The 144,179-nt window shown below is 46.3% G+C and overlaps 1 protein-coding gene across 1 annotated transcript; it reads right to left on the minus strand.

The window, feature by feature from the left end:
* Window positions 1–22,596: 22,596 nt before the first annotated feature.
* C1QTNF2 (C1q and TNF related 2) lies at window positions 22,597–120,776 on the minus strand. The gene is made up of 3 exons (XM_069654247.1): window positions 120,549–120,776; window positions 46,287–46,544; window positions 22,597–26,963 (listed from the first exon to the last, which is right to left on the minus strand). Exons 1-3 carry the CDS (start codon window positions 120,553–120,555, stop codon window positions 26,311–26,313), a joined length of 918 nt encoding a protein of 305 aa, XP_069510348.1. The 5' UTR covers window positions 120,556–120,776; the 3' UTR covers window positions 22,597–26,310.
* Between the last annotated feature and the right edge of the window lie 23,403 nt (window positions 120,777–144,179).

The raw sequence follows: 144,179 nt of genomic DNA on the forward strand, positions 1-144,179 counted from the left end.
TCTCAATTCATAAAGCAGGGGTTTGCAACTTTTTGCCCTCCTAGATGTTTTGAACTACTACTGCCATCATCCCTACCCAGCTTAGTCAATGGTGAGGGATCATAGGAGTTGTAGTATTAAACATCAGGAGAGCTGCAGTTTGCAGACCCCTGACTTAATGAGTTTGGATGATCAGCAAAACACTAATGTCCCAGAATTCTGTATTTAACCAAAACCCAGACTGGACCTAATGAATGGAATTTTGTACCTGGGAGGGGTTGGACCATACAGAAGACCCAGTCCTGTCACCTAGGTCAGGAAAAACACTGGGAAGCCCCTCCTTGGGTCAGGTGGACTAAACCTTCTTAACCCAACAAGAAAGGGACTGCCTCTCCCATAATCCCTCTTACTCAACAGAGAAAAACCCAGACCGGACAATCAAAAAGGTTTGGACTCAGGAAGATGATGAGGAAGACCGGGGTAACCCACGGACTGTTCTACATCGTCCCCACCCCCAAAGTGACAGTTTTGGGAAACACGTCCTCCCCCCCCCATTTGATATCTAGAGAGGCAGCAGGAAGCTCATTCCTCACCAATACAATTAATGGATACACAGACAGAGCCCCCACTTCCTTTCCACACAGCCAAGGACAATGGGAAGGAGGGATCTCCTATCTCTCTCACATTTGCCAGCACAAGGGAGAAAGAACCCCCTGCATCTGCCAAATTCCCACCCACAGGATCGATGCTTAATTCATACCCTGAGCTGTTTGACACAGGGACACCAACATTAAATTCAGAGTAGGAAAACCCAGTCTGAGATAGAGGAAACAAATAAGCAGCTCCTCACCAGCCAGCAACAAAAACAGCCTGAAGTGGGATCCAAGATGGCGGCATCCCCATTTAAGGGTTGCCCCTATGGACTCAGGACTACAAAGCATCCCTGCCATGGAGCCTGCCCAGAGTGAGGAAGTGACCGCTCTGGCAAATCAGCAGGAAGCTAGCCAGTTCAGGCACTATGCAAGGGGCAGCTACCATGACAAGAGTGGAAGGGAGTTTTGTGGTACAGAGAAGATGAATTGTGTTGTTAAAGAAGATGATTTATGGGCTGGCCGTAAAACCCAGAGAGGAGATGAAGTCTGCTGTAAGATCTGCATTGTAAGTCTAGATTATATAACACCCAGAGATGAGGGAAAGATTGCTGAGTAACTCTTCCCTGTTGGACCTGGAGTCGAGTGGTGAATTATAACTCCTGGAGAAGAGAGGCTGATTGACCTGGATAGAAGAGACTGATTTATTGTAAAATCTGGAAATCAGAAGAGACTTAATGCCAGAAGGGAGAGGAGATTGATGTGGAGACCACACAGAAGGTGAATACAGGCCTGCCCCGAGACCTGGTCCAGAAAAGGGCAGAGGCAGCAAAGTGGAAGAGGCCTTTGATGAGGGGAAAACAGAGGAGCTGAAGACTATGGCTCTGACCAAGGGAGGGCCCTAAGAGGAGAAAGAAAGGATGGAGACTTTGAAACAACTACACCAAAGGCAGCAGAGAATTGAAGGGTAAAGACCATAGACTAGGAGACAGATGGTGACAAGGAGGAGGAGTTGAGGAGAATGAGAGTCCCCTGGGGACTAACCCAGGGAAGAATATACAGTGTCCTTGTGAAGCTTCTGGGAACACTATAACTTCAACCATCCTGTCACCTTAAATAAAAAGCATTAACTTGAATATCCTCGTTCTAACCTTTGTTACAACTTGTGACAATAGGCAGTCTTCTCTATACACATTACGAACCATATGGTTTTTTTAAAAAATGTCCTTGTATCTCACTTGTGTTTAATGGCTGTCTAGAAGATGCTGATTTTTTTGATTTTTTTTTATCCTTCCCGAACTACTGGGCCAGTGGCTGTCTGGGTGCTGTGTTTCTACACTTTCAATCGTCACTGGTGGTGCCTGCCTGAGGTCTGTGTTCTATACCTTTTTACGCTGTCTGTATGTTTCTCTTACCAATATAAGCTAGCAGCCATTTGCTAAATTACTCCTGTTGACACCCCATTGGCCGTACACCCCACCAAATTCTGCCAGTTCCCTTATGTGCCAGCAGACCACCGATCTGTTCCGGATGTTGCAAAGGTCTTCATTTACATTTTGCTGAACCACTCGTCTCGATGTTTGCATTTCCCTCAAGTTCCACACTTCATCTGATCATTTTTTATCCTGTCTTCTCTTTCGGAAAATCTCTTAATCCTTTTTCGTAATACACTTTTTCTCATTCCTTGTACTCTTTTCAAACACACCTGAATGTTATGATTTCTCAGGACTGCTAGCACCTTTTTTTCGTTACTGAGACTTTTCTCTGTAATTCTTTTGGCCCCACCATCTCAGCTATAATCTGTCCTAGATTTAAAAAGAAATGCCTCAGCCACAGCTGCAAGCGGTGTGGCTGTGATTATTTCACTCTAACCCTGTTATAACTTCCCCAATGCTGAAATGCTGGCTGTAAAGCTCTCTTTCCTAGCTTCACTCTGTAATCTGCCCCACTAAACTTAACCTCAGCTTCACTGCTACTAGGGAGGACATTATATCTATTCTAGCATTCTCCAATTCTTATCTTTGGTCTGTGGTGACTTCAACATATGGGCTGACTCTCCTTCCCTGCCTATTGTCGAATCCACTCTCGATGCCCTGTCACTCTTTAGTCTGTTTCTTGTGCTTCTGGTGCTATGGCTTGACATACACTTAACCTTATTTTCAGTAGCCCGGGTCTTATTTCATTTGCTCCTTCTGTGCCCCTAGAGTGGACTGTGTAGTGTCGGTTTTGTCTCATCTCTGTCCACTCCTGGAAAGTTGTAATTTCCCTTCTCTCCAAGCTGCCCTTTCAGATGAGTCTGGCTCCAATGCTTTGAAAAACTGGGTCACTTCCTCTTATCTTATTATTGTAACAGGATCATGACACTGTTGGGGGTTGGTGCTCTCAACCTGGGGCAAGAGTCGGAGCAGGACCAAAGCCTGAGCCGGCCCTGCCCCAGATTCAGCAAGTGGGCGTGGGGTACCCCGGTGCTCAAACGCCCCCCTCCACATTATGCTACAAATGTCTCCACTACTACTGCCCTTTAACAATGCTTCTCGGTCCATGGTTATCTCTTCCGTTTTAGGACTCCACTCCTAAAATGCATCTGGAGGCACAAAGAAAACCTTGAATTAAGCCAGAAGAATGGAATCAAGCAAGCCAAGGAATGGACTCTGATGCTTTCTACCAAACAAGAATGAGCCTGACTGACCATCTCAGACAGACCCCAGGCAAACCGGCAACTGGCAGAAAGCCAACTGGGAGGGAGCAGATACTGTAAGGGGGCAGGAGAGACACAGAAACCCTCTTAAACCAAAATGGCAACAACACTCACCCCCGAGGAAAGCCACAAGGAGTTTGATGTGGTAGCAGCAAGGCGAGGCTGTTCAGACTGGCTCTGAAACCACGTTGGAAAAGGTTGAGGGGCTTTGAGGTTTTAAAAAAAATAAAGATTCTCACATGTGTAGCAAATCTCCTGTGGAAAAGACAGGCAGCAAATGGTGCATGGAGTCAGGTGAGCACTGTAGGCAATAGAAGAGCAGGGGGGGGGACAGATATGCAGGACCACAGTATACAAGGGGAGAGAAGGAAAGACAGAGTTTGGGTTGTTCAGGTGGGGTTAGAGGAGGTGAAAGTAAATGCAGGAGCGGGGTACCAGAGAGCTGGTGGCAGTATTTGAACAGAGTGCAGGTGAGATGTTTGTGAGGGAGAGTGGTACAAGTTGTGTATTGTATTCGTTATTTATATAGCGCCACTTGGTGTGAGAAATCTGACGGTATTCTCCCACCTACTCCCCTGGGATCTTCAATTCAGGTGACCCGGTAAGGTCCATTGCTTTTGTATCCCAATCCTGGGAGTGGACAAGCGAGGGATGATCATCTGAGTGGAGGGTCACAGAGATTGGGAGGAGAATACCCAAGAGCAAGACATGGTATTCCCCCTTTCCCAATTATACACCAACTCACTCTCCCTCAGCCTTAATGGTGTATTTTTGATCTCACCCCATCTCCCCCTCCCTGGTTTCAATAAATACTGAGACGAGGAAGAGGCAATCGGGAGCAATGAGGATTGCCCATGGAAACAACATAGGAATACAAAGTGAGGCCTACCATCTAACACATTTGAATTGTCCCACTGTGGAGTCTGGCAAGGTCGGGCCCTTTTCCCCAATTGTGCACCCCTGACTCCAATTGACTCTCACCTGCTGTATAAAAAGGGTGGTTCCGCCAGAATCAGAATGCAAATTGGGGATGCTGATTGGGCCAGAGGAGCCAAAAAGCAGGGAACTGCAGTAAGGGAAGCCTGGAGGATCCGGAGGAGAACGGCATGCTGAGATGCTGGCTCGGGGTTCATGAGCGGCTGCAGCATAGCTAGGGAGCCGTGTCTCCAGGGAGCCAGAGCAAGGACAGCCTGTATCCTGCCAGCGGTGTTCAGGGAAATGCTTGTTCCCTTATGGTGTGTGCCGGTAGCAAGGTTCTCCAGCATGGGGTCTGGCATGGATTCACATGCTCATGAATATTCCCCGTCGTCAGGCTGGGAATCCTCGGTAAAGAAAAAATCAGTATCCGTTTCGTTTCTGATCTGTCTTTCCTAGTAGTAACCAATCACTGATCTCTGCGCCATACTGACCACAGCCAATGACTGCCCTCTACCTAAGCCCCGCCTCTGGCAGCCATCTTCAGATTTTTACCGCACGTTCAAGTGTTGGGAGTCCTCGTGCTTAGCTCTCGAGCTTTTACTGCGTGTTTTCCGCTTTTTCAGGTGAATTTTCACTTTTTTTTGGTTAATCGAGCCTCAAGCTCCACCGTTTCTACTCCCGTTAACGGCTACCCGTTGCGGGATTTTCCTACGCCCCTCAAGGGTGAAGATTTAGTCGAATCAACTTCTTGGAGGATTCCAGAAGATTTGCGGCCTTCTTCGAGATGGCCCAGGATGCGAGTTCGTCGCCCGGACCCAAGCTGTTTCGCAGCTGCCCTGGATGCGGGCTGCAGAATGTGTTTAAGGAAGACGAACATTTGCGATGCCTCTACTGTCTTCATGGGGACAAGACTCATGTAGAGAAGGACTGCCAGTTCTGCAAGAACTTGTCGGAGCGGACCATGAGGGACCGTCGATCCCGTCTCGCAAGCTGGTTGGAGAAGGGCTCGACGGGTGAGAAGAAGAAAGGGTCCGAGCGGGCTTCTAAGTCCTGTGCGGGTGCCCCGGCGACGGGGGCCCAACACCAGGCCAAGCGCCGCGAGTCCGCTGGCTTCGGGAGCGCCGAAAGGTCGGGCTCTTCGGTCGCCAGGCTGGGCGCACCTTCCCCGGCACCGTCAACCACGAGCCAACGCTCCGGTTCGGGGAAGAGAAAGTCCGAGACCCCGGGTAACCTTCGGGAGAAGCCCTGTCCGATCTCGGAAGAGGGGGAGCGAGGCGTCGCCCCTCCCCCGAAGGAGAAGGCCCGGGACGCACCTAAGGTGGTGAAGGCCCCTACCCAGCAGGCAAAGGCCTCTATAGAGGCTATGACGGCGACTCTTGCCAAGCCGGCAGAGACACCGCCAGCGGAGACTGCCTCCGGGACTAGAGTTTCCCTGCCACCAAGGAGGGAATCCTTGAGCTCGGAGTCAGCCTCGGAGGAGGAACTGACCGAGGCCGTGAGGAACCTCGAAGTCCAATTCGAGAAGGTTCGATCCCGCCAGGAAGATCCTCGGGAGATAACCGAGGAAGACGACGATGGTGAGGAAGAGCGGCCTTCCCTTCCGGCGCAGCCGGATCCTAGGCCTCAGGATGGCTCGGCGGCCATTTTGTCTGCCATCCAGTCCTTATGCTCTGAGATCAGGACGAGATTCCCACGGCCCAGGCCGGAGGAACCGCAACCTGGCCCGTCGGGAAGTCCTCAGAACAAACTACGGCGGACCCAACCCTCTCCTCAGCTCGCCCCCGTAAGGCCTACAGTTCCCTCCTCATCCTCCCACGAGTCAGGAGATGACGGTGCGTTGCGCTCGACGACGGGTTCTGAGGGCGACTACGACGGAACGGGTCTCCCGTCGCACGGGCCTCGACCGCCCAACGACATTGGCTCATTCACGCCATGATCGCCAGGGCGTCCGAATTGTTCCAGCTCTGCCCGGAGGAGCAGAAAAAGGAAGGTTTCCTCCATCAGCGCCGGGAGGCCAAGAGGAAGACGGTCATCGCGGTGCCCCTAATCGATGACATCTGGGAGGAGGGCCTGTCGGTTCTCAAAAACCCCTCCACGGCACCAGCCAAACGGGACCAGTACGAGAAGAAGTACCGGGTCCCCGAAACCGCTCCCCTGTGCCTCAGGGCCCAGCCAACGCCAGACTCGGTCGTCTCGGCGGCGGCGAAGAAGAAAGCGGCGGGGTCAGGAGCCTCGACGTCGAATTCCCCGCCGGTCGGCGAGGGAAAGAAGTTGGACGACATGGGGCGGCGGGTCATTTCGTCGGCGTTGACGACGATCAAAGCGGCCAATGCCCTGGCGATCGTGGCCCGTTACGACAGGGAGCTCTGGTTTAAGCTGGCCCCCATATTGGACTTCCTGCCGGACGACAAGAGGTCCGAGGCCCTGGAAATACTGCAAGAGGGCGAGGTGGCGTCAGACCACACCATAACGGTAGCAACCGATATTGCTGATACCGTGTTCCGCCAGCTGGGCAACGGTGTTTGCCTACGACGACGGGGTTGGCTCCGGGCGACCGACTTCCGTCAGGACGTCCAGACCAGGGTGTTGGACATGCCGTTCGATGGGTGCCTCCAAGGGATCCAGCGGTGGCTCGTCGTCCTACCGCCAGGCGGCACGCTCCTCGTCTCAGGAGGCCTACAGGGGTCGCGGCAAGCAGGGAGCGCCTCGCCGCCGTCGGCAAGGTGGCCAGGGCGGCAAGGCCACCACCTCCAAGCAGGACTGAACCGGCCGTGGTATCGGGCCCCCACCGAAGCACCCCTGTGGGAGGCCGGCTGACAAATTTCGTCGGCGTGTGGAAGTCCATCTCCACCGACCGTTGGGTGCTGGATACCCTGGCAAGAGGACACTCTATCGAATTCCTGAAGAGTGCCCTCACGTTCCACCTGTAGCCAGGAAGGAAAATCACGTCCCACAACTGCTGTTGGAAGTACGGGCGATGCTCAGGAAAGGCGCCATCGAGCTTGTCCTGAAGAGGCTCCGGGGCTCTGGGGTGTACTCAAGGTACTTTCTCGTCAGGAAGAAGACGGGCGGCTGGCGCCCCATCCTGGACCTTTGTCGTTTAAACAAATACATCAGATCACAAAAGTTCAGGATGGTCACCCTCCAGCACGTACTGGGACAGCTGGAGGAAGGCGACTTTCTATCGTCGTTGGACCTGGAGGATGCATACTTCCACGTTCCCACCCTCAAAAGTCACCGAAAGTTCCTCAGGTTCGTTGCCCAGGGACGCCACTACCAATTCAGAGCACTGCCGTTCGGATTGATGTCGGCCCCCAGGGTCTTTACCAAGTGCCTAGCACCAGTGGCGGCGCGGCTGCGCCTACAGGGGATTCACGTCTACCCCTACCTGGATGACTGGCTCATCCGCTCAAGGACGAGGGAACTCGCCATCGAACACACTGCGAGGTCCGTCCAGCTACTCACAAACCTGGGATTCGCCATAAACTACCCGAAGTCCCACCTGGTGCCGTCGCAGGTGCCCCCGTTTCTGGGAGCGAAGCTCGATACAGTGAGGCGCCTGACGGCCCCGTCGGAAGAACGGACGAAGACCATTCTAGGCAAAGTGCAGCGCCTGCTAGCCACGGACGTGGCCAGGGTGAGGTCCATCAAGTCCCTCCTGGGGATGATGTCCTCTTGCATCTACCTGGTGCGCCTCTGCAGACTACGGATGCGCCCTCTTCAAGAATTTCTCGACGCCTGTTGGATACAGACGATGGGCACCTTCGAAGACAGGGTCCCCCTCAATGAGGTGTTCCGGCGGGCGATTCAGTGGTGGGGCATTCGAGCGCACCTCACGGCGGGCAAGGACTTTCAGACGCCGGCGTACCAGGAGACGGTGACGACGGACGCCTCCCTGGAAGGTTGGGGCGCCCACACCGGAGATCTCCACGCAAAAGGCCTCTGGCTCCCGGAGGAGTAGCTCCTGCACATCAACGTCCTGGAACTCCGAGCCGTGTTCTGGGCTCTCAAATCGTTCCTCCCGTCGCTCAAGGGCAAGGTGGTGCGGATCTTCACGGACAACACCACGACAATGTTTTACATACGGAAGCAGGGAGGCACCAGATCCCCAGCCCTATCCAAGGAGGCACAGGATCTGTGGCACTGGGCGGTCGCCCAGGGGGGTGTCCAGTCAATTGGTCGACAGCAAACTGGTCGACTGCAATTTGGTCGACACCATTTGGTCAAATGCCAAATGGTCGAATTTTTTTTTTTTTTATATATATATGTGTTTTGTGGGTTTTCGTGTGGGGAAAAAAAAAAGCAAAAAAAGGGGGTTGGGGAGGGACCCCCCCAAAAAAAAAAACAAAAAAAGGGTAAAATGGTGTCGACCAGTTGTCCTGTCGACCAAATGTTTTCGACCAATTGACTGGTAACCGCCCAGGGGATGTTCCTGGTTCCCTTCCACCTGGCAGGAGAAAGCAACACCATTGCCGACTCGCTCAGCAGGGAGCTGCGCGCGTGTCACGAGTGGGAACTGCGCCAGGATCAGGTGGATCAACTCTTCGGATGATGGGGCAAACCCCAAATCGACCTGTTCGCAACAGTGACGAACTCGAAGTGCAAGAGGTTCGCCAGCAGGTTTCCCCAGCCGAGAAGCATGGGCGATGCGTTCTCGTTCCCCTGGGACGGCCTATACCTGTATGCGTTCCCTCCGTTGCCGTTGCTGCTTCGACTCATCAGCCAGCTCAAGAGGTCCGGTGCAGGATGATCCTCGTCGCACCGGCGTGGCCGAGGCAGATCTGGTTCCCGGACCTTCTGGACTTGTCAACATCCCCTCCCATCAAGCTGTCGGCGGACGCGGACCTTCTCTCCAGAGAAGGAGGCGCCATCTTCCACCACGACCCGGCGTCGCTGAACCTGCAGGCTTGGCTCCTGCAGCGCTAGAGTTTGGAGGCTACGATATACCGCCCGATTGCAGAGAGGTTCTTGCAAAGGCCAGGGCGTCCTCGACTCTCAAATGCTATGGTCAAAAGTGGAAGAGGTTCTCTTTCTGGGGCCGAGCACAGAAGATCAACCCCCTACGGACTACGGCCCCTCAAGTGCTGCCGTACCTGCTATCGCTGGCAAAGGCTGGGCTAGCCCATGCCTCCATTAAGATTCATCTGGCGGCGATCTCCAGATATACCAGAACCACAGGAAGGATGTCCCTGTGGTCCCATCGACTACTAAAAGAGTTTATGAAAGGACTGTTCCGGTCGTTCCCGCCGGTGAGGGCCCCGGCGTGGGAACTTAACATGGTGCTGACCAGGCTCATGGGGCCCCCATTCGAGCCGATGCACTCCGCACCTATGAAGTTTGTGTCGTGGAAGACTGCGTTCCTGGTGGCCATTACCTCCGCACGACGAGTGGGAAAGATCCAGGCCCTATCCTGCAAAGCACCGTACTTGACTTTCGATGCCTCGAGGGTGGTGCTTAGGACGCACCCCTCCTTTATGCCCAAGGTGCAGTCGGACTTCCATCTTAACGAGCCCTTGGTGTTACCTGTTTTCTTCCCGTCTCCTTCGTCGCCGGCCGAGAGTACTTTGCACTCGCTGGATGTGGCTAGAGCACTGAAGTTCTAAGTGGACCGCACAAAGAGTTTCCGGAGGACATCACAGCTGTTCGTGAACTTTGGACCTGTGAATCAAGGGAAGGCTCTCGAAGTCTTCTATTTCCAGATGGCTCTCCGGCTGCATCATGCACTGTCACCGGTTGGCTAACCGACCGCTGCCAGGCCGTCCGAGAGCCCATTCGACCAGAGCGATCGCTGCTACTACGGCGTTCTTATCTGGTGTGCCCCTGCTGGACATCTGCAGGGCTGCTACTTGGAGGTCGACGCACACCTTCACGAGATTCTACTGCGTCGATCGGGATTCCAGGGAGGAGTCCAGGGTCGGCCAAGCAGTGCTGCGCAACCTGTTCGCTTAAGGTGAGCCTGGTGAGGGGATAAGAGATGCTTAATGTTGAGTTTTTTGTATTGCTTAATGTTGAGCCTTTTACCACCCCCCGTGGTTGTGCGTGTGTGTACTTCTATTTAATCTTATATTCATGAGCATGTGAATCCATGCCAGACCACATGCTGGAGAAGGAACAAGTTACTTACCTGTAACTGTTGTTCTCCAGCATGGGTCTGACATGGATTCACATGCGAACCCTCCCGCCTACCCCTCTGCGGCTCTTCACTTGGTCATACTGCCACTTCACGTGCTACCAAATCTGAAGATGGCTGCCAGAGGCAGGGCTTAGGTAGAGGGCAGTCATTGGCTGTGGTCAGTATGACGCAGAGATCAGTGATTGGTTACTACTAGGAAAGACAGATCAGAAACGAAACTGATACTGATTTTTTCTTTACCGAGGATTCCCAACCTGATGACGGGGAATATTCATGAGCATGTGAATCCATGCCAGACCCATGCTGGAGAACAACAGTTACAGGTAAGTAACTTGTTCCTTGTCTGAGGGGCTAGTGGTGAGACCCTGACCTCAACCCAAACCCATTTGACCTGCTCGTCTGTGCTGCGCTACTGTTGATGAGTTTCATAAAACAGAGAGAAACTCAATAGTGTGCGGGTGGCTGGAGTGGGAGCAGGAGCGTTGTTTGAAAGACAAGCCCGGTGAGCGAAAGCAGGACGAAATCAAGCAAACTGGAAACAAGTGTGAAAGAAAGCAAAGCAAGCGAAAGCTGAAAAACTGTGAAAGAAAGCAAAGCAGAATGACAGAAATGGTGCACTAGAAGGGCAGAAGTAATGAAAGAGAGTAAAGTGCTCTGGCGGTGCGGAAACATCCAAGAGTGGGTGCGAGAGAGACGCGAAAGTAAGGAGAGAGGTTCAAGCGATCCAAAGCCGAGAGAGACAGCAAAGAGATAGTGAGAAGGAAAATGGAGAGTCAAGAGAGGGTGCAAGTGATCCGAAAAAAATACAGAGGGTGCAAGAGAGCACAGTGAGAAACCTAAGCTGCAAGAGAGCACAGCGAAAAGTAATGCAGAAGTGTGCAAGAGGCACAGAAGAGGAAAGAAGGTGCAAGCGTGCACAACAGAAAAAGCTGTGCCGGAAGCATAGTAAAGTGGAAAAGGACAGAGTAATAGAGGCACAAAAGAGGAAAAGGTGACAGAATAAGATAAGGAGAGGGGTTAGAGGTCAGATTGGTCATGCCTGGGAGGAGCAAAGAATCTAGCGTTCTCTAAAGTCTCTGATACTAACCCCATGAAAGAACTGTACAGTGAAAGGTCTATCCTGACAAGAGGAACTTTTTTTTTTGTGAGACCAGAGTGTCCTAGGCTTGGGGAAGGGAACCCCAAGAGGACCCCTAAAGACATTTTTGGACTTTGTGGAGAGAGGCCTAGATTTGGGGAAGGGAACCCTGAGAGGCCTTAAGGGAACTGTGTCTTTTTTTGTTTGGTTCTGGAAGGATCAAAGCTTGGGGAAGGGAACCCCAAGAGACCCAGATACATTGTTAACTTTATTGACTTATGGCAAGAGCCCTAATTGGAAGGTTCCAAGGGCAGCCCTTTTGAGTTGAACTATTTAGAACTGGCAGAACTACACCGATTTTTAAGACTACCTGAAACCAGCTGTGGTTTACATTTTCTTTTGAATCACCATTCTTACTTTAAGAAGACCCCATATTGGGGACGTGGCCAGGCTGCATAGCATGACGATGTGCCTGCTGTAAGCTCTGTCTTGAAGCACCCAGAAATCCCTTGATAATGCCTTCTAAAACATGATTCTGACCGCTTACCCCTTCCATGCTGCACCGGAACGGCTGGAGCCTACCCTGCTCGCCTTTGAAGCCGGAAAACCCGAGTTGTGCAGAGACCCGCTGCACCGTTAACAAGATGGCAGGCGGACCCTGACTCCTGACAGCTGAAGAGCCTTGGAGCTCGTAGTGGCCTGTGCTGTCACCGGATCGGAAGGGGGACGATCGTCCAGGACCAGCACCGATTGGAGCCTGCTACAGCCGGTGCCCTATGATGGGCTGTCCCTTCATGACAGTCAGGTGGCTCCGCTTGTCGGCTCAGGTGAAATTGCGCTGGAGTGAGCCTGTGGAGGTCTCCTGCTCCCCAACACAGCTGACATACACCACGCAGATTGCAGGCTGAGCGAGTCCTGTGCACCCCGACCAGCCTACGAGGGATACCGCGGTGGCCCGATGTGGCGAAGACCACTTGTCCGCCCAGGTGAACTTGCATTGGAGTGAGCCCGTGGAGGTCTCCTGCTCCCCAACACGGCTGGCGTACACCGTGCAGAGTGCGGACTGAGCGGGTCCTGCGCACCCCAACCAGCCTACGAGGGATACTGTGGTTGCCCGATGCGGAAGACCGCTTGTCGGCCCAGGTGAACTTGAGCTGGAGTGACCCAGTGGAGGTCTCCTGCTCCCCAACACAGCTGGCGTACACTGCGCGGCCTGCGGGCTGAACGCCTTCGTGCTGTCAGAGCTCAGTAGTAGCTCTGTGCTCTCTCGGCCTGCCGCCGGATGCGGCTCACCTGAAGGCTGCCATCGAGAATGGAGGTGATCCTGTGTAGCGGATTGCAGAGCTCGCTGGGGGCACTCTGGTGCTTTATCGACAACGGTCTGACTCACATGCTCTACAGGGTGGGTGCAACCGGAACCCCAGAGGCTTTTCGCTGACCCGTGGCACTTTCTTCTGAAGTGTCTGTAGTGGTGCCCAGTTGTTCCCTGAACCTTAAGCGCCTAATTCCTCGAGTGCTCCCATGTACGCCACCGAGCTGGGGCCTCTTCCACTCCATATCTCTGACTGATCCTGGGAGTTTTGTCCATCGCACTCGGATCTCAGGGGACATCCTGGAAAAATGAGGCCAGCCTGATGCCTTCCTCTCCCCCCTCCCTTACACGCCTGCTGGAGTGTGGGTAGTGGCGGCCATGAACTGGGGAGAAGCCCTTGAAACCGAGACCGCGCTGAAGGGAGGTGGGGGTATTGTTGCCTAATGATAGTGGGGTCCAATACTACAGGCTGGCCGCTGGACTACTATCGATCCAGTCCCCCTTCCTTGGCTGGAGCTTTGGCAACGTCGAGGAGAGTGCAGGAGTGCAACCTTTCGGAATGTCCAAAGCTGGGGCGATGGCAAAGACAGAGGACATTAAGACCCTCCTGATGATGCAGGTGGGCAAAGGGAGGCAGGTGCTCAACGCGTAGGTCCACTCCCCTCCCCCAGCGTCGACACATACAGATTTCCTCTTCACGAAACAGGACCTCATGGACATGTTCTCCATCCTGATGAAAGATGTTATGTCTGAAATGAAATCCACTAAGGAAGCAGTGACAAAATCGATTGCTGAGCTTGACTCCCACCTATCTGGATTTTATTCCCGGGTCAGGGAGGTAAAAGCTAAAGTGTGTGACCAAGCCCATGACCATGCCGAACTGGCTAATAGACAGATGGCCATAGAGGAACACCTGGAATTAATATGGACTGCAGGAAGTCCTAGGAAATCGTTCTTGCCGAAATTATATTCGCCTCTGGGGGTCCAGCGCCACAAACCTGATCAAGAACTGGCTGACTATGCCTGGGATTTGTTCCGCACTCTGCTAGACCTCCCAAAATTTGCTGAGATCACCCTTGATGGAACACACCGGGTCTTCTCAGCTCAGCAGCGTCCCAATCTGATCCGGGATGTTCACGCGAGGGTCCACTATTTCCAGCAGAAGGAGCCGATCATGGCAGTGGCCCAGAAAAAAGAGCCAGTGGAATTCCGAGGATCTAGGCTCTCACTGTTCCAAGATCTCTCGCTGCACACACTAGCCAACAGGAGGAGATTGCAGGTGGTGTCATCATGGCTGCAATCGAAACGGATTCGATAGAGATGGGGGTTCACATGTAGACTGTTATTTGAGTACCTAAACCGTCACTACGCAATCAGCTCAGAAGAGGAAGGGTTGGAGCTAATGGAAACCACGTCGGGGCATCAGGAGAAGAGCGGCAGAGCTCAAGCAGCGGTTGACATGGACTGTGTTCCTCGTGATAAGTTCAGGATGCCCCTGGGGAAACGGCATCCATTGAAGAAATATTCGGTCTCCGGCATTGAACCCTTGCCAGATTACCCAGTGTGAACACCATACTGTTGGCTGGCTGGGCACCTAATTAGCTCCAGAGGGGAGGGAGCCATTGGTTGATGGGAGTTTGAAAGCTCGGCTCGAAGGTCAAACTTATTGTTATGAGCTCATCTCTTTTGGTGCAGTTTGGTGGCGGGAGCAAGGGGATTTGATGCTGGTCGCTCAGAGGGATTGGCACACATTCATTTATTATTTGACCGTTTAAAATATGCTTATTGGGGTATGGTTTTTAATCTTATGTTTTGTTCTTTCGGGGATTAGGTTTCTCTTTTAACCACTCAACAAAGTTAGCTAGCTTCTCGAAGAGGCGAGCCTGCCAATGTCTCTTCTATTCCTATCGCTGGTGGGTTTGGTTCTCAGGCCGTGCCCAAAGGAACGCGTGATGGCGACTAACAATTTATCCTCTGTGACCCTAGAAGTACAGGAGGCAAACTCCCCGATCAAGCGCAAGGCTCTGCTTCATAGACTAGCTGCCCTCGACGTAACCCTAGTCTTCCTCCAAGAAACTGTTTTTTTCAATAGATGAGGCAAACCTCATTAGCCAAACCTATCCCAAGGCATTCTTTGCCTCTACTGGCCTTAAAAAGCGTGGAGTCGCCATAGTGATTCATAAGGGCATACCCCTGAAGGTGTTACGAGTGATAATAATAATGGGGATGGAAGATACCTGCTAATCACTGCAATATTGGGGGACGTAGATTCACCTTAGCCTCTATATGGCCCCAACGACAAGCAAGATGGGTTCATGTCCTCGTTTTCAAGGGCTCTGGGTAGTTTTTTGGAGGGAGAACTCCTTCTCAAGGGGATTTTAACTGTGTGTGACGAATCTGACGATACACAAGTCGTCGGCTCCCACCCCTATTGACAAAAGGATTTTTTTTGGCCATGACCATTCTCCTAACGGAACACTCACTAATAGAAACATGTAGGTTTTGCCACCCAGGGGAGCGGGAATACACTTTTTACTCGGCGGTGTACAAAGGGTTTTCAAGGTTGGATATTTTTCTTATCACTAATACACTAGTCCATGCAATGGTTCGGGTAGATATACACCCGAAGGCATCGTCAGATCAAGTGCCCCTCAAACTCACTGTTAACCCGGCCCTACCGCCTCCCCAGGCCAAACAACCTTGGAGGATCAATGACCTCCTCGAGGGATGGTTCGGCTAAAGCTCACATAACAGAAGTAATAACTAACTACTTCAAGAAAAATGACACTGGGGTCCTTCATTTTAGGATGGTTTGGGATGCTGGTACGGCAGTTATCTGAGGAGCTATCCTTGGGCAATCTGTGGCATGGGGGTTGTCAAGAAAACCAATTCAATCCCACCTAGAAGTGGAAGGTCTTCGCAGAGAGCAGGAGCATGCCCAAATGTGCTCTCGACAGTTTGCGCCGGGATCTGCGGGTAGCCAAGCAAGCTTTGGAATCTCACCTCATGGGGAATTTACATTCCCCTTCCGCCGGGCTGATAAGGATTTTAAATATTTGGAGGTTCATATTATGTCTCGATACAATTCCCTCTCGAAAGCCAATATTGCTACACTGTGGAGGGAAGCCAAAGAGATGTTACAGAGGTGGGATATGCAGGAGATCTCTTGGCTTGGGTGAGTGAACGCTTCCGAAACTCCTTTATATCTTCCAAGCCCTACCAATTAGTATCCCAGAGAAAGATCTACATGATGTGCAAAAAATGGTGGGGCAGTTCATTTGGCATCGCAAACCCCCGGAATTTCTCGTAAGCTTCTCACTCGGTCCAGGGCTATGCGCAAACTGGGGGTCCCATCTATTAAGAGGTATTTTCATGGGGCCCAAATTTCCCCGATGCTAGATTGGGCTCTTGAGGACAGGGCCCTGAAATGGAAAGATATAGAACAAACATGTGCACCCTGCCGATTGTCCCACCTTCCATTCCTCTCCAGAGAAGCTAGACGCCAGCATCAAAAACCTCACATATCAACTTCCATCGCATTACAACACTGGGATAAGGCTTGTGCCCAGAGAGGGTTTTCGGACGGGTGTTGGGTCCACTCTCCCCACTCCTTCATAATCCAGCTTTTGCCCTAGGCATGAATAGCAGGGCGTTTGCATAGTGGGAGTCACAGGGTACCGAGACTGAGGTATTTTTAAAAGGATAACGCACCGTTCACATTCACTGAATGTAAAGCAAAATTCCAACTTGCTGAATCTGAAAGGTTTTGCTAGGACAAAATACGGCACTGGGTCTCCCATAAAGCTGTTAGGCACGCGAGTTGTCTACCTTCTACTGGAATCAAGCGCAAAGTGCTGGAGGGGCAGGAATCTGGCAAAATCTCGATCGGCTACCGTTTACTAGAGAATGCCATTCCGGCAGAAAAGCTCCCATATATGACGCGGTGGGAAAGGGAGTTGAATGTCGATATTGAAGTGGAATCATGGTCAAGAATTTGGGCTCAGGCTCAGAAAAGTTCCCGATGTACGGTAATTAAAGAGAATGCAATCAAGATCTGTTAAAGATGGTACATGACCCTGCAGATATTGCATGCAATTCACTCAGACCGATGTTGGCATGGTTGCGGGCAATTAGGGGACTTTGCACACATGTGGTGGCATTGTCCAATCATGCAAACCTATTGGCAGGAAATCCGCTCACGAATGAAAGACCTTACGGGATGCTTGCTTCCCATGTGTCCACTGACATTGTTATTAGGAGACACCTCAGAGAATGGCATATTCCCGAATTCGGGTCCCAGGGCTAAACTCATATCTCACCTTCTGATGGCTGTACAGATAAACCGGGCCTGAAAACCCCCGGTAGACCCATGTATTTCATATTGGTGGGTAAAGGTTTGGGAAGTAGTCATCTATGGAGAAGCTGACTGCCATCGCGCTGGACTGGCTGCCCAAGTTTGCTTGGACCTGGGCTCCCTTCCTGGATTTTATCAGAGGAAAAGAACATATGTTTTTCCAACCACAGCTCATGAGATACCTTACCTTGAACTGACCTGAGGGCGGTGAGATCAACAATGGCTGACCCCGTTGGATTTAACCTCTGTACATTACCTGGGTTGTAATAGCCCCACTGACATTCAAGGGTCTTGTAGCTGATCTAAGTACATAGAATTGTTGATGTGGTTCTTTTTATTTCTTTTTTTCCCTTCTTTTTATGGGGGTGGCTGGGAGGGGTTGATTGTGTGAAAATGGGATTTCGATGTTATACATGTTTCTTATGCTGCATATGGTCCATTGAGATTCAATAAAATACAATTTGTAAAAATAAAAAGAAGACTCCCCATCACATTTGGTTTAAGAGTGAGGGCAAGGATAGGTTTGGACACAGACAAACTTTGGTTTTTGGACTACATCAACGGCCCTTAGAAACATCAGTTGAGGGAATAACCCCCTTAGAGTGAGGGCCAGGTAGGCATTACAGCAACCTCACAAAGTTTGATTATAAAGGTTTTCAAGTTGGTACTTTTTAGTCTATATCTCTTGATGCCATGCCTGTCTCACAATGGCCTCAATGGGCTTTGTCGTTGGAACGCCCTCTGGGACCGAAGTCCATGTATGGCAGATTCTAAGAGTTTACTTTACTATGTGTTTGTGCATTCTGCCAGTTTAGGGCTTAGGAGGGCTGGCTAGGCTCCAGTAAGCAGCCCGCAGGTCAGGCACGTGGGTGGGTGCTGTTGGTGGTTTAAGATAGAGTGCTAGTGCGGGAGACTTGTGTGCCCAGCTTGACCGAAATGTTGTCATTGGTTGTCGCTGTATAATAATGGCAGAGTTGTTGAGGCACGTTAGGTGTTTAAGTGCGCATTGCTATACAAGCTGCTAGACCGGATTTGCATAGCCATAGCTGCATTCTATAGTGCATGGATGGTTGGCCGTACCTGTGGCATGTGTCCACAGACGTGGTGCAAGTTATACATACTTTAAACTAGGATGGAGTTCATCTTTGATGTTGCTTCTTAGGGCAAACGCAATTGGCTGGTCTCGCCAGCTTAGGACTCCTTTGAGAGCGTTAGAAGTGGGAGCGGACCCGCAGGGGACGGCAAAGTGATGTACAATCGTCTGGTGTTGGGGTGGCGGAGGACCGAGTTTATCACGGTGTGTGCCACTGTGAATGCTGCCTCCACCTGCAGTGGGTTGGAGGGAGGTGTGTTGTCTGGTTTGTGCCAGTGCTTATGTGCGCAGGTCAATCGCAGCATAGAGTGCTAGAAGATTTCAAAAGGAGGATAGAAAGAGCCTGGTTTTGATGGCCTTTCTGCATGCCAGTTGATTTTCAATGCTGCGGATGTGGAGGGGCAGAGAGTTTTAGATGGTCGGAGCTTGGAGGGAGGAGGATCCGCCCAGTCTGGTGCAGTTGTTTTGGGGAACAACTAGCATGGTTGCTGTACCAGATCGGAGTGTCCTGGGGGGCGGGTGGTAGTGAGTGAGTTTGTCTTGGAGGAATTCCGGGCCAGTGTTGTGGTTGGCACTGCGAGTGATGCACATGCTTTAAAGGTTGTACATCGACCGATACGGAGCCAGTGGAGGACTCGTCGTAGGAATGATGTGTTCTCTCGGAGGGAGCCAACGAGGAGGCGTGCTGCAGCATTTGGGCAGTGTAGTGTAGGCAAAATGGGAGGGGGTTGTATAGAAGAGTGAGTGAAAGAGTTAGAGTGGGAGCTAGGAGTAGGGTTAGTAGCTAGAGTAAGAGGGGGTGGGTGTTGGGCGAGAGTGAGACTAGCAGAGTGGCATAGGAGGGGGGTGCAAGGAGAAGGGTGTAGTTTAGGGGGGCTGAGAATAGTGAGAGTGAGTGTATTGGAAGGATGAGCAGGACACCATATCCCTAAATTCGTGGGGAGAAGGGGTACACAGGTGTAGTGGGGAGAGGAGTAGTAGTGCAAAGAGGGGGAAAGTAGTATTAGTGAGGATAGAAGGGTGAGTGGTTGGAAAGACTACTAATATCAGAGGGTGGGGGTAGGTGGCCGTAGGGGAGAGAAACAGAAGTGAGATGTAGAAAGGAGAGAAAGTGGAGGACGTTAGACAAAGGAGAGTAGTAAGGAGATGGAGTAGGGCTTGAAGGTTTGACGGCACATCCATACACCACCCTATAGAACGAACTTCATTGATGGTGTACGGCCAGTTCAGGAATTCCCTGCGTAAGGTTAGATAGACCAGATGTTTGCTTATCTGGTTGTGATGGCCTAAGGGCAAAGTCCTAAAACAGTAGGTATTACCGTTTGCTAGAAACTAACCTGGCTCAAGTATGCTGGTTTATGGATTAGGTGCCAAAAATAGACCAGAGGGACAGCTTCAGCGATCCCCCACCAGCCTGGTTCATTATATTGAACTGCCTGCTTTACTGTTGAAAATGGCTACAACAGGCAATCCACCTTACACTGATTTGTAAAGAACACGCTTTGAACCTTCCTGGAGACTTCTTATTCCATGTAAAATAGTTAGTCGTGCAACTAACCCTTACTGCCCCAGGTGGTTTATTCCTGACATGGCCACCCTCAAAACTGCTTCAAAAAGCGCAGAGCATATCTGTCACTGGTCATTTCTCGCTCATCTTGCCTGTTGTAAAAGAAATGTGGGATCTGTAAGCCTATGACGCTGACCCCAATAACATTGGACAATCTAGCAATGTTCACAAAGAGCTTGGCTTTTTGTCAAAAAATTGCTAAAACAAAATCAATACTGCATAGATGTCTCTGTCAGAGTGCCCAGGGACCTCTCTGGTGGTGATAGTGTGTGGTACAAATGTCCATTAACATTAACCATTTGCTCCATATCCCCTTCCCCTCTCCTGTTTGGCCTTCAGCTGATCTCTTTTTTCTCCTCTTGTCTTTATGACTTTGTCTCTTTTCCTCTTCCTACTCATTCCACTACTTTTCCTAGTCCCATTTTCCACTGTGTGTTTCATGGTAAAAATGTCTTCAAACCTGTCCCACTACTATCTGCGCAGGTCAGCTCCCCCACCCCTCGCCCGTGATTAATCCTCTTTCCCACTAGGCATAGTTCCCTCTTCTTTTTAAACCGCACTTGCCTTTTCCCTTCTTAGAAAGCCCTCTCTGGATCCTATAGTTCTCGCTAATTTTGTCTCAATTCCTGTCTCCTGCTACACACCTTGACAGCACAGCTACTGCCCAATGCAGACTTTCATTGAGACTCATTCTATCCCCCCCTCCCCCTTTTTCAAACTGTGGTTTGCCCGGGTCAAGGCATGGCAACTGCCCTTCTTGCACTTTGCCAACATAATGCCAGATGATGCTGGAGGTGTGCTGAAGCATTCGATATCCTGGATCCATAGTACCCTCCTTGGAAGGCTGGGTTCTCTGCACTTTGTTGGAACTGCGCTCCCCTGGCTTGCTTTGTTCACTAGATTGTATTGTACTCCAATCTGTCTCGGGCCTTCCTACCTTTGGTGTTCCGCAGGGAGCGCCCCTCTTCCCCATCCTTTATTAAACTTTTTTTCCAACCTCTCCCTGCTCGTATGTCTTTTGTGGGGTGACACCCAGCTCCTGGTCCACTTGGATGGTGAGCTGAGTGCCACCTCTAACCACTTTCTGTTCTGTATGTTTTCTATTTCTGGATCATCTGCAACTCTTTGATGCTCAATTCCAGTAAGATGATGGTCATTGCATTTGGTAGTCACCTTCCAAACCACCCACCGCCAACACTCTCCAGAGCTCTTCGTCTGGCCTGTTTACCTTGGTTCTTGTCTTTTGTCCATCTTCCTGGTTGAAACCATTGTTTCAAATTTTGTAGACGACCTTTCTTTTTTTTTTCGAACCGGTTTGTGCTGGTACTATGTATTTATTTGTTTTATTTATTGTTTATTTTTTTTATTTTTTTTTAAAGATTATATTAATTTTATGCAAACAAAACCATACAAACCAAACAAGCAGTATAATTGCAACAGTTCCATTACACACCGTTTTATCTTAGTCACTGCTCCCCCAGTCCCACCCCCCTCCATGAGCCTATTTGTTATTCACATTCAGTGTCTACTACATGCGGCAGGGTCTCATTTTCCTCGGATTCTGTTGGATCTGATATTACTCCGAACATTTCTGTTATTAGTGATTTCCATGCCATCAAGGTACCCACCTCCTCCTCACCACTCACGCTGCTCGCTTCTTGCCATACCACTGTTTCAGCCTCTGCCCATTTCTGTAATTCTTTCCACCATACTTCCACCCGTGGCTTGCGGCATTTGTTCCATCCCATGGCAATCCTCCATTTTGCGAGCACATATGCCAGATCTTTCAGTTTCCCCACATGCTTGAGTTTCCGTAATCTGGGGAACCCGCCTAGTAAACAGGCCCAGGCCGTATCTATGACGAGCGTGACCCCCTTTCCTGCCAATTTCTGCGCTACTTCTCCCCAAAAGCACTCAATTATTGGGCATGACCAAAACATGTGTGTCATGTCAGCGTTTTCTTGGTTACATTTAGGACACGCTTGTCTTTCAGTATTAAGGAACTTAGTTATCCTCAAAAGGGTCATGTATGCTCTATGCGTTATATACAGCTGTATTTGTTTTAGTTTGGCGTTTCTCGACACCTTCTTGTGATAACCCAGGGCACGTTCCCACATCCCATCCTCCATCGGGGCTCCCACTTCTGCTTCCCAATCCAGTCTCAGATGTGTCAATTCCTTCCCCACCTTAGTCATTATCATCTCATATAATCTAGAGATCTCGTGCCCCCCCCCCCCCTCTGATATGTCATATATTGCCCCCACAACTGCATCTGGTTCCTCTGTCAATACTGTTTCCGGACATATTTTCCAGATCTTCTGCACCATCCTATTATACGTGACATATTGGCCCGTATGTAATCCTGCCTCTTCGTTAAGTTCTTTAAAATACCTGATGGTCCCCTCCTGCCAAACGTCCCCTAGCGTTACCAACCCCATCGATTCCCAGTAGGTCCTGATAATCACTCTCATCCGTTTATCCCCTGCCTTCAAGGCGACCAGTGGTATCTGCGGGGAGCATGGGAATGGATCCTCCATCATCCGGCATGCTCAACGCCAGATTTTCCATCCTAGAATCATCATCCCAGGGCGCTCCTTCATTTCGGTTTCAGGCAACCAAATAATTTCCCTAAAGTAAAACAGGGTACAGTCCTGCCCAAACAACCTGAGTTCAGGGGTCACTTCATCAGAGAGCCATTTAGCCACATATTGTAGTTGACCCGCCAAATAATAAACTTCAAAATTAGGCAGTCTGATACCTCCTTTTTCGTAGAAGTTCTGTAGTTTCCATAACGCTACTCTATTTCGGGTGCCACGCCACAGGAAGTCCCTACACATACTATTCAACTTTGTAAAGAATTTCTTGGGTATCATATATGGAATGTTATTATTTATTTATTGTTTGCTTGTTAGGTGCTTATACAGCAAGTGAAATACTGTTTCAAAGCGTTCATTGGTAGAGGGGGAGGGAACAAGGGAGTGAAATACAATACAATAAAAAACACAATATTTAATAAGAACAGTGGGGAAACGGATGAACGGATGAACCTGCAATGCCTTGTGAGTATTCAGAATGTGCAAGTGCAGCAAGGAACAGGGGGTAAGTGTTGGAGAGTCCGAGCTCATGCATGAGACAAAAATTAAGTGCTAGTGTTGAGTGCTACACGGCCAGGAGCCACATTAGGAGTAGGTGCAAACCTCCAGGGCGGAGGGAGTGCCAAGGTAAGTGCTGAGGGTAGACAGGAGCTGGGCCGATTGGATGTGGGAGGTCTGGGGCCCCGAGGATGCATAAGGGCCCCGGACACCAATCACAGCAACTGTAGAATTATTAGAGGAAAGAAGAAGGGAAGGAGGAGGTAAAGAGGAAAGTCTTGAGGAGCTTCCAGAAATTTAAAAATGTCCCGCTCAAGGTGCAGAGGCAGGGGGAGGCTGTTCCATAGGAGGGAGCCAGCTGAGGAAAGCGATCGACCACCTGTTTAGCAAAACACTTTACACACAAAGAGTTGATTCTAGAGGAACGTAGTGGTCTATATGTAGAGTATTTAGTAAGATAAAGTTGAAGATAGTGTGGTCCTTGGGCCCAGACAGCTTTGTGGATGATACAGAGGGATTTGAATTTCATCTGTGCTGCAACCAGGAGCCAGTGAAGACTTTTTAGGGCTGGAGAGAGGCGGTCATGGGCTTAAGGCCAAGGGTAAATCTTGCTGCCCTATTTTGGATTAGCTTGAGGGGTAGCAGAGTGGAAGAAGATAGATTCAGGAGGAGGCTACTGTAATAGTCAAGCCAGGAGACCAGGGCTTGGATAATATTGAGCCTCTGGGGGAAAGTGAGAAAGGGGAGAATTCCTTTGAGAAGGAAGAGCTGAAAGTGGGACTTCTTGGCAATGTCCAGTGTGCGAGGGAGGAAGGAGAGAGAGGAGTCAAAGATAACCCGAAGGTTTCTGGCTACAGAGGAAGGAGCAGGGGGGAGCCCAAGGAGGATGGCCCGAGTGAAGGCAATGAGGAGGGGGCAAAGGGTCCTGATGGGAAGGATCTCGGTTTTACAGGCATTGAGGCAGAGATTGTTGGAGGTGCACCAGGACTGCGTGGCAGATAGGCAGTCAGGGATGATGGAGGGTGCAAGAGGATCAGCAGGAAGTTTAAAGAAGAGCTGTGTGTCATCTGCGTAATACTGGAAGCTGGAGGAGAAGGAGGAGATGAGGCGTGCAAGCAGCGCTAGGTATATGTTAAAGAACCAAGGAGAGAGGATAGAGGCCTGGGGGAAACCACAGGTGGAGAAAGAAGTAGGAGAGGAGAAGGTGCCCAGGATTATTTGGGAAGAGCAGTCAGTTAGGAAGGATGTCAACCAGTCCAGTGCTCATTACGAGATACCAAGGGAATGATTCAGTGTATCAAAGGCTGAGGAGAGATCTAGAATGATGAGGACAGCTGGGGAGTTGGAGTCCAGATATGTGAGCAGTTCTTCATGAGTGTTCAGAAGAGCAATTTCCGTGCCTCTCTCCAGATTGATGGTCGTGGAGACTACCAACAAGTTTGGTGTGTCAGTTGAGTTGGTGCAAGGCCAGCCTCTCCAACAGCTTCCCCAGGAAGGGGGTGATGGAAATAGTGTGGTAGTTGGCAGGGCAGGTAGGGTCTGCTGAAGGCTTTTTCAGGAGTGCTAAGGGAGGCGGGAAAGATCCACTGAGAAAAGAGTGATTGCAGAGATCAGTGAGTGCAGGGGCAAGAGAGCCAATGTTATCTTTGATGGTCCTGGCTGAGCAAGGGGAAACCTGTTTAGAGGAGACTTTCATGGAGCGGACAATACTGGTAACTTCTTCAGGTGTGACAGGAGAGAAGGAGGAGGGTGTGGGGCCAAGAAAGGCATGAGTGTTGCGGGGTCGGTTGGGAGGGTGGGCGGTTATGGTTAGCAAGGGTGCTCAGGATGTCCTGGGTGGTGAAGTGTGTGGCCAGCACGTTGCAGATGGCCTGGGAAGGAGAAGGAGACTGCGGAAGGGTTGGCTATTTCCCTGCAGACCTTGAAGAGTTCAGCCGTGTTATTGGATGCAGAGGAAACCCGAGCCTGTATGTGTTCTTGGCACCGGTGGACAGTCTGTATTGCCTTTGGAGCAGGGTGCAGGCCAGTTTGAGGTATGCCTCTTCCGCTCCGCCGCTCTGCACTTTCGTTTCAGGGCTGCAAGTTCGGAGTTGTACCTGGCGTTACACTTAGAGGCAGGTTTCAGATGAATCCCCATGACTGGGGCAAGAATGTCGAGAGTATTGGTGATGGACAGGTGGAGGTTGCTGAGAGCATAGTCAGAGGTAGTGTCAGAGGAAAGGAGTAGAGGGGGATGAACATCTGCTTTTATTCATTCCCACTTGGAATTCTCAAACTCCTTCTACTTAACTCTTAGCTCTAATGCTCTTTGGCTTCTGCAAATAGCTCAGTACTCGGCTGTCTGCTTTATTGTCATTTTCTGTCGCTCTTCCCACATCTTCTGTCAAGACGTCACTGTCTTCGTATTCAATGTATTTGGTTCAAAATGTTGCTTATTGTCTTTCACTGTTTCTCTGCCAGCGCACCTTTTATTTATTCCTTGAAAAGTTTCCCTCTACCTGTCAGGTCTTTCCCACCACTTTGTCGGTTTCTCACTATTCCTAGAGATGGTTCGTCTCGCAAGGAGGCACTGCTTTCTCCATCTTCGCCCTGTTAATCTGGACAGCAATTCCATTTGATATACACAGCTGCTCCTATTTAACCTTATCTGTAGATGTAGACTCAAGACTTGGCTTTTTCAGAAGGCCTTTAATTGTTGGTGCCTAGTGGTGGATGTTCTCTTTTGCCTCTCACTAGTGCCAGGAAGTCACTTTTGTCGTGTGAGTGCTTTACAAATGACAGAAATAGATAACAAATAGAAATGGTAATGTAACTTTCATTTTGGAGAAAGAGTCCAGTCCATTCACTTTAGTAAAATGTAGCACAAGTGCACACCTTTAGGCTGCACGTTTTCTATGAACCAATCAACCCCCTTGGATATGATGTTTTGAGGGAGTGAATATTCTAAATTGGTATTTTTTTAACTTTTTAATGAAATTCATTTTAAGAAACGTTTTGGTGAGAGATCCATAGTGCAGAGCAGGTCTACCGTAATGTCAAATGATGGCATGTAGTGGATCGTTTGAAGCTTTGGAATATTACAGAGAATTATGGGCAGCCACCAATTCCTTTCTGTACAACACCATTTTGAAAATACAATAGACCCCTTTTGGCAAACTATTCTCACACATTGGCAAATGTATGTCTGATTTATAGGCATTTGAAAGGTTAGGAATAGCCATAAGTTTAGTATCCGTAGTTTACAAACCCTGTTTCAATTTATCACAACAAGGTGATGTGAAAATAACACAGTCCTTTCGTAGTTTTCCCTATTACTAATCAGATAAATATTTGATGAATACCACTTGATGCATGTTATTCCCAACACATAGACATGTTTATGATCTATATGAAAGGGGATCCACGTGCACAGAGCAACTGCTTTGCCTGTTAATAGTTATGTATGTGTACACCTCTTTGTAGGTGAATATCAAATTGCAATAATTCTAAGCAGTCTTTACTTCACAGTTAGACTTTCCTTTGTGGTCGTCCCCTCTTCTTTAACCTCTGACACTTCTTGGTCAGGATAAATCAGAAAGCCGGTAAACAGGCTGTCTGTCCAGTAGGGGTCGTAGAAGAGTCCATTCTGCTCAGAGTAGAAGATCTGGAGCCAGACTTCATCTCTGCGCTTCAGCGGAAGGATGGTGGATCCAGACGCAACATCATGGTTGCCTGTGTTGGCATCAAATGTCTTAATGCGGTACTGTCCGTTGTGCACCAGGCCAATCGCCAAGTGTTTGTTGGCCAAAGTGATATCATAAGTGAAGTAGTAAATTCCAGGGATACTGCATACATACTTGCCACTTGAAGCATTGTAGTGCCCACCCTCATTCATAAGGACTTTGTCAAATCTTATTGGCAGCCGTTCTTTCGGGTAGCTTTTGGTGACAGCCACAGAGAAGGCAGACTTTGCTTTCTTCACTCCACACTTGCATGGCCCTGGCAAGCCAGTCTCTCCTGGCTTTCCTCGTGGTCCTTTCTTTCCTGCTGCCCCATCTCTTCCAGGGTCTCCGCTGATGCCCTTTGGTCCTCTTGAGCCTGCTCTCCCAATGGCTCCCACTTTTCCCTTTGTTCCTGGTTTGCCGGGGTTGCCAGTTCTGCCCGGTGTACCTGTAATAGAAAAAGGAAATTGCATGTCATCTCAGCACTGATCCCTTGTACCACCAGCTGAAAGGACATATCTGAGCCACAGATGTAGTCTGATCAATGCAAGCAAAGCAACAAAACAATCATGTTTAAATTCACTCTGCAACGTATCCATTTCTACAGCACACTTTCCTGTGAGCATTGTCAGTTTGACCCATGGACAAAACGCTGATCTCAATATGCACTTCTATGATGTGGTAGAGTTGTGTTTAGGAACGAAAAATACTATAGTGCTCAGCGGCACCAATGTCAACCTGTGCCTCTTAAAGAAGCAAGTGTTTACCTTTGGCTTTGTAACAAGGGGGTAGTATTAGTATTGTGGTGACTTTCCACATGAGACTGAGATTAATCACTGAACAGAAGAACAATGGCTATGCATACACAATAGAAAATTCATTTTAGGATGCAGCATTATCTGGATTCAAGATGGATGCGTTTAGATGTTTTATGCCATGTTTGACAATTCAATTCGAGTTATTGTTTTTAATGTTCATACATGAAGGTCCACCTGGAGAAACATGGAGCAGCATAGCCACTACAGAGGAAAACCTTGGGAAGGCTCGAGTAAGAGGATGGCCCCATTCCCAAGCAAAAAAGAAATGCAGGGGTTGACGATTCCCCTTAAAAATTGGGATCCCCTTTGAATGTCCCCGCTTTGCTTCCTGCAGCAGTATTCTCGCTGATCAATGTTTTTAGGGAAAACTTGCATCAGTTTATCAAGTCAATTCCATGCATGCAGCAAGATGGGTGTGATTGGGTCGCAGTATTTAGGACAAAAGTCACTTGGAGCCATGTGTTGATTCATGTGAGGCTGAAGTGTAACAAAATTAGATCTGGTCGGAGCAGGGCAATAAGAGGGGAGGGGACAACCCTGTTTTTTTAATGTATTTGGTATTTTGTAATGCACCCCAGGTACTCGGGATGCTTAACAGAGAAATGTGGTAGAGGTGGTGGAAGGAAGGAAAGTGCTGGTATCGAAACCTGGTATCGAAACATGAAGGTTTAGCTAGTAACCAAGAACAAAAGCAAAGTCATTAAGAGCGCAGTTTGAGCAGCACATTCAAGCCCTTATGGCAAAGCAACATGTTTATAAAAAAAACACTGTGGAAGGGGTATAAGTGGGTGTAGACTCAAACGCAGATGAATGAGGACATCATGAATAGATGGCACAACAAAAAAAACATTTTGAGTCTAATGAACAGTTGAAGAGTTTTCCTTGATCCGTTTGCTACCCCTAGGGCCGTCTCACCATTTATTTTCTCACATGGGTTTCCTCCTTAACCCGGGCATTCGTGATTTTGTCCCAATTGGGCAGCTTTCCCTCGCCAATTCTGTTCTATCTTCCCCTCGTGAGAGGTGTATTTGCTAGGGGAAGTCTTTAAAAGGGGGCTATGCTCTGTGTGGGTTCGCTGCAGAATGACCCAGAGTCTCAACTAGTTCTGCAATTCTAGGCATAGGGAAAGCATCACATTTTAAGATTTCATTGAGCCACCTGAAATCTAAAAAAACACAATTTCCAGGAGTTGTCCATTTAAGTGGCAAGGATGATGGGGGAAGACCACTCACTGGAAGACTTTAGAATTGCTCCTATGTCCAGCATTTTTTTAACTCTTCCCTTATAAGTTATTATCTCATCTCGGATAGTTGATGTGGCTGAAGACTTATAACTTCCTGAAGGTGTCTGGATAGGGGGCACTTCTCCCTTCGCTCTTCCAAGCTTCATAGAGAGCACATAAGGGTACCTGTCTACGAGTCGAGCTAGTTCCTGGTGTCTGGAAATGGAGAGTCCCATAGTTATTGTTACCCTGTTTACCTGGGCTGGGGGAGCGGGTGGATCCTGCAGGTATTATTGGCAGAGAGAAGCAGTAGCTGTGAATTACTGATCTACTTCCACCCCTTGAGTTTATTCAAATGATATAACTGGGATGGCTTCCATCTGTCTGCTTGCTGGACCTTATAAGTGAGGGGCGAGACAATCTCTGCGATAACATAGGTTCCATGCCAACTGGCCAACAGTTGGTTCTGCGTTGTGGGGAGTAAGACAATCTCTTTATCTGTGGCGTGGTAGATGCACAGATTTGCCTCTTTGTTGTATGCCTTCTCCTGACATGCCTGTGCTTCCTGGAGTTGTGTTCGGACCAGGCTCCTAATCTACATATTTTGTTTAGGGTTATGGACCATTGAATGGTCACAAGTCTGCCGGCTGATTGGTTCTTCCCAGCACATCCCTGGGGTTCTGGCCATATACCAGCTCAAATGGAGAGAAGCATGTTGAAGACTGTGTTGTCATTCTTATCGCAAAGAGTGCCCATGAAATTAGATAATCCTAATTTCTTCCGTTTTCTGCCGCCAGCTGTTTTAAGGTCCGATGGAATCACTTGACAAGCCCATCAGTCTGAAGATGATGAATTCAAGTTCAGAGGGTCTTAATCTTTATCAGATCCTTCATATCTCCCATCAGTTTCAATACCTTTGAGGATGGCTTTTCAATTGGAACACTTCAGAATATCTGGTTGCATAATCCAAGATTACCAGGATTATATTGGTTCCTGGACCTCGAGAGATGCAGGGGTCCCACGATATCCATACCGATCCGTAAAAATGCTATTCGAGGGGATTGGGTCCTCCGACTTATTCCATATCTATGACAGTAATCACCACAGCTGTGCTGCTTCGGAACATTTTCTGCGTCCTGCGTCGATGACGTCGATGCGCTGTCCTCGAGGGCCTCCTCCGACGGCCGACGTCACCCGATGTGATAAGTAGGACGCACGACGCCTGTAGCCTCTGTTCCGTTTTTTCGCGAACGTGTTCGCTTCGTGAATCTCGGTACGCCTCGACTCTTTGGAGTTTCTGTTGTTCAACTCGGTTCTTCGAACCTGTTTGTGTACGATTTCTTCGTGAAGATGTCTACCTCGTCTTCCACACTGCGTCTGGGCTTTAAGAAGTGTGGGGACTGTGGGTCCAAGATGTCAGTCACAGACTCGCACGACGCCTGCCTCTGGTGCCTCGGGGAGGCCCATGACACGGATGACTGTGTCGACTGCCAGTCGCTCACGTCGAAAGCCTTGCGGGAGCGCAAGAAGAAGTTATCGATAGGTAAGGTGTCCAAGCCCCGGAAGTCGAGGTCTGCGGGGCTTTCGATGGATGACTCGAGGGGCGACTCTCGACGTCATCGTCGGAAGTCCACTGGATCTCGGTCCCGGAGTCGGTCTCGCCACTCCTCTGCCTCTTCGAGGCACTCCTGGAAGCGCCGTCATCGGTCGCCTTCCCCGTCCTCATCCGAGGACTCTGCCCGTCGGCGGGTCGCTTACCCCACCAAGCATGCGACACCGGTGGAATAGGCTTCCTTCGGGAAGAAAATGTTGGCGATTCTCGAATCGCAGGGCACTGGCCCGTCCGCGCCTCCAAGAGGGGTCGGTCATGATCAGCCGAGAGACGCCACTCGCACGCCTTCGGGCTCGGGTGGTCGTCACGATTCGCGGGAAAGGTCCTGCTCGGACAAGGGGAATCGTTCTCGGCATGCCCGGTCCAGGTCCTGGTCCTCGACGCGCTCGAGACCGCGTGAACCTGTGAAGTCTTCGAGGAAGACATCGACGCCTGTGGCACCGAGGTTGTCGACGGACTCTCTCGAGGTTCCGCCTCCGAGGAAGTCGTCGGCGCCCAGCGTGTCGAGGGACACGCTCGGGGCTCTGCCTTCGAGGCCTGTGTCGACGCCGTCGATGCTGTCGGCGCCACATCTGTCATCTACGCCGATTCTCTCGACATTGGCGCCGATTCACTCAACGCCCTCGACGTCTTTCGGGCTGTGTCGACGGGGGTACCCTGTGGCTCAGGGGAACCACCTAGGAAGGCTCTGGCCAAGGTCAATCATGGCTTTGGTTCCAGTTCTGTGCCTTCTTACCGCCATCTGGAATTCATTTCAGAGGTGGATGAGGGCTCTGATGATGGCATGGTGCCTGACACGGTGCCTGACGAGATTCTCTCGGGCCATAGCCAGTTTGAGGACCTGAGGCAGTCCCTGCATGATGCTAGTGGGCTGGACACCTCTCGGGAGGTGGAGTTTTGTAGGCCTGAGCCTGGCACTGTTATGTTATGTTATGTTAATATATTTGTACCGCGTCAAAGCCCGTAGGCATCCAGACGCCGAGAGCAGAATACTGTAGCAAGAACTACCACGGGATTACTCTAAAAGAAAGAGATAGGTTTTTAGTTGTTTGCGGAAAGTAAGGAGGTCTGAAGTTTTACGCAAGAATGTTGGCAGAGCATTCCATGCTTTAGCTCCTTGGAGGTGGAAGGCTCTACCCGTACCTCGGGTGCGTTTCACTCGATGTTGTATAAGGAGATTGGCGTCTGCTGACCTGAGATTTCTCTTTGGCTGGTAAATGCCAATGATATCTTTGAGGTATGCCGGAGCGCTGCCAAAGATACATTTGTGGCATGTGACGCAAATAGCCTTATTTTGGATTTTTTGTAACTCTTGGATGTCTGCATTGCTTGCTCCACCCAAGAGTGCATTGCAATAATCAATGCGAGGCAAAATAACGGCTCTCACAAGTTTCGTGCGATTCTCGACCGAGACTAGAGGAGCGATTTGCCTAAGCACTTTAAGGTAGTAATTGGTACTGATAGTAATAGCTGCGACATGGGCTTGGCAGTCGACTTCGCTATTCATATATGTACCCAAAGTTTTCACTTTCCGAACCGTATTGATAAAACTACCATCGATAGTGAAACCCACGTACTCTTGTCCCAGCTTAGTTTGTGCCTGTCGTGAGCCAAAAATCATAAGCTCTGTCTTCATAGCGTTCAGGCATAACCAATTGGTGGACATCCATTGTTTTATCGATTGGTAGACTATGTTTATTGCGCCTTGATCTAAGTCATAATCTCCAGTGATGTTAAGAACCAGTTGGAAATCATCTGCGTAGTTACAAAAGAAGGTCTGTAAGAGACCTAAGTCGTAGCAGAGAGGGAAGATGTATATATTAAACAGCAATGGAGATAGACAAGCCCCCTGGGGCACGCCACAAGTAATGGTTTGTGGCCCAGAAGAGCTGTCTCCCCAATGTACCCGTGACTGACGACCCTCAAGAAATGCTCTCAACCAAGTGGTAGCATTCTCAGAGAGACCCCCAACAGACTTCATTCTGTTAAGTAAAATTTTGTGGTCAAGCAAGTCAAAGGCTGCCGATAGGTCTAACAACATCAGCAGCCCTGACTTGCTACTATCCAGTCTTGAGAGCATATGCGTCTGCAAGTCCAGGAGCGCACTTTCAGTGCCGTGGTTGCTTCTGAATCCAGATTGCTTAGGGTGCAAGATCCAGCCATCTGGACGTGGGCTTGAAGCTGGATAGTAGCTATCTTATCGATAAATTTTAAAAAAAACAGGGTATTTGTGATAGGCCTTAAATTGGCCGCATCCGTGGGGTCAAGGCCTGCTTTCTTCAGCAGAGGTGAGACTGCTACGTTTTTTATGGTTTTGGGAATTACGCCTGTTCTAAAGGAGGCATTTGCGAATCTACAAAGAAAAGGAGCAAAAAGCTCCTTATATTCCAGGATGAATTTGGACGGGAGTAGTTCGCCGGGGCAATTGGTGGGGTGCATTGACTTCAGAATATTAAGGATATCAGCCACAGAGGTTGCTGTGAAGGAAAAACCCAAAGTGGAACCTGATAAAGCATCTCTGCTAGATGTAAAGCTGAACTGAGTTTGGGGTGATTGTGCAGAAGCATAGTATGTCTCGGTGGGCATAGAGGGCGAGGTCACTGATGTCTCGGATTTAATTTTATCTTGGGCTTTCAAAAGTTTGGCTGCGAAGGCCTTTTGTACCCGTTCGCAGTCATCATTAGTAGGATTTATAGGGAGGCAGCAGGCCTCTGGTTTCTCCCAGGATTTGAAAAGACGAAAAAGTTCCTTCGTCTCATCTCCGGCTGAGCTGATTTGGTTATTGTAAAAAGTTTTTTTTGCCTCAACAATTGCTGCCTTATATTGTTTCTCTTTTTGTTTCCAGATCGCCAAATTGATGGAGGATCGGTCTTTTTGCCAGGTGTGCTCGGCTTGTCTTTTAATCGCCTTAAGTTCCGCTAGAGAGGGGGAGAACCACTTGTGGCGATTTGGAAGATCTCTAACTAACTTGTCTTTCATGGGAGCGGATTTGTCAAGCATTTTAGTGATCTCTTGGTTATAATTATTTATAAGTGTTTCCGGATCATCAAAGTCCGTGGTTTTATTGATTAGAGTCTGCATACATTCGGCCAGAATCGGCTGGGAAATGTTTTTAAAGTTTCGGGCTTTCACTTTGTGTGTAGGTACGTGCTTTCTATGTGTTAAAGCGGGAAGTTTCAAAGTGAATGAAATGGTGGAATGATCTGACCAGATACATGGTCTGGTCATCACATCTTTAATCTGAATATTATTAGTGCCAATCCAATCCAAAATGTGGCCTTTATTATGGGTAGGTTCCACATTTTGAATAGTAATCTGATTGTTATTTAGCATTTTTTCTAAGGCTAGTGCTTTTTTGTCTTTTTTATCATTTTTCCAGCGATTGAAATCTCCTAACACGACCAGACCAGTGTTGGTGGTCGTCATGGGTGCTAATATGTTGACAATATTTTCATTGAAGCCCTCGTCGACTTCAGGGGGCCTATAGAGGAGAACTAAATTCAAGGTAAAGTTCGGGTTGCAGGTCATCTTAATGTGAATAATATCGCTCCCAGGACATTCGATTTTCGCCTCGTAGAAACCCAGTGATCTTTTGCATAAAATAGCAACTCCACCACCTACAGTCCCTTCTCTATGCTTCCCAAGGAAGACATATCCTGGAGGTATGATCTGTTCTATGGTAGGGTCATGTGAGTCGGTGAGCCATGTCTCAGTGAGACACATAACGTCTAGTTTGTGTTCCTGAACGTAGTCGTGAATATTTAATGCATGTTTAACTGCAGAACGTGTATTCAAGAGTGTAATGGAGAGTGGGACGGGTGCAGCGGGATGGCTGTCTAGTATTGGGGTGGGTAGGACGTCAGTATGAGTTTTGGGAGCATTATTATGAAATGCAGAGGTAGGGGTCTTACTTTGCATTTTTCGACGACGATATGTTGGGAGACAACAGGGTTCAGAGTCCAGCACGTCTCTGCACGGACCCGCACAGACTCGCAGTTCGTTCGCGCAGGCGCGTTCGGTACGATTCTTCGTACCGGCGACTTATGTCACGGGTCTCTGAGTACTTAGGTTGGTCTGCTCCCCAGGGGAGTTTGTTCAGGATGACCTTACGGATATCCTCGACATTGGTCCACCAACTGACCCGGTACTGCCATTCCATATGGCTCTGCAAAGAAGGGTGGCAGCGGCTTGGACTGCTCTGGAGAGTATCCCGGCAGGGAGCAAGTCTTTGCCGCGAAAATACCGCCCAGCCAGTAGTGACCCCTGCTACTTGTCCAAGCACCCTACTCCTGAGAGTTTGGTGGTGCAGGCGGCTACGGCCCCGGCAAAGCAGGCGTCGTACCCTACCATCCTGTCATGATGCCTACCCCCGGGGACCCAGACCAAGTCCAGCAACCCCGGAAGCAGGCAACAAGTTATCCCAAGCAAGCCCAACAACCCCTGCTAGGGGCTATTTGGGTGCAGTCCTGGCGTCTATGGTGCCAGGCTCATATGGAGAGTCAGTCCTGGCGCCATAGGCGCCAGGCTCATAGATTAAAACTTACCTGATGCAGACCATGCTGCAAACTTACCTGATGCAGACCATGCTGCAAGAGCTCCAAGCCAAAAGAGGTTTGGAAGGGACTACTTTACCTAGGGACTATTTTTTACTCGGGTGGGGCTGGGGAGGAATTCTTACCTGGAACTACTTTGGAGGCTATTTAAACCAGGCCCGAAGAGCAGCACATGCTTTGCGTTATTCTGCATCCAGCAGCGTAACGCTCACCGTGCCTGCAAGTCTGTATCCAGTCTTCTGCCACGCCCGCCTCGAGTCTGGAGCTCCTAGAAAAAGGGAGAAAGAAGGAGAAAAGGTTAGAACAAGAGCAATACCTTTGATCCTTACCTGAATTCCCGATCCATCGCGCCTTCGAGCTGGAAGAAAGAAGTTATTTTATGCGCGTCGCCTCACCTGCTGCAGCGCCGCGCTGAACTCACCGGCCTTCGCAGCATCTTCGCATTACACTGCATCCTCCTGCATGTTCCCGCCACACTCCGGCACCTAAGGGGAAGACAAGAACAGCAAGGTGAGCCAAGGGAATACAGAGATGTAATATTAGTTACCCCCCATAGACTTACCTGATTTTACCACCGGGGGTACTATTCCTCTTCACGGGTCGGCGCAGCTTCCACTGCATCTTCGCCGAACCCCGGCCCCTAAGAGGAAACAAAAGGACAGCAAGGTGAAACAGAGGGACAAACAAGGGAAAACCTCCTGATCACAATAGACTTACCTGATTTTACCACCGGAGGCATTATTCCCAGAGACTTCATACTTTCTCTCAGCGCCTGAATAAGGGAGAAAGCAACAGGTTACATATTGACATTATTTTATCGAACTGTGTTGGATAATACAAATCCTTACCTGAATATTACCGGTTGCTACGAGGAACTCTTCGCTAGGGTCAAGCTGCAACTTGCAAGGAATCGGACAAGAGTGAAAGTCAGACATTTGAACTCTTACGAACTACATACTTACGGCGTCTTGCCGGGAATTTCGGAGTCAATATTGTTCTGGAACTCACCAATTCCTTCGAGCCAGTGAAGCAACTGGTTATCTAGGCGCCCCTGCACTCTATGCAGGATGGAGAGCTCATCTTTCCAAACCATTAGGTGAGACTATAAGAGGGGACATCAAAGGTGATCAGTGGGGAGAACAGCGGGAGTGGAGGGGTTAACGCTCAACTCCACAGGTGGTTAATTCCCTTTCTCCATTTGCAGAAGAATATTCCTACGTGCCAAGCAAACGAAGCTAGGTGGGCCAGTCCAGTCTGTCATCTCAGCACTACGCGTCACATTGGTGGAGACCGCAGCTGTCCAGTTCAGATCGACGCCCCTGTAGGAGCCAGCTGAGCCTAACACATCCCTCCTGATAGGGACGACAAGCGTTTTGACGGCTGGGCGAAGAAAGTGTTTTCTGCAGGGGGTATGGCGCTTCAGGCGGCCAACTCCATTTGTGCCTTGTCTCGTTTCACGCACACTCTGTGGAACTGTGTTTCCTTGGCGGCTGAACATATTCCCGAAGGGGATGAACGGGATGGTTTCCTTGCCATGGTTCAGGATGGCAAGGATGCTATGTGTGAGGCCGTTCAGTCGGGTTTGGACATGGCTGATTGCGTCAGCCGGTCTATGGCGGCGAGCACCGCGATACGCAGGTTTGCGTGGTTGCGGAAGTCGGAGTTTGTTCCTGATGTGCAGGCCCGGCTCCTCAACATGCCCTTTGACGGGGAACATCTTTTTGGCAGCAAGGCTGACGAGAGCCTTGAGAGGTTGCAGACCTCCAAAGCTGCAGCGAAGTCGTTGGGCGCTGCAGTTCGACATCCTCTGCCTTTTCGTCCTAGGGGACAGCAATGGAGGGGAGGTTCCTTTCGTTATTACTCATCCTTTGGTAAAGCGAGAGGAGCTGCCAGTCAAAGGGGCCACCGTAGGAGTGCCAGTGGTGGAAAACAAGGTACTCGAGGTGCCAAGGCCGCTCGGGCTGTTGCCTCTTTGCCCTCAGGCAACGCCAAGGCCGTTTCAGCTCAGTCATGAGGCCATGTTCCATGGTTCGCCGGTTGGGGGAAGACTGGCGCAGCATCTTGCAGAGTGGCGCGCCATTACTTCAGATGTGTGGGTTCTGGAGATCATAACCCACGGCTACTGTCTTCCTTTCCGGCAGAGGCCTCAAGACAATCCACCGGGGAATCTCTCTTTGAAGAGTCTGGATCCGCTTCTTGCACAGGAAATTAAATCCCTGCTGGAGAAAGGCACCATAGAACTGGTACCTGTAGTGGAGAGGAACAAGGGATGGTATTCCCCTTATTTTTTGATTTCCAAGAAAGACGGGGGATTGAGACCCATCATGGACTTGCGCGGTTTGAACAGACTCCTCAGGAAGGACAAGTTCAAGATGGTTACTCTCTCTCAAGTCCTCCAGGCCCTTCAACTTCAGGACTGCTTGGTGTCTCTCGACCTCAAGGACGCTTATTTTCATGTGCCGATCCATCCAAAGCACAAGAAGTACCTGAGGTTTGCGGTTGGCGACTCGCACTTTCAGGTCCTGCCGTTCGGATTGACCTCCGCCCCGAAGGTCTTCACCAAGCTCATGGTAGTGGTGGCAGCGCACCTCGGGAAAGGGGGGATTCACGTCTACCCCTACCTGGACGATTGGTTGATCAGGGCGCGCTCTCCTGCGCAAGTCCTGGATCATCTGTCAGTCACCTGCCACTCCCTCCACAAGCTGGGCTTCTCCCTCAACTTAAAGAAGTCCCATTTGACACCAACTCAGAGGCTCCAGTACATCGGAGCAGCGCTCGACACATCCCTGGGGCAGTGTTTTCCTCCCCAGGTGAGGGCTCATCACATTCAGCAGATGGTGCACAAGTTTCAACTTGCCCAGACTCTCCCAGCATTCGAGTTCTTGAGACTGCTCGGCCTCATGGCATCCTGCATTCTTCTGGTGCCAGAGGCCAGGTTGCGGATGAGATCTTTGCAATGGGCACTCAGGCTCCAGTGGTCTCAGTCCTCCGGCAGGATGTCGGACCCTGTTCAGGTGCTGTCTTCGGTCGACCAGGACCTTCTATGGTGGGCCGACGAAGGCAATTTGATGAGGGGGGCTCCATTTTGGCTGCCCTGGCCGGAGGTGACGATCGTGACGGACGCATCCCTCACGGCATGGGGAGCTCATGCCAACGAGTTGACAGTCAGCGGTTGTTGGTCTCCGTCGGAGTCCAGACTCCATATCAATCTGTTGGAGCTGAGGGCCGTCAGGCTAGACCTGAAGGCTTTTCTGCCGACTGTGCGAGGAAAGAATGTTCTGATCCTGACTGACAACACGGTGGCCATGCACTACCTCAACAAAAAGGGGGGGGCAGGGTCACTTCCTCTGTGCAGGGAGGCGATGCAGCTCTGGTTCTGGGAAATACAGCAGGAAGTTTCGATCTCGGCCGTTCATCTGGCAGGAGACGAAAACGAGACGGCGGACGCTCTGAGCAGGCAGAGCGCGATCTCTCACGAGCGGGAGTTGGCTCAGGATATTCTCCTGGAGATCTTTGCCCTTTGGGGGACCCCTCAAGTGGATCTCTCTGCCTCCAGTGTCAACCGGAAGTGCGAGAGGTTCTGCTCGTGGGAATTTCCTCCAAACTGAGCCTTAGGAGACGTATTCATGGTGGAGTGGTCATTCCCACTGCTGTATGCGTTTCCTCCAGTCCCATCATCCCGCAAGTACTGCAGAGGTTACGGAGGTTCGGTTCCCGGATGATCCTCATTGCTCCGGCGTGGGCCCGGAGGACGTGGTACCCGGACCTTCTCGACTTGTCCATCTGTCCTCTGTCGTCTTCCCTACCGAGACGATCTGCTCTCACGGGAGGGGTGGTCAGGTTCTCCATCCAGAGGTCAGGTCCCTCAACCTTCACGCTTGGTTTCTGAAAGGTTGAGGTATAAGGATTGGGACCTCCCTGAAGACATGATGGAGGTGTTGCTTTCGGCCAGAAGGCCTGCAACAAAGTCCCTGTACCGTTGCCGTTGGAGTAAGTTCTGCAACTGGTGCAGGGTTAAGAATGTGGATCCTTTTGCATGTGAAATTCCCATGGTTCTGTCTGTTATGCTTTCTTTGGCCCACAGGGGCCTTCAAGTGGGTACCATTAAAGGTTACCTGGCAGCGCTGTCCATATTTAAGCACTCGTCTGAAGAGTGTTCCTATTTTAAAATTCCTTTAATTTCTCAGTTTCTGAAAGGGCTCACTAATGTGTTCCCTCCGCCACCTTTCCAGGTGCCCGGTTGGGATTTGAACCTCGTTCTCAAGTTTCTGATGGGTGCTCCGTTTGATCCTTTGCATTCATGCCCTTTGAGAATGTTAACTCTGAAAACTGTATTTTTAGTTGCGGTCACTTCCGCTCGCAGAGTGAGTGACTTACAGGCACTTTCAGTTAAACCACCCTTCCCTGTGTTTCATAAGGACAGGGTTGTCCTTAGAGTTCGTCCTTCTTTTCTTCCGAAGGTGGTGTTGGAATTTCATTTAAGCCAGAAGGTTGTTCTTCCGGCATTTTATCCTCCTCCACATCCTGGTAAGGAAGAGGAGAGGCTCCATAGGCTTGATCCGAGGAGAGCGTTAAGCTTTTATATTTCACGCATGTCCCGGGTCAGAGTGGACGATCAGCTCTTTATTGGTTACGCTGGAAAGCGTTTGGGACAGGCTGTGACGAAACAGACTTGGTCTCGCTGGATTATTTTGGCTATCTGAGTGTTACCGCTTGGTGGGTAAGGACCCCCCGGTCGGCTTACGGGCCCATTCTACCAGGGGTATGGCTGCCTCTTCTGCCCTGAAGATGGGTGTTCCTATTCGCAACATCTGTGATGCAGCCACCTGGCTTCGGTACATACTTTTGTACGTCACTATTCCCTCGATTCCATCCGGGGGCAGGATCTGGCCTTTGGCAAGGCGGTCCTTTACTCCGCAATTTGATTGGGCATGCTAAATTTCTGTTTTCTAAATTCTTTTCCCACCTTCTTGCATTGGTACTGCTTTGGGAGACTGTCATAGATATGGAATACGTCGGAGGACCCAATCCCCTCGAAGAACAAGTTACTCTCTTACCTGGTAACGTTCTTTCGATGGAATGGTCCGACGACGTATTCCATATCGCTCCCTCCCTACCTTCTCCGCTACAGAATTTCTTATGCGATTGCAGCTTACGTTTCCGCAAGGCTTTGTGTGTCAGACTGGCAGAAGACTGGTGGCACACGTTCTGGGAAAAAAATACAACTGAGGCTACGGGCGTCGTGCGTCCTACTTATCACATCCGGTGACGTCGGCCGTCTGAGGAGATCCTCGAGGACGGCGCATCGACATCATCAACGCAGGATGCAGACGCTGAAAATTTTCCGAAGCATCATAGCTGTGGTGATTACTGTCATAGATATGGAATATGTCGTCGGACCATCCCATTGAAAGAACGTTACCAGGTAAGAGAGTAACTTGTTCATCTCAATGATTGGTAGTGGCTGTGATGGAGCTCTGGGTACATTATCCGGTGAGGCCTTTGGCAAATGGGAAAAGTATCACAGGACTCCAACCTCCGGCTACTCCTCCCACACCATGACTCAACCACCCTCCTTACATCCTGTGCAGCCACCTCACATTCACTAATTACACCATCCTTTCTACACACACATCTATCACACACATACACTCAAGCTGCAGGGCCACTAGATCTGCTATGCCAATGCCTCTCCTGCACCACAAATCTCTGCCACATGGTGCCGCTTCCTCCTTCTCCCTTCTGGTCCCTTTGTCCACCTCTACTACTGACCTCACCCCGATAATCCACAATTCCTGTCCCTCCCTTTGTCCTGATTGGCCAGCTTTCCTTAGCCAATCCTGTTCCATTTCCCCTTGTGGGGATGTGTATGTGCTAGGGGTAGTCTTTAAGACAGGGCTAAGCCCCACCCACTTCCTCAGTGTGGACTCGCCATGGGATGACCCTGGCGATGCTGGATGTTCAATGGTATATTTCATGTTTTTAGGTCTGCTTCCTGGGACTGCATCAGTACGTATGGGGAATGGCTCAGTTCTTCTCTTAGTACATGGTGGTCTAGGGTTATTTTACAGTGCGTAATTTCAGGCATCCTCCGCTTGCTCTGTGTGGTGAGTTCCCACATTGCAGCAGTGTGAGATTGCAGCCAGTGTCTTTCTCTCGCAATTGCCAGTTGCTGTGCTTGGGTCTCTGTGGCGCTGTGGCTGTGTTCGGTGTATCAGCATGCAATCGGTTGGTCTGGTTGTCCTGGCTTTCTCTTCACTGGATTGGATGTGTCTGAAAGTGAGAGAAAACGGTGGCGAGTATCTGCATCAAGTGACATGGCTGGAGATAAGGGTCTGCAAAGACACATGCTGGCAAAAGTGAGGGGAACGGAATTGGATCCCTCTCTTGTTCCTCTGTCCCCTTCCTGCATAGGACTGGTGCTTGTTGCCCTCCTGACAAGGACGGGCTGATGGCATTGTCACTTAGACCAGGTTTCTTAATCTTTTCTAGGGAAATGCCTTCCTGAAGCAAAGCATTTTCTGTATTCCCTGAATGTCAGATGATTGGGATGCAGTCTTAGTACAAGGGGGAGGGAGTTCCATTTAGGGCCGGTTTTGTCCAGTCTTTTTCTCAGTTTTGATTTTATTTATTTGTTCTCATGTTTAGGTTGGTGGAGGAAGCTTGTTTGTGGAGCTGGACAATAGTGTTCTCAGAGGAGCGTATTTTCTGTACAGCATAGCGATGCAGTTGGGCACTAGGTTCCTAAAGGCTTTTCCCTTGATGCAAAGGATCTGGAATTCAGTTGAATATTCTGTAGGTGGAGGTTTTAGAGTTACGTTTGGAGTACTCCAAAGATGTGATTTGAGTTTTTTCAGGTGTCACAGATGGTCTCAAGAATACACCAACTCTCTAAGACCATTCAAGGGTTTTATTGATATATTTAAGAAGGGGCTCACTAAGGGCCATCCCCCTCTCCCTGGTCTCCCCAGACCCCAGGATGGTCAATAGAGATTGTTAAATCCTACTGTAACAACTAACTGGCTGTTCGTGATGGCCTAAGGGCAAACACTCTTTTTCCTTTTCTCTCTCCCACTGGGCACTATCTATGTGACTCCTAACGTGGTCCCACAAACATATAGTACAAGAGGTGATGCCTTCCAGACACAGCAGGCCTTACTTGGTCCTTTCCTTGCATGCTCTTGTACTCCTCGCCCTGATGTTCCATTGCTCCTCTCCCTTCCTACTACTCTCCTCCCTTTTCTTCCTCCCACTCTTTCCCTCTTTGCGCCTCCCTTCTTTCCCTCCAATGTCCTCTTACTCCACTCTATGACTCTCCCCTCTACTACTCTCCTTTCTACTCTCCTCATTACAACTAACCCCTCTCCACTCTACTAATCTCCCATCTCCTCACTACTACACTCCACATACACACCTCCCACAGTCGTCCTCCTTTCACTCTCCCAGCCACATTCTCATTCAGTTCCATTCACACCTTACTCCCCCTGTTATTCTCTTTCACTCACCTTGCAGGTACACTCACGCCCAAGTACCACTTTCTCCCACTAACGAATACCTCACCGTGTACACTAATTATTCAATCCTCCTCCACGCTTCTCAACACCGTCCTTTGTTCACTTGGTCTGTTGGTCCTCCTTTTCATCCTTTGCTCTCAACTGGCCCAGTCACACACAGTCACCCTTTCTTTTAAGTCCTCGTCCGACCCAGGCTACCTGAGGATATCGGGAGAGAAAATCTGACCTGGATGTTTTAGAACTGCCCAGTGTTCGGCCATGAACACATACAGCTTGAAGGGATGAGAGGGTTGGTGCCTTTTTTCGTGCCATCTACACGAAGGACGCATGGTCTGTGATTCATTTAAATGGGCATGTTCGGTAGCATTGAAGGCTATGTTGGACCACTTTATTGTCAGACATTCTAACTCCACTACTGGATAGTTGTTCTTCCTGTGAAAGACCTTCTGGCTGATTAATAACATGGCTTCTCCTCCCCATTCTGGACCTGCAATAATACTGCTCCCAACCCCAAGGAGGAGGTGTCTGTCTGTAGCAAGAATTCCTTTGAGAAGTCTGGTATGGTCAATACTGGGCTCTTAAGGAGAGTGTTCTTTATTCTTTTGAATGCCATCTGAGCTCGATGATCCCACTGTACAGGATTGGGGTGGACTTTTATCAGTTTTCCTGTTATAGGGGTTGATGGTTCTGAAAAGTTGGGCATACATCCGTGGTAATATCCTACCAGCCCCAGGGCTACTTCAATATCTTTCTTTGTGATATGTCACTGGACACTTTGAACAGCCTCCACCTTTCTGTTTTACGGCAACACCAATCCATTTCCTATTTGAAATCCGAGGTGTATATCTAATGAGTGGGCCAGGTGACACTATGCTGGATTAGTTGTGCAGTGGACGTTCTGAGTTGAGCAGAGTGCTGCCGGGTGACCTTTCCAAGTCCTGCTATATACAACAATGTTGTTGAGCCAAGCACCAGTGAAGAGGAGATCAGTATGGGGTCCATCAACTGTCGGAATGTAGCAGGTGCCCTATGGAGACCACACAGGAGCACTGTGAATTGAAAGAGACCTTCAGGTGTAGAAAAGTCTAGTTTTCACTTGGCATCTTCATCCAGGGGTGCCTGTCAATACCCTTTTGTAAGATCCAACGTTGGAATGACCTGTGCCCCTCTCCGGGTTTCCACCAATTCATCTATCTGGGTCATGGAGTATGCAGCAATTTTGAAGATCTTGTTAAATCAGCGAAGGGCTATACAAATCCTCTAGATATTGTTAGACTTGTGCACCAGCACGATCGCTGAACCACTTACTGTAGGATCTCTCTATTATGCCAAGGACCAGCATTTTGTTCAGCTTCTCTGTCAGGAATCAGAGGTGGACGTTGTGGAGCCGCTGAAAGCGGTGTGCCACGCTCTAGTCCTCATCCAAGATGGCAGAGTCATCTATAAATGCTGACTCTGCCCCCGAGATCAGTGCGTTGTATCTGTGTTTGTTTTGCACGTCAAACGCTCCGTTACTCTGTGTTTACTTTCCTTCCTGGGGCTTCTGAGTCGCCTTTGTTTGCCTTTCAAATCCTTTTCGGACTCCCCACCTTTCCTCTCTGTTATTCCCTTCTCGAACAGCCTTCTAGTGTCGGCGTGTTCGCTGTACTTACTTCCCCGAACAGGTCCTTCTGTTCACGGCTTACAGCTTGTCTCATTGTTGCTTTGGCTCTTGCCATCTTTGCTTACCCACGTATGGCGTTCGGCCGTTACGTATCTCTTCCTTGCTCTTTCGGCTCGGCTTCTCTGCCGCTCCATTCATCCCGCCTGCAGTCTCCTTCTGTGCGCGGCAGCGTTTTCTTACCTGCTATTCCTCTGCATTCCCTGCTGTACTCGGTACACCGACAGTCGGACCACGGCACTCTCTTCTTGACTCAGGTCTAACTCATCACTGCTATATCTAGCCATTCATCTCTCCACTGGGTGTACTCCCTATTTTCTCCTTCGGTTTACTTATCTTTCATCTGAATTTCCTTCCTCTTTCTGTTATCTATCCTTCTTGCATCCTTTCTGGGATTCCTATCTAAGATTCTGTTTCATACTTGCAGTACTCATTTACCGGAGAGAAGGGTTCTGGTAACTGCTTCCTTGTACAAATTGGGGAGTTTGTTTATTGGATACGCAATACCAGACCACTCTACGACTTCATCCATCACCACCCTTCATCTTCAGTGCCAGCTTCTGTTAATCCTGCAGTAGAGGTGATTCCTTCGCTCTGCCTGGGTTTCCTTGGACTGACCACCTCGTCTCCTACTACCAATATCTACAGGGTTTTTTCTGCATTTGGCTTTTTCCCTGGATGTGAGGCTGGCCCCCCTGGAGGCCTCCAGGACAGGTTCCAGCCTCTGTCTGGGTGGCCTCCAGAGGGGATAGACTTTATCTGCACGAGAAGAAGGTCCGGACCCCTAAAGACAAGACCTCCAGTAAGAAAAGAAAGTCTCCCAGGTCCAAGATCCATCCCGAAGGGCAAGTCCCAGAAGAATCAGGTGATGAGCATGGGGAGGTGGAACCAGAGTCTGACATTCTCCTTGACTATCTTCTTTCTGGCCTCAGGTAACCGATAGGGTTTTAGTCTGATGACTCTTCTGGGTGGCGTTTGGATCTTATGTACCACCCCTCATAATGATAATGGTTTCAGGAGAACACATCCAGGTATCTGCCTAGAAATTCCTTGGAGCGAGACCTGGTGGCAGGGTTGGTAAGAGGGTCTCCCTGGTGTTGTTTTCCATCTGGCCAATAGCTTGTTCTGAGTGATGGGCAGCAGGTCCATGGCTTTATCCCCTACTTTAAAGGTGCACAACTTAGCTAGTGGTTGATTGCCTTTTGCGGCTTCAGCTGACATGGTCTTCTGCAGCTGCATTCAATTTCAGAATGCTGCACCAGCGTTGTGGCACTCTCTGCATCCCGTGGCATTGATTTGCTGCATCCTTCTCCAGTGGCTAGTGTAATGTTGACTGCTGCATCACACAATGTCTTACTCCTTCAGCGACAACCCACTGCCTCCTCGGCTTCCTGCTGCAGCTCTAGGTGCAGTGCTGACCTCTTGGTGGCTTCACACTGCTGGACTGACAGCCTCTCCCCTACAGTGCTGGTCTCGCCATCTGAAGCTTCCTTTCTGTCCTCTCTCCCCCCACCCGGTGCCAGAGCTGTGGCTTCTCCAGGTAAGGAAGGGCTGGGACCCGCCCCCCTGCACCCAAGCCCCAGGAAAGGGTCTTCGGGTCAGGACTCTCTCCCTCCCTCGCCTTGCCAGTGCTAAAACCATGGCCCTATTACAGTTGGGTTGCTTCATTCATTTGTAGATTAGTGATATGATAGGTTATTTGCAACGTGCTTAATACCCAGAGTTTTCTAAGCGCCGACCCGGGGATCGAACCTGTTTTGCTCCGTGTCGTCTTGCTTCCAAGGCGAGCACGTTTCCACTGAGCTATCCTCCTGAGATAGTTTTGAGTGTGTCCTCTATGGTTATAGGCGTGACTTCTTTGAAGGAAGAGGACAATCAAGAGTTTCTGAGATGCATGAAGGATGTTCATGAAGTGGGGTAGATTGAACTATTGAAGAGGATGGCCAGTTTGTGAATTGTTGATCAGTTGTTCTCATCACATCTTTTGCATTTTTCTGTCTTTGGATTGTGTATCTATAGTTTGTGGTGTGCTTGATGCAATTTCTAGGGTGTTCAGGTCCTTCAGATTTGTTTTCCAAAGTCTTCCCACTATGTTGAATGTTACAGTAACATGTAGCAAAAACACTGACCTGGAATAGTATTGGTCGACTCAAGCAGGACTGTGACAGCAATAGAAAAGTGCAATACCATAATAGAAGTTGCCAGAGCTTGTTTCAAGACACCTAAACTGAGACAAATGTGACAGTGGGCCAAAATAGAGGCCGAGTTAGGCCTTAATTCCCTCTGACTCTCTTACATGGAACTACCACATGGTCTATTACAAAGCACAGTCTGAACTCCCCAAAAAAACATTAGTCATTTTTGCAGCATATCACTTTGCAGATGATCTTACCTTCATCTCCTGTTTCTCCCTTCTCCCCATCTTTTCCATCAGGCCCATCCTTTCCTGGGAATCCTATTCTCCCAACTGTTCCTGGAGATCCGGGTGCTCCTGGTAGGCCTGGGGGACCGGGTGGCCCTAGAATACTGCAAAGTACCTGCGGTGATTCCTTCTGGAATTCTGTCTCTTCTTCAGCTGATGCTCCAAAGAGATTATTAGACGCACCGAGCAAAGTCCAAAGAAGAAATAAATGAGAAAGCATGATGCAACCTGGCAAAGAAAAAAGTTACAGGCTATCACCATGCTGAGCAAATGACACTAATAGGTAGAGAGAGATTAAGTCCATCTTGTTGTGGCAGTCCGTGATCTAGCAGAAGAAGCTGATAAGCATGTTAGAAATAGTGAGATTTCCCAAAAGGACAGTGCCTCAGAACAGCCACTACGGCTGAGATAGCCCATTGCTGCAGGTCCATAGTGCTGTGTTCTCTCTATCCCAAAAGAGGGAAAAGGGAACCCGGAGATCAAGCTGGATCTTGGCATTGTGGTGCCTAGCCTAGCACAGGTAACCCCAGTGAACCTTGCTATGCTAATACACTTGTTGAGGAGAAAAATATAGAACTATACTGACAACACAGAACTGATGTTTATACTTGTGTGTATCCCAGATGATCTGTATCCTAGCTTCACCAACTACCTACCTGTAGTTAAAACATCTATTTCTAAGAACAGTTTAAAAATGAATCTAACAGAAACATAAATTATTCTGATCCGGCTATTATCAAGCCAGCTGCCAAAGAAGGTGTGGATGCGCACACCTGGACGGTATCACGTTGATTTGCCGACAGGACTTTTTTGATGTAATTTTGAACTAACAAATGACATTAATAAAACTCTCGAAATATTTAGGCGGAGGGGGATAAGGGAATTAAAATGGTAGAGAGGGGGTTGGAATAGGGGCAAAAATTAGGGAAGGGGTTTTGGGGGGAAGGGCCCAAATATAAAAACAAATATTTTGAATGTGTTTTTTCGATGTAAGTTTGTCCAAAAAAACTCCTGTTGGCAAAGGGACATAGAACCCACCTGGGCACACCTACCACAATTATTAAATACCTATGGGGTTCTTATAGGCCTTGCATCCCCTGTTGGCAGTAGTAAAAAAAGGATTATTTCACATGTGACAGGGACCCTTCGAGGTGTGGTGTAGGAGGCCTACCACAGCATATGCCTAAGCCGCCTGCCAAGCGGGACATTTTGAGATGAAAGTTCTGTAAAAAGTGCTCCCTTTAATTCCTGAGCCTCTCTGCCATCGGGTGGTAGCAGCTCTGATACTATCCCGGCTGGATTATTGGAATTCGCTAGATCTGGCCCAGCCAAAGGGGCTTATTTAGAGACTACAGCGTCTGCAAAATCTAGCAGCTAGAGTTGCCACTGGCTCCCCGTATGGAGCCCACATCTCCCCAGTACTACGATCCCTTCACTGGCTGCCTGTGACACAACGCATCAGGTTTAAGGCTCTGTGTATTGTACACAGGGTTTTACATAAACAGGGCGCAGAGTTTCTTCAAACTAAATTTGTGCGCTATTGTCCGAGCCGCCATTTGCGCTCTGCAACGGCAGACTTGCTTATTGTGCCTCCCTATCGACGTATGCGGATTGGAGGCTGGGCTTTTTCCATAGCAGGTGCCATGCTATGGAATGAGCTACCATTACATACTAAAACTTTTTAATCATTTAGCTTTTAGGAAAGCAATTAAGACACTTCTTTTTTAGTCCGATTGGCTCTGTATGACCTGCCCGTTGTGGATGTTTGCTGTCTCTCCAGCACCAAGATCCCCAAGGTTGACCGTAGCGCTTTAGAAATACCTATACCATAACATAACAGTCTTATTTCAGAGGTGCAGTGAGGGAGTTGGGAGGGCCCCAGTCTCTGACCTCCTTCTATGTGCTCTGAGTGTTGACCTTGGTACAGCTGTCAATCACACATTGCCATGCACCCCTGATTCTGGACCTCAAGTACCATCATGCATAGTAGCGACTGAAACACACAGTGAATAGTGGAATGAACCTCCGAACCAGATACCAAGATGGAATCTCCACTGCCAGTCAACCTCCAGATAAAAAAGCAGCAGCACAAATAACCAAAACTCTCAGGCAGTGGATCACCAAACAATCCATATAAACAGAGTCTGAGAGGATCGTGGTGCGTGAAAAGAGGGTATAGGGGCTATCAGGGATTTGCAAAGTCTCACAATGTAAAGTTCAACCAATGGGAAAAGAGCAGCCCTAGAGTCGGGTGAGACACAGAGCCATTGGAAGGGGGAGGGAAGGACAGGAATAGGAAACTCAAAGGCCAATGAAAGGGAGACCGGGGCATGTGATGTAATGTAATTTGTCATTTGTCTCGCGCCTTTACCCACTGGTATGGCCTCAAAGCACTGTAGGTGAACGCCTTTGGTGAACCGAAGTCCAAGGTGTGGGAAATATGTCATTGGAGTTTAGAATGTGTGTGTACATTTTAGCCAATGCGAAAATAGGTAGGGATGGCCAAGTCACTGTTGGCTACCCATGACAATCTGGCATGTGGATGGGTGCTGTGAGGTAGTCGGGAGAGCGTGCAAGTGCAGGATATTTATTGTCTGTCCAGCTAGACCAGATTTATGTCATGGGACGTAGCTGCATTTTAATGGCAGAGGTGTTGTGCATTGTGTTAGACTGGTGTATGATAGCAGATGTGTGCGTGCGGGTGGGTGGCCTTGCCCGCGACTATGATCCATCAACATGTTGTGTGATACATACCCTTCAGTCCCAGCTGGTTTCTTGGTTTCGTAGATGTGGCGCAGAATTCTGTCCTGGTGTCTACTGGAGTTTATTCTCTGCATTGCTCAGAAAAGATCAAGAGGGATTCAATACTGCCTCAATCTATTTGACAGGCAGTTACTAACCCGAAGTGTGATAGGGTTTGTCAGGTTGTAGGTGAGAAGAGCCAGGTCTTGAGGGCCTTCCGGAAGTCAAGGTGATCCTCTAAGCCGTGGATGCTTAGTAGAATTGATTGATTTCCAGATTGTGGGAGCTTGGACAGAGGAGGAGGATCCCTCTATTCGGGTAGATTTGAAGGAAGTGATCACAAGGAGGAGTGCAGAGCCGAATCTCAGATTTCTATTGGGTTAGTAACATGTACGCTTGTGTTGAAGGTATTCAGGGTGTGTCTTGTTGAGCGCACGGTGGGTGATGCACATGGCTTTGAAGGTGGCCCATGGTGGAAGATGTGTACGGCTTGCTGTTGAGGGATGACAGAGTTGTGTCTTCTGAAGAAGTCAGGAGTACACTGTTCAAAATTTCTGGGAGCTATTCATTACCTGGTTATAGACTAAGAGAGCTTGAATGGTCTGATACCAACAGCCACCTGGAGGCGCAGTTGGCTCCACAGGCCCAAATGGTGCTATGCAAGCATAGCAATGAGACAGTAACTTTGTGTGTTTGGGGATGTGTATAAATCAGCATTGGTACACATGTAGTAGCCATTTAAAGCATAATTGGTCATGTATAATTGACAAAGTTATAGTTTGCATTGTATATGGGAATTGGATTTGCAGAACGCTGTATAACGGCTCCTGGTTCACCAGAGGTAGCCCCTGCTTACTGAGTGATGCTGAAAACACAGGAGCAGCTTTCACCTCCTGATAGTTAAATTCTTATTTCGACCAATAGCTATTAGATGTTTTATGCAAGGTGTTTGCCTCATTCGTCACATAATTATTGAGAAGATGGAGCGTTGAGACCAACCATCGGGACATCTTGCAAAGCGGATTTGTCAAAGTAGTGGGCACTTCGTTAAACATATTCCTCATTAACATCTTTAAGGCACAAGCAGAACAAACTAAGGGAAAAAAGATCTACACAGCCTTTATTGAGCTCACTGAAGCGTTCGATTCAATCGACCGGCCCAAATTGTGGTCAAAATTGATGCAGTGGGGATGTCCGTCAGCTACTTTGGAAGCAATCCAAGACCTGTATTCTGAAACATCAATACAGATACGAATGGATAGATCGGGCACAATGACGAAGCCAATTAAAACCAATAAGGACTTAAAACAAGGCTGCCCTTTGGCAGCAGACTTGTTTAATCCATTTATCTCGGATATCAAACTAGCATTCGAGCACACTAGATGCTTCCCTCCTAACATTGGTGCTACTAAAGTAGGCAGTTTGCTCTACGCTGATGACGTAGTTTTATTAGACCAAACCCCAGTAGGGTTACAACGTCAATTAGATGCGCTCAAACTTATGTACGAACAAATGGTCTAAAAATAAGCCCACTAATATCAAGAGTGATGGCATTTAGTGATCAAAAAGAACAACAAAGAAAAAGACAAACTACTGGCACATCAATTGAGAAAAGATTCTACAGGTAACAGATTTCCCCTATCTAGGAGTGTGTTTAAACACTAGCAAAAGCGACAAGCCTAGACTTGACATGTTAAGAGCTAAAGCAAAAAATCTCGACAGCCAAGGCAGAATTCTGATGAAGCGATACTGCGGCTTCTCACTAAAACCTGTAATAGAATTCTATCGATTAAAGGCCATACCCATTCTAACATATGGGGCAGAAACCGTGTTTTCGTTCCAGTCAAAACATTGGGCACTAATAGAAGGAACGTTTTGGAAAAGAGTTATGCGAGTTCCTCTTAGCACACCAATTCCAGCTCTAAGAATGGAGTTAGGCCTGAAATCTATGAGGCCAATAATAACTTGGAAATCGCTGGCTCTCTATCGAAAATGCCTTGATCCTCCCGAGCAAGGTGGATTTGCAGCATTGAAAAAAGCAATTACACAGAGCAAATAAACTACTCTATGTGAATGGAAACTAATCTGCCAGGCAATTATTGTGGCCTTTATACCTTGGACTGGATTAATACTCAACAAGATCGGCAAAATCTAAAGATGTATGGAAAACCGTTCCTTGAAAGCAGAAAACGAAACACTCTACCAAAATATCTGGAGCTATTTCCAAACTGGCTGCTTAGAGATCAATTTATGAAATTTAGGTTGAACTTATTTCCAACTGGAGAAATAACTAATGCGAGATCAAAGCAAAAGCCAAAAGTATCCTGCAGATCATGTCAAAGCGAACAGGTGGAGTCACTAAAACATCTAGTGCTATTTTGCCCCAAAATGGACGATATAAGAACCCAACTAATGGCTGGAATCACTAAGAACTATGTGGGAAGAACCATAGAAGAGTGGTGGTTGGAGCTGCTTAGAGGACATAGAATTAGCTTAACGTTGGCATTGGTGAAACTCCTACTAGAAATGTTTAAGAACATTAAAAATTGTAAAACACAAACAGCCTCCGGCATCCTTCTCCATATTGCCACTCTCAACTCTTGCTCAGCTGTCAAACACTCCTCTGACATCTGCCGCCTCCTTGAGGAACTTGACCTCGATGTCCTCGGTCTCACTGAGACATGGTTCACTGCCAGCTCTGTCACAAGCTTTGACACTCTTCTCCCTGACGGCTACAAGATCCTCTCTGCTCCCAGGTCCAACCGTTCCGGAGGGGGTGTAGCCCTGATCTTCCCAGAGTGGATTCCTGCCTCTGTTATTCCTACGCAGGCCTACTCCTCTTTCGAATGCCTCGTTTGCAGGCTCTCTCACTCCTAGCCATTCCCTTACTGTCGCTACTATCTATCGGCCAACTGGCCAGATCTCCTCCTTCCTCTCTGAATAGCCGGACCTCACCTGTTCCCTCCTGTTCTCGGCCACTCAACTCCTCCTCCTTGGAGACTTCAACATCCACCTGGATGCTTCCTGTCCTTCCTCTGTACTCTTTCGCGACCTTTGTGTCTCTCTCTCACTCTCTATTCTCCCCACTTGCCCGACTCACTCTGCAGGGCACACTCTGGATGTTCTGATCTCCTCAGACCTTCCCCTTTCTATCCCTCTCACCACTCCTCTCTCCTGGAGTGATCACTTTCTCCTTTCCTCCCAGCTCATGCTCTCTACCCCTCGGGCCAAGCCAACTCCAGCACTGCCACCCACCTTCGCGGTCATCCGACCCATGAAGCGAGTGTCAGTTGAGGCTTTCGCCGCCACTTTCTCATCCCCTCCTCCCCCTTTGGCTGACTCACATCCTGACACAGCCCTTTCCATGCTCCACTCTGCTATATCTGATACTCTCGATGCTCTTGCCCCCTACATGAGGATCCGCCTGAAGCCCAAAGCCAAGTGCAACTCCTGGTACGACTCAGACCTCGTCACCCTCAAATGCAAGTGCAGGGTGGCTGAGAGGAAATGGTGTGCTTCTGGTAGAACTTCTGACAAACTGGCCTACTGCCTGATCCAAAGGCAATACCGGCTCTCTGTCCTCACCAAGAAGAGAGCTCACATCCAAGGCCACGTCTCTGCAGCATCTAACAACTCAGCTGAACTCTTTAAAATCTGCAAGGAACTGGCCAATCCTGCCACAGTCTCTACCTCTCCTGCCCCCTCCCAGGCCCTCTGCACAGCGATGGCCTCTCATTTCATCTCTAAAACTCGGGACATCCTGTCCTCTCTCTCCTCTCTACTTCCTCCCTCTACTTCCTGCTCTTTCCCTGGCCCTTCTTCGGCCACCTCTCCTCCCTCCTTCTCTTCCTTTCCCCTGTTCTCCCCAGATGAGGTCCGATCTATGAAGGTTTCATCAAAACAGGTTCATCTCTGTTCCTCCAAAACCATCAAGGACCACATTGACTCTCTGGCTCCTGCTCTGGCCGACTTCTGCAACCATTCCTTCACCACTGGAGTCTTCCCCTCCCTCCTGAAGCACTCCCTTGTGCACCCTCTTCTTAAGAAACCCTCTGCCGACCTGTCTTGCCCGGCTAACTATCGCCCTATCTCCATCACTCCTTTCCTGGACAAATTCTTGGAAAAGTTGGCCATCTCCCAGCTTAATCTCCACACTGAAGCTGTTGGTTGTCTCCATGATCATCAATCTGGCTTCAGAGCTGCTAGAAGCATGGAAACTGCTCTCCTGAACACCCATGAAGACCTGTTCTCCAACCTCGATTCAAATGCCCCTTGTGTCCTCATCTTACTTGATCGCTCCTCTGCCTTTGACGCGGTCAACCATGCCATCCTGCTCAACCATCTCCGTGATAACCTGGGCATCAACGGTCAGGTCCTGGCGTGGCTGACTTCTTTCCTCTCTGATCGATCCTCCCAGGTTCAACTTGGGTCCTTCCTCTCCTCTATCTCTATCTCGACCAGTGGCGTTCCCCAGGGGTCTAACCTCTCTCCCTGGCTGTTCAACCAATACCTGGCACTTCTTGCCCACCACATTGCTGCGCTCTGTGCCAACTTCCAGTGCTATGCAGATGACACCCAGCTGATTTTCAGGCTAACTTCAGCCACCTCTTCTCCCTCTCTCATCTCAGACTGTCTGTCCGCCATCCAGGAGTGGTGTGCCGCAAATTATCTCTGCCTTAATTCCAGTAAAACAGAGATTATCCTCATCGGGGTCACCTTCGACTCCACACTCTCCTTCTCTCCTCACATCTCTGACGTCTCTAAGAAGTCACACTACCAGCTGCACCTCCTCAGAGGTATTCTTCCTTTCCTCTCCTTCCCCCAGAAGCTCACTGTCTCCAGAGCTCTGGTTCTCTCTAGGCTGGACTATTGTAACAGCCTCTTTCTAAATCTGCCTGCTTTTACTCTCCGCCCTCTGCAACTCATCCAGAACAGGACTGCAAGCAGTGGTCGAAGTGTACAAAAAGAAGTAGTGGAGCTATGTTCCCTGCTGGCCTGCACCCACTCCCCACAAACCACATCACCACACACAATCCAAATCCCCAAACTATTGCACCTGCTGTTTTAGGGAACGTTCAGTGCAGTGCACTAAAAGTGCAAGCTGCAACGTCTTCCTACACTTTTATTTTAAAACGAAACCATTCCGGAACGGTTTCCTTTTAAAATAAAAGTATAGGAGCTGTAAAACATAATTTAAAAAAGTAGAGGAGCACCGCTCCCGACCGCTCCTGCTCACTTCGACCACTGACTGCAAGACTTATCCTTGGCCTCAAGCCCAGGGATCGTATCTCTCCAAGACTGAAATCTCTGCACTGGCTCCTAGTGGGTGCGAGGATAAAGTTCAAAACCCTCTGCATTGTCCACAAGGCCTTCTGGGGCCTGGGGCCTTAATACCTTCAACTCTGTCTTCGTAAATATCTTCCCACTCGAGCTCTTCGCTCATCCGCCTCTAACTCCCTCAGGGTCAGTCACTTCTCCAAGCAACGAGTTGGAGGTAGATCTCTTTCTTCGGCTGGCGCCTCCCTCTGGAACAGCCTCCCCGGCCCCTAAAACATGAGGAAAATCATCTCCGATTCCGGAAGCACCTCAAAAATTTCTCTTTGCTTCTGCTTTTTCTCCTCCTCTCTGCTGACTTCCTGGCTGAAACTGAATCTGCACTGGTTACCTGGCAACCCTCTGTTTCTCAGGCCCAGGTCCTCTCCCCTGCCAGTCGCACACCTGCACTGCCTCCCTGGCAATCCCCGCACTTGGGACTGTTTCTGTATCCCTACAGTCCCACTAGCAGCATTTACACCTGTGTCTGCACTCACCCTTGCACTTGCCACCAGTTGGCTGTACCTTACTTATTTATTCTATCATCCTATGTACTGCAGTGCCCCTACCCCCTTCCCGTGCACTTGCGCGATCTGAATGACACCAGGCCTAGTAGGATTGTTGCCCGTCTTTCCTCTGTTCCCCCTCCCTTGCCTCGTCGTGCCTTGAAACACTTGTTTATAGGCGCGCTTTAAATGCCATAATATATCATATGCAAACATGACTGATGAAGGGGTTCTCTTATTTCACCTGACTTTATTCTTTTCTGGTACAAGTTGGTAATAATGTAACTATTTTAGACTGTACTAAATAAGGCAAAAGGTTTATAAATGCAAAATAAAAATCAAATAAAGCCTTTCATAATAAAAAAATAATAATAATTTCGATCCCTGGGAGCAGGTTAATAGGACATTTTCAACAAGGGCAGCACAATGACCAGGAGAATGCAGAGGAAGAGTTTATATTGCATTTGTTGCTTGTGTCAAAAGTGAATAAACTGAGTATTTGGGTAGTGCCTAAGTTTTCCTGAAGGCCTTTGTCAAAAGTTTGCACTAGACAGTCAGAATAACACCAGAAAAAGAAAAGAAAAGAAATAGGAGAAAAAAAACTGAAGAAAAATACACCCGAAACAAGCGTATTAAAATGTCACAACTTATAAGATCTAGAGACACTCCTCCAGATTTAAACTATTAAGAAAACCAGTAACCGCTATTACCATGGTTGATGTTTCCCCTGCCAAACACATCCCCCATATTTGTTCTGTGTTCGAAATGGCGGCTAAATGGTCCCAAACACTTCTGAAGAAAGACCACTGTGACCAATGTAATTCGGGGCAGTAAATATCGGGTCCATCACAGTCTCGGTACTCTTCAAACAATATCTACAAACATTATCCTCTTCAAGAATTATATTTATGCAAGACAATATTTCTTTAGTCGGATATATGTTCCACCTAAACCACAAGAATTCTTGCATGATGGAGGAGCTAGGGCACAGCTGAAGATAGGAGGCAAGAACTCCCTGATTTTTTGTGTTTGTTTGCTAAGTGGTGAAGGGACCTGTAATCATGAAATGTGTTGATTGTGCGACGCCAGTCACTCCTGAACAATCGTTTGACACGACTAGGATCATTTCTGAGGTCTTCCATTTCGATATCTGAGGCCAGCAATATTTCCTGACAGCAATGGACAAAGCTGTCCAAAGCAGAAATTCTGACTGGACGCAACCATCATTCGCCAGTCTTCATACAAGGAATTCTCCATAGGAGTCATAAATTTACAATATAGCAGACCAAGCTTCCACTTTACTCAAGCCCCCTATAGGGATCCACCCCAGATCAAAGAGAACCACATTGGTTATTCAACAGACCTTGTGTTAGATCCATCCTACCAACTGGTCCAAAAAATCAATAACCCATATCGGCTAGGCTTCCAAGCCATACGTCAGTTTTGGTATGAATTTCTCCTCATAGTATTTTAAAAGCTGGTTAATGGAAAACTTGAAATATTTGGTTTTGATTTTATGCATCGGTATGGATAATACCTGCAGCCTACCAAAAAGATAATCCTTTATAGTTTGTTTATTTGGGTAGGCAAGCATGGGTATCCCCAAATATATCATGTCTACAACCTCGACCGAACTTCCATACATATGGAGTGGACCTGTAAAATTTACGGATTTGGAGGATTTTGGTTTTAGAATGATTGATAACCAACAAATTCTCTTCGGCATATAATTTAAATACCCAGATCAATCGCTGAAGCCCTATTGAGAACTGATCAAACACCAGAAGGTCATCGGAGTAAGCCAGCCATATGAGCCTAATATGAGAAAGCTAGGCTAGAGCATACGCCAATGTTTCCAGGCTTTCATCTTTAGCTGATAAATATAAATTGAAGAGGCAGGGGGCAAGAATGCACCCCTGCCTCTGGCCCCCTATTAGTGGGTATCTCTCTGGAAAGCGTACCTTCTCTATCCAGCGTTACCCTTATTCTGGATTGATCATACAGTCCACAGATCAAGCACAACAACGCCACGGGAATCCCCCAATTTGAAAGCTTATGCCACAAAAGCGTATGCCTGTCAACTAGGTCAAAGGCTGCTTTCAAATTGAAAGATGCCAGGAAGATGTGACTTTTACCCCCATTCCAGAGGGGTATCCTGTAAACACTTCAGTATAATTCCATTGAAACTGGTACCATGGCCCCTACAGAAACCCGTTTTTTTTTTTTTACTGCACTGGCTTTTCTCATTTTCTCACCCAATCCCCCAGATGGGACAGCAAGACAGATGAAAAGCTCTTGCTGTCTGCATTCAAAATGGAGATTGGGCGATAGTTGATAGGATCAGATTTAGGTTCCCTTTTATAAATTGGGATCACATGCGCCAACCCCCAAGATAAAGGGAAGCGACCAGTGTCCACTATTTGTTTGAATAAAAAGTAGAGCGTAGTAGCCCATAACTCAGGGTCCCCCTTCAATACTCGGTTGCTCAGTTTATTAGGACCCGGGACTCGCAAATTACTGGAGCGAATAATAAGAATAAAGTCCTGATCAAGATCTAAATCATGGATTTATTCCAAAGCAGTTGGATGTAATAAAGACAGTACTTGGGCAGATGTTATGTTTTCAGAGTAGCCAGATGTCGACTTCCAAGAAAAGATCAGTAAAACCAGTAATTAAGTTCTTGAAGTCAATTTTTCACAGGGTGGACATCACAGGGGAAACAATGAGGTGCAAATGCCTTCTACAGCAATTAGGTTCTTTAAAGACATGAGTTTTACACTCTCACAGTCACACTCTATGATGCCCACTATGATGTAGTGGGAATATTCAACAGCGTGTTGAAAGTCTGAGACCATACAACATTGATTGATCAGGTGGTTCAGACACTTTAATAACTCTTGGAGACCTACACAGGTACCGCACATTCTGTAACCAAGATTTCATCATTTAAAACTGTGGTGGTAGGAAGGGTGCAGTGTTGGCGCCACTTGGATCGAGAATTTCTACCATTCCTTTTGAACTTTGGGGAATCCACACCCCCTGCATATAAAATCTCCTAACCGGACCAGAGCGGTGAAGCCAACAGTGGTAGGAAGGGCACAGTGTTGGCGCCGCTTGGAGCGAGGATTTCTACCATTTCTATCATTCCTTGTGAATTTTGTGGAAGCCACACCCCCCCATCCGCCTGCATATAAATTCTCCTAACCGGACCCAGCACGGTGAAGCCTACGGCAGTAGGAAGGGCACAGTGTTGGCATCGCTTGGTATTCGCGCCGTGGGTGGAGCAAGGGGTGGCGCCCACTAAGTGACTAGCCTAGAGAGGTTACAACGGAGGTGACCTTAAACAGAAGCAGATCAACGACTCTTCTAACTCTACTATCCCCAGGTCTAACAACATCAAGATCAAGGGAAGTAAGCATTCTACCTTTTTGTTTTTCTACTAACTGTTGAGCTGCGGAGTTGCTGAGCATACTGAGTTTGTTTTTTGTTTTTTTGGGGGCCTCCATGGCATGCTATCGGTAAAGGTCAAACAATTTGGTGTGAGACGACCTAAAGAACTTAGCTAGCCTAAGGAGAGTGAGGTTAAGGGGAATGGGGATGGGGGAAGTCGGACTATGGGAGACCCTTTAGCCGATCTGGTGTGCCTCGCCCCCAAACCCTGTACAAATGGCTATATGTTCAAGGTCAGCCAGTATTAAGAGCTCCGACTAACTTGAGCCAAGTGGCTTTGTTAGTGAAAGATATAAATAACTCCAATTGGCCTGCTGGAACCGCAACTGCAGCGTTTTCTGTCTTTAGCTGCAATTTGAATCTAGAACATTGCTGACTTTTGCCGGGAAGGTCAACAAAGGGCAAATATATTGCTGGATACCCGGACTACATTAATTGAAGGAACAATTTTGGGCCAACACATTTTTATTTTATTTTTATTTTTTATGAGTACTTACTATGTAATGTGAATTATTTTTCAATTTTACCTTAGTACTGTAGTACTGCACGATAAAGCACTTTTTGGACGTTAGCATTCGAGCATTTGCACATCATATCCATCCCTATCTGGGGTTTTAACACGGTTAGGATTGATAACAGGGAAATAGCCGCCAAATCCCGCACCCATTGAAAAATGGGTAAAAGGAAAGTAGAAGTGACCGACCCTCCTGGGGCCACTAAAAACTAATTCTCAAATACTGCAACTGATAAAGGATGTAAATGTATTAATCTCTAAGTCTTCCTGCTTGACTTGGACGGTATAGAGTGTATAAATGTTAAAGAGAGGGAGGGGGGGAGAAAGAGTAATTGGCCGAGACCCTGCCACAGAGGACAGTGGCTGCCGCAGCTGCACAGAGGGTACTGAGTTCGAATTGTGTGGCTGTATCCAAAGATCTGCATTTATTAGATTTTTTTGATCCAGACCCAATGCATAAGACACAGCCCCCAGTTAGGGGAAATAGATTAATTGCTAAACCAGATAAGCTAGCACCCTTTATTGTGGTGCAGGTGCCAGGGCAGGAAGGGGGTGGGGGATTACCTCTTCCCAGTAAAAGAAAAATGCTACAGCACTAAAAGCACACAACGTCAATATTATTGAAATGCATTGCCAAGACAATCAATTGTCCAATACTCTACAAGGACTACATGTAGATCTCCCTGCCAAAGGACTCGAAGCACAGCGCAGACCACCTGCGACACCCTAATTGAATGTGGCAGGGAAAATAGCACTGTCTGATCGCTATGGGGCTTTGGCAACACCAGCTCTGATGCCGATACACAAGGCCCTCCCGGTTATCCCACCCAAACCCGTCAATACAGCGAGAGCCAAAAGAGGCTGCATAACGGAGGGAGGACATAAAAAGATAGAAGTATCTAAGGGGGGGTGGGGGTGGTAGCACAAAAGAAGCAGAGGACTGTAGGCCCTCCCAAGTCCAATACAGTGGGCAGACAGAGGACCCAAGCAAGATAGAGAGTGCAAAGGATACCTCCGATCATAATACCCCAGGTAAAATAGTGAAAGACCTAACTAAGGTAGTAGAAGAGATCATCATTACCAAAATAGGGGAATGGATGAAAGAGTTAACAGTGGTAATGAAAGAGATGAAAAAATAGGTTGGATAATTTGAGAGTTATAGAAAAAGTTAGGACAGGATGCAATATACCAGCTGTCCGCACTAAGGAGAGACTTCAAAGCAAAAATAAAGAACCTGAAGTAAGAGAAATGAGTGAGATGTCCACCGCGGGTCGTACCAACCCATGGAATATGGCCCTAGAAATATGGAATGGGCTCAGAAAAGAATGCAGGTTGATAGGGCTCCTCCTCTATCAGGCCTGAATACATTAGCAGTGGGTAGACATCCAAATGGGGCACCAATGAGGAATGGTCCAAACTTCCCAGGTGGGACCCAATCGAGGATTGGTTCAAACTTATTGGGCCCGATGAGGAATGGCTCAAACTTAGTTTAGATAGAACCAATAAGGAATAGCCGAAATCCGACCTGGAGAGACCCACGTCTCTCAATTATAATGACTAATATACCCCATAAGGGTGAGGGAAAGCTTGAGAACCAGAAAGGTCTAAATAACATGTGCATATATTAGATCTGCCACACTAAAGGATGTCTGTCGCTCACCAGAGATTATATAGTGTTCTGTAAGAGGGGCAGAACACTGAATGCTCACTTTGATCGGGTGTTCCTTAGATTATGGGCACAAATTGAGGGCCTGCTATGTATAGATCGTGGGTCCCTGATAGTGAGAAACACAGCAGTAGTGTTAAGATCGCCAGAGTATCTGCAACATTCAGAGGTGAGGGAAAATACTGGGAACGGGGAACACGAATCCTTGGGAGCAATGGTAAACCACCAAGAGCTAATAAAGCACATTTGGAAAAGAGTCTAAGAATTGTGTACAACGACAGTAAAAAGTAAGAAAGATTTGCTCTCCCCATGCAGGCCAATGCAGAATCTATATTGAAACATGTGAAAACATGTGCACATCCATGAAAGAATTTGGTGAGAAACAAGCAGAAAGTAATTTTCTCCTGCTGCTCATTTAATGTGATATTCAAAAGGAAAGGTTGGTGTGGCCAGAGCTCATGTAGAGAGGACGTGTTCTGTCTGAACTCTCACCCAGATCCTCTGAAAGAACCTGTATGCCAGGGTTTTGAGGGGCTAAAGTATGTTGGCCCATCAGCACTGACTCCTGACATCTGCTGCTCCTTGCCAGGCCCTGCTCTGACTGGAATCAGGCTGGGAGGGCTGGGATAATCCCCTGGTGAAGAACTGGCAGCTGCGCCACAAGATGGACCGCCGCGCTGGCGATGAGGAAGCTCTGGTGCCTGTTTGCTGCCTTGCATTAAAGCTGCGGCTCTGCACTGAGCCTGAACATTGCCGGGCTGTGGTGGTGGGGGGTCTACCACACAGCCACCAACTGCTTCGTGGGCCGGGGGCCCTGGGTGGTGCCGGCGACTGGTGTGAGGGACGGTGCCGGTGCAGACGGAGAGCGCCAACACTTTACAAAAGAAGGCTGCGCTGCAGCGGATTAGTGTGTGGTGCCGGGCGCTTCTCCCCCTGGTCGGATCATCTGGGAAGTGCATCCATCCATCTGCCCGCCTTTGTGATTGCTGCTTGGGTGCTCCGGCGCAGAGTGGGGATTCTTGAGATGCCGATATGCGCAGGAGCTGCAGGAGAGGAAGCATTCTGTGGACTGAAGACTGGCACAGGGGTGTGTAGTTTGGACCCCAGGAGATGCACACAAGACCGGCTTGTGTGCAACACTGCTGGACACATATTAACAGGTACATAAACTAAGTTACTACACCAACGCTGCTTGAGTGGGAGAATCCGATAATAGTGAACTGTAAAATGAGAGGCTCTCACTGACTAGCAGTCATCCTGGGAGCCCCCTGTGGGGTCTAAAATGCATTGTAAGGCCTACTACGCAGGTACGCATTGAAAAGCACCAAGAGGCTTATACCAATGGGGACTTTTGAAATGTATTGACAGCGACTCTGGCATCGCCCGCAGTGGTGCAAGGGAGTGGCATGAAGTGCTTGCAGGTGAATCAGAGCTGGCTTTATAACAGGAAACCTGAGGCAGCCAGGTACTGTTTTGGGTACATGTACATAATCAGAACAGGGCAGTTGCCAATCTGTCTTAATCATCCTTGAGCCCAGGGAAGTGTCTGCATGAAGGTTGTACAGGTGGATGCCGGGTGTGAACCTGGTAGATTTTCTGAAAGCGTATAATCCTGGAGATTCAGCTGAGGCAGCCGAACTACAGAACACACTGTAAACCGCCCATACTGTTGCCTCGAAGTCACTTATTGGAGCATCCGGGGCCGAAACTGCTCGTCTCCCACAATTGTGTGACTCTGGGGGCTGGAGTTTGTGTCTGAATATGCACTACCCCCTTGGAAGACTGTACTGAATGTTTTACAGTGTCTGCGACAGCACTACTTCCATACGCTACTATTTGGAAAGGAGCTGACCTTTTTTGTGACATTCTCCATTGGCAACATATTTACCCCATCATCTACTACATTGACATGGGAGTTCTGACCTACACCCCGGACACTCTCTCTGCCATGCCATCCACCAAACAGAAAAACAAATGCATAATCATGGAATCCTTCACAAACCAGGGGACGCAGCGAGATTCTACCCCAACTATGCCCCCGGAAGGTGCAGAGTGCCCAGAGGCACAATCAGATGTTCAGGAAGGCAATATCCTGACCGCTATTTCCGCTTTATGGACCTCGTTGGAAAATAGGATTGATGAAGTGAAGGTGGACATACAACTTATGCGTCAAGGCGTACGCTCATTGGCGGAGAGTCACAAGTGCAGAGACACTGCTGAATGAGACTGTTACAGCTGCAGTGGATTTGCAAGTAAGACTGAAGATTCTAGAGGTCAACAATGCTGCACTGGAACTGCGTACTGAGGACGCAGAGGGCAGGTCACGCAGGAACAACATCCGTGTACTTGGCCTGCCAGAAGGAATTGAAGATGCAGACCCGTCCACCTACATTGAGAACCTGATAATACAGGAAGTGGTTCCTGGGAAACTATTGCAGGGTTTTACGATTGAGAGAGCCCATTGATCCCTTCAGAGGAGAGCCCCTTAACCCCCCAGGGTCTTATCCACAGCCTGTTAATGTCAATGTTTTGAACTTCTGGGACAGGGAGGTGGTGTTGCAGTTCTCTAGGGAAGGTGGGAAAATACAGAGGGGTAACTCAGAGATTGCTGTGTATCCTGACTGCACCCCTATGGCGCAAAAGAAGAGAAATATGCTTGTCTCCACTAAGGCAAGGCTATGACAAATGTCCCTCAAATATATGTTCATGTATCGATTAGATTTAAAGTAATACATGACCGGAAGACACATTTTTGTTGATAGTCAAGAGGCAGTGAACATGTGAATGGACCACGATGGAATGCTGGCGGAAGGAGCTAATATGACTCAAAATGACAGAGGTCCCTCTTAGTCCCCTAGGATGGCATGGGAACAATGCATTCACCCTTTTGAAGGAATAGCTCCTGCTTGTGGATGGAACACTATTGGTCTACAACATCTACTGCAGCTTGAACTGACACTTTAAACGTGACCCAGCTATGTTGGTGGGTCGACCTGACACATGGGGGAGATTGCTTTGCCCGGGAGCTCGATTTTATTTTTCTTCTTTCATCTAACAGGAACAAATGCAGTGAAGGACTCCACATATGGTATGGTTGATGTGCTACCTGCAGAGTATGAAAAGCAAAGAGGTGGGAGCTGTGCGCCGCTACCCACTGCGTGAGGCTGTGCAACCTCTGATACAATTGGATTATTGGCACTGTCCTGTTGCTGGTGCCCTGTTCCAGTACCTAATGGCCCTGAAAGTGCCGGTAGACCTGAATGGTGTGCTGCTGTTGGGTCTATTTCTGGACCCTGGTTTGAGGGCTGCTTGTTATGGTATGATTATATTTGTTTTAGATGGCTTGGGATGTACTGTTACTGGAACGCTGGTCGTGGCCTAGAGTGGGAATGAAAATACAATATGGTTTCATGCTATTGGGGGTAATATTTGCCGAAGCGAGCGTGTAGGGGTGGTGAAGTGGGAATCATGCTGCATAGGTTGGCTGGGATCAAAGGAGGGGATACTGCATACTACTTATGGCGTCACTTAAAATTGTGACTTGGAACGTAAGGGGCTTGGGTTCATGCATGCGCAGAAACCGAGTGCGCTCCTATTTGCATAGAAAGATAGCCATTGCGTTGATGCAAGAAACCGACCTGCTGCCTGCAAACCAGGAGATGGTAGCAGATAGATGAGGGGGGGGGGTTACAGCTCCACATGTTGTAGGTTTGCTAGAGGAGTACTTGTGTGGATAGATAAGGGGGTCCCAATTCCAATTATTAGAATTTAAGGCAGACACGGAGGGAAGGTACGTGATGGTGCATGGTTATATAGGTCATCATGAGCTGTGTATTGTGAATTCTTATTTTCCTAACCACTTGATCCCCGCTTATGTGCGTTTGCTGTGTGTTCTGATGGCTCAGATACCGGATGCATTATTCCTGGGGTGGGGGTGGTCTTGTAGTTGGGTTAAGGATCCAATGCTAGATAGATCTGCCCCCGTGCTGGGTGGGGCCTCAACTGCTACTGGGGCACTAAACATAGCACTGTCTGAATTAACTGAAGCGGACATCTGGAGGGAGTTGCGCCCGAATACCAAGGGTTATTCCTTTTATTCGACTCCACACAGGTTGCATAGCAGAATCGATTATTTGTTTGTTGGCGTTGAGCACCTTACAGAATTTAATGATGGGGAGTATATGGGGCGATCAATATCCGACCATTCCCCTTACTGGTCACATGGGGAAGCAGAGGCCCTAGGCCACCTATACCGATGTGGTTCAGGCCTACTAATGCTCTGAATGATGTTTCCTTTTAGGAACAGATGCTGGAATCCTTGAACCAGTTTATCTGACTTAATGTGGGAAGCGTTGATGGCTGGGGGACGATTTGGGAAACCCTGAATTGGTTGTCAGAGGGGAAATGATAGCAGGCGCAGGGGGCATTAGGAAAAAACTGTGACACGAACTGGACACTATGGAAGATGAAATTTGCATATTGGAATCTACGCTCCCCAAGAGGCCTGGGACGGAGGCAGGCCTCATTCGGATGTGAATATATATATATATATATATATATATAGTATAATGCACCTGGTGGCGAGGACACACACTGAGGACGATAAATCGGGGACGATGTTGGCTTGGTTATGTAAAAGGGAGACACCTAGAACTACTGTTGCACTGCTGCACGATGAGTGTGGTGCCCTGTGGAGATCCCAGACAGCAATAAATGGTAGTTTTACCATCTTCTACACCCAGCTGTACAAACACAACACGCTGGTTGACCCAGAGGAGATCCATTCTGCATTATTATTGATCTGGCCCTTTCTCTAGATCAGCCTTTCACGGTAGATGATCTACAAGAAACTGTCTCCTCCCTCACCTCTGGTAAAACACCGGGTGGAGATGGACTCCTGTTAGAATTTTATAAAGAATAGTGTTCCACGCTTGCCCCGGTGTTGCTAAAGGTATTTGAGGAATCCTGTGAGAAGTGCTTGCTCCCTCCCAGCATGAGGGAAACAATGGCGATTCCCATTCCTAAGCCTGGGAAGCCTCCCAAAGGATGTGAGTTCTATCGTCCTTTAGCCATGCTAAATTGTGATGTCAAGATCCTCACTACACTGCTGGCTGGACAGCTTGTAAAGTGATAAATGCTCTGATACATGCGGACCAGATGGGCTTTGTGCCTGGTCGCACTACTTCATTACATTTACATTGACTACAGCATATTATTGATCAAACTTCATCGAGGGATGCCCTACATGTTGTGGCTTCCCTTGATGCTATCAAGGCCTTCGGCTCTGTCTTCTGGGAGTGGATGTATGTGGCATTGCAGGGCTTTGGGTTTGGGGAGGGCTTCATCCTTTGGGTCAAGATACTATATACACAACCGGTTGCTCTATTAAAATCTGGCAGAGAGGTGTCTGAATTGTGGGAAATACAAAGAGGGACACGACTGGGGTGTCCCTTATCACTGATGCTGAACATATTAGCTTTCGTACCCTTGGCAGTGTACTAACGACAGGAATATCTTGAGGCTGGCATGGAGGTTGGATGGGTTCGTCATCTGGTGTCCCTCTATGCAGATGACGTGCTTTTGTATCTATGTGAGCCGGAACATAACCTTCCCATTATCCTTGCCATTTTAGATGATTTTGGAAAACTTTCTGGGATATCATTTAGCAGGCAAAAACCATGCCTTTTTCCTCTGGTGGGATATCAGTAATATGAGGCTGCAGACCTTCACGATCTGGGGTTGAAATGGAAGATAGGCTCCTTTTAGATATTTAGGTATATGGCTAGTGCACAGCCCCAGGGAAATGCACGCTGGCAATACACTTAAGGCACTGGATGGTGTTAAGAGATCCATGAGGTTCTGGGCCAAGTTGCCACTCTCCCTTATGGGTTAGGGTAGCCATAGTTAAAATGATCATCCTCTCAAGGCTACTTTATGCCTTCACGAATGTGTATTACTATATAGAAGCTGAAGAGTATAGCTTCCTGATGTGTGCACTTATCTAGAAAGCATATAACAACCGATAGATGCCGTGAATGCAAATTCAAATTCTTAATTCAGTATCCCAGTAATCTCTTTGCATATTCCTTGTTTGCCTTTGCCGACACGTGTTTCGACCCTAGCCGTTCTCATGGCATGGCTATGTACAATAAATCAATATACAAAGTAAAACAATAAAGATTGAAAACAAAAAAAACTAAATAATATCCAATGCACAATCAGATTGGGTTCCATTAACAAAAAGCAAACATTGTTTGCTTGTCCAGAACAGTTGATTCAAATTTTGTTAGGCGAATTTGAGAAAATTATAAAGTATAAATTGAACAAACTTAGGTACATAGTGCAAGTGATATACATTCCCATACCATTACGAGATATACAGACTGTTGTGAGAGATGTGGATTGCATGAGTTCATGTGACAAATGGTCCTGAAGATTTACACAACTTGTTTAAATCCCGAACTACAGTATAACCTGAGGAAGGCTCACCCTGATGCGTGTTCTTAATGATATATTGAGCCCGGTAGCACAATGCGTTAGTAAAGAGCTGACATGCATGTTAATGGAGTTTGAGTGGATTGCGGTATTAGTTTATAATGGAGCCTTTATTAATTGTCACCCCGTTGGTGAATGGCATGCTGTATTATTGATAACCGTAGCAAGATTATTCACCACAGTTGTATAATAAAGATCAGTCTTTGCTCAAGTAATGTAAATAGTGTGGTTGCTATTGATTATTCTAAATAAATATATTGTTGCAAAGGGGTTAGTTTATTAATATCTTTGTACTGTTGTGCAAAAGCAGTATTCAAATCGAAATGCCTTACCCTGTATTCAGGTCGTCTAGATGACAAGGCGGTATTGTCTGTTCTTAGGGATGTGTATGCTAACTGAGTAATACCACCATCTGTAAATAGACAATATATACAAAGTCTTTCGATATTTCCCCTGATCCAGGGTGTAATCCTGGATGGGGCTGCAGCGTTCTGCGTAGCTGCATTCTACGGTGCATGGATGTTTGGCCATACCTGCGGCCTGTGTCCACAGACGTGGTGTAAGGTATACGTACCGTATGCTTCGATGTTGTTCGGCTGCAACGATCTTTGTCTAGTGTGGATGGCATGGTCTCATTATTCGTGGTCTCTCTGGTGCGAGAGTCTGAGTGGCGAGGGCAAGTGAGTTTATTGCAGTGTGCAACAGCGAAAGCTGCTGGCTTCCCTGCTGTATTTGTCAGGTTGTCATGACCCACAGAACGCGCCCCTTCTGGACTTCCTGGTCCTTGTCATGGCAGGGCTTGCATTCATTGTTTCTCCCAACATGGCCGTATCACGTGACACGCCTCGCTCCAACTTTCACGGCGGACGTAGTACATTCCATAAATATGCCATGCCCCCACAGCCCCGCGCGTCTCAATGCTATTGCGAAGTAGCGACCAGACGTGTGCTCCGTAGCTCCCGGTATTGTTTCCCTTGCTTCTTCCACTCTAACCCAATTCTAGTCTCTTTCCTTCCTTTCCTGATTCCTGGACTCGTGTGCTAGTTGCGCACCCTGTTATTTCCTGGATTCCTGGACCCCTGCATCCCGGTACTTGAACGCACGCTGAGTCGGAAGAGACTTGTGCAGCCTTTTTCAAGACTCGAGCAGTACGCAAGAAGGCATCGATCAAGAAATCCAGCAAAGATCGAACTCAGGTGAGAAGGGGGGAACTCCTTGACAGTTTGAGACGCCAACCGACCGAACTCAATATGGACATGGAAGCGGCCGTCCAGGACCTGATGCGTGGCATGCAAGAGCTATCAACCGAGGTGCAGAATGTAAAGGCGGAAAACGCAGCTCTCAAACAACTAGTTCTAACCCGCGATTCTGCCACCAGAGAAAGTGTATTGCTGGGCTGTATAGTGGACAAATATGATGGCTCACCAAAAACCCTTCGAGGATTCCTGGATTCATGTTTGGTTCACTTTACTTTTAAGCCCTACTACTTTTCAACTCCCAGGGCTAAAGTGGGCTTCATAATTTCCCACCTTTCAGGAAACTCCTTAACCTGGGCCACGCCCCTTGTTAATTCTGGCGACGTTCTTCTAGATGACTGGGATGGCTTCATACGAGCCCTTAAGACCATGTTTGACCGTCCAGAACAGGTCTATAGTGCCCAGGAACGCCTGTTAGACTTTCAGCAAGGATCCCAGGATATGCTCACCTATGTTACCCGATTAAAGCAGTTAGTCAAGGAAGCTGATTGGTCCCCGGAGGCGAGTTTTACCCTTTTCAGGAGAGGACTGAATGAGGAGATTAAGGATGAGTTGGCCAGAGTGGCTCGCCCAAACTAATTCCAGGCACTAATGGACCTTGCCATGCAAATAGATTTTCGTATCCAGGAAAGAAAGGCAGAGAAGAAGAAATCCAAAGCTAATCCTCCGAAGCCGTCCTTTGAGAGCACCACCAAGGCGGACACAAACCCAGGCTCAATCTCTGAACCAGAACCCATGCAGATAGGAGACTTCCGTGGACCCATATCCCCGTAAGAAAGAATGAGAAGGATTCATACAGGGTTGTGAATGTATTGTGCCTCAGACAAACACCTACTTAGGGAGTGTCCTCTGGCCCCTCCTCGGCGTTCGGGAAATGCCAGCTCCCGATCCTAGATGGAGTAGAGCTTCGGGAGAGAGATGTTTGCTCCACATCAATTCCATCCTTGAACTCTCCTGGACAAAACAATTTGGTGATGCTACAAGCCTTCCTGTCGCCCTCCAAGAATAAGACCTATCCCATTCTGGCCTTGGTGGACTGCGGAGCTATGGGAATTTTCATTGATCAAGACTGAGTTGTTAGTCATCATATTCCGTACGAGACACGAAGCACCATGCAGCCGGTGGAAGCAATCGACGGAAGACCCCTCTCTTCAGGACCCATAAGCCTGCAGACAAAAGAGATCCAACTTTCCATAAACCATCACCAAGAGCGGATTATATTTGACATCATTAAGTCAGCCCATGGTGTTGGATATGCCCTGCTTACAGAAGCACAATCCGTATATCAATTGGACAGCAGGATCACTATTCCTAGGCTCAGAGTTTTGTATGTCCCACTGTCTAATCCTGGATCCCTCCTCGACACCCCTTAAAGAACCACCAAGAGACCTGAAAACACCACTCATGGTTTCTAATATCATACAAGTCCCAGAGGCCTATCAGGGATATGCTGATGTATTTTCAACTGCCATAGTCCAGGCCTTACCCCTTCACAGACCTGAAGACTGTGCCATAGATACAGATCCCTCAGCAGTGATTCCTTTTGGCAGAATGTTCATTCTTTCCGAACCTGAGAAAAAGGCCCTCAGAGAATACCTGGATACCAATCTTGAAAACAGCACCATAAAACCCTCAAAATCTCCAGCGGGTGCTTCATTGTTCTTTGTTCCCAAGAAGGACACCAAGGAACTCAGACCTTGCCTCGACTATCGTGGCTTAAATCAATGCACCCTCAAAGATCGGTACCTACTACTCCTGATCTCGGATATCCTGGAAGCTGTGAGAGGCGCCGTAGTATTCACGAAGTTGGGTTGCCTATCATTTGATCCGTGTCCAGGAAGGAGATGAATGGAAAACAGCCTTTAGAACACCCTTTGGTCACTATGAATATCTAGTCATGCATTTTGGACTAGCTAATGCCCCCGCGATTTTTCAACGTTTTATGGACAGGGTGTTTTCTGACATGTTATTCCTTTTTAGAAAGAAAAAAGAGTGGGCACCACTATACGATATTCACATTTCTCAAATAATTGTTTCTATGTAGAAGTTTCGTTGCTCTGAAGATTCCTTGTTGTCAAATTATAAAAAGGAGCTGGCTGTGACGAATAAGGAGACACCCTAATTCAAAAATACACAAGAAGCCAAAGACCAAGTCGGATGCAAGGTCACACAGCCGCTCTCTTAGAAGACCCAATCAGGGTATGTAAGTTATGTAAACTCTATAAAGCTTGATAGACTCCAAAGTAAAATTGTTAACATATTCAAAAAATAATGATAATAATGAAAGTTCAGTGGTATTTCATAAAGATTTTTATCAATCACTGGTTTTGTGAAAAAATACATCTCTTGGTATGAGGCGTCACTAATATCTTCTTAGTGAGGAAGAAAAAAGCCAATAGCATTTTATGTCAGACCAAAACAATCTTTTGCCAATGCATTTCGGCTTTACAAATCCTTCGTCAGGGCAAGTCTGTAGTTAACATGTATATTTACATAACATCCAAAAGAAAGTGTATCACAATGCACATTCACAAAAAAATATAAATAACATACCAATCATTGTAGTGGTAGAAAGATCGGTTGATACATAAAAGAAAAAATAGAAAAAGAGAAAGAATGAGCAATAAGAAGTCTGTAAGTAATGAGGTTAGCGATGACAAGAAATGCAGAACGCGTTTACCTGAGAAAATGGCAGAATGCTTGCATGGACAGTGGCTTGGAGAACCAGAACCATGTGGTGGGCAGAAAGCTGCCCGGACAAAATCGGCGCCAAGGCGCAGATAAGCTGAAATGTAAGAGAGACATTGTAAGGAACCCGGGTGGGATCTGTGTAAGCAGTACGTGTCATAACATCAGGGGAGCTTACCATGAGACCAGCGAGGAGTCGGACTGTTCCTCTCGCTTGCCGGCGTGTAACTGCGTTGTTCGCATCGGAGCGTTGCCCAGACAACGCTCCTTTAATAAACCACGTGATCCCGGCCTAGCGAGGCGCGCGCTCTGGGACAAATGACAGCAAATAGGTTTCTAAGTGATTATTTGGAGCTATAAACTAATTATACGCCTTAATTGGAAAATGTCAAGAATTGTGGAAACAAAAAAATGTAAAAACAAGGAAACTGAAAGCATAGAGATAAAAGAAATACTCCAATACAAGACAAAGTAACAGGGGTGGAACTAGTGAAAGAAGATAAGAGAGTCATAAAAGAGAAATAGCAAATACAAAAGAGCCCTAAAGAATGCTGGGCTAATAAAAGAAAGTTGCAAAGTAAAAACATCTATATCAACATTTATATATATATATATATATATATATATATATATATATATATATATATATATATATATATATATATGACCACACTGGATCATGTCATCAAACGGCGGCATCTGAGGCTATTTTATGTAGTCATAGGAGAAATCAGATGCATGAGTCATGCTGCAAGTACCAACCCACTGTAATGGTGTCGTCGCCAGACGGCACCTTGGGTCCCAGACCGAAGTCCAGGAAACACAGCGGGGTGGTCTAAGTCCATAACACATAAGATATATCACAGTAAATAGTTGCTAGAAATTATACCTTGAAGGCAAAGAGATTACAAAATTAAAGAAAACAGTGATAATTAATCTCCTCGTTAATCCCATTGGGAACCAGACTCCCAAGTTTGTCAATCCAGAATGACTCCCTGCGATTCAACCGTTGGTTAAGGTCTTCGTGTGGGTTGTTTCTTGTGAGTACTTCTAAAACCACAAATCTAATCTGAGTCAAATTATGTCCATTCTCCAACCAGTGCTGTGCTACGGCAGAGTTGGTGTTAGCATTACGAATACATGAACGATGCTCATTCCACCTTGTTTTGGCCATTCTTGTGGATTGGCCCACATAAAATTTTCTACACGGGCATTTAATGGCATAAATTATGTTGGTGCTGTCACAGGTTCCATAGTTTTTGAGCAAAATCTTTTTCCCTGTTCTGGGATGGTTAATGGAATCTCCCTTGATAACTAAGTTGCAGTTAGTACAGTTCAGACAGGGGTATGTACCCGTCCGTTGGGTTATCGGTTCCTTAAGGGGTTTTCTTGTGTGTACAAGTTCATCTCTCAGATTCCTGCTACGTTGGCAAGCAAACACCGGTAATTCTGTGAATAAATTTTGTACTCTGATGTCATTTTTAAAGATCCCCAGTGCTTACTGATGGTCTTCTTAATTCTGTTGCTCTGGATAGAGAATTTTGATACAACGACAGGTGTTTTAAGTTCTCTCTTTTTTATAGGATTTTGGGTAGATAACAAGGTCTCTCGTGTCAGGCTGTTGACCCTAGCTGATGCTGTGTCCAATTCTGCTTGTTTATAGCCCCGGGCTAAAAACTTCTCTTTCATAATCTGTTGTTGGGCTAAACAATCATTGGGGTCGCTGACCATCTTCTTAACCCTTAGGAGTTGACTATATGGGAGATTTTTGAGTAAACTGGGCTGGTGAAAACTCAGACAATGTAGAAGGTTGTTGCGATCAGTAGGTTTACGGAAGATTGAAGTGCTGTAACACGTGGTCTCTTTTTTGATGGAAACATCCAAGAAGGTGATAGTGTCATAAGAAATTTCTCTCGTGAATTGGATCCGTTTATCTATGTTGTTTAGATATTCAAAGAAAGTATCGAAGGATATCCTTGTGCCTCTCCACACTCCAAAAATATCATCAATGTACCGGGTCCAAAGGTGAATGTCATTCTTCCAACGTTGGTTATTAAGCACATTATCGGTCTCAAACTTATACATAAAGCTGTTGGCATATGAGGGTGCCATTGTCGCTCCCATAGATGTCCCCGAGGTTTGAAGGTAAAACTGATTGCGATATTGGAAGTAAGAATTTTCTGAAATGAATTGTAGGAGAGCCAGTATGAACTCTTTCTGTGCTCGAATTTCTGATGCTTGTAGCAATAGCCATTCTACTGATTCTATACCGAGGTAATGTGGTATAGACGTATATAGGCTTTTGACGTCTATGGTGAACATCAAATCATCCTGTGTAGGAGTTATACAATTAAGATTCTGTAGAAAATGTGTGGTATCACGAGTATATGTCCAAGTTTTTTGAATCAGAGGCTGTAGAAAAAAAGTCAATGTAAATACCCAGCGGTTTGTTGATGCTTTCCATACCTGCAACAATGGGTCTTCCTGGTGGATTAGTGGGATGTTTGTGAATCTTTGGTAAGGTGTAGAAGTTTGGAATCCTTGGGTGGTCTTTAAACAAAATTTTTTGGGTATGTTTGTTTATCCAATCTAGTTCGAGAGCTTTATCCAGTAAAGTCTTCAGGTTCTGCTTGACCGTGACAGTTGGATCCAGATCTAAGGTGGCATAAATAGTCCTATCTTGAAGTTGCTTGTTGCATTCTGCATCATAGTCAGCCGTTGTCATGCCTGCACCATGGGCGCATCCATTTACGCTCAATATGGACTATTTGTTTATCATTTATTTGCAACAGACTCTTGGATCCATCTATATTTACTTTGGGAACTTTATTATTTTTCCCACAAACTACGTATACCACAATGCACCTGGCTACAAGCATCGATTCCTGGCTGTTCCTATGGGTTATCAAAGGAACTACACCCCCCAGAAGCCCAAGGGACTTGCCCTGCTTCCACCAGCCCAGGAACAGAAAGGGAGGTGGCCGATTGCCTGCAGGTGTGCTTAGCCAGGTGCAACCAATTAGCCTGCCTCTGTGCTGGGCTAGGCAGTATAAAGGCTGCTGCCTGCAGTGGCTCAGCCTCTTGCATCTGAGAGTCCTTCCTCCACCTTTCGCGTCTTCCTACGGATCCTGTATGCTGTTTACATTCACTCCTACTTGGACCCTGCCTTGTTGCTTGCTACACCCTGCTGCTTACAACCCCAGCCTTCTGGGCTCCCTGCCTCAGTCCAGCTCCTCTGGGCTTCCTGCCTTGCAGCCGATCACACTCTGCTGCCTTCCAGCCTCCGCCCTTGCCCTGCCGGGCTCTCCACATTGCAGCCGATCACGCTCTGCTGCCTTCCAGCCTCCGCCCTTGCCCTGCCGGGCTCTCCACATTGCAGCCGATCACGCTCTGCTGCCTTCCAGCCTCCGCCCTTGCCCTGCCGGGCTCTCCACATTGCAGCCGATCACGCTCTGCTGCCTTCCAGCCTTCAGCCCTTGTCTTCTGGGCTCCCTGCTCTGCAGCCTGCCTCTCTCCGGCTGCCTTAGCCCTTGTCCTCTGGGCTCCCTGCTCTACAGCCTACCTCACTCTGACTACCTACAGCCCTTGTCCTCTGGGCCTTCCTACTTTGCAGCTTATCACGCTCCGCTGCCTACTACCTACCTTTTCCGCTGGGTGCTCGGCCTAGCAGCCCTCTACAGTCCTCTGCTACCTTCTACGTTCAGGGGCCCTGTCCCTTAGGGTTCACTCCTTACTGCCCGGCCCTTTTGGGATCCTTGCCGTGCAGTCTGCTTTACTCTGGGCTTTCTACCTTACAGTCCTACTCCTGTGGGCTTACTCATTGCTTTCCTGCTCCTCTGAGCTCTCAACCTTGTTCCTTACTGTCCTCTGCAATCCTATCCTGTTACACGACTTTCCCTTCATTTCCTTCTGCTAGTTTGCTATCACCTTCTTTCCTGGATTTGTCTGTAGTATCTTCTCTTGTACTGTTTGTAGACCCTTTTGTACAGAGCTTGTCTGTTGGTTCCCATCAGTGGACCTCTGCCCCTTCCCTTGTCTCGTTTCTACATTACAGACACCCATAGCAGCTGTTCCAAGTCATGAGCAAACAGCGTGGGCCTCTGTTATAGCAAACTGTGCAGAAGGCTAGAGTATTTCCAAGGTTCGTGGAATACTCTTTTCCTATATCTGCATACACCCCAAGAGGGTATTCATTCTGTATCTTTTCCCTTGCCACTCTTGCCTACTCTTCGTTCTCTTTCCTTTCCGCTGTGTGTGTTCTTATCTGTACACTTTATTTGGCACAACCACCCAAACCCTTTCTGGATGTCCTGTGCCACTCTTAATAGAGTGCCATCCTTGACAGAATGCAAGAGCCAAAAATGTCTTATTCCATAGGCCGGAAAGGCACACACAGACCAAAGATGCTTTCCTTTCGGGTTAAGAAACCTATGCATAAAGCTATGGTTTCCCTAAAGACAGCAAACAAGAACCTTAGTCTAAAGGACAGTCTCGCCTTAGTAAACCAAGATTTACAAGCACGGTACTATACACACTGGCTAGCTGACCCTTCTTCCATGTACAATTATTATGACATTTGCGACTATGACCCGCAGTCCTTATCTGTTGCAGAGCTACAGCAAGATAATGAATTCTTACAGATCTTGTTAAACCAAACAGTGAAAAACACTCCTGCATCTTCTGACAAGCCTTCTAACACCGCAACAGACAAGGATATAGCACTCATTGTGGGAGACTCTAACCCAGAATACGCTGTTGCCAGAGTGATATGCGCAAGATCAGCTTGGCAAGCTCCCCAGAATGCTGGAAACCTTTATTTGACAGGACAAGGCAGTCATTATCCTGAGGTTTGTGCATCTGGTCCTGGGTACAAAAGACCGATACTAACCATCGGTTATCTTAATGCTTCCACAGTATCTACTAACCACAATAACCCTAAGGTCAGTCTTCCCATTGCTACAACCGAATTTTCTGCCACACCAGCTTCTGAAGCTTTAGATCAAGCTAATGATACTTACCTGCTACACGAACAACTCCTACGCCTTAAAAGAAAGACCGAAGACCTCTATGATGACTTTGTTTATTTGCATTATAAGAATCTTATGAAGGGACACAAGTCACCAGACCATCTGACACTATGTCCAACACCTGACATCTTATCTTTAGAGATCAACATGATAAGGCCTGGAATTGCCACGCAGAAAAGTATACAGACTTATACCAAGCAGATGGAAGACCTAAATATAGCATATGTATCCCTTCTAAAGACTGACACAGCTCTTTCACCTTCCAGCCACAGAAACTTAGGTTGTTGTACTGACAGAAAAGAATTAACTCCTCTGGTGGGTCAAATCACTCACACAGCCATTACACCACAAAACAAGGGTGGTCTTCTGATTGGAAATCCCTCTGAGTCAAAGGATGGTTCCGCCCTCACCCTTGCCTATTGTCCAGTACTCACACTTACAACCTCTTCTGAAATGACAACGGCAGCTGAAGAGACTGGCGCAATTCACACCGAGCATGCTGAGTTGGCAAGCGGGGCTTGCCAAAGTGTGGCTGTGCTATCAGATAACACTCTTGAGCAATCAACATCTTCAGTTTCTTCGATATCCCCTGAATCGCCAGTGGTTGTGGTACCTGATCTACCAGTAGTTGCAACCCCTGAACTGTCTGTAGCTGCTACAGCACCCGAATTTCCAACTGCAATTCATGATCTTCCTGCTGCTGTGGTTCCTAAACTCCCTGCCACATTTGAGACTCCTCAAGTCCCTGCTGCAAATCTTGAAGTTGCTATAGCTACTGTGATTCCTGAAGTTACCGCTAATTTTGATGCTCCCGATGCCCAGATTTCTACTTCCTTCGCAACTGTGCTCGTTGCAGCAGAATCCTCTGCTACACAACCTGATCCCTCAGCACCTTCTCTTCCTGATCCTACATCCGCCATGCTAACGGTTGCAAAGTCAGAGAAGGGTTTCCCTGTTAAGACTACTGCTCCAGTTGTTCCTGCTGGTGTATCTGTAGCACTAAGACTGCCAGACTCTACTCTACCAGTCTCAGGTGCGTTCCAAGCCGCTGGTTCTCTCATGACACCCACACACCCAGTTGCTACAGCCTTGATACTCTCTACAGCCATTCAAGATCTCACTGCTGCTGTAACCTCTGAACTGTCTACTAATCATGGGAAAACCGCCGCTGTGACTCCTGAACTCTCTGCGGCTAACCCTAATGTTGTCATTGCTGCTCCGGATGTCTTGGAAAACCTTCCTAAAGCTACCAACTCTGCTGTACCTATGGCTCCACTTTCCAGCACCATACGGTTGCCCGTCAAAGCAAAATCTATCAGGGAGCCTGCAGCAGTTTTTCGCAGTTCCTCTCTTCATGCACACACAGTTGGGGTCTGTGTTCCAAAGACTTCGTCTATTCTGATTTCTACATCAAAAGTTCAGAACATTGGTACTATCTCCGTCATTCAAGACTCTCACCTTGCAACCCGTTTCTGGTGCTTCATGATGTGCCTTTTTGGAGTAAGGCTCTTGTACGGTGTGACAGACATTCTTCCTATAGGTCGGTCTTCAGGGAGCCCGGAGAGGGGCCTGGAGAGGGGCATACTGTCATGCCTGCGCCATGGGCGCATCCATTTAAGCTCAATATGGACTATTTGTTTATCATTTATTTGCAACAGACTCTTGGATCCATCTATATTTACTTTGGGAACTTTATTATTTTTCCCACAAACTACGTATACCACAATGCACCTGGCTACAAGCATCGATTTCTGGCTGTTCCTATGGGTTATCAAAGGAACTACACCCCCCAGAAGCCCAAGGGACTTGCCCTGCTTCCACCAGCCCAGGAACAGAAAGGGAGGTGGCCGATTGCCTGCAGGTGTGCTTAGCCAGGTGCAACCAATTAGCCTGCCTCTGTGCTGGGCTAGGCAGTATAAAGGCTGCTGCCTGCAGTGGCTCAGCCTCTTGCATCTGAGACTCCTTCCTCCACCTTTCGCGTCTTCCTACGGATCCTGTATGCTGTTTACCTTCACTCCTACTTGGACCCTGCCTGGTTGCTTGCTACACCCTGCTGCCTACAGCCCTAGCCTTCTGGGCTCCCTGCCTCAGTCCAGCTCCTCTGGGCTTCGTGCCTTGCAGCCGATCACGCTCTGCTGCCTTCCAGCCTCCGCCCTTGCCCTGCCGGGCTCTCCACATTGCAGCCGATCACGCTCTGCTGCCTTCCAGCCTCCGCCTTTGCCCTGCCGGGCTCTCCACATTGCAGCCGATCACGCTCTGCTGCCTTCCAGCCTCCGCCCTTGCCCTGCCGGGCTCTCCACATTGCAGCCGATCACGCTCTGCTGCCTTCCAGCCTTCAGCCCTTGTCTCCTGGGCTCCCTGCTCTGCAGCCTGCCTCACTCCGGCTGCCTTAGCCCTTGTCCTCTGGGCTCCCTGCTCTACAGCCTACCTCACTCTGACTACCTACAGCCCTTGTCCTCTGGGCCTTCCTACTTTGCAGCTTATCACGCTCCGCTGCCTACTACCTACCTTTTCCGCTGGGTGCTTGGCCTAGCAGCCCTCTACAGTCCTCTGCTACCTTCTACGTTCAGCGGCCCTGTCCCTCAGGGTTCACTCCTTACTGCCCGGCCCTTTTGGGATCCTTGCCGTGCAGTCTGCTTTACTCTGCTGCCCTAAGCCCTTTTCCTCTGGGCTTTCTACCTTACAGTCCTACTCCTGTGGGCTTACTCATTGCTTTCCTGCTCCTCTGAGCTCTCAACCTTGTTCCTTACTGTCCTCTGCAATCCTATCCTGTTACACGACTTTCCCTTCATTTCCTTCTGCTAGTTTGCTATCACCTTCTTTCCTGGATTTGTCTGTAGTATCTTCTCTTGTACTGTTTGTAGACCCTTTTGTACAGAGCTTGTCTGTTGGTTCCCATCAGTCAACCTCTGCCCCTTCCCTTGTCTCGTTTCTACATTACAGACACCCATAGCTGCTGTTCCAAGTCATGAGCAAACAGCGTGGGCCTCTGTTATAGCAAACTGTGCAGAAGGCTAGAGTATTTCCAAGGTTCGTGGAATACTCTTTTCCTATATCTGCATACACCCCAAGAGGGTATTCATTCTGTATCTTTTCCCTTGCCACTCTTGCCTACTCTTCGTTCTCTTTCCTTTCCGCTGTGTGTGTTCTTATCTGTCCACTTTATTTGGCACAACCACCCAAACCCTTTCTGGGTGTCCTGTGCCACTCTTAATAGAGTGCCATCCTTGACAGCCGTATTCTGGATGACCAACGCTCCACCTTTATCCGCTGGACGGATAGTTATGTTCTTGTCACTATACAAGTCTTTGATGAGTCTCATCTCGTGAGGTTTCAGATTTTTATGTGGAGGATTCTTGTAACTGATTCTCTCCAAGTCACGGGTCACCAATTTTTGAAAGATGTCGATGGATGGAACAGTTATGGGAGGCACAAAACCACTCTTTTTTCTAAATTCTTGGAAATCTGGACCGTCTGGTGGTTTCTCTTGAACTTCTAATTCTTCAAAAAAGACCTTCAATTTCAATTTCCTAATGAATTTGTAGAGCTCAATTTTGGTGTCGAACAAAGTGGTACCATATGTGGGTACAAAACTCAGACCTTTTTGTAACGTGGCAACCTCTGGCCTGCTCAATGGTCGGCTGGATATATTAATAACTAGGTTCTCCTTGACTGAAATCTGGTCTGTGGTTTGTTTTTTGGGTTTCCTCCTCCCCCTGCGGGTCCTTTTGGGCAGGCGCCTAAAAAAGCCAAAGAGGAAGGTACTTGTGCTGCAGGACCAGTTCCTGTGTTGAGCTCCTCAGCCGTCTGTTCCGTGGATATTTCGGGTTCTCTCTGCGCTTCTGAATCAGAACTGCTGGTATTATCTGATGTGTATTTGAAAAGTTTCTTGGGTGCTACAGGGCCATACCGTTCCATCCACGTATAGACTTCATCGTTGATGTAGTCGTAGGTGTCTCGTTTAAATTTTTTAACTTTTTTCTGTTCCAATTCCGTTTTGTAGTCTTCAAGCTTGGTGTTAATATCTAACAAGATGGTATCGTATTCCTCCTTTCCTAGTGTACCAACTAGTTCTTTCTCAATATCTCCGATCTCTATCTTAAGCGTCGTCAAGTTCTTGGAGAGTTCTTGGATGGTTAATAGAATGAGATCTAATGAACATTTGTTCAAGATTGCCTCCCATTTACGGACAAACTCCTTGCTTTCCTTACACAGGGTAGGTCGAAGTTGTATCCGTAGGCCTCTAGGGATTCGTTGGTTCTTAAAATAACGCCCTAATGTGATTGCGTGTAATTTTCTATTGATCTCTTTGCGCATAAGGTATTCTAGCTGTCTAATCCGTTTCGCTGGATCTTTAAGTGAAGTTCCATGCGTGCCAATCGATGTGTCACTGATTAATCCCAAAATGGTATTCGCTTCCTCAGTTGAAAACCCTAAGGTCTCTGCACATTTGTTTGATAATCCTTCAATGTCCTCAAATGACATAGTAATATTTAATTTCTATCCTTTAAATGTTAAGGAAAATGTGTGCCTCCACTGTGGTGTGTCTCACCAAAATTGGGGAAGAAAAAAAGCAGAAAGCAAAAAGAGTGGGCACCACTATACGATAGTCACATTTCTCAAATAATTGTTTCTATGTAGAAGTTTTGTTGCTCTGAAGATTCCTTGTTATCAAATTATAAAAAGGAGCTGGCTGTGACGAATAAGGAGACACCCTAATTCAAAAATACACAAGAAGCCAAAGACCAAGTCGGATGCAAGGTCACACAGCCGCTCTCTTAGAAGACCCAATCAGGGTAGGTAAGTTATGTAAACTCTATAAAGCGGGGCTATAAACAAGCAGAATTGGACACAGCATCAGCTTGGGTCAACAGCCTGACACGGGAGACCTTGTTATCTACCCAAAATCCTATAAAAAAGAGAGAACTTAAAACACCTGTCTTTGTATCAAAATTCTCTATCCAGAGCAACAGAATTAAGAAGACCATCAGTAAGCACTGGGGATCTTTAAAAATGACATCAGAGTACAAAATTTATTCACAGAATTACCGGTGTTTGCTTACCAACGTGGCAGGAATCTGAGAGATGAACTTGTACACAAAAGACCACCCCTTAAGGAACCGATAACCCAACGGACGGGTACATACCCCTGTCTGAACTGTACTAACTGCAACTTAGTTATCAAGGGAGATTCCATTAACCATCCCAGAACAGGGAAACAGATTTTGCTCAAAAACTATGGAACCTGTGACAGCACCAACATAATTTATGGCATTAAATGCCCCTGTGGAAAATTTTATGTGGGCGAATCCACAAGAATGGCCAATACAAGGTGGAATGAGCATCGTTCATGTATTCGTAATGCTAACACCAACTCTGCCGTAGCACGGCACTGGTTGGAGAATGGACATAATTTGACTCAGATTAGATTTGTGGTTTTAGAGGTACTCACAAGAAACAACCCACACGAAGACCTTAACCAACGGTTGAATCGCAGGGAGTCATTCTGGATTGACAAACTTGGGAGTCTGGTTCCCAATGGTATTAACGAGGAGATTAATTATCACTGTTTTCTTTAATTTTGTAATCTCTTTGCCTTCAAGGTATAATTTCTAGCAACTATTTACTGTGATATATCTTATGTGTTATGGACTTAGACCACCCCTCTGTGTTTCCTGGACTTCGGTCTGGGACCCAAGGTGCCGTCTGGCGACGACACCATTACAGTGGGTTGGTACTTGCAGCATGACTCATGCATCTGATTTCTCCTATGATTTTTCCTATGACTACATAAAATAGCCTCAGATGCCGCCGTTTGATGACATGATCCAGTGTGGTCATATATATATATATATATATATAATAATGTTGATATAGATGTTTTTACTTTGCAACTTTCTTTTATTAGCCCAGCATTCTTTAGGGCTCTTTTGTATTTGCTATTTCTCTTTTATGACTCTCTTATCTTCTTTCACTAGTTCCACCCCTGTTACTTTGTCTTGTATTGGAGTATTTCTTTTATCTCTATGCTTTCAGTTTCCTTGTTTTTACATTTTTTTGTTTCCACAATCCTTGACATATTCCAATTAAGGCGTATAATTAGTTTATAGCTCTAAATAATCACTTAGAAACCTATTTGCTGTCATTTGTCCCAGAGCCCGCGCCTCGCTAGGCCGCGATCACGTGGTTTATTAAAGGAGCATTGTCTGGGCAACGCTCCGATGCGAACAACGCAGTTACACGCCGGCAAGCGAGAGGAACAGTCCGACTCCTCGCTGGTCTCATGGTAAGCTCCCCTGATGTTATGACACGTACTGCTTACACGGATCCCACCCGGGTTCCTTACAATGTCTCTTTTACATTTCAGCTTATCTGCGCCTTGGCGCCGATTTTGTCCGGGCAGCTTTCTGCCCACCACATGGTTCTGGTTCTCCAAGCCACTGTCCATGAAAGCATTCTGCCAATTTCTCAGGTAAACGCGTTCTGCATTTCTTGTCATCGCTAACCTCATTACTTACAGACTTCTTATTGCTCATTCTTTCTCTTTTTCTATTTTTTCTTTTATGTATCAACCGATCTTTCTACCACTACAATGAATGGTATGTTATTTATATTTTTTTGTGAATGTGCATTGTGATACACTTTCTTTTGGATGTTATGTAAATATACATGTTAACTACAGACTTGCCCTGACGAAGGATTTGTAAATCCGAAATGCATTGGCAAAAGATTGTTTTGGTCTGACATAAAATGCTATTGGCTTTTTTCTTCCTCAGTAAGAAGATATTAGTGACGCCTCATACCAAGAGACATATTTTTTCACAAAACCAGTGATTGATAAAAATCTTTATGAAATACCACTAAACTTTCATTATTATTATTATTTTTTGAATATGTAAACAATTTTACTTTGGAGTCTATCAAGCTTTATAGAGTTTACATAACTTACATACCCTGATTGGATCTTCTAAGAGAGCGGCTGTGTGACCTTGCATCCGACTTGGTCTTTGGCTTCTTATGTTATTCCTTTTTGTCATTGTCTATCTGGATGACATATTGATCTTTTCCAAGGATCCTCTAAAGCATGAAGAGCATGCAAAGGCAGTACTGCAACGACTCAGTGAACACAAACTTTTAGCCAAACCCGAAAAATGCTTGTTTCACGTTACTTCTGTTCACTACCTGGGATTCATTCTTAGCCCAGAAGGAATTGGTATGACCCTTCAAAGGTAAAGGCCATACTGGCATGGCCTGCTCCCACCTCCGTGAAACAAGTTCAATCCTTCCTGGGGCTTGCCAACTTCTACCGGAAGTTCTTTTCTACCTTTTCCGAGATTGTCCAGCCGTTTGTTGCTCTCTTGAAGAAAGACACTCCCTTTATCTGGTTTACACCGCAAGACAAAGCATTCCAACGATTGAAGACAGAGTTCACGCAAGCCCCCATCCTGGCCCAACCAGACATAAATCGCCCATTCCTGGTGGAAACGGATGCCTCTAATTACGCCATAGGAGCTGTCTTGAAACAGGAACTTGAGGATAAACTGGAACACCCCATTGCTTATCTCTCACAAACCCTGACTCCCAATGAGACACACTATTCCATCCTGGAAAAGGAACTGTTAGCCATCCGCCAGGCCTTCACTGAATAGCGACATCTACTTCTGGGTGCTAGATATCCAGTTCAGGTCCGTACGGACCATCGGCATCTTCAAATTCTACAGTCATTGGAGTGCAGGAACAGTCGTCAGGCACGTTGGGCCTACTTCTTTGCCCAATACCAATTCCAAATCACTCATGTTCCCGGATCACAAAACATGATTGCTGACATCTTATCTCGACGTCTTGACTATGTAACTACTGAAGACAAGGCCTATCCTAAAATGTCTCCCCACACGATCTTTGTAGCTCAAGCAGTCAACCTCCTGGAAGAAATTCGAGTACAAACCCAATCCTCTGACCTCTGGAAGGATATTTCAAGGAAGAATCCATGGAACCTAAGACTTAAGGAAGGATACTTATTCAAGGACAAGTCACTGGTCATTCCTACACAGAAATTACAACAAAGAATGATAAACCTCTGTCATGATACCCTTCACTCCGGACATTGTGGCATAACCAACACCCTCCGTCTTATACAAAGACAGTTTTGGTGGCCTGGAATGAAGACCGACGTACAGCAGTACATCAAAGCTTGTGCTGTCTGCAGTCAAAACAAACATGACAACAAGAGACCAGCGGGTCTTCTAATGCAACCATCGCTGCCAACAAGGCCATGGGAATTCATTGCTACAGACTTCATTGTGGAATTACCACCTTCCCGAGGGTACACGACCATCATGGTTACCATAGATTTGTTCACTCATATGGCTCATTTTACACCCCTGTGTAAGTTACCATCCTCGTCCAAACTTGCTGGAATCTTCCTGGAACACATATTTCGTTTACATGGACTCCCTTCCAAGATCATATCTGATCGAGGACCTCAGTACGTCTCTCAATTCTGGAAACATCTCTGTCGCATTCTGGGAATCCAATGCGCCCTCTCATCTGGTTATCATCCCCAGACCAACGGGGCCACAGAACGTGCTAATCAGACCCTGGAACAGTATCTTCGACGTTTTGCCACCAAGGTTCAGGATGACTGGTCGCTCCTGATATCCGTGGCTGAATTCGCCTACAACAATTCTGACCATTCAGCAATTAAGACCAGCCCCTTTTATTGTAGCCAAGGTTTCCATCCATCAGTTCTACCCTCTGTTCTCCCTCATCCTACACCAGTACCTACTGTCGACTCCTGGATTGAAACCGTCATCAATGTACACCAAGAGGGCAAAGAAAATTTAGAGAAGGCCAGAACACAGACTAAGAGGTATGCGGATTTAAAAAGGAGACCAGGTCCTTCTTATGCAATCGGTGATCAAGTCTGGTTGTCCTCGAAATTACTACCCCGACATCTATGGCCAAACAAGTTGGCCCCTCGATACTATGGTCCATTTCCCATCAAGGAAATTATCAACCCAGTTTCATACCGGATTAGTCTACTAGACTCTTGGAAGAAAATTCACCCAGTATTCCACACATCCTTATTAAAACCCTACCACCAATCCTCCCGGAAATCCCACCAACCTCCTCCTCTACTGGTCGACAACCAATTGGAATATGAATTATCTCGAATATGTGACTCCAGGTATAAACGGGGTCAGCTTCAATACCTGGTTGAATGGAAAGGATATCCTCCTAGTGAAAGAACCTGGGAACCACTTTCTAATCTCAAGACCCCTCGACTACTCAGAAGATTTCACCTTATACACCTGGGCAAACCTGGTGGAACAGGTTTTCGGAGGAGGCATGCTGTCATGACCCACAGAACGCGCCCCTTCTGGACTTCCTGATCCTTGTCACGGCGGGGCTTGCATTCATTGTTTCTCCCAACATGGCCGTATCACGTGACATGCCTCGCACCAGCCTTCACGGCGGACGTAGTATGTTCCATAAATATGCCACGCCCGCGGCCCCGCGCGTCTCAATGCTATTGCGAAGTAGCGACCAGACGTGTGCTCCGTAGCTCCCGGTATTGTTTCCCTTGCTTCTTCCACTCTAACCCAATTCTAGTCCCTTTCCTTCCTTTCCTGATTCCTGGACTCATGTGCTAGTTGCGCACCCTGTTATTTCCTGGATTCCTGGACCCCTGCATCCCGGTACTTGAATGCACGCTGAGTCGGAAGAGACTCGTGCAGCCTTATTCAAGACTCGAGCGGTACGCAAGAAGGCATCGATCAAGAAATCCAGCAAAGATCGAACTCAGGTGAGAAGGGGGGAACTCCTTGACACAGGTAGGAATTTTGTTGTTCATGAGGCGATAGTTTGTCAGGGTGAGCCGATGAGAATGCTGTCGCTGTTCGCGTTGTAGTTGGGGGAGGAGTAAGGATTATTGTGATGTGCCTCAGCGAATGTTGCTGGCTTCCATGCAGTATTATCGTGTAGGAGTGTTGTTGTGCATGGGGCGACAGTTTGTCAAGGTGAGCCGCTGCGAATGCTGCCTGCATCAGAGCTGTGATTGGTGTATAGGAATATGTAGTTTAGAGAGGGGGAAGTGTTCAGGATGAAGTTGGGAAGAGCCAGGTTTCTAGGGCCTTTCTAAATTTCACGTGATTTTCAGTGTTGCAAATGTGTAGGGGTAGGGAGTTCCAGATAATTGGTGCTTGGACAGAGAATGGGGACCCGCCCAGCCTGGAGGAGCTGTGAGGTGGGACTACAAGGCAATATGCTGTGCGACATCTGAGATCCTTGAGGACTGGTAGGGCCAGATTTTGTCTTGAAGGATTTCCGGGCCGGTATTGTGTATGGCGCGGTTGGTGATGCACATGGCTTTAAAGGTAGTGCGTCGACCAATCGGGAGCCAATGGATTACTTTTAGTGTAGGGCTGATGAGTTCTATGGGGGGTAGGTTAATGAGCAGGCCTGCTGCCACTTTTGGACTCTTTGGAGTTTCCTCCGTTGAAACGCTGGAGCGACTAGGTAGAGGGAGTTTGCGTAGTCTAGGTGGGATAGGATGATGGATTTGATGGCTGAAAAACAGTGGGGATAGGTGAGGTAAGGGAAAATGTGCCTGAGAATCCGTAAATGGAAGAAACAGGTTTTAGATATGGAGGTGGTATGTTGGGTGAGGGATACGTTCATGTCCAGCGTGCATCCAAGGTTTTTTACCACGTTTGAAGTTGCTGGTACATGTCCTAGGAATTGAGGCCATGGAATCAGTTGGGGAAGGAGGGTGTTTTCCCGCAAACTAGGATTTCAGTTTTCCCAGGGTTGAGGATGAGGTGGTTGGTCGTCATCCAGTGGTCATTATCTGAAAAGCATGACGACAGATCCGTTTTGCCGAAGCCTTGAGATTTTGGGATTTTAAGGATGATCTGGGTTTCGTCTGCGTAGTTGTAGCAAGTAAGATTGTGTGAGCGGATGATTGCGGGCAGGGGTTTTCAGGTAGAAGTTGAATATTAGGGGAGCTAGGGATGCTCCTTGTGGCACACCTTTTCTTACTGGTCGTGAGGTGGATGTGAACTGGTGGAGGTGCATGATTTGTGAGTGATTTGAGACGAAAGAGGAGATCCATGAGAGGGCTGTGTTTCTGATTCCTAGTGTTAGTAGCCTGTCTAGTAGGATCAAAAGCTGCTGAGAAGTCCAGTAGAATGAGTACAGCACAGCCTTCTGCGTCGGATGTTCTTTTTAGGTTGTCCCAGATGGACACTAGGGAGGATTCTGTTCCCCTGAGTGGCCTGAAGCCAGATTGTACAGGGTCTAGGATATTGTTGGCTTCAGGTAAAGAGGTCAAGTTGCTTGTATGCTGCACAGTCCATGAGTCTGGTGATGAAACGTACCCGGTAGTTCTGGGGGAGGAGTGGGTCGATTGACGTTTTTTGAGGATGGGTTTGATGTATGAGGTTTTTAGGTCTTCCGTGAAAGATCCTGAAACGAGTGAGTGGTTGAGGATTGAGCGTGCGCTACTATCTGCACAGGTAGAGACTAGGATCTTTTTGAGGAGTGTAGGTGGGCAGGTGTCCCAGGGGAGCCAGAAGGGCAGATATCTGCTACGAGCGAGTGGAACTCTGGGTGTGAGATTGGGGAGAAAGAATCGAAGATTTGTATCAGGGCGGGGTTTGGGGGAACGTCAGTCTGTGGGCGGTTGGGTGGCAGGGGCATGTGTTCCAAACTAGAGACGATGGCTGAGTGTCTGTCAATAGCGACATTGTGGAAATGCAGTGATAAGGTGTCACATAGGGCTGGGGAGACTGGTGGGGGGGTGGCTCCAGCATGCCAGCATGCCAGGGATTTTAATTCTGATATGGGTCTATGTAGTTCCTTGCTTGGGTTTCGGGCATTTAGGATTCAGTTCCCATAGTGTTTTCTTGGTTTTTCTGATTTCCAGCCTGTATGCTCTGTTCTTGCTAGGACTGTTTTGTTCTGTGCTCTAGGGTCAGTTCTCCTGGTCCATTCCAGATGGTGCTTGAGGGTTTTTAGTGTTTCAAGTTTGGCAGTGAACCACCTGGGTGTTGGTCCTGATCGCTGAGTGGTCCGTTTTGTTGGACTAAGGGGTGTGAGGGCGTTTGTAAGCCAGAGGTCGAAGGTTTTGATTGCTGGAGGTCCTTACTGAAGTGAAAGAGTATGGAGAGAGTTGAGGAGCGAGTGTGCTAGTTCTGCGGTGATTAGGACTTTATTCCATAGTGGAATGATCGGGGAGGTGGTGGGTGTTGGTCGTGTGTCGCCTTGACCACCAGCCGATTTGCTCATTGGTATGGAGAAGAACATTTCTGAGTGATCAGTCTATGATAGGGAACGGGGGCGTTTGGTAGATATGTTTGTAGTGCTGAAGATCGCATCGAGGGTAGGACCTCCCGTGTTGGTGAGTGTGGAGATTGTGTTAGGTTGAGTGATTCTAGATTGTCTGTGATTGATCAGGTCATAGGGTTTGAGGGTGAGTCAAACCATATGTTCCCCTAAAATGCTAAGTGTTGGATGTAGGATGAGGTTGGTGGCCAGTGCTTCACCAATTGTGTCTGCAAAGTTTTTGTTGTAGCCGGGGCGTCTATAGATGAGTAGGAAGCTGTGGGAGGTGCAGGGTGAGAGTTGCCGTTTTACCAGGAGGTATTCGTAGTTTGTGGCATTGGTTGAGGTGTCTTTAATAATTAGTGGGAATTGGTGTTGGTGTAGTATCGCAAGCCCTCCCCCCCTTTCGCGATCTGTTCCGGACATTAAGGTTGTAGCCGGGTGGGAAGGTCTTGTGCGTGATGGGCTCGTAGTCGTAAGCAAACCAGGTCTCAGTGGTGAAAAGGTCAAAGATGAGGAATTTATTTTTAGATACTGACCTTGTGTTGATGAGTACGCAGAATAGTTGGTGAGGTGTCCTTGTAGGTGCTGTGCGGGTAGGATTGTGAGTGGTAGGGGGGCTTGAGTGGGGAGGGGCAGAGATGAGGGTGGAGCAGTGTGAGGGGAGGAGGTGCAGTGTGGAGAAAATGGAACAACGGGAATGGGATATGGGGGGAACAGGGCTAGAACTGGATTGGGTGTGGGTGGGGAGGTATGGGTCCTATAGTGTGGTGGCAGTGTTTACGGTCTGGGTTGGAGGATGGGTGATGCTAGGGAGGGCATAAGGTGCCTTTGGTCTTAGCCGTTCCTTGACATTTGGGCAGTTAAAGGGTTTGTGGGTGAGAGTGGTGGGGGGGCTGTGGAGCTTGGGGCTTTGGCCAAAGCTGCTCTTGCTGCGCTAAGGCTGGGGAAGCGTGAGTTGGAAGTGCTATATTGTTCAGAGAGGGTGCGAGCAGATGGTGTGGGTGGGTGGTTGGTGTGTGATGGGTGTATTATGTGGCTCATTGTGTGGTCCGGTGTTCCGTGGGACAATGTACTCTGCTCCCTCTCTCCATCTTGCCATTCTTAGTTGACTGGAGCAAGATCTACATGGGGGGATAGCGGGTTGAGTAAAGGGGGTTGGTCTGGTGAGGAGGAGGGGTTGGTGTAGCGTGAGGATTGCAGGGTGGTGGGGTGGAGGGATGGGGTGATGGGCTGTGTGTTGGTGGCAGTTGAGTTCTGCTGTGTTTGGCTCATCTGGCCTTCTGGTGCGCCAGCGTGATCTTCTGCGTTGACCAGTGTGTGGCATGGTGTCTGTCTAGTGGTGAGGAAACACAGATTATGTGTCTGAGGAGGGGTGCACCTTTGGCTGGGATACGGTGCTAGATCTGTGTACTTACCCATTCTATCGCACTTGGTCAGGGCAGTCGGGCGGGTTTGATGGGAAAGCCTAGGTTTCACAGAGTGGTTTATAGAGGGAGAATGCCTTTTGAGTTATGGGATCCCGGATAGTGTAACTAAAGGTCTGAGCCCCAAAAGGATGCTAGGCAGTAATCAGACCTAAATTTCTAGATATTTGGAGAGGGCCTAGGCTTCACAGTACGGCAGACGTGAGAACTGCGCAATTTAACTAGGGATTCCCGGACAGAGGGAGAGACCTATGTTTCAAAGAATGGAAGATATAAACACAGTCGCAATTTAGGCTCCTGGATGGTGGGAGAGAGGCTTATGTTTCAAAGAATGGCAGATCTAATCACACCTATATTTGATACTCCTAGATAGTGGGATAGAGGCAGATGTTTCACAGGATGGCAGATATAAGCACAGTCGCAATTTAGGCTCCTAGATAGTGGGAGAGGGGTCTATGTTTCACAAAATGGAAGTTCTAAACAGACCTAGATTTGAGACTGCTAGATCGTGTGAGAGATATCTAGACATCACGATACGATCGGTTTTTAATATTTATCTTTCGCAGTGGATGTCCTCGTGCCGGTGATGGGTGTGAGTGGTTGGTGAGATTCTGGTGGAAGCGTGGTATGGTGAGTGAATGCTAAGGTGGTTATAGGCACAAGTGTGGATGTGTGGGAATAGGTCCTACCTTATCCGTTGGTGCTGGTTACCGGCAGTCTTTTCCTCTTATGACGCATCTGGGTGTTGCAGCCGGTTGCTACTTCTTGTTCTTGGGTGGAATTATGCAATTGCAACCAACTCGTGGAGTGTGGTTGCAGCAGGGAAGTGTTAGCTGCTGTTAGAGGCAGCAGTAGGAGTTTGGCACTGCTCCCTGCGATTCAGGTGGTAGCACTGAGTTCAGTGTGGAGGAGGAAGCTAGGTGATGGATGGAGTCAGTAGATTAGACTTGGTTTGTGTGATCGCTTCCCCCGCTGACAAGTGCTGTCCTTTGCCTTGGGGTCTTTAGACGCGGGGGCTGCCCAGATTGAGCCTAGGATAAGGAGAGATGTGTAGGATAAGGAGAGATGGACCAATTGTGGCCTGGGGGAGGGCGAGGGAGGCAGGACTGGGGACGGGAAGCCCAGAGAGGGTGTTGGGGAAGCTGCAAATGTCACACTGGGAACAGAGCAGCAGGGCAAGTGCACTTACCTGCTGCCTAGGTGTAAAGTGGCACAGGAAGTGTTCTTGCAAAGGGTTAGGCCCTCGGTGTGGATAAGGTACACGAACCAACCGGGATCTGGGGGAGGGCGAGGGAGGCAGGACTGGGGATGGAAAGCCCAGAGAGGGTGTTGCGGAAGCCGCAAGGGTCGCGCTGGGAACAGGCACCAGGAAAAGTTGTTTTTAAAGGCGCGGGGGCACCAGGGCAAGTGCACTTACCGGCTGCACAGGTGTAGACTGGCACAGGAAGCATAACAAGTCGTGTAAATCTTCAGGACTATCTGTCACATGAACTCATGCAATCCACATCGCTCACCACTATCTGTGTATCTCGTAGTAGTATGAGAATTTACACATTAGAGATATATCATTGAAGTATATCACTAGCACTATGTACCTAAGTTTGTTCAATGTATACTTTATCATGTATAAACTATTTTGTCGTCCTTCCTCAAATGCGCCTGACAAAATGACTGCCCTGGACAAATTGTAATGTCAGCCAAACAATGATTGCTTATTGATGGAACCCAATTTGATTGTGCATGGATATTATTTATTTATTTTGGGTTTTTTTCAATCTTGATGGTTTTACTTTGTATACTGCTATATTGTACATAGCCATGCCTTGAGAACGCCTGAGTGTCGAAACACGTGTCGGCAAAGGCAAACAAGGAATATGCAAAGAGATTACTGGGATATTGAATTAAAAATTTGAATTTGCATTCACAGCATCTAGCGGTTGTTATGTTTTCTAGATAATCACACACATCAGGAAGCTATACTCTTCATGTTCTCAATTTGCAGAGATGTAGGGGTAAATCACAGCTTCCATACAGCTGTGCAGCTGTCTTGTATATCGCATACCTAAGCGCATCCAATCCAGTTATCCCCATCCTTATATTACTATATAGAAGCTGTATTTTTTTTTTTGGACTGGTGGCACTCGACACCTTATGTTTACCCTATAGAGACAGGGCCGTGCAGTTACCAAGAATTGAGCTTTATTTCTTGTCTGCTCAGTTGGGCAACTTGGCAACGTGGCAATCTGACGAACCCACTCCGGACGGCAGACTGCTCCAGTCGCTAGTGCGCCCAGCATGGTTAAAGAAAGCACTGTGGATTTCGGATAGCTGCATAGGTACCCAGGCCCTACTGGTCACATTGGGCAGACAGGTCTGGACCAGAGTACTGAAATTACTATGTCTACAGCACCCCTATTTGCCACCTGTCCCTATTGTAGCTGATGTCGGTGCAGGCATGGCTGACTTGAGTGCTGCTAGGAGGTGGGAGGAACCTTGCCTGTTTACACAGGGAGATGTGTATGAAAATGGGGCATTCAGGGACTTGGAGAGTCTTATGCAGAGGGAAGGAGTCCCTAGGGGCCAAATTCTCAGGAATCTGAGAATAACGAAAGGTGGCTAAGAGAAAGTGGAAAGGGTGGCCTGTTGAGTCTGAGGCTTCGGCGCTTCTTACTGTAATGTATGAGCTGGAAGACAGCTAGAGCCCTCTGTCCAAGTTGTATGGATATTTGCAAGGCTTAAGAGGTAATAGAAATGTGCAATTGAAAGCGAGGTGGGAGGCAGATGTCGGTCAGAATATCAATAATCAAGCGTGGGACTATGCATTGCTTTTTATTAAAAATGTGTTCAGAAACGCATGCTTTCGGTTCGTCCAGCTAAATGTACTCCACCATACTTGACCCCATATAGAGTGGCCAAAATCAATGTAAAGGCATCGTCAAATTGTCCCTGGTTCCGAACGGAGGGAGCTGACCTGATTCACATGTTTTGGAAGTGCTCTAGGGTGGGCAGTTTCTGGTCACAAGTGAAGCAATCCTGTATCACAGCTGGAATTCTAAGATATACATGGATCTGACTTGAATGTTTGCTGGGCGCATAACCCAGACCAAACAAATATCACCATGTAACCATGTTCATGGGCCTTGCGTGTGTTTTGTCAAAAAGACGTATAGCCATATCTTGGACACTCAGGCAGGGCCCCCAATATACAATATGGTGTAAGGCCTTTGAACAATGGTCCCTAGCTGATACCCCGGCCTGGCTTCGATCTTCGAGCAATGACGCCAGAGCAACATCCGATAACTGATGCCTGGAACGCCCCTATTCTTGCAATGTTCCATCCATCGGATGATATGCCACCCTGAGCACCACAACCCACTGTGGTCTAAGCTGTAGTATTGAATGTGTAAAAGTAACTCAACCTGACTTGATGTTTTTGACACAGTTCGGGCATGAAGTGTTTACCTGGTACCTGTTTAACATAACTCAGAGGTACTGCTTAGCTATGGGCCTGCCCTCAGAATATATACACTGACCAAGCCTTGTTTACTACCTTTTGGAGTTGTTACTGTTGTTTTGTTTAAAATTTGTTGTTGACTCTTGAAATGTTCTGACATCGGAGAGTACGGCACAGGCACCTTGTTTGCTTATAACTGAATGGTTGAAATATTTGCCTTGCTGGGCATTGTACTGTACATTACTGTGTCGATAATGTCCTTAATAACAATACAAAACATTTAAATTAAATACACTAAAAAGGAAAGGTTATGTATCATTCCCATGTTCTACATCTATATATATTCATGTTTGTCTCAGATAGTGTTGATTAGGTCCGTACTTTGTAGGTGTCCTAGAACTGTTGATTTAGAGTGGATTGCTGAGGTTGTCTTCAGTTAACATTGAAAAATCACTTGACAGTAAGGAAGTTGTGGAATGCACTACTTCATTAACCCCATTTCTCCTCTTCCTCATCCCAGTCCATACTTTCTACCCCTCAGATGCTACCTCACTCGTGCAAATTGTGCAGCGAGGGGCCTGCCAGGCTCACTGCTCCCATGGGAGTTCTCACAAAGGGCAATCAATTATTTCTCATGGTCGCTGGGGCAGTAGAGGGGAAAGAAGCAGCAGGTCCACGGTAGGTAGGTGGAATACATGACGCTGAGCTGAGCCATGGTGAAATTCTGCTGGGCACCCTGCTATGATGTGATTGGAGTAAGTAACAGGACAAGACCCAACCACCACAAACGGCCCAAGGAACATCAATTCAGGCACCGCCCACGCATGGATTGGAGACAGTGTGCTGGGCCTGGAGATGGTAGGGACGCTCCAGCCAGTTTCCTGTCTCCTGTTGTTTTTAGAGGGTTTTGTCACTCAGAGTGTATACGTCTGTTGGCAGTACTGACCACGGGGAAGTGATTGGCCAAGTTAAAGCATATGGTCTTCTCCTCCTCAGATTCTGCTGGTTCTGCACCAAGGAAAAGGAATGATCACTCCAGGATCTCCCAGCTTAACACACTCATAAAGAAGACACTTCATGAAGAAAAGAGGGCTGAAAAAGACAAGAACAGGAGTAGACCATGGGGAAGGGAAGACCATCATTCAAGCATTACCGTCTTCCACCCCCAATTCCTCTGCTGGGCTGCAGTGAAATCTGTTTGGGTAAGGAGCGGTGGACCAAGAGATTTGGAGGAGGACGGAAGGTGAAGTAAAGTGTTAAGGAGATTCTGGAGGACTTTGAAAGGTGATGTATTGTGTGTGTGGAAGAGAGTGGAACCAAGAGGAAAGATTAAAGCTGAGATTGTGAGAGTGAGTGGTAGTGGAGTGGGGGGTAAGAGGTAGCAGAGGGGGAGAGTTTAGCAGGTAGAAGAGAGAAGATAGAGCAAGTAGTTGAGGGAGAAGGAGTGAGTGTGATAGTGAGTGGTAGAGAGAAGGGAGGGACACAAGTGTGGAGGGGAAAGTGGAGGGGAAGGTTGGAGGCATGAGTTGGTGGTAGATGGCAGAGGGAAGTAGTAGCAATATTAAAAAGTGATCAAACGTATCGGCACAATGATCCGTCTTGATTGTTTGGGTTTTTATTTGTTTCTATTTTTCAGATTTAATAATTGAGGCTCACTATTAACAAAGATAATTATGCATTTTTCATTTTGTGAGCTCAGGGCTTCGGAATACAAGAAGTGCTCCGAAAGTGCTGTTGTGCAGTGGGCTCTGTCTAAAGGAGCTCAGTGGATTTTGCTGCTGCTTTGAGCATCGAGAATTGTGCCGACTAACATCGTGATCACACCCTATGCGCAAGAGGAAGTGAACCTGTTGCGAAACATCGGACCACAAAACCCAGCGTAAATATCAGAGACAGACTTAACTTCAATTTGTTTCTATTCAGTTCTTTTAAGTCTTGTTTCTCGTGAACTGGGACCTTTGAACTGGGACTTTGGACTTTGGATTGGGCTTTGGACTTGTGCTTGTTTGAGTTTGAGTTGCTATTATGCAGACGTAACATGTACGTACTATTTCCGTCATCTTCTCTTTTAGATTCATTCTTGTGCGGACCTTGGACTCCGCTCCCCAGTCTCCCGCCTGCTCCCCTCCCAGCCTCCTTAGCACTTGGTGCGTGCGCACCCGCGCGTGCACCCCGGAAGTGCTCCGAAAGTGCTGTTGTGCTGTTAGGCTGGGAGGATGGAGGTTGGGGGACGAGGCTGAGCTGCCAGTCTTTTTGTTTATCATAGGTGGCTCCTTGGTTATCGGAGTCTAGGGGCTGTTGATGGAAGAAAGTAGTCTGAAGAAACAGTTTAAAGTTGTACTGTTATCAAACCTGAGAGACTTTGTTTGGCCTTGTTCGCAACGCGCAAGCCCGTCGGCAAGAGGAAGCGTGAGGTTGGCGAAACCCGGACTCCCAAAACCAACGCATTGCAAGGACTTTACTTAAAGCAAATAGGTGGGTTTGTGGCTTGCTTGTGTTGAGTTGTGTTGTTATCAGGGGCTGGGTGGACTGTGGGTGGGCTGTGGTTGTTACCCAGTCAAGGTGTCCATTTGAACAGGGCTTTCTTTTTCTTTCTATTAGGCTCTGTGATTGGGCGACCTAACTAACACGCCCACAGTCAAGCCTCTCTCTCAGATATTAACCGGGTGCACGCGCATCCCGGAAGTGCATTCGAAAGTGCACCGACTGTTAGACTGGGCAGGGCTGCCGCTCATAGAAATCTAACTTTAACTGTTCAACTACTGTAGAGAGGCATAAAAGAGCTCTTGCCGCCAGTAGATAAGTTTGAATTCTACTGGTTCAGGTTTTGACCCTGAGAGATTAACTACACAATGGTGAACGGCCTCCGTAGTGGCCGGAAAATCCATGAGTCACCGACGGAGTGCCATGGAGAACTAGCATCGCTTAACTTTGATGCCTCTGGTTGTGTATCATTATGCCCACGCTCGCAGGTGGCTCTCCTCAGAGCGGGGTCTCCTATGCGTGAGGATGGGCCTCATTTTATGTGTGCGGAAGTCCCACCTGTTTATGAGGCCCCAGAAAGTGTGTCAATGGCTAGTTTACTGAAAGATCAAGGCATGGAGGGGTCGATTGAAGTCCCTGTCCCAATTAAAACCTACAAGCTTACTGAAATGAATAAGAGTGACGATATAACAGGCCCTTGTCTTCCGACTACAATTGAAGTACCAGTCGACTCAGGGAGACTATTAAGTCAAATGGGAATTGAGCCAACAAGACCTAAGTTTACTGATCTTATTATGTACACTTGCCTAAAAGCACCTCAATGCCTTTGGGCTGTAGTGCACTTTACAAATGTAAAAATAAATAAATAAATAAATAAAATAAATACTGATGTGTCCATGATTGCTCCGGTGATAGAGGCAGAGTTGAGGCAAACGTATGAGGTTTTCCCTGGGTCCCTCTACCCCGGTGACCCAAAGCATGTATGGAATGGAGAATGTCCACATGTTTAGTAAAATGGAGGAGAAAATCTCAAGAGAGGAGAGGTGTGGTGTAATGGGAAATTACAAGGTTGGCTATTCTAGTAATGACTTTGGCAATATAAATTCTAGCTCACCATCTGATGTTATATCCAATCCGGTGCAGATGGGAGCACTATCTTTGTCTGATCATGAATTAGCGATGTTTGCATCCTCCCAATACCCTGAGGTTCAGCCATTCGAACTGGGTAAGCCAATTGAACACCAGATTACGGATCTAGAATCCCTGGATAAAGAGTTCCCGGTGATGACTAGACTCCTGAATCTGCTGGACAAGGGCCATGAGCAGACCCATTGTGAACTTGCCATCTTGAAGGGTGCACTTATTGAGGTGTTATCCAAAATAAGTAAGATCGAAGGTTTTCTGTTTGCATGCGATGCCGTGGCTATTTTGACGGCGGACAAAAAGAAACAAACCGTAGACAAAGTGGACCTGGCAACGCAAACTATAGCTGATATAAGGATGGTAGGTGAGGAAATTAGGTCTTTTGCTGCTCTGGCTGCAGTGAATATTTTGAAGGGGGGGGGAGTAAGTGTGACTGTGAACCCTCAGAAGTCATGCAGGCGGTGAAAGCCAATGCTGCGGCCATACAGCAGATAATAAAAGAACTTAGACCTGTTCCTGCTGATGAAAATGATGTGTATGTAGCACTGGGTACTAGCTGTCACTTGGGCCAGGAGGGCCAACAGCCATGTAATGACCCCACTGACAGCCCATCTGACCTCACAAATCTAATAGACCTGGATGTCGACCTACTGGTCCACAATGGGCACCCTTTTGTGGAGATGCCCATCATTGAACCGGAGTTATGCCCCAATGTTGTCCTTAGTAGAAAACAAAGAAAATTGGCTGCAAGGGCCCAAAAATAAAAGTACCATCAAGCGAAGAATCTTAGTGAGGCTGCGAAAAAGGGTAGGAATTATTTTTTAAAACATAATGACAAACCCACCCTTTCTATCAAAACACCTGCATATTCACCAAATGAGAAAAAGGCAATTGATCTACAACAACTAGATCCAGAATCCAAGGTGTTACTGAACCTAGATGGACCGCATAAGGCATCCCGGATAGATTCCAAGGGGAATGCAAAAAAGAAAAATCTTAGGAATGGTCGAAAGCTCTCAGGGATCTGTGACACTGCAGCTGGAGGGCCCGAAAAGATTGTGTCTCCAGGTCTGGGTAAACATAAACAATCGGATCTTTTGAACTTTTATCCCGCCTTGCATATAAAAAAAGCCTCTAACACAATCAAAGGAGGGGGCGGTGCAAATTCAGCTAATCTGTCGACGAGGGGTAAAGCGCAGCTAGTACCATCTCACAGTGCAGTGAATGCACAATCCTGCACTATTCCTACAGGAACTGTGGGTGGAGGTAGCGTAGATGTTCCACCAATGCTCTCCCCAAACGTTCTAGCAAATGCGCTGATTGTAGCTGGCCGTACAGTTGGGCCGGAGGTTCATATTACGATTGGTACCCCGGAGGAAGGTCCAATCTTGACCTCAGAGATGCCATTGAATATGGGCTGGCAATGTAAGACACCTTTTAATGGGAAAACAAGCTTAAATCGATCGGCCATACTAAAGGCCTTCCAGGGCATACCATCCCTGAGAATTATTAGATCCAATGACATCGATTGGGTCCGCCTATCCTCTAATAACCATACTAGGATGATATGTGGGTATCACTCACATATCATTATGAAACTGATTTGGTCCCAAAGATGGAACTTTGAATGTATTGGATAGATCCCATTCATATTTTGTACAGAGGCACAAGGAAACACTTTTGTGAGCAACCTCCACCTAGGCCTGTGTTACCCACAGGGCGGGCACTGGGTAATGATCCTGCTCCACTCAGTGAGAAGCTATTTAGGCAATTTATGACCTTTGCCACAGCTTTTGCTAGTCCAAGGGGTTCCCAGACTCAGGTACCTAATCCCGCTGAAGAATATTAGAGTAAGGGACCAGGGGTGACACTTATGTCATGGACTTATGTGGTCTGAATAATTTTAGATTATGGACCACACACCTCGACGAATCCAAGAAACTATGCATCTGGGGCAATTTGAGGTTGATGGTTATCAAACATATGTTCAGCCTGCAATGAAGGGAGAACTGGGGCGCCCATCGGTGGACTAGCTGTATTGATAGACAAAGCCAGCAGAATCTCCTCAGTATTAGTTCTAGCGGAGTATTCCATTTTAGCAGTTCGTACTAGTTTCTTTGGCAACTCCATGAGGGAGATCCTGGTTATATGTCTTTATTGGAATAAAGCGGTCACATCATATCTTGAAGTATCCAACCAACTAGATAAAATCCTTGAGGATGCCTTTTCTCATGACCCTGGCATCAAGGTGATTGTGGGGGGAGATTTTAATGCAACCTGTATGGAGGTGGTTGATGAATTCAGTCCTCCATATTACCATGTAGGTGCGACATCAAGATTTAATGGCAAGAGATGGGTAGACTTCTTCCTTGCATGGGACATTCAATTAGTTCCTTCAAACACGGGGTTGTTTGCTCATACCTGGTCATGTGGACCATATTGCTCACAGATTGATTATTTCTTTGTCTCTACCGCACTCTTGTGTAACATCGACAGGACGCGTACATGTGATCTTGCTCTGGGTGACCATCTAGCTTTGAATCTAACCCTGAATGAGTGCATAAGGCGTTTTACTTGTAACACTGTGCTAAGCTTAGGTGTACCTGATCACCCCTCAATCTCATTGAGGTGGGATTTCAAACTATGTCACAGGATGCCCCGTCTAAGGGACGACCCTCTGATCATTTTCCCCGATGATCGATTAGGAGTAGGTTGTTTACAGGCTGAACGCCAAAACAACACGAGGATCCTGGCACACGTAAAGCAGTTGGCCCTATTACAGAAGGTTTGAAAGGTAGTGCCTAGTCATCGCCACTGTTACAACATTTCAGTGGTGAATTTACGCAAAGCAAAAAGGAAAGAATTATTGTGATTTCAGAGACACTTGATTGGTATATCTATAAACAACTGAAACAAAATATTTACCAACGGTATCGTAATAGGACAAAGATGTTGAAATACGAACTGATGTTGGGCGACAATCAGAGGATGTTCCACCATCTATTAAATAATGATACCAGACCGGTGTGGTCCATGTTGAGAGCCATGGCTGGACCAGGTGAGCCCATGAAGGAAGCCGCAGTTTCGGCAGCTACCTGGGTCACATTTATACAGAATAAATATGCACTTCCAATTAGATTTGCTAGTGACCCTGTTCGTGACTTCCAAACTCTGATGCTGAGAAATTCTCTGTGGTCGGTAGATGACATCATCAGGGCTATACGGATGATTAAGAGCTCTCGAGCACCTGGACCGGATGGGATCCCACCATGTTTGATAAAAGCTGACCCGGTCCTGTGGGGCAAGATATTACAAACTAAATATGACATTATTTATCAAACAGGAGTCATCCCACCGTCTTGGTGTGCTGCCATCATCATCCCTATTTATAAAAAAGGGAGCTGGGATGACCCGAATAATTTCAGGCCCATTGCCCTGATGGATGCATCTGCTAAAATCTTTACCTATCTGCTACTCGAGACACTTCAGCATTATATTGTTCTACTTGATATGTTACCACGATCCCAAATAGGCTTTCGCAAATATATGCAATGTCTGTTAAATGCAACCATTGTGGACCATGTGTATGCTCAAACCAAAACTCCACGCACTGGTCCAACCTATATGGACCAGTGATATCCGCATTTGATACTTTCATACGTTCGGTCATATGGGAGAAGATGATAGCTTTGGGCATTCCGAGTTATTTAGTGGCCATGATTGCTCTTCTCCATAAAAATACAAATTATAGGCTTAGGTTGACAAACGAGGGGGCCATGACCGACTCGATACCAACTGAAATAGGCCTCAAGCAGGGATGTAACCTGGCCGCTATTCTTTTTCATCTTTATTTAGCGGACATGGAGACAGCCTGGTGCGATGCAGTAATATTTCCGGTTAAGATGGGCCAGTTGGCAATAAATTGTTTTGGTTTTGCAGATGATCTGCTGGTCATGGATCGCACACCCTTTGGCCTGCAGGCGAAACTTTTCTCATTCCAGCGTTATGCCCTTAAGAACAATCTTCAGGTCAATCCAGCGAAGTCCTTCATTATCGTATTCGCAGATGGTAAGAGATTAACATCTAAATTCACATGGTCACTTAATAAGGTTGTAATACCTAAAGTTCAATCAGTAAGATACTTGGGATACCAGCTTGCATCCAATTACTCTGCGGCCATGTGGAAGGAGGTTATTAACACAAAAGTGAAACAACTGACATCTCAAATGAAGATAATATATCATCGCTATAGTAAATTATCACTGCTGCCTTGCATACAGTTCTATCTATTAAAGGTAGAACCCATCATCTTGTACACTCTAGACATCTGCATATTGTGGAAAAAGGTCCTCGGGTAGCGATGTCTATCCCCAATATTGTGATCTGTCACGAATTAGGTATCCTGCCATTGTCGGTTAAACGGCATTGGCGTTTGATGAATGGCTATGTTAAAATGTTGATGCCACCTAAACAGTCTCTATATGTAGATTTGGCTGAGCTGCTAAAAGAGGGGCGTTTGCCCTCCATCATGAGATTTAAATCCAAAATGGAAAAAAATGTGGATGATACTATGATTGCAAAAGACGAACTAGTGCTTGGAATACCAGCTTGTAAAAGGAAATTCCAAACCTTTTATTGGTGTCTCATGCTGGATAAAATAGGTAAGAGCAAGGCCTTTTACGAGTATGCAAAATTTACCTGAAAATTGGGTGTATGTGCACGCTATCTAGAGATTTTTCCGTGCAGTGTAGCCAGAAAGGTCTACCTACGTTTCAAACTGAACCAACTGATGACCAATGAAAGACTCCAATACTGGGGTGACAAAGAGGCTGATATCGTAACTGGCAGATGTCGCTTCTGTACCCAATCTAGTGAGCTGGAAACTCTTAAAACATTTGACAATGACCTGCCCATTTTTTGCATCACAGCGGGTGTTGATATTTGGCTCATTTTTGTATACAGATTCCACCTCATGGAAACAGTCCTTGTGGGAGCGATGTATGTGGGGGACTAGCCAACGGCTTCTGTTAAGGCTAATCCAACTCTTGGTCATCATTGATGAAGCTTTGATCAGTAAAACAAAAGGGGACATGGATGAGATTTAATCGCCCTAAAATTGGGGAGGAGAACTGCTATCTCAAGGCCTGACCTTAAGCAATTATGGATTTTGTAACACAAAAGTGAATTTGATGATGAACTATCTTTTTTGTTATCTGATACTTATAATCTAACACTGTTTATTGAATTTGAATCTTAAATAGCTGAGCATTATCGCCATTGGCTAAGGTGTAATGTGATTAGAATACAAACGTTTAAGTATTGAAGACTAGAATATGATTGTGTTATATGTATTGGTAATCTATTCCGTCTAGTGTAAGAATATTAGCGTGGGTCTGAGACAAAGTTGAGATGATACTTGGAAAAGAATATAAATGTCCTTTTCTTTTCTTTTTACATTTTTGAAAGATTTTGGTTTTATAATGTGATTTTAGAACTATATGAATTGAAATAGATTGAATTAAGATATGTATTTTTATTTTGCTTTATATAAAGACATATTTTTGTAAAGGTTTTGTTAAACCATAAACAATAAAAAAAATACAAGAAAGGTCTAATTGTAAAGTTATGCTAGGTTGCCTTACTGCAAGAACCCTGTATCCAAAAAATGGTTCTAATTTTGGGCAATATTTCTGTTTCTTAACCACACTTGATATTTCTGCAGTTTTGACCTTCCTGTTACCTTTGACCTCACACATGTCAAACTATTTGACCAGGAGTAGTGTAAGAACATAGGATGCAATAATGTTTACATTTAGTAATCGATTTTATGTAGCAACCTTTATGGCAGGGTTAGTGGGACCAATACAAGGGACAACTTTATGGACAGTTCTTTGGGGCTCATTCCGTTAGGAATGCTTGTATTGGTGGCAATAAGACAGACATAGAAGGCAAAGAGGCTGCCCATTTCTTATAGCATGGAAAAGAAGAGTGCATTGACCACCTGTGGAGGTCGTGAGGCAAAACTGTGGCTGTGTACAATACTGTCAGGGAATGTTATACTAAAGGTACTTGAAGTAGCAGCATACTGTGGAACAAAGGAATCTGTTCCCACAGTAACAGTTGTAAAACAGAGTTGTCAAGAGGAAAGAAACACCCTAAGAAGAAGCATCCTGACAATTATATCAAAGACACTGCAGAGGTTATATATATACACGGACAGTTGTTGAAGCAGACGTTGTTCCTTTTATCTTTGAACTGTGGCAACACAATCTTGGAAAGAGGAAATCCAGGATTTCCATTGGTGCTGTTTTCTTGGCTGTAATTGGATGGGGAACGTTTTGTCAAGACTTGATAATCGTGTAGATTATAAAGGCCTCCGTCCCCTAGTACCACATAGGGAGATATAAAATGATTGCTCTGTGCAATCTTTGAGGCCGCAGGTGATAGGTACTGGAACACCGGAACCACGGAACACTGGAAACCCCAAGACCGCTGTAAGGCAAACAAGCATTTAGCACAAACACCAACATGTAACAGCCAATTTAAGGATAACTGATAGTGGCAGAAAAATAGCTTACCTAAGTGTGAAAGGAGTGTCAACTCTAACCAAACTAGGATGAGTACCCGCAGTGTATGGTAAGGATGACCACAACAGGATATCAATGGTAGGTCACTGCTTCGTGCTCTTATGTACCAATCACTGGAATATCTGTAGATGCTTTGAATGGCACTTGAGACTGAATAGAGAAAGAAACAAGAAGCGTTGCAGAAAGGGGAGTGCCACTAGAAGTCTGTGTGGCTGCTTCGTAATTCAGGTAAGTTCGGAGGAAGTAACAAATCCAAGGGCGTGAGCAGAAGGAGTCCAGTTGAACAATCCGTGGGTCAAGGCAACAAAGAGATCAGTTTGAGAGCCTCCAAAACAGAAGGGAAAGACAAAAGGGAGTCCGTAGTTCATAGTCCGTGATCAAGATTGAGCCAGAAATCAAGGTCGTGAAGAACGCCAAACAGTGCTGGTAAGAACAGCTGTGAAGCACTGTGTGAGCGCGGAATCCTGGCTTTTATCCCGTTGCTATGGAAGCATTGTCACGTGAGCGGCGCTTCCGTGACACGTGATCCGCGGAAGTATCATGTGAGCGGGCCTTTCTTGTCACGTGGTCCGGAAGCGAACGTGACTGGCGGTATCAAGACGCCTGACCTTGCCTGTCCCAATGCGCCAAGGAAGCTGCCAGTATAGAAATGGATGTAGTTGTCCCAAATGATATGGAAATGGTTTCTTCCTGTGATGATTGGCACCAGTCCATGCACGAGATAAGCGGACCCCAAGCTGCTGCTGTCCTGCATGTGGTCCAGAGGTGGAGGTGGGTGTGTGTGCAGTAGGGATACTAGCAGGTGTGGGGACGTGATGCATGACACATTTTAACAGAAAGCTAAAGAACTGTTACCAGTGGATTTTTGTTTGGTGAACTTTTATTTTCTTTGGAACTTACAAAGACTTTACTTTTTATTTTTTCGAACATTGGGACTAATGGACTTTGAACAATCCTGGGGAAGGGAGCTACCCAGCAGGGGAAGGTCATCCAGATCACTGGTGGTTTGGTAATCACTCATTTATGTTGTTTATGATTTATATGACTGTTTTGTTGTTTAGTGCGAGGGCCAGTTTTGTTTATACTAGGAGTATTCCCTTTAGACCTTAGACTAGCAGGGAACTCCATGATAGAGTAGTTTTAGTTAGGATTTATTTGCACATTTTGTTGTCAATAAAATGTATAACACTGAGAAAAACACAAGCAGTTTCCGCCTTGCATTACTGACCCCACAAAGCATATCTCAACCACCCCATCACCTGCTCTACTGCAAATTAGTCGTATATGTACATCGGAACCATATTAAAGCGCTTTTGTGGCATGATGGGTGCTATAAGCTCCTGTCTCCCAGCGTTACAATAGTACACACATGTAAAATCATGTACAAAATAATTGGGCCTTCAGTTTGTACCACAACTCAGTAGGCCACTGATCAGTGCCAGGCCCATCGTGGGGAATGATAGATGGCAGCAATAACAATTTCGTTTTTATACAGAGATTGAAGCTCGATTTCTACTCCTTCAAAACATTTTGCATAGTATTAAATGCATCTATTAGAACAAAGTGGACTTTGTTTACCTGTTAGGACTGCAATCTACGGCTTTGCGATAATGCGAGCGCTTAATGCATCAAGCCATCATATTGGCGCATAACAAGGCCAGAGCCATCTTCAGACAATGCAAGAGGATGTCCAGGCACAGATTGGGCATTGCAAATGCCTGGAAGTCCCATATCACTGTATTGTTATACGGGACAATGCATGCAACCTTAGGGAACACAGCGGCTATGGTCAACTTGGATGGACATTAGGCGCTTTAGAAAACACTGCTCATTAGTAGTTGCTGTCAGTCCCAATGCGATGGAACTCACTGAGAGATGTGTGCCTCCAGCATCATGACTAAAAGCCTGGATAGTCCATCAGTCACTCCACAATGCTCCTCGTGGATTAAATCTGCGCAGACTGGGCCAGGGTAAGAGTTCACTGCCCATCGGCCAGTCAGGCTGACCAGAGCATATAGGACCTACTCCTGCTCACTGCTGATAAGGAGCACTGGAGGGAAGAGCATGGGCGGCAGGAAGGAGAGGGAGACACAGGAAGAGAGCTGTGGTCACTCAGCCCTGAGCCAACACCTGGGATCCATGTGGCAGAAAAAAAAACCTCTCCTTTCACAGGCATTCAGCTAGCTTAGCCAACCGAGGCATTCCCCATTGTAACCAGGAATGATGCACAATGCTGACACTCACAGGGCGGAGAATATAGAAACCAGTGACTGAAATGAGGGCTTTTCATATACATACACAAAATCAGGATGCATTCTTTCACACAGAAACTAAAACCGCATGAGGTGGAGAAATAAGCAGAACAGGTTGGCCAACTCCAGATTAATTACAAATTTACCACCTGCAGAAACCTGCATCTACAATGTGAAACCCAAGCTGCAATACACTAAAATGATGAGTCCTTTCCCATGCAGAATGATCCGCCATCAGCATTCTCCCCATCCATGATGTGCCATGTCATCACCCCCTCATCATTCATTCAGAACCAGCATGCAGACATATAGGGGCTGTCCTGGCCTTCAGTCAAGAATCCTACGGATCCCTCACTGAAACCCTGCCTAAAGTCTCCTCCCAGGTAGTCAGGCAAAGGTAGACTCTTCCTGATCCTGAGCTTGGGGGTGGTGTACTGCGAGAGGATCACCTGGGAGGAGACAAGGTCCAGGGTGGTGAAGAGATCTTGTGGGATGAGAAACAATATTTGTCCTGTGACTAGGAAAACCTTTCCATGTTTCCAAAACAGGTAATGGAGTATTGTCCTTCTGGTGTCCCTAACCCACATATAGAATCTGGAGTTCCGGACACAAGTATTATAAAATCTGAGTAAGCCTTACCAATAGAAAGATACTTTAAAGTTATTCAGAATACATACCTTCCTTACTCCCAAAGGTATATTGTAAAGGAATCTGTAAATGTTGGCGTAATTGGATCATCTGCCCCTGTACCAGCCAATTGTAAATGTTTACTTTTACTTGAAGGTAAGAAAACACCTAGAACTAACTTGGTTGTTGGGGACTGCATGTCCCATAATCCAATGAATACTGCGATGAGGAAGAGGGCTGAAGAGGTGTATTGTCAGCACAGTCAGGCAATTAAGCCTAACAGCCCAATTAAGCCTAACAGCCCACATAAAAGGTGCCACCTCAGCTGCAAGCAAAATGAAGAAGAGGAAGGAGCTAGAACTGTGACTGAAGTGCGTGTAGCAGTAGCAGGAGAAGGAAGGTGGTACAGGGGTGGCAAACCAAGCAGAAGTGGGAGAACCAGAGGGATGCCGGAATGTGGATACAGATTTCACCTGCTTGTTCTGAGAGGGTCCTGTTGCCCCAAACTCTCAAGTGCAGAGGCTGCGCAGTAGAAGATGTGCAGAGGGGCTGTCCTTCCCAATGTGAGCCTGATTGCTGTGGTTGCTGGGAAAGAAACATGTCGGAGACAGAAGCAAGGAGCTGTGGGCAAGTCGCAGCTCTCAGGAGCAAGAGGGGCTCCTTAGTCGAGTGACCGGACCGGAGACATCTGAACAGAGAAAGGGTGTGGTTCCGTGAGTAGCCAGAAGTAGTAGAAGTTGTGCCCAAAGTCGTGGAACTCTAGTAACCCGCAGAACAAGGAGCCAACCTTGTTAGTGAGTCAAACCTGGCATTCTGATTCCTTGCGCGAGCACTGTCGGCAACAGTATCCAGTTTTTCTTTCACTCGCGTAAGAAGTAGAAACGAGCTGAAGTTGGTTGATGTATTTTCCAACAAGGGAACAATGGAAGTAACACTTGTTTGTGAATGGAAAGGTTTTCTTTTACTTGTGTAGAAGCTGAATGTTACCGAAACATGATTGTCAACCCCTTAGAGTCTTTAAACTTTATGAAGGAGTGGTCGTGTGTACCTAATTTTGTTTCCCAACCAAAAAGTGAACATTGCAGGTTGCATGTCTCTCATTAAGCAGAATGACCCTTCTGACTTAAAGCCTTAAAACTCTATGAAGAAGTGGTCGCTCGTGCCTCATTTCGTTTTTAAACTGCAGAGTAAAATGGAGGCACGCTTCATGGAAATGGCGCGGCACGTGGAGGAACTGCACCTTAAAGTGGATGACCTTGAAAACCGGGAGAGACAGAACAATCTCTGGTTCTTTGGGCTGTGGGAGGTCGAGGGTGAAATACCAACAGTCCTGGAACACAAGATACAGGAAATAATAGGGATGATTCTGGACTCCAGGGAAGGAGAAGCAGTCATAATTGACAGGGTGCACCGCGCTGGGGGGCGCCCATCGCCCCCGATCAGTCCTGGCAAGCATGCATGTCATGGCAACAAGATGAAGATCCTCGAAAAGGCAAAGCGCATTAAGGAGGTAGACTGTGGGGACTCGAAGGTGGTGATTTTCCAAGACCTGTCTGCCCATACTCTGTTGAGACGAAAAATGTGCAGTGCTCTCACCAGACGGCTTCAGGAAAAGAGGGTGAGGTATCATTGGGGCTACCCTTTCACACTGGTGCTTGAATGGGAAGGAGAAAGATATGCAGCCACATTATAAGTATGGCTGTACAGTAACAACAGCACTGGTAGTGCTACCGGCTCCGTTGCTACCGTACCACCATACTACGAGTCAACCAGGCGGGCAGTGCGGCACAACCAAGCGCAACTTGTGGATGCACCGGCACCGTTGGGGCTGAATGGGGATGGGGAGTCTCTTATTACTGGCACCCCGCGAATGGGCAATTACCAGGTCTGCGAAACTCGGCATGACCCGGTAATTGCCCAGTCGTGGGTGCCAGATTTTTTTGCAATTTTGGAGATAGCCTGCCTGTATTACAGGCATGGCTACCTCCAAACTTGTAACGAGGCCCATGATCTTGTGGCAGAGGAGGAAATACAGCGCGTCACGGAAGATTTGGTGGTCCGCCATAAGGGTCCCACAGAGGGCAGCAGTGGCCAGGGGCCGGATCCCAACCGGACCCCCCAGGACCCAGAGTCGATGAGTGGAAAGCGCAGGTCAAAGCGGTCACGGAAATACAAGAAGCTTAACACCCCTCCCCCATGGGACGCCAACACTTGAAGAGGGGGAACATACTTTTTGTATTAGCACCCCATGGTCTTGGGGGGAAAGGTATCTTGTACCCCCCGGGGGTCAACACTGGTGGCTGGGTGGGCCTGAGGTGTGGTTGTTTGTGTCTAATGATCACCCAGCTGAGGTCTTCTGTTAATGTTAATTGAGTTATGATAAGGGTAGCTTGAGGTGGTGCTATGGGTGGGTACACAGTTATGGGAGGGTGGGACTTGGGGTTGAGGGGACCCGGTTCATTGGTTAAAATTGGAGCGGGGGCCCTCCCCCGGGGTGTAGTAGGGGACAGCGGGGCAGTGTAAGCTGCTAAACATGATGTCCAGGGCAGGGACGACATCCCTGATGGTTCGATGGATGTGCACAGCATGGTGAGGGTGCGTGATCGAACGCCTCAGCAAGGGACAGGGATGGAAGAGAAGTGAGAGAGGGGGTATAGGAAGGGAGGCGAGCGGGGGTGGGATATAAGGAAGGAACTTACAAGCAACAATGCCCATATGAAATCCAGGATAGGTACCCTATAGGACCTGCAGGGGGTTATCAGCAAAGGGGAAAGAAGGATCTTGGCTGAGGTGGCGGTAGGCACACTGAATTTGAAGGGATTGAACTCCCCGAACAAGAGATCCCGTATGTTTCGTAAGCAGAACTTGGCCATCCTCTTCCTGCAAGAGACTCACTATAGACAGGGAGCAGAATTTGCAAAAAAGGGCAGAGAGATTGGTAGGAATTTTTGGACCTCTCACAGGAACCCCAAGAAAGAAGGGGTGGGGATTATACTGGGTAAATCCTTTTGGCTGACGGGGGTTCAGGTAAAGATGGGTTTTGGTGGATGATTCTTGGGAATAAACGGAATCCGGGAGGGGATGCAGATCACACTAGCCACCCTGTATGCACCCAACGCGGGGCCGCTGGGGTTCCTACGTCGGGTCCTTATGAGATGTTGGATGCCTTGGCAAGGGGGTGATGTTCCTGGGGGGGTTTTAACCTGGTGCAGGATTCTGCCCTGGACTGGTGGTCAGCAAGGGGGATGAGTTCCAAAGTTGCTACCAGGGAGAACCTGGCCTTCCGAGACCTCCTTCAGGATCACTACTGGGTGGATGTTTGGCGGAGTCACTTATCGGGCCCGGGGGGGATACACATTCTTTTCTCCCCCACATCAGACATATACAAGGATAGACCTCCTCTTGATCTCGAGAGATAGGGTGGACGAGGTTGAGGTGCCCAGTGTGGAGTCGATTACATGGTCAGACCACAAGCTGGTAGTGGCAAAATGGCAGCTCCCCAAACCTCACAGAAGTCTCCGCTGGCGGTGTAATGACACCCTGCTGAGGGATCAGGTGTTTAGGGACTTCATGAGGAAGGAGATACGGGCGTACTTTGAGACCAACGATAATGGGGAAACAACGATGGCGAGGGTATGGGAGGCAGCTAAGGCCACTTTCAGAGGACTACTTATCGCAGAGAGTTCATGCAAAAAGTGGGAAAGGGGACTCATCGAAAACAGGATAAGTGGGAAATTGAAAACAATGCATTCACAGGTGACCCAACGCGGTGCAGATAGGGTCGGGCTCCTAGGAGAGATGAGGGATAGGAGACAAGGAGCCTCATTACGACCATGGCAGTCTGGGAACTACGGTACTGATAAGCATGCCGGTACCGCAGTTCCCGGACCGCCATACTACGTGTTGTGGTTGCGAGTGCCTGTCAGCCTGCCAGGTCTGACCTGGCGGGCAAACCGGCACCCGCGAGCACAGCACGTCGGATGCACCGGCAGCACTCTGAATGCGCCGGTGCATACAACGTCCCCATCCCCATTCAGCCCTATGGGGGCGAATGCGAATGGGGAGGCTCTTGCTGCCGGCACCCGCAAATGGCAATTTCCGGGTCCGCATGACCCGATTCTTGCCATTCGCAGGTGCTGGAAAAAATGCAACTCCGGCATCAGCCATGCTGGATTTAGCGGCACGGCTACCGCCAGAGTTGTAATGAGGCCCAAGAACTTCACACGACCCTGATAGAGCGAGTGGTAAAGAGGATGAGATATACCCGGCAGAGGTATTATAAAAGGGGGGACTCTCTTGGCGAACAGGGTCAGGGGGTGCAGGCCCGAGAGAATAGAAGGGAGAAGGGACACTGGAGGGTGTATCGTGAAGGGGGAAGAGGATATCGCGATGAGCTTCATTAATTATTACAGGGAACTGTATGCCAAACCGGCGGAGCTGGATGCAGGGACAGCCCGGCCATACCTGGCCGAGTGTAATCTCTCTAAGCTTACAAGGGCTGAAAGGGAGGCCTTGGAGGGAGAGATAACCCAGGAGGAGGTTCTAAAGGCCATCCAAAGACTGGAAATGGCGAAGACCCCGGGGGACGACAGCTTCACTGCAGATTTCTATAAACAGTATGAAGCCTCACTGGCGGCTCTTTTGGTCAGGCTGTTTAACTCCATAGTGGGGATGAACACGATACCACAGACGTTTCTTCAGGCTCTCATAGCAGTTATCCCAAAACCGGGGAAAGACCACGCCAGCTGTGCCTCGTATAGGCCTATTTTCCTCCTTAACATTGACGCCAAGATTTTTACTAGAATCCTTGCGTCACGGTTGGAGTCTTGTCTCCCTCATTTGGTCCAACCAGACCAGGCGTGCTTTGTACTTCACTGGCAAGGGACGGACAACATGTGAAAGATGCTCCATGTGTTGTGGGCGCCAGTGGTAAAGCAAGAAGGGGCACTTTTGTTGGCCCTCGATGCTGAGAAGGCGTTTGATCGGGTGAGCTGGTCCCTTTATGAGGGAGGTTTTCACGACCCTTGGGATGGGCCCACGGTGGACCGGATGGATGGCCACCCTGTATTCAAGTCCGACGGCCAAGGTGGTGGTTAATGGGATGGAAGGCTTTCCACCTACAGAGGGGCAGGCACCAGGGGTGTCCCCTCTCCCTGTTGATCTAAGCATTGGTTATGGAACGCTGTGCAGCGGCGGTCAGGAACAACGAGGAAAGTGGGATGATGGTTGCGGGGGTTCACTGCAAGATTAGTCTTTTTGCCGACGACGCCCTGCTCTAAATTAACAGGCCGTCCAACTCGGTTGCCCATCTGTTGTGCAGTTTGGGGCAATATGGGAGGGTTTAAGGTTAACCTGGGAAAGTCAGTGGCATTCATGGCAGGAGACTTGGCGGACAGGGAAAGGGAATCTATTGGGGGCTTACCATTCGAGTTGCGGGAGGACACCTTTCCTTACCTGGGGGTACAAGTTTGGCAACACTTCAGGGATCTCTTTCCTAGAAATTTGCTTCCTCTGTGGTCAACTGTAAAACGATGTGAAAGTGGCCATGCTGAGATTTCTCTAGGCAGAGGCCAGACACAGGATAGCTTATAGGACGCTAACTCTCCCTGAAGAGCAGGGGGGAATGGGTTTTCCCAACCTGATGACATATTATAGGGTGGCCCAACTACAGGTTCTAGTGGACCACTTTGATCCACTCTCGGGGTAAGCAATGGGAAGTGATGGATAATGCAGTGTTGGCCCCTGTCACACTGGATGAGTGGTTGTGGGTTCCTCGAGCCCGTATCCCGAAGAGAGTGCTCTACCACCCGGTTTTGGGGGTCTTAAAGGTCTATATGGAAGGAGGGTGGGGATAACAGATGGCTCACGACGTGGCCATCACACCTGAGCTGTATCTGGGCCCCCCTGCTGAGGGATGGGATTGAGAACCCACTGGCCTTTCAATCCTGGTACGACGCTGGACTGAGTAGAGCAGGGCAACTGTGGAAGGGGGATACATTCATCTCCTTAGGTAGTTTGGAGGAGGCCCTGGGACTTCCTAACCTGTCTCCCTTTCGCTTCCTGCAATTGATGCACGGACGGTGGGGCGGTAAACCTAAGGAGGGAACTGACGAGCTTCGAAAGCTATCTATTCACACAGAGGGGCTCCAAGTGGCTCATAGTGGGACTTTACAGGAGAATCCTGTTGGCGAATCCCAGGGACCCCCCTCCCACCCAGAAACAAGTGGGGACAAGATCTGGGGAGAGTCATTGAGGACGCCCTGTGGACACGGATGTGCAGGGTGGCCAATCGCTCCACGATATCTCTCCAATACAGATACCAGGCCCTGAAGTTAGTACACAGATGGCACTACCCCCCAGCGAGGATTGCCTGTATGAAAGAGGGTTATGACCCACACTGTTGGAAGTGTCACCAGGAAAGAGGGGATTACATCCAGATGTGGTGGGGTTGCTCAAAGGTTCAGACATACTGGAGGGAGGTTCTTTCATGGATAAAAGGGGTGGATGGGATTCATAGGGAGTTTTCACCATGGCTTCTCCTTTTGAAAATACGCCATTTCTGTGGAGTTTGCCGAGGTCCCCCAGGAGACACAGACCGATGGAGGGCTACCATTGAGTCTGGGCTCTGGGTAACTTGCTAGTACAGAAAAAAATAGTACTGCTACTGGTGAAGGCTCATCCTGATTCTGTCATTGAATAAAGCAAGACATATTTGTTATATCAGGGAACCTTTGCCAATTTTACTAATGGAGTGTATCCCAAAGTAAATGGCCCATAGAAAGTGTCCAGGAAGAAAACCCACATACACACAAGGGGCTGTGGATATAAATAGATTGTATTGAAGCAAACACTTACATATATATACACAAAAAAAAATTGAATTACAAACAAAAACTAATTATGGTGTTTTAAACAAACCAATGCAACTTAAACGTGAGTGTTTCGAAGAGAATCCAAAATATAACATATAACATAAATAAAGCAAATAGATGTTTTGAATGTGAAAATAAAGTAACACATATATACATTTATCGACAACTTATGTTCTTTGAAACTACCCAGATTCAAAGTACCTGGTGCATACATCAATCTACCTCGCACCCTTGTTTCAAAGGTTTTTGTGGGATGCCTAGGTAGTTACAGCAGTCTTAGATCTGCCTGTTTTGGTGGGTTCTATCAGGAAAGAGTGGTCCCAATAGCTGGATGCCTGTTTTAGTGGGTTCTATCAGGAAGGAGTGGTCCTAATAGCTGGATGCCAACGTCGCAGGGGGTAGAGCGGTGGAAACCCCACCTTATGCGTATAGATCACATATGCAGTATTAGTCAGTAAACCACAAAAAGTTGGTTCATTATTCCCCCTTGCTTGAAAAGGATGTTTCGGCGGCAATAGCGTCCATCTTGTGGTCAAATCAAAGGGACGTGGTAGACGCCTTCTTCAGGGCTATTGAGCGGCCCCTATAGTAAAAAGACCAAGAGAGAAAGAAAAAAGAATAAGTCAGTTGTCCTCCTGGTGGAGATGTGTTTCCTTGCTGGACCTTTCTGGATGAATTAGTAAAGAAAGAGTTATTCAAACATTAGGAGAAATAATTAGATGTTGGACAGTAGTTCAAAAAAGTGGGGGCCTAATAAAAGATACAGGGTAGAACGCATCCTTGCTCCTATCTCTGGTGACCTGTGGTGGGCGTATTAAATAAATGTCTCACCACAAAAACCTTGTAAGGACACTCTTAATCGTGCAGGCTCCCCCGGCTGGACTCTGCAGGTTACAGGACTGTTTGCTACTTTTCAAAAGGGGACTATATCGTCCACCCAAAGCTGAGGTGCGCACATCTCGCTCTGGGAATAAGTGGAGAACCTCTGTGGAGAAACGAAGAATAACAGAGTTGTAAATGTGTGACTAAATCTCTGTCGGAGTTCATGCGTCACTGAGAGCCGGTGCCTTGTGCCAATTGCCTGAATGGACTCCAGACATTGCAGCATGGGACCACTGGCAAATTGGCCAGTTGTAGGCTGGTATTTGTCCATTATAAGTTCGGATAAAGTATTATCTGTAAGGAGAATACCTGAAAGCTGGAGATCTGTTGTTTGAATCCCGTGTGCTCCTCTGTGTTTAAAGGTCAGAGACGGGACTCGACTCGTGTTCGTGTTCCAGCGTAAGCACCACGCCGTGTGTGTCTAATAGGGGGGAGATAATAAAAATTGCCATGTGAAAGTACTGTATGGCAAATCATAGTTCTCTGTACATAAAAACTCCAGTGGGGAGTCGTGATCATGGGGATAATCTGTCAGGAGTATTGCTCTCTTTGAGAGGGTAATTTATGCACTTTTTCTCTTATTTACCTTTGGTCTGACTTCGCCGGGTGTAAGTCTCTCTTTTCGTGGGGCCCGTCTGTGATCCTTGCTCCCTGAGGAGACGGAGTATGACCTGCGTTCGAAGCCTGATGCCTCGAGCCGTGTGTACGGCGTCTGTGGTGCTTTCAAGCTGCTGCTTCAGTAAGAAGAGCCCGGAAGCGGAGAAGGGTGTGTATCCCTCAGCCAATCAGGATGTTGAGAATTCTATGTCCCGATTGGCTGTGACATCTGTTATCCGGAAGCAGACGCAGCCGACGGTGCAGGTTGCCCAGTGTGCTTACATCTCTCTGGATGTTCTTACTCTTTCACCAACGGAAGTTTGTATAATGTCGTAAGGAGGTAATGTCTGGTTTTGTTCATAGTGATCGCGCGACTTCCTATTCGAGCAGTATGTGTGCAGCGGGGCCCGGTAAGCCCCTAGGGGGTGTGTGTCGTGCGTCCTCCAATCATGATCCTGAATGTGTCAGGTCATGATTGGTTGGGTTGGTGTAGCCCCGGAGCTCAGTCTGCGAAGTGGAGGCCCAGGTGTTTAAAATGTGCACGCTCGTCATGCTTTCAGCGGGATTATTCGCATATGTGCGCCTCCTTGTCCTTGCACTAGTTTTCCCTTGTGTCAAGTAGATGTAGAGGAAATGTTCGAATCTAAAATGGAAAAACTAAAATGAATCACTGGTTCCTTGATTGGATGGAGGATGCCGTCTAACAACGGGGGTCTCTTGCAGTTCAATTAATCTGCATAAATCATGATCGCTCGATCCTTCATAAAGGCGACAGATATCTCCTGGCTGAGGGGGTGTCGGACTAGAGGGTGGGTACTTGTTTAAGATAGTCTTGCTTGTCATCCTGGATGGACTTGATGATTGTCAAGGGCCTCTTCTAATATGGTACATGGTTCATGTGTACATCACGAGTAATCATTAGTCTCAGTGGTGTGAAGAGGAAATTGGAATAACTGCACAAATCAGTTATCTTTGCAGGAAGAGTTGTTGTTCATTAAGGCCATGGGCAACAGAATCCATTCTGTGTATCCACCTACATTCCAGGTCTAAAAGTCGACCCTGGACGTTGGGACCACTGCGTACCCGTTCGATGACCCACCACTTGATGTCTTGAGTGTTATGTTTTTTCTCTATGTAGTGCTGTACTAGTGGAGATGTCATATTTTTGCATCGGATTCGTGACCGATGCTCAGATATCCGTTTTCCAACATTCCGCAGAGTCTGCCCGACATAACGCAAGTGGCATGGGCACTCAGTACAGTATACCACTTGATTTGTTTTGCAGTTTGAAACCTCATTTAGGGTCGAAGTTCTTTCTCCGATCTGAAATTGTTGCAATCTAGTGGTGAATTGGCATACTGAGCATGCTCCGCAAGGATAATGTCCTTTGAGCGGTCGAAGATTCCAGATGCTTCCCTGAGAGGATTTTTTAGTATACATTGAGTCTACCAGATGTTCTCTAAGGTTGTGTGCCCTCTTGAATGCAAATCTGGGTTTTTCTTGATCTGGTAGGCAGAGTCAAACTATAGGCCAATACTTGTGAATGATTTTTTTAATTTGAAAAGCATGATGGCCATGAGTGATTACGCATGTGATTTGGTCATTTCCTGCAACTTGTGTTTTGGGGGTAAGAAGCGAGTTGTGACATGTAAATCGAGCTCTTTTTAATGATCTTGCCACCAATTTTTTTGGGGTAACCTCTTTGTCGTAGTCTGTCACTTAGAAAGCTGGCGTTATGGTAGAAGTCGTCTAAAGAGGTGCAATTTCTGCGAATTCTTAAAAATTGCCCGTATGGTAGGTTCTCTTTAATATGTTGGGTAACTGCTGGGTAACTTGCTGCATCCCTCAGATGGGTTGTCAGATTGAATAACTACAGATGAGGCATGTTTAAAGAGTATTTTCGGTGAATTAACTTTGGCATACAGTGTTTGTTGTCAACATATCAGCAAAGGCTGGGCAGCCTTTTCACCTAGGTAAGAGCACGCACGTGAAAAGGAATTTGCCCTAATTGTTTTCCAGCCAGAGGTTTATCCTGGTGGATTCTCAGTGGCTGCTGCAGGCACAACAAACACGGTAAGCCAGATCAACGTGGCACAAATGCATGCCGAATACCTCTGCAAGAGAATATAACTGATTCCTTTGCTGCTGGTTTTACTTTATTTTTATGGATACAGGTCTGTTTGCAACAAACATGGCTTCACTTGGTCAGACTCCTCCTTCCAGGTCACCACAGGTCCCACAGGCCTTTCCTGCACTGGCTTCTGCAGCACATCAGAAATCTTTGTGCAGGCTTAGAGAAAATGGTTTAGGTCGAAAGTTCGATCCTTTGGTGGTAGCATTAAAAAACAACAGGGGCTGCGGGGTTGTCCCCCGCATTGCCCCGCTCACTATACTTTATGGTATTGGAAGAAGAGGAGGCGAACATCGCAGATCGTCCGTGTAAAAAAAGCAGAAAAAAGAAAAAAAAAAAGAAACGGGGGCTGCAGGGGATTGCCCCGCTCACTATACTTTATGATATAGTGAGCGGGGGTTGCGGGGGACACCCCCGCAGCCGTCCGTTTAAAAAAACAAAAAAAACAAGAAAAGGACCCTGCAGCGCTGGTTGCCGATCACAGAAGTGAAAGGGAACTGGTGCTGCAGGAACCAGCGGGAAGACAAGGTAAGTGGGGTTTGTTTATTTTGGTGGTGTGGGTGGGGGTGTGCTGAAGGGGGTGGGGGTGTGTGTGTGTGTGTGTGGGTGTGTGTGTGTGTGAGAGAGAAAGAGAGAGAGAGAGAGACAGACAGAGAGAGAGAGAGAGAGAGAGAGAGAGAATGTGTTTTTTGCAAATTATCGGGGCTGAAATGTCGAAGACAAAGTGTTCGAACTTTTGGTCATTCGAGCACTTTGTTTTCGGATATTTCAGCCGCGGTAATTTCGGCTTCGGTTAAATCACTTGGATTCGAGAAAACATTGGCCCTCATTACCAGTTTGACGGTGTGGACAAAAATGGCGGCAAAGTGGCAGTAATTCTGTTCGCAAAATGTTTCATCAACGCTAAATTCAGACTTCAGAGGTGAAGTGATCGCTGTACCTCCAGCAGGTAGCTGGAATCCAACACTTTACCTCAATAATTGCCAGATTTACTGCAGCAGAATTATGGCTTGATGTAAATCTGACGAAATCCTCATGGAGTCTTGTCGACTCGATAAATGAGGACAAACACTGATGTTACCCCACTCATAATCCTGTGGTAAATCTGCAGTGACAGTAACAGTAAATTAGTTTGGCAGTAATTCCACTGAAATTATTGTAAAACTCATAATGAAGCCCAACGTCCCTCCCCCATACCACTTTTAACCTACAATGCAAGATGCTTAAGGCCTACATGCCCCAGTGGCTAGTTTACTGAGGAATTTGATTTAATAATTCCTCAGGCAAACTATACAGGCCTTTCAGGAGTCTGGAGTCCTGGGATAATATCTGCCTAACAGACACATAGTGAGCTTTGGTTCATAGTTCCCCAGATATTTTTTTTTTTAAACCTGGGGAAATAAATAGGTCAGATGGAATTTCTCACAGGCGATTTGAAGGATTGTGGCGATTAGCATTAGTGTAATGCAAGTCATGCTGAAACTACAAAGACGACATATGCAATCCACCTTCTCCCGCATTCGGAATCTAAATTCTCCAGTTCTTTATTGCGTCTATGATCTATCTAGTCATACAGCACGGCAACGCCACTCGTATAGTTTAAAAAGCAACAAAAGAGTTAAATGAACCATATTCATAAAAATCAACCACCTCAACATAACCTGAAAACATCTACAAACGGGGAGGACCTTTCAGTTTCTAGTTTTGTCTATTAGGTGGCACTAAGCTCTGCCTACAATCCAGAACCATTAACATGGGAAGTCAGGACAGAAGCAGCAGTAGAAGTGTACCAAAAAAGTAATGGAACTGTGAATCCGTCGGCGGACAGAGTAATAATGAAGGGAGCAACGTGCAACACATTTTTCAAGGGCTCCAGTCATACTGGTTGTCAGCCAATGTAATTGAAACAGATGTCACTTTACCTGTACCTCATATTGGGCGGGAAAGTGGGGAAGTGTGCTTTAACTTCACAAAGGCCCTCATTATAAGTGAGCTGGTCCTCTGCTGGTAGGGACTGTGAACTACCGGCAGACCTAACCTGCTGGTAGTTCATGCCCCTAAGGGCAGATAAATCACTGAAGCAACGGCATCATTACTAACGTGCCCGACTCCACGGAAATGGGAACTTACTGTTCTGTAGCCTGTAAAAACCCAGTATTACCCGGATATCAAGTGGTGGAGACGGTAAGCCGAGGTTGCTGGTAGGCAGCTGGTACTACGGTGGCCTACCTGCAACCTCATAATGAGGGCCAAAGAACAGTTCCGGAATGGTGAAACTGGTTGCAAAATGTAGGTGAGCTGTTAACAGTAAAAAATTAAAAGTCGTGGAACACCGCTCGCGACCGTTCCCGCTCACTTCGACCACTGAACAGAAGAGAGATGGGATACGACAGCCCATGGCCATGCGTGTCCCTATGGCCATTCCCACTAGCTACCTGCTCCACCCCATCCAAACCACACACCGGTAGGATGTCTTTGTGCTAGATCTATTCATGTAAAGGAATGCCAATATTGTTTTCATGCAGCCCGCTGAAAGATTATGGCTCAGTTGCATTTTTAAATAAGCCACTGGGGTAATAGAGCTGTACTAGCCACCTGTGCCTTCAGCATAAGCCAATGTTTTTCAAACTGTGGGCCTGGAGCGAGGCTCTTTAAACATGGATTGCGCCAGTGGTCGAAGTGAGAAGGAGCGGTGCTCCTCTACTTTTTAAAATTTTTACTGTTTCTATACTTTTATTTTAAAAAGAAACCATTCCGTAATGGTTTCATTTTAAAATAAAAGAGGAGGAAGAAGTTGAAACTTGCACTTTCAGTGCACTGCACTGAACGTTCCCTTAAAAATAAGGTGCAAGTGTTTGGGAGTTTGTATTGTGTGTGGGAGGCGGTGTGGTGATGGGGTTTGTGGGGAGTGGTTGCAGGCCAGCAGTGAACATAATTCCACTACTTCTATTCGTACACTTCGACCACTGGATTGCGGTGACTGCTTGGGGGCCGGAAACAACAGTTTTACTCAAGGGGTGTCGTTGGGGTCAGTATAAAAAAGTTTGAATACCACTGGCCTCGGGAACATATATGTGCCCTTGCATCTTGTTCCTTGCACAGCATCACTGCTACAAAGAGTTTTGGCTTTTCTCGGTATTAAACAGGCTTTTGCGAGGTACTGCCATAGTATGTTTTAAGTACTAAATGTTGCCAGCTGTCGCCATCTTATTGCCAGGCAATAATGATGGCAGTGCAGGGGAAATGCCTATCCCGTGCCTACACAAAAACCAACACCTTTGACTTTTCCAATACTTGATTTGAATGCGGAGATCTCGTTTGAAAGCATGTCGTTTACTGACAAGTGTCCACCACGGGTCCCACCACGGGTCCCACCACCGCGGGCGCACTCTCCACCTGCCGCCCCCGTCAGCAAGAAGCACACCGACCAAGAACGGGTCCCACCACCGCGGGCGCGCTCTCCACCTGCCGCCCCCTTCAGCAAGAAGCACACCGACCAAGGAAACGTTTTTTCCCTTTGATTTGGCAGTGTGTCTCGTCCTTGTTTGACCTAAATCCAGCCAGCTCTCTTCAGTCATGGCGCTGAATCGATGACGAATGCGACTTTTTCTCATGTCACTCCTTTTATAGATACGGAATCCATAAGAGGAAAGTGGAGTTCTAACTATGCCCAGCCCAGGATTCCAATATCTGTAAGGAAGCACTAAAATACACTAGACCTCCTTGGAACAGAAGGCACAAGTGCACCTAGCATTTCAAAAGTACTTTTATTTTTTTTAAGGAAATTTTACTCACCGGGCATACGCAGCAGCAGTACTACAGAACCTAGAAAGCTTGGCCCCGCCTTGCAGGAATAATGCTCAGTTCCGGCGTTCTTTTTTTATTTCTTCTTTTTCTGCCGAAGGGCCAGATGTCAGATTTGCATAGAGTTCAAGTTAAATAGTGCAATCGCTTTGCTCGTATTCCCAGCTTTCCTTCTGAGCCCCATTTTCAGAACATCCTTGCCAAGGCATTTTTGTTCAATGCTGTCATAATGAACAAGTTTCTTTTACATGTCACATGGTGCTCCCACGCACACATGGACATAGCATGCCTGTGATGCGAACTGGCCCAGACAGCCTCAGCCCCCTCTCCACTCCCCCTTCTCCCTACTGCTAATGGTCCCGGGCTATCGCTCAGACACTGCCGTTGGTGTTAAAACAGAGTTCAAGTAACTGTTTTTTTTTCCTGATTAAAAACAACGACTGGCTTTTCTTTACTTTTATTAGGAAACATTGTTAAAAATGCAGTAAAACCAGACTACATTTGTGTTTTTATAACACCCAACTGTCCCCCGTTACGCTGGACAGTTCTGATGGGACCATTTTAAATATCTATACATTGGTTAACCTGCAAGAACGCTCTTCCGGTAATGCATTTTGTGTCCAACTTTGGGCACAGATGTCACAATCACAGCAGGCCAAACTCAGCCTTTCATTCTTCTGAAGTTATGTTATATGGCATCTGTGTAGCGCCTATTGCCATTGGTATTTATTTTATTTATTTATTTAATATTTATATTGCGCCGGTAGCTCGCGAGCCTCGGGGCGCAGAAACAAGGACACGAGAACGGACGGAACAGATAGTGATTAGACAGAGCAGACGGGACAGTCACATAGAATTAAGCTAACTGAGGTATATGCCGTGATGGCCGTTTATTTGAAGATATGGTTTTTACCTGTTTGCGAAAACGCGAGTAGTTGGTTTCCAGTCTAAGGTGGTCTGGTAGGTTGTTCCAAAGGTTGGCTGCAAGGGTTGGAAAGGCTCTACCTAAGCCACTTTTGAGTTTGTGAGGTGACGTAGCAATTTGAACAAGTTGGGATGATCTCAGTGTTCTATTAGGAACGTATGGTTTGATCCTAGTTTTTAAGTAGGTTGATGCCTTTCCGTAGATGCATCTGTGAACGATGGTTAAGGTTTTGAAATGCACCCTATCTTCGATTTTCAGCCAATGAAGCTCCCTTCTGGAGTTGCTGATATGTTCTGTTTTAGTTTTGAGCTTGACAATTCTTACCGCGTTGTTCTGTACAATTTGGTAGCTTTGTAGGCATTGCTTGGAGGCACCCAGGACTAGAGCGTTGCCATAGTCAAGGCGCGATAAGATGGTGGCTCTTGCTATGGTCGCACAATTTTCCTCGGATATGAAAGGTCTGATGGCTTTTATTAGACGGAGGTGGTAGGCACAGTTTTTTTTGATGAACTGTACTTGGGCGTCCGCACCCAACGATGCTTCTAGCAGCATACTTAGGGTTTTAACCTTGCTTAGGACCGGAATGGGGGTATCTTTAATGTGGAAGGATGTGTAGGATGAGGGTAGCTTAGCACGAGCAGAGGATAAGCCGAAAATCATGAGTTCCGTTTTTTTTCCGTTTAGGCACATCCAATTGGAGTCCATCCATTGCTCCACGTGGTTGTATATCGTGGTAAGTTGCTCGCTATCTTTCTAATAATTGCCACTTAGTTCGAATACAAGCTGTGTGTCATCAGCATAGTTAGTGAAATAGGTGTTTATGTGGTCTAGAACAAGGCATAGGTATTTTAAGTAAAGATTGAACAGTAGGGGTGACATACTGGCTCCTTGGGGAACTCCACAGAGGATTTCTTTTTCGAGGGAGAACTTGTCCCCCCAGTGCACTCTGGATATTCTGTTTTTTAGAAAGGACATTATCCATCTGATGGCTTCATCAGAGCAGTTGGTGGTCTTTTTTTGTGCATTCTGGAGTATGTCCTCAAACCGCTGTGGGGTGAACGCCCTTGGAGGACCGAGGTCCGAAATGTGAGATTTGAAGCAGGATTCTAGAATGCATGTGTGGATCGTCACCATCAGCGGCCAGCGAAGAACACAGAGGGCTTGTGTGATGTGTTCTCTAGAGAATAGGCCAAGAAGGAGCCTTGCTGCAGTGTTTTGTACCCGTTGGAGTTTTCTACGTTTTGATGCGGGGTCCCCCAGGTATAGGGTGTTAGCATAGTCTAAGCATGAGGGGGCGATAGCCACGATCGCTGCGACTCTGTGTGGGAAAGTCAAGTAGGGGAAGACACATCGGAGAATGCGTAAGTGTAGGTAGCAGGATTTTGTTACAAAGTTGATGTGATGTGATAGTGTCAGGTCTGAGTCCATAGTGCATCCCAGGGTTTTTACTGTGTTGGAGGGATGGGCCAACGGAGGATAGCCAAGGGCTTGGTTGGGGGAAGAGGGCAGTCTTCCTGCAGATTATGTTTTCAGTTTTTCCGGGGTTGAGAAGGTGGTGCTTGGCAGTCATCCAGTGGTCAATTTCTATGAGGCGTGATTCCAGGTCAGGGGAGGAGGAGGAAGGGCCCTTTGGGACTCTGAATAAGATTTAATTATTATTATTATTTTATTACTTATAATGTGCCACACGCCCACAGGCATCAGAGCGCAACACAAAACAAAAAACAACATATAGTAAAAGTAACAAGGCGGGAGGACAAGAAAAGTCCAGCTTATAAATGCAACATTACACAAAAAAGTCCACAACTAACTTCAGATCTGATGATACTCTAACCAAGTCATTAGCAAAACTGTGGTTTAGTTGAATAGAAAGTGTTGAAAATAGAAAGTGTGCATAGTAGCAAAACTGTGGTTTAGTTGAATAGAAGGTGTTGAATATAGAAAGTGAATAGAGAAAGTGTGCCTAAGAGCAAAACTGTTGTTTAGTTGAATAGAAAGTGTTGACTATAGAAAGTGTGTGTAATGGCAAAACTGTGGTTTAGTTGAATAGAAAGTGTTGAATAGAGAAAGTGTGCCTAATAGCAAAACAGTGGTTTAGTTGAATAGAAAGTGTGCCTAATAGCAAAACTGTGGTTTAGTTGAACAGAAAGTGTTGAATATAGAAAGTGTGCCTAATAGCAAAATTGTGGTTTATTTGAACAGAAAGTGTTGAATATAGAAAGTGTGCCTAATAGCAAAACTGTAGTTTGGTTGAACAGAAAGTGTTGAATATAGAAAGTGTGCCTAATAGCAAAACTGTGGTTTAGTTGAATAGAAAGTGTGCCTAATAGCAAAACTGTGATTTAGTTGAATAGAAAGTGTTGAATATAGAAAGTGGGCCTAATAGCAAAACTGTGGTTTAGTTGAACAGAAAGTGTGCCTAATAGCAAAACTGTAGTTTAGTTGAACACAAAGTGTTGACTATAGAAAGTGTGCGTAATAGCAAAATTATGGTTTAGTCGAATAGAAAGTGTTAAATAGAGAAAGTGTGCCTAATAGCAAAACTGTGATTTAGTTGAATAGAAAGTGTTGAATATAGAAAGTGTGCCTAATAGCAAAACAGTGGTTTAGTTGAATAGAAAGTGTGCCTAACAGCAAAACTGTGGTTTAGTTAAACAGAAAGTGTTGAATATAGAAAGTGTGCCTAATAGCAAAACTGTGGTTTAGTTGAACAGAAAGTGTTGAATATAGAAAGTGTGCCTAATAGCAGAACTGTGGTTTAGTTGAACAGAAAGTGTTGAATATAGAAAGTGTGCCTAATAGCAAAAATGTGGTTTAGTTGAATAGAAAGTGTGCCTAATAGCAAAACTGCGGTTTAGTTAAACAGAACGTGTTAAATATAGAAAGTGTGCCTAACAGCAATACTGTGGTTTAGTTGAATAGAAAGTATTGAATGTAGAACGTTTGCTTAATAGCAAAACTGTGGTTTAGTTGAATAGAAAGTGTTGAATATAGAAAGTGTGCCTAATAGCAAAACTGTGGTTTAGTTGAACAGAAAGTGTTGAATATAGAAAGTGTGCCTAATAGCAATACTGTGGTTTAGTTGACTAGAAAGTGTGCCTAATAGCAAAACTGTGGTTTAGTTCAACAGAAAGTGTTGAATATAGAATGTGTGCCTAATAGCAAAAGTGTGGTTTAGTTGAATATAAAGTGTTGAATATAGAAATTGTGCCTAATAGGAATACAGTGGTTTAGTTGAACAGAAAGTGTTGAATATAGAAAGTGTGCCTAATAGCAAAAATGTGGTTTAGTTGAATAGAAAGTGTTGAATATAGAAAGTGTGCCTAATAGCAAAACTGTGGTTTAGTTGAATAGAAAGTGTGCCTAATAGCAAAACTGTGGTTTAGTTGAACAGAAAGTGTTGAATATAGAAAGTGTGCCTAACAGCAATACTGTGGTTTAGTTGAATAGAAAGTGTTGAATATAGAAAGTGTGCTTAATAGCAAAACTGTGGTTTAGTTGAACAGAAAGTGTTGAATATAGAAAGTGTGCCTAATAGCAAAACGGTGGTTTAGTTGAATAGAAAGTGTTGAATATAGAAATTGTGCCTAATAGCAGAACAGTGGTTTAGTTGAACAGAAAGTGTTGAATATACAAAGTGTGCCTAATAGCAAAAATGTGGTTTAGTTGAATAGAAAGTGTGCCTAATAGCAAAACTGTGGTTTAGTTGAACATAAAGTGTTAAATATAGAAAGTGTGCCTAACAGCAATACTGTGGTTTAGTTGAATAGAAAGTGTTGAATATAGAAAATGTGCTTAATAGCAAAACTGTGGTTTAGTTGAACAGAAAGTGTTGAATATAGAAAGTGTGCCTAATAGCAAAATGTTGGTTTAGTTGAATAGAAAGTGTTGAATATAGAAACTGTGCCTAATAGCAGAACAGTGGTTTAGTTGAACAGAAAGTGTTGAATATAGAAACTGTGCCTAATAGCAAAAATGTGGTTTAGTTGAATAGAAAGTGTGCCTAATAGCAAAACTGTGGTTTAGTTGAACATAAAGTGTTAAATATAGAAAGTGTGCCTAACAGCAACACTGTGGCTTAGTTGAATAGAAAGTGTTGAATATAGAAAGTGTGCTTAATAGCAAAACTGTGGTTTAGTTGAATAGAAAGTGTTGAATATAGAAAGTGTGCCTAATAGCAAAACTGTGGTTTAGTTGAATAGAAACTGTTGAATATAGAAAGTGTGCCTAATAGCAAAACTGTGGTTTAGTTGAACAGAAAGTGTTGAATATAGAAAGTGCGCCTAATAGCAAAACGGTGGTTTAGTTGAATAGAAAGTGTTGAATATAGAAAGTGTGCCTAATATCAAAACTGTGGTTTAGTTGAACAGAAAGTGTTGAATATAGAACGTGTGCCTAATAGGAATACTGTGGTTTAGTTGAATAGAACGTGTTGAATATAGAAAGTGTGCCTAATAGCAAAACGGTGGTTTAGTTGAATAGAAAGTGTTGAATATAGAAAGTGTGCCTAATAGCAAAACTGTTGTTTAGTTGAATAGAAAGTGTGCCTAATAGCAAAACCGTGGTTTAGTTGAACAGAAAGTGTTGAATATAGAAAGTGTGCTTAATAGCAATACTGTGGTTTAGTTGAATAGAAAGTGTGCCTAATAGCAAAAGGGTGGTTTAGTTGAATAGGGAGTGTTTAATATGGAAAGTGTGCCTAATAGCAAAAGTGTGGTTTAGTTGAATAGAAAGTGTTGAATATAGAAAATGTACCTAATAGCAAAAGTGTGGTTTAGTTGAATAGAAAATGTTGAATATAGAAAGTGTGCCTAATAGCAAAACTGTGGTTTAGTTGAATAGAAAGTGTGCCTAATAGCAATACTGTGGTTTAGTTGAATAGAAAGTGTGCCTAATAGCAATACTGTGGTTTAGTTGAATAGAAAGTGTGCCTAATAGCAAAACTGTGGTTTGGTTGAATATAGAAAGTGTTGAATATAGAAAGTGTGCCTAATGCATAACTGTGGTTTAACTGAATATAGAAAGTGTGCCTAATAGCAAAAGTGTGGTTTAGTCGAATAGAAAGTGTTGAATATAGAAAGTGTACCTAATAGCAAAAGTGTGGTTTAGTTGAATAGAAAATGTTGAATATAGAAAGTGTGCCTAATAGCAATACTGTGGTTTAGTTGAATAGAAAGTGTGCCTAATAGCAAAACTGTGGTTTAGATGAATAGAAAGTGTGCCTAATAGCAATACTGTGGTTTAGTTGAATAGAAAGTGTGCCTAATAGCAAAAATGTGGTTTAGTTGAATAGAAAGTGTTGAATATGGAAAGTGTGCCTAATAGCAAAACTGTGGTTTAGTTGAATAGAAAGTGTGCCTAATAGCAAAACTGTGGTTTAGTTGAACAGAAAGTGTTGAATATAGAAAGTGTGCCTAACAGCAATACTGTGGTTTAGTTGAATAGAAAGTGTTGAATATAGAAAGTGTGCTTAATAGCAAAACTGTGGTTTAGTTGAACAGAAAGTGTTGAATATAGAAAGTGTGCCTAATAGCAAAACGGTGGTTTAGTTGAATAGAAAGTGTTGAATATAGAAATTGTGCCTAATAGCAGAACAGTGGTTTAGTTGAACAGAAAGTGTTGAATATACAAAGTGTGCCTAATAGCAAAAATGTGGTTTAGTTGAATAGAAAGTGTGCCTAATAGCAAAACTGTGGTTTAGTTGAACATAAAGTGTTAAATATAGAAAGTGTGCCTAACAGCAATACTGTGGTTTAGTTGAATAGAAAGTGTTGAATATAGAAAGTGTGCTTAATAGCAAAACTGTGGTTTAGTTGAACAGAAAGTGTTGAATATAGAAAGTGTGCCTAATAGCAAAATGTTGGTTTAGTTGAATAGAAAGTGTTGAATATAGAAAGTGTGCCTAATAGCAGAACAGTGGTTTAGTTGAACAGAAAGTGTTGAATATAGAAAGTGTGCGTAATAGCAAAAATGTGGTTTAGTTGAATAGAAAGTGTGCCTAATAGCAAAACTGTGGTTTAGTTGAACATAAAGTGTTAAATATAGAAAGTGTGCCTAACAGCAATACTGTGGCTTAGTTGAATAGAAAGTGTTGAATATAGAAAGTGTGCTTAATAGCAAAACTGTGGTTTAGTTGAATAGAAAGTGTTGAATATAGAAAGTGTGCTTAATAGAAAAACTGTGGTTTAGTTGAATAGAAAGTGTTGAATATAGAAAGTGTGCCTAATAGCAAAACTGTGGTTTAGTTGAACAGAAAGTGTTGAATATAGAAAGTGCGCCTAATAGCAAAACGGTGGTTTAGTTGAATAGAAAGTGTTGAATATAGAAAGTGTGCCTAATATCAAAACTGTGGTTTAGTTGAACAGAAAGTGTTGAATATAGAAAGTGTGCCTAATAGGAATACTGTGGTTTAGTTGAATAGAACGTGTTGAATATAGAAAGTGTGCCTAATAGCAAAACGGTGGTTTAGTTGAATAGAAAGTGTTGAATATAGAAAGTGTGCCTAATAGCAAAACTGTTGTTTAGTTGAATAGAAAGTGTGCCTAATAGCAAACCCGTGGTTTAGTTGAACAGAAAGTGTTGAATATAGAAAGTGTGCTTAATAGCAATACTGTGGTTTAGTTGAATAGAAAGTGTGGCTAATAGCAAAAGGGTGGTTTAGTTGAATAGAGAGTGTTTAATATGGAAAGTGTGCCTAATAGCAAAAGTGTGGTTTAGTTGAATAGAAAGTGTTGAGTATAGAAAATGTACCAAATAGCAAAAGTGTGGTTTAGTTGAATAGAAAATGTTGAATATAGAAAGTGTGCCTAATAGCAAAACTGTGGTTTAGTTGAATAGAAAGTGTGCCTAATAGCAAAACTGTGGTTTGGTTGAATATAGAAAGTGTTGAATATAGAAAGTGTGCCTAATGCATAACTGTGGTTTAACTGAATATAGAAAGTGTGCCTAATAGCAAAAGTGTGGTTTAGTCGAATAGAAAGTGTTGAATATAGAAAGTGTACCTAATAGCAAAAGTGTGGTTTAGTTGAATAGAAAATGTTGAATATAGAAAGTGTGCCTAATAGCAATACTGTGGTTTAGTTGAATAGAAAGTGTGCCTAATAGCAAAACTGTGGTTTAGATGAATAGAAAGTGTGCCTAATAGCAATACTGTGGTTTAGTTGAATAGAAAGTGTGCCTAATAGCAAAACTGTGGTCTAGTTGAATATAGAAAGTGTTGAATATAGAAAGTGTGCCTAATAGCAAAACTGTGGTTTAGCTGAATAGAAAGTGTGCCCAATAGCAATACTGTGGTTTAGTTGAATAGAAAGTGTGCCTAATAGCAATACTGTGGTTTAGTTGAATAGAAAGTGTGCCTAATAGCAAAGATGTGGTTTAGTTGAATAGAAAGTGTTGAATATAGAAAGTGTGCCTAATAGCAAAACTGTGGTTTAGTTGAACAGAAAGTGTTGAATATAGAAAGTGCGCCTAATAGCAAAACGGTGGTTTAGTTGAATAGAAAGTGTTGAATATAGAAAGTGTGCCTAATATCAAATCTGTGGTTTAGTTGAACAGAAAATGTTGAATATAGAAAGTGTGCCTAATAGGAATACTGTGGTTTAGTTGAATAGAACGTGTTGAACATAGAAAGTGTGCCTAATAGCAAAACGGTGGTTTAGTTGAATAGAAAGTGTTGAATATAGAAAGTGTGCCTAATAGCAAAACTGTTGTTTAGTTGAATAGAAAGTGTGCCTAATAGCAAAACCGTGGTTTAGTTGAACAGAAAGTGTTGAATATAGAAAGTGTGCTTAATAGCAATACTGTGGTTTAGTTGAATAGAAAGTGTGCCTAATAGCAAAAGGGTGGTTTAGTTGAATAGAGAGTGTTTAATATGGAAAGTGTGCCTAATAGCAAAAGTGTGGTTTAGTTGAATAGAAAGTGTTGAATATAGAAAATGTACCTAATAGCAAAAGTGTGGTTTAGTTGAATAGAAAATGTTGAATATAGAAAGTGTGCCTAATAGCAAAACTGCGGTATAGTTGAATAGAAAGTGTGCCTAATAGCAATACTGTGGTTTAGTTGAATAGAAAGTGTGCCTAATAGCAATACTGTGGTTTAGTTGAATAGAAAGTGTGCCTAATAGCAAAACTGTGGTTTGGTTGAATGTAGAAAGTGTTGAATATAGAAAGTGTGCCTAATGCATAAGTGTGGTTTAACTGAATATAGAAAGTGTGCCTAATAGCAAAAGTGTGGTTTAGTCGAATAGAAAGTGTTGAATATAGAAAGTGTACCTAATAGCAAAAGTGTGGTTTAGTTGAATAGAAAATGTCGAATATAGAAAGTGTGCCTAATAGCAATACTGTGGTTTAGTTGTATAGAAAGTGTGCCTAATAGCAAAACTGTGGTTTAGATGAATAGAAAGTGTGCCTAATAGCAATACTGTGGTTTAGTTGAATAGAAAGTGTGCCTAATAGCAAAAATGTGGTTTAGTTGAATAGAAAGTGTTGAATATAGAAAGTGGGCCTAATAGCAATACTGTGGTTTAGTTGAATAGAAAGTGTGCCTAATAGCAATACTGTGGTTTAGTTGAATAGAAAGTGTGCCTAATAGCAAAACTGTGGTTTGGTTGAATATAGAAAGTGTTGAATATAGAAAGTGTGCCTACTGCATAACTGTGGTTTAACTGAATATAGAAAGTGTGCCTAATAGCAAAAGTGTGGTTTAGTCGAATAGAAAGTGTTGAATATAGAAAGTGTACCTAATAGCAAAAGTGTGGTTTAGTTGAATAGAAAATGTTGAATATAGAAAGTGTGCCTAATAGCAATACTGTGGTTTAGTTGAATAGAAAGTGTGCCTAATAGCAAAACTGTGGTTTAGATGAATAGAAAGTGTGCCTAATAGCAATACTGTGGTTTAGTTGAATAGAAAGTGTGCCTAATAGCAAAACTGTGGTCTAGTTGAATATAGAAAGTGTTGAATATAGAAAGTGTGCCTAATAGCAAAACTGTGGTTTAGCTGAATAGAAAGTGTGCCCAATAGCAATACTGTGGTTTAGTTGAATAGAAAGTGTGCCTAATAGCAATACTGTGGTTTAGTTGAATAGAAAGTGTGCCTAATAGCAAAGATGTGGTTTAGTTGAATAGAAAGTGTTGAATATAGAAAGTGTGCCTAATAGCAAAACTGTGGTTTAGTTGAACAGAAAGTGTTGAATATAGAAAGTGCGCCTAATAGCAAAACGGTGGTTTAGTTGAATAGAAAGTGTTGAATATAGAAAGTGTGCCTAATATCAAATCTGTGGTTTAGTTGAACAGAAAATGTTGAATATAGAAAGTGTGCCTAATAGGAATACTGTGGTTTAGTTGAATAGAACGTGTTGAACATAGAAAGTGTGCCTAATAGCAAAACGGTGGTTTAGTTGAATAGAAAGTGTTGAATATAGAAAGTGTGCCTAATAGCAAAACTGTTGTTTAGTTGAATAGAAAGTGTGCCTAATAGCAAAACCGTGGTTTAGTTGAACAGAAAGTGTTGAATATAGAAAGTGTGCTTAATAGCAATACTGTGGTTTAGTTGAATAGAAAGTGTGCCTAATAGCAAAAGGGTGGTTTAGTTGAATAGAGAGTGTTTAATATGGAAAGTGTGCCTAATAGCAAAAGTGTGGTTTAGTTGAATAGAAAGTGTTGAATATAGAAAATGTACCTAATAGCAAAAGTGTGGTTTAGTTGAATAGAAAATGTTGAATATAGAAAGTGTGCCTAATAGCAAAACTGTGGTTTAGTTGAATAGAAAGTGTGCCTAATAGCAATACTGTGGTTTAGTTGAATAGAAAGTGTGCCTAATAGCAATACTGTGGTTTAGTTGAATAGAAAGTGTGCCTAATAGCAAAACTGTGGTTTGGTTGAATATAGAAAGTGTTGAATATAGAAAGTGTGCCTAATGCATAAGTGTGGTTTAACTGAATATAGAAAGTGTGCCTAATAGCAAAAGTGTGGTTTAGTCGAATAGAAAGTGTTGAATATAGAAAGTGTACCTAATAGCAAAAGTGTGGTTTAGTTGAATAGAAAATGTTGAATATAGAAAGTGTGCCTAATAGCAATACTGTGGTTTAGTTGTATAGAAAGTGTGCCTAATAGCAAAACTGTGGTTTAGATGAATAGAAAGTGTGCCTAATAGCAATACTGTGGTTTAGTTGAATAGAAAGTGTGCCTAATAGCAAAAATGTGGTTTAGTTGAATAGAAAGTGTTGAATATAGAAAGTGTGCCTAATAGCAAAACTGTGGTTTAGTTGAATAGAAAGTGTGCCTAATAGCAAAACTGTGGTTTAGTTGAACAGAAAGTGTTGAATATAGAAAGTGTGCCTAACAGCAATACTGTGGTTTAGTTGAATAGAAAGTGTTGAATATAGAAAGTGTGCTTAATAGCAAAACTGTGGTTTAGTTGAACAGAAAGTGTTGAATATAGAAAGTCTGCCTAATAGCAAAACGGTGGTTTAGTTGAATAGAAAGTGTTGAATATAGAAATTGTGCCTAATAGCAGAACAGTGGTTTAGTTGAACAGAAAGTGTTGAATATACAAAGTGTGCCTAATAGCAAAAATATGGTTTAGTTGAATAGAAAGTGTGCCTAATAGCAAAACTGTGGTTTAGTTGAACATAAAGTGTTAAATATAGAAAGTGTGCCTAACAGCAATACTGTGGTTTAGTTGAATAGAAAGTGTTGAATATAGAAAGTGTGCTTAATAGCAAAACTGTGGTTTAGTTGAATAGAAAGTGTGCCTAATAGCAAAACTGTGGTTTAGTTCAACAGAAAGTGTTGAATATAGAATGTGTGCCTAATAGCAAAAGTGTGGTTTAGTTGAATAGAAAGTGTTGAATATAGAAAGTGTGCCTAATAGCAAAACTGTGGTTTAGTTGAATAGAAAGTGTTGAATATAGAAAGTGTGCCTAATAGCAGCACTGTGGTTTAGTTGAATAGAAAGTGTGCCTAATAGCAAAACTGTGATTTAGTTGAACAGAAAGTGTTGAATATAGAAAGTGTGCCTAATAGGAATACTGTGGTTTAGTTGAATAGAACGTGTTGAATATAGAAAGTGTGCCTAATAGCAAAACTGTGGTTTAGTTGGATAGAAAGTGTTGAATATAGAAAGGGTGCCTAATAGGAATACTGTGGTTTAGTTGAATAGAACATGTTGAATATAGAAAGTGTGCCTAATAGCAAAACTGTGGTTTAGTTGAATAGAAAGTGTGCCTAATAGCAAAACTGTGATTTAGTTGAACAGAAAGTGTTGAATATAGAAGGTGTGCCTAATAGGAATACTGTGGTTTAGTTGAATAGAACATGTTGAATATAGAAAGTGTGCCTAATAGCAAAACTGTGGTTTAGTTGAATAGAAAGTGTTGAATATAGAAAGGGTGTTTAATAGCAATACTGTGGTTTAGTTGAATAGAAAGTGTGCCTAATAGCAAGAGGGTGGTTTAGTTGAATAGAAAGTGTTGAATATAGAAAGTGTGCCTAATAGCAAAAGTGTGGTTTAGTTGAATAGAAAGTGTTGAATATAGAAAGTGTACCGAATAGCAAAAGTGTGGTTTAGTTGATTAGAAAATGTTGAATATAGAAAGTGTGCCTAATAGCAAAACTGTGGTTTAGTTGAATAGAAAGTGTGCCTAATAGCAATACTGTGGTTTAGTTGAATGGAAAGTGTGCCTTATAGCAATACTGTGGTTTAGTTGAATAGAAAGTGTGCCTAATAGCAAAACTGTGATTTAGTTGAACAGAAAGTGTTGAATATAGAAAGTGTGCCGAATAGGAAAACTGTGGTTTAGTTGAATAGAACGTGTTGAATATAGAATGTGTGCCTAATAGCAAAAGTGTGGTTTAGTTGAATAGAAAGTGTTGAATATAGAAAGTGTGCCTAATAGCAAAACTGTGGTTTAGTTGAATAGAAAGTGTTGAATATAGAAAGTGTGCCTAATAGCAGAACTGTGGTTTAGTTGAATAGAAAGTGTGCCTAATAGCAAAACTGTGATTTAGTTGAACAGAAAGTGTTGAATATAGAAAGTGTGCCTAATAGGAATACTGTGGTTTAGTTGAATAGAACGTGTTGAATATAGAAAGTGTGCCTAATAGCAAAACTGTGGTTTAGTTGGATAGAAAGTGTTGAATATAGAAAGTGTGCCTAATAGCAGAACTGTGGTTTAGTTGAATAGAAAGTGCGCCTAATAGCAAGAGGGTGGTTTAGTTGAATAGAAAGTGTTGAATACAGAAAGTGTGCCTAATAGCAAAAGTGTGGTTTAGTTGAATAGAACGTGTTGAATATAGAAAGTGTTCCGAATAGCAAAAGTGTGGTTTAGTTGAATAGAAAATGTTGAATATAGAAAGTGTGCCTAATAGCAAAACTGTGGTTTAGTTGAATAGAAAGTGTGCCTAATAGCAATACTGTGGTTTAGTTGAATGGAAAGTGTGCCTAATAGCAATACTGTGGTTTAGTTGAATAGAAAGTGTGCCTAATAGCAAAACTGTGGTTTAGTTGTATATAGAAAGTGTTGAATATAGAAAGTGTGCCTAATGCATAACTGTGGTTTAACTGAATATAGAAAGTGTGCCTAATAGCAAAAGTATGGTTTAGTTGAATAGAAAATGTTGAATATAGAAAGTGTGCCTAATAGCAAAAGTGTGGTTTAGTTGAATAGAAAGTGTGCCTAATAGCAATACTGTGGTTTAGTTTAATAGAAAGTGTGCCTAATAGCAAAACGGTGGTTTAGTTGAATAGAAAGTGTGCCTAGTAGCAATACTGTGGTTTAGTTGAATAGAAAGTGTGCCTAATAGCACAACCGTGGTTTAGTTGAACAGAAAGTGTTGAATATAGAAAGTGTGCTTAATAGCAATACTGTGGTTTTGTTGAATAGAAAGTGTGCCTAATAGCAAGAGGGTGGTTTAGTTGAATAGAAAGTGTTGAATATAGAAAGTGTGCCTAATAGCAAAAGTGTGGTTTAGTTGAATAGAAAGTGTTTAATATAGAACGTGTACCGAATTGCAAAAGTGTGGTTTAGTTGAATAGAAAGTGTGCCTAATAGCAATACTGTGGTTTAGTTGAATAGAAAGTGTTCCTAATAGCAAAACTGTGGTTTAGTTGAATATAGAAAGCGTTGAATATAGAAAGTGTGCCTAATGCATAACTGTGGTTTAACTGAATATAGAAAGTGTGCTTAATAGCAAAAGTGTGGTTTAGTTGAATAGAAAGTGTTGAATATAGAATGTGTACCTAATAGCAAAAGTGTGGTTTAGTTGAATAGAAAATGTTGAATATAGAAAGTGTGCCTAATAGCAAAACTGTGGTTTAGTTGAATAGAAAGTGTGCCTAATAGCAATACTGTGGTTTAGTTGAATAGAAAGTGTGCCTAATAGCAAAATTGTGGTTTAGTTGAATAGAAGTGTGCCTAGTAGCAATACTGTGGTTTAGTTGAATAGAAAGTGTTGAATATAGAATGTGTACCTAATAGCAAAAGTGTGGTTTAGTTGAATAGAAAATGTTGAATATAGAAAGTGTGCCTAATAGCAAAACTGTGGTTTAGTTGAATAGAAAGTGTGCCTAGTAGCAATACTGTGGTTTAGTTGAATAGAAAGTGTGCCTAATAGCAATACTGTGGTTTAGTTGAATAGAAAGTGTGCCTAATAGCAAAACTGTGGTTTAGTTGAATATAGAAAGTGTTGAATATAGAAAGTGTGCCTGATAGCAAAACTGCGGTCTAGTTGAATATAGAAAGTGTTGACTATAGAAAGTGTGCCTAATAGCATAACTATGGTTTAGTTGAATATAGAAAGTGTCCCTGAGAGCAAAACTGTGGTTTAGCTGAATATAGAAAGTGTACCTGATAGCAAAACTGTAGTTTACTTGAAAATAGAAAGTGTTGAATATAGAAAGTGTGCCTAATAGCATAACGGTGGCTTAGTTGAATATAAAAAGTGTTGAATATAGAAAGTGCCTAATAGCATAACTGTGGTTTAATTGAATATAGAAAGTGTGCCTAAAACCATAATGGTGCCTTGGTTGAATATATAAACTGTTGAATATAGAAAGTGTGCCTAGTAGCATAACTATAGTTTAGTTGAATATAGAAAGTGTCCCTGAGAGCAAAACTGTGATTTAGCTGAATATAGAAAGTGTACCTGATAGCATAACCGTGGCCTAGTTGAATATAGAAAGTGTTGAATATAGAAAGTGTGCCTAATAGCATAACTGTGGTTTAGTTGAATATAGAAAGTGTGCCTAATAGCATAACTGTGCTTTAGTTGAATATAGAAAGTGTTGAATATTACTGTGTAAATAATATCTTCCTGTGGTCCTGCTGAACCTAGAAGGTGTCACTAACTGTGGTATAACTCAACCTAGAAAGTGTGATAGGATCATCCTATGGTATTGTTGAACTTGGAAAATGTGAATAATCTCACCGTATGGTATAATCGATCTTAGAAGGTGTGAACAATACCATCCTGTAGCACACTTAAACTTAGAAAGTTGTCCCTAACTCGGACATGGGCAAACTTAGAAAGTGTGAATAATATCATCCTGTGTTATAGTTGAACTTAGAATGTGTCCCTAACGGTGGTATAACTGAACTTAGAAGGTGATGTGAATAATATCATTGTATGGTATAGATGAACTAAGAAAGTGTGCATAATCATCCTGTGGTATAGTTGACCTTAGAATGTGTCCCCAACTGTGGTATAACTGAACTAAGAAAGTGTGAATAATATCATCCGATGGTATAGTTGAACTTAGAATGTGTCCCTAACTGTGACATAACTGAACTTAGAAGGTGTGAACAATATCATCCTGTGGTATAGTTGAACTTAGAAAGTGTGAATAATCATGCTGTGGTATAGTTGAACTTGAAACTGTGAACAAAAGCATCCAACGCCAACCATAGCATAGTTCTATCCTAGCCACGCCATGAGTCCACCCGACCCACCATGGTCCGCCGAAAGAGACACACTCACGCCTGCCTCCCTTCCCCCGCCCCACTTCCCCCCCCCAAACCATCCCTCCCTCCACCACATCCCCAGCCCACTCCCAACCGAACTCCCAAGACAGAAGAACCAACCCATCCCAAACCAGCCAACCCACCACCACATTCTCAGCCCACTCGCTGTCCACCGAGCCCACAACCCAACCCCTATCCAAACACCAAGCTAGAGGAGCCTGATGGCGAGCCGACCATCCTAAGACGCCTGCTCACCCCATCCCCTCCCTCCACCCACCATCATCATCATGCCCCCACCCGAACCCCCCCCATCAAACAGCCCGCCCTGCCTTCAAGGCACACCCAGCCACGCCACCACCCCCTCCTGCTTCCTCTTATCAACTCCCCTAAACATCGTCCCCCGATCCCACTCCTTCCCCTCTCTAAAAACTGCATGTCTCGCCCTGGCAAGAACAGTAGCCACATGTCTTTTACCCTCCGACCCCCCGATCCTCTCTCACACTCCAACTGCAAAAAAACCCTGAAAAGGAAACGCACCTGGTCTCACTCAATCTCTCATTACTCCTCGCCATGCCTGTCTCGACCCACCACTTCAATCTCCCATTCTCGATGATAACCACCACCCTCCCCCCTTCCTCACCCTACCTCAAACCCCTCTCCCTTGACTTCTCACCAAGCACAACTGGAACTCCCTACCCCACACACCCAATTTTTGAATCACCTGACCCAATCCAACCAACCTCACACACCCGTTCAACCCAACCCCCACACAACCACCACTTCGACCGCTCGCCTACTCTTCCCATCGACCACCAACCACCCCCCTCACCACCCAGTTTCCACTCCCCCCCTCACCCCCTCCACCCACCCTCCCACCACCCCTCTGACCCACTCCCCCACCACTCCCAACCTCCACCTCTGCAAACCCCACATCATCCTCCTGTTCCAAAGTAAAATGTATCCTTTTTAATGCGCGATCTGTACCAACAAACAAACACAGCATCTTTGACCTTCTCACCTCTGACAAACCAGACCTAGTCTTTATCACAGAAACCTGGTTCTCCGACGACTTTGTCCCTATCGGCAATGAGACCTCCCCCCAGACTACTCCCTCGTCCCACTTAACCGACCCTATAGAGGAGGAGGAGTAGCAATCGCCTTCAAGTCACACTTCTCCGCTGCAATCTCTGACAGCCAGCCAACCATCCCTTCCTGCGAATTGCTTCTAGTCAAACTAGCCTTCCCCCCAAAGTTCTCCCACAGCTTCCTAATCATCTACAGACCTCCTGGCTACAACAGACAATTCTCAAGCAACCTCTGCGATTCGATAGCCACCATCCAATTAAACCATCCCACCCTCACTCTTCTAGGAGATTTCAATATCTGGCTTGACATCCCGACCAACCCAATGACCCACTCTCTGGTTCACTGCCTAGACGCGATTAACTTCCGTACCCACGTAAATGGGCCAACTCATTGCAATGGACACGCCCTTGATGCCATCTTCAGCTCCCACAACCAGATACATCTGAATCCCCCACCATAAGGACAATTATGTCCCCCACCTGTCATCTGGTCCAATCACTTCATTGTCCCTTCCAGCATTCCACCCTAGCTCAGCTCCACCGCTGCTACAAAGCCGAAATCCGGAAAGCAAAAAAAGCCCATTATAACTCTTGAATCCTCAACTGTAGAAACCCCAGCAAAGAACTCAACAAAATCATCTCTGAATTCACCAAACCATCATGTACCACCACCCTATAAACCCCCTCTCAATCACTCTGTGATTCATTCTCTCTCCACTTCTACACCACGGCTCTTGAAAGAACAAACTCCCTAACCAACAAACTAGCCCTCCTGCACCCTCTGCACAATCCACCCACCCCACCTGCTAACCCACCGCCCGCAACTACAACCTACCCGACTTTCGACTCGTTCACACCGATATCAACTGACCAATTTACCAAACTTCTCTCCGCCCGGGAACCATCCGGCTTTCCGCAAGACCCCTGCCCAGGCTCAACCCTCAAAGAAATATTCGCATCCACCTGCACAGGAGAATACGTGAGAACCATCATAAATGAGTCCCCCTCCTTGGGAATTTTTCCCGATGCATTCAAAACTGCTCACGTCAAACCCCTCCTAAAAAAAATCGTGCCTCGACCCGAAAAACGACCTCCCCATCTCAAACACCATGTTCCTTGCTAAACTCATCGATCGAACCGCTTACTCCAAACTAAACGCCTTTGTCGAAGCCAACAATCTCCTAGACCCCGACACGGAACCGAAACCACCCTGACCTCAATCTGGGATGACCTTAAAAACACTGCAGACTCTGCGGGATGCGCTGCACTAATCCTTCTTGACTTATCTGCTGCCTTTGATGCAATCAACCACTCGATCCTCCTCGACCGCCTCCACTCCCTAGGAATCCGTGGAAACGCTCTCAAGTGGATAGCATCCTTCTTTAAAGGAATGGTGCCGTCAGAAATATTATTGTCCTTATGGTTCGGCCATGTGTTTTTAACCATAAATCGATCGATCGTACAAACATTTCCTATGCACCTTACCAGAGTTTTCGTCTCTTGAACACAAGTGAAATCAGGCAGCAACGTCGGCCATCTTGTGATGATCTAATTCCTTGCCGCATTGCCCTGGGTGAACTGCCCTTGCGGCACTAAATCATATCCCCCGCCCCTGAGCCTGACATCACCAAATCATTGATATTCTCTGCCTCTCTCCGTGACGTTACTGGGCAGCATAGCCAAACGTGCCCAGTCGTCACCTCCACGACTTTACGCAGAACCCAGAAAACAACACACATTGGGCCTCATTATGGGTCGGGCGGTCCGGAAATAACAGTTTAATTCCGGACCGCCCGATCTCGAGTCCTGCAGGCGGGAGGTGGCGTTTCCGCCAGGTGCCGGTGTTTCCACTTCCCCATTCCCATTGAGTCCTATAGGACTCAATGGGAATGGGGATTTACCGAATTCCGCCTCCGGAATTCCCGGGACACCAGGGTTGTAATGCCCTGGAAATTCCCTGAGTCACGGAGGTGGAATGGTAATACAAGTTCGGCGGTAACCGAGCCGGAAAAACCGGCTGGTTGCCGCCGGACTCGTAATGAGGCCCATCGTCTCACAACACAGCGCGTCAGAATTCGGAATATGAAACTGTACTTTAAAAGGAAACAGATAAGACTGTACAATTGGTAAAGTACATTTATTTCTCATTAAATGTTTCGAGAACATTCAGTGTCTGACATATTCAATCAAAATGGAACTTTTTTTCTTTGCTCTCGATCCGCAAATGTTTATCGTGAGTCACGCGCTGTTCCTTTTTGGTGCACAGGATGTTCGTTTTGGGTAAATGAAGCACTTTGGTCGCACGGTGAATTGCAGGGCTGGTGCATCAACTTGGCACTAGACCACCGTAAAGGTTGTTATGTTTCTCCTAATCGCTGGTACAGCATAAGGGCATATTGGCCCTTGTCTATCATCCAAAAAAAGAGTCAAATGAATCCAGTGATTGACATGTAGCTGCAGCTGGCGGTTGAGGAATCCATCGGTTGGGGTCTGGAATAGATGACAATCGCAGAATGGCAGCATGTACCTGTTTGCAAAACATAAAAATAGAATTGTGTCTCAGTAGCCTATCTTTATTACAATTAATAATTTTATTTAATAGCGCAGAGGTGACACAATGTGAACCGAGAGAATACAACGTGGAATTTCAAAGTACTCCGCTATTTGCTTCCGAGGATAGGGCAATGGAGTATGTTAAAAAATAACAAATAACAAATAACCAAATTTTAACAAATAACCCTCCTCTCCTCCTTTGTCTCCACCGCCCGTCCAGTCAATACCGGAGTTCCACAAGGAGCGTGCCTATCAGCCCTCCTGTTCATCCTCTACATGTCAACCCTCCCCCGAATAATCCGCTCGCACAATATCCTGTGCTACAACTACGCAGACGACATCCAACTAATCCTAAAACTCACTAACTCAAAACCCAACTGCCAGTCCGACCTAACAGCCTGCCTACTTGACATTGATCACTGGATGACTACAAACCACCTCCTTTTAAACCCCACAAAAACTGAAATCATGGTGTGTGGCAACACCGAAATTCTTCCTCACCCTCTACCCTGGCCATCATCCATGAGCAATCCCCCGACAACCTCTACCTCAGTAAAAAACCTTGGATGCTGACCTAACCCTATCGCACCAAGTCAACAACGTCTCTATGTTCTGCCACTACCACCTCAAAATTCGTAGGCGTATTTTTCCATACCTCTCCTTTCCCAACAGACTCGGTCCAATCAATTGTAATGTAAAGACTGGACTATCCTAACTCCCTCTACCTCGGAATCCAAGCATACCACATGACTACAAACTACTACTAGCACTTGGCCCAAAAGACCACACTTCCCCAGCGCTCAAAACTCTCCACTGGCTCCTGGTTGGGCAAAGGGTGACCTTCAAAACCTTATGCATCTCGTACCGAGCAATGCACAAAACCGGACCGCAATACCTTAATGACAAGCTAAAACCCTACCATCCATTGCGCACTCTAAGATCAAGCTCTACCCACCTCCAAGTGATACCAAACACCAACTCAGTCAAGTTAGGTGGATCATCATTCTCAGCCTTGGCCCCCACTCTGTGGAACTCACTTCCACCCCACATCCGACTCACCGAAGACCTCATGTCTTTCCTCAAATTATTGAAAATGTGGCTCTTCCCTTAAAATCGACTCTTAGCACAAACAAAACAAACAACCACAATAAACAGAAACCAAGGTTGTTGAATCAAAAATAACAATCCAGCGTAGAGACTGATCGGATAAACCTAGTAGAACGGATGAAGTGGATGAAACATATGAAGTGGATGAAACGGATGAAGTAGACGATATGGATGAAACGGATGAAGCAGATAAAACGGATGAAATGGGTGAAATGGATGGAACAGGTGAAATGGATGGAACAGGTGAAATGGATGGAACAGGTGAAATGGATGGAACAGATGAAGTGGATGGAACAGACGAAGTGGATGGAACAAATGAAGTGAATGGAACGAATGGAGTGGATGGAACGGATGAAGTAGATGGAATGGATGAAGTAGATGGAACGGATGAAGAAGATGGAACGGATGAAGTGGATGAACGGATGGAACGGATGAAGTGGATGGAACGGATGAAGTGGATGAACAGATGAGGTGGATGGAACGGATGAGATGAAGTGGGTGATTGGATGCAGTGGATGTTTAGATGAAGTGGATGATCGGACGAAGTAGATAGAACGAATGAAGCGGACGGAACGGATGGAACGGATGAGGTGGATGGAACGGATGAAGTGAATGGAACGGATGAAGTGGATGATTGGATGAAGCGGATGATTGGATGAAGTGGATGATTGAATGAAGCGGATGATTGGATGAAGCAGATGATTGGATGAAGCGGATGATCGGATGAAATGGATGGAACTAATGAAGAGAATGAACAGATGAAGTGGAGGATTAGATGAAGTAGATGATCGGACGAAGTGGATAGAATGAATGAAGCAGATGGAAGGGATGGAACGGATCAGGTGGATGGAACAGATGAGGTGGATGGAACAGATGAAGTGGATGGAACAGATGAAGTGGATGATTGGATGAAGAGGATGATTGGATGTTAGGGAGAATTCTCTGTTTAGGTTGAATTTCCTAACCTAGTGAGTCCCCCAGCAGCTTTGCTGGATTTTTGGGGTTTATTTCTTTCTCCTGCCAAGAGTGAGACTCTTTTACCCTCACTCTTGGGCATGATTTCAGTGTGTTTCTTTCAGTCTAGATGTGTTTAATGGGCTATGGGGTCTTTTACTCCATAGGGCTTCATGTGTTTTTGTGATGTGTGTTACACAGCACCCTCAGTGCAGTGACACAGGGGTGTCATAGTGACCCCCCAGTATAGACTCCATACCCTGGGACTGACTACTGTCTCCCAGGGCATGTAAAGTCACCATTGACTTTACTAGTCTTAAATTCTGAACAGAACCAGTACAAACCATCATATTGTGGACGTACTGGCTGGGGCAATTCAATTGCTCTGGGGTCTGTTAGTCGAGGGGGCACGTCTCCCTCACCCCTGATCGAGTTTTGGCTGGTGGCAGTGGATACTACTTTTTATATTCTACCGCGAATATTTTCCCATGGGATTTCCCATTGTTTTAGGCTACTACCTTTATTTAATTATTTACGGTAGCCTCGAATATACCGCCGGTTTATTTAATTAATATTAATTATCCGGTTGGTATTTTTTGCCAAAATTTGATTCTAAAATGGCGTTTGTGTTCTCTTCTGTGACTCCAACCCAAGTCGAGCCCTTTGTTCCACTTTTTGGCAGGCTTCTCCACAGAAGCCCTGCAAAGTGGTGCCACTCTGTCTGGGGTACTTAGGAGGGGTGGAGGGAAATGTAGGCACCCTGGACTGAGTTGCCTAGGCAACTCAAGTCGCACTCCATCCTGATTGGCCCAAGTGGTGAGCTGGCCGGCTCACCACTTAGCATGTTTGAGTGACAGCTAGGCTGAGTGAATGGGGGTTTGCTGCATAAAAGCAGGGCTTTGGGGACTGGAACTTCAGAAGTCGCCACAGGACATAAGTATCCGACGAGGGAGAAGCTGAGCCGACCTGCCACGACACCACCACCGGTGGAGCCCTGCTGGACTGCCTCACCACTTTTCCCAAAGACAGAGGAGATCTCCCGCCGGAGAGTCTTCTTCCTTTGACTGGTGGGGATAACCTGTTTCACCGTCTTTTTGCTTTCCCGACGTACCTCGTGGCTGTCTTGCCCGTGCCAAGCACCCCGGCAACCGGGATACCACGTTTTACCACAACCGCGAAACAAAGGTACCACCTTTAACCGGAAAACTCTGCGGCTGGTTTCTTCCCTGGTAGTGCAACGACCTTCATCTTTCCTCCAAGTCGAGATCTTCTCTTCCCCTGGACGACGACGCAACTTGCACCCACTACCAGGAACAACTGCCACCGCTGGAGGCTCCTTTCCACTTAAGGTACCATGTCCCGCCTGGCTTCCCTTGCTACCGACTGTACGGGGTAGATTTAGCCCCCGGCTTTCGAACCTGGGTTAGTCTGGGACACCCTGGCTAAACTTTCCTAAAGCCTCTCTAAATTCTTTTTGAACCCTCTGCAAGACTTTCTAAGCCTAGTGTAACTGTGTGATCTTGGGCGCATTTGTGCTCTGCTCTCTCTAAGAGTGGGCCCAGCCTTTGGACTTTGGCTCACCAGTGACTTTTGCTCTTCTGCCTTGCTAACAGTGTTCCTGAATCTTAGAGTGGTGTACCTTTCCATATTCTGTCTTTTTTCCTCCCTTTCTCACAAACCTATTGGAGTGCAATCTAGTTAAGCGCTCACCTCTGTGTGAAAATAAGTGGTGTTTTACTGTGACTTATCTGATAAGGAAAAAGGGGTGTATATATTACAATAGTAACTGTGTTTAGAATATTTTACAATAAGAGTGCTGGAGTGTTTCAACTGTGTGTTTTTAAATAAATAATTATATACTTTGATACCAAAGCTCTGGTCAGTGTTTGCTTGTATTATTGTATCTAAGTGCCTATTGTGTATACATTGCATACTGCCTAACTCTACTTGAGGGAAGTCTGACTGCTCAGCCACAGCTACCAGGTAAATCTGGGTGGTGCAGACTGCTACCAAGTGGGTTTACTCCTATCACCTGTAGTCTT

The sequence above is a fragment of the Ambystoma mexicanum genome, chromosome 3q, assembly GCF_040938575.1.
Source record: "Ambystoma mexicanum isolate Mex_15411 chromosome 3q, UKY_AmexF1_1, whole genome shotgun sequence".
Taxonomy (NCBI): Eukaryota; Metazoa; Chordata; class Amphibia; order Caudata; family Ambystomatidae; genus Ambystoma; species Ambystoma mexicanum.

Coding starts and splice junctions, on each gene's coding strand:
- C1QTNF2 (XM_069654247.1), bottom strand. Junction 26,964..46,286: donor GGGAGAAACAGGAGATGAAG/GTAAGATCATCT, acceptor TTTCTATTACAG/GTACACCGGGCAGAACTGGC.